The 144,179-nt window shown below is 37.5% G+C and overlaps 2 protein-coding genes across 6 annotated transcripts; both read right to left on the minus strand.

The window, feature by feature from the left end:
- Positions 1-11,482: 11,482 nt before the first annotated feature.
- DSC2 (desmocollin 2) lies at positions 11,483-43,546 on the minus strand. 4 transcript variants are annotated; one of them, XM_060173653.1, is made up of 17 exons: positions 43,093-43,546; positions 34,404-34,488; positions 32,264-32,463; positions 30,937-31,047; positions 29,137-29,292; positions 27,580-27,724; positions 25,999-26,165; positions 23,930-24,064; positions 23,508-23,693; positions 22,124-22,380; positions 21,857-21,999; positions 20,326-20,553; positions 17,907-18,143; positions 16,502-16,626; positions 14,311-14,607; positions 13,712-13,757; positions 13,489-13,625 (listed from the first exon to the last, which is right to left on the minus strand). In XM_060173653.1, exons 1-16 carry the CDS (start codon positions 43,159-43,161, stop codon positions 13,722-13,724), a joined length of 2,577 nt encoding a protein of 858 aa, XP_060029636.1. In that variant the 5' UTR covers positions 43,162-43,546; the 3' UTR covers positions 13,489-13,625; positions 13,712-13,721. The 4 variants fall into 4 exon arrangements, with proteins under 4 accessions (XP_060029634.1, XP_060029633.1, XP_060029636.1 ...); XM_060173652.1 differs by having other exon boundaries at positions 30,937-31,056; positions 43,093-43,545; XM_060173651.1 differs by lacking the exon at positions 13,712-13,757 and having other exon boundaries at positions 11,483-13,625; positions 43,093-43,545.
- An 18,478-nt stretch (positions 43,547-62,024) lies between these two features.
- Positions 62,025-95,954, minus strand: DSC1 (desmocollin 1). Of its 2 annotated transcripts, XM_060173657.1 has the most exons (17): positions 95,544-95,952; positions 92,142-92,226; positions 90,811-91,013; positions 89,628-89,753; positions 88,278-88,433; positions 82,034-82,178; positions 79,875-80,041; positions 79,284-79,418; positions 76,611-76,796; positions 74,756-75,015; positions 74,462-74,604; positions 69,312-69,527; positions 67,899-68,141; positions 66,022-66,143; positions 64,945-65,199; positions 64,348-64,393; positions 64,036-64,264 (listed from the first exon to the last, which is right to left on the minus strand). In XM_060173657.1, exons 1-16 carry the CDS (start codon positions 95,604-95,606, stop codon positions 64,358-64,360), a joined length of 2,541 nt encoding a protein of 846 aa, XP_060029640.1. In that variant the 5' UTR covers positions 95,607-95,952; the 3' UTR covers positions 64,036-64,264; positions 64,348-64,357. The 2 variants fall into 2 exon arrangements, with proteins under 2 accessions (XP_060029639.1, XP_060029640.1); XM_060173656.1 differs by lacking the exon at positions 64,348-64,393 and having other exon boundaries at positions 62,025-64,264; positions 95,544-95,954.
- Between the last annotated feature and the right edge of the window lie 48,225 nt (positions 95,955-144,179).

Below are 144,179 nucleotides of genomic sequence, written 5' to 3' on the forward strand. Positions count from 1 at the left end.
CTCACCTTAGAAGGCTCCTGTTTTGCTTTGCCCTGCAAGAAAACCAAATTTAACCTCACATTATCCAAGACACTAGACAAAGCTTCTATGCTGTGGTAACTCTCTCTTTCTCTCTCTCTCTTTCTGTCAGAAATAAAAGTAGTCCCAGAGTGGTGAAACTTCCAATAACAACAATAAAGACAATAATAAAATGAAAAAAAAAGAAAGATAAATTTATCCAAACCTTCTTTATTTTAATGTCCTATCATTCAATCTGCAAATTTGGTTGGAAGTCACTACCAAAAGAAAAAGAATGAAAGCGAATAATATAGTGTATTATATTATATAATATATGGAAAATATTCTTTTGTCTTGGATTTTTTTTTAATATTGTTAAGGTAGAATCAGCAACAGTAAAATGTGAGACTTGAAGGGGTGCTTTTGAATTGAAGTACAAAAACTTAAGAACGTAGGTGAATTTTCCGATTTTTCAATAGACAATGAACACAAAGATCACTGAGTTCTCTGTAGGCGGAAGACATCTTTGGCCACAGAATGAATAGAGCTTGGAGGTGGGAGATGACCCCTGGCACACTCAGAGGGCTGTGCTGCATGACTCAGGACCAACAGCTGCAGGTGTGACACACCTACTCACCTCAGCGTCTTACACTGGACTGTGGGTTCCCTCAGATGTGCCATAACATACAACCAAAACAGCTGTATAGTGGTTGTACCAAACTTGTTAGTAAGAAAGTAGAGACTTATTAAAGAAGCTTAACTGAAAACAGAGTAGAAGATTGGTTTTGACAAATAACTGTGACAAAAAAAAAAAAATGTCCCCTGGCAAGAGATTAATTCTGGAGCAATCTGAGTATAGCAGAATCAGTGGTCATGATTATAGAGGGAAGTAGGGCAAATTACTTGTTGGGTCAACTGTGAGGACTACTGTAAAATATGTACTCAAATTGCAGAAATCCTCAGATTTTAGTTCTAGACATTAGGTATCCTTAATTTATCCAGTTTCTGCTTTAATTTTAATTTAGCTTTATTTATTTAATTTTTGTGATTGCAGGTGCTTCACAGACCTGAGCTACACATTTCTCTCTCTCTCTCTCTCTCTCTCTCTCTCTCTCTCTCTCTCTCTCTTTTGCTATGTCTTTTTCAAACATAAAAACGCAGACAGAGAGATGAGCTAGGGAGAAGAGATACCACAGCACTGAAGGTTTCACGAGTGCAGTAAGGGCCATTCAGGAATCTGGGTCATGCACATTACTAGTGGGTTACCTTAAGGACTCTATTTGCTCCATTAGAGAAGGCTTTGCTCTCATTGTTGAGACCTGATGGCCAGAGTCTTTCCTCCCACTTGCCATTTTCTTCCATAGGCAATAACCTCTACAACCGCCTTCCCTCCTACAGGAGAGGACACTGCTCCCATCTCTGAAACACCCTACCTAAGGTGTCATTAGGAATCCTTCACTAACTTCCCAAAGAAGCCCTGAGAACAGTTTTGTATTTTTATTTTTTGGTCAGATGAAAACATCACTAGAGGAATTAGAGTGACAGCTGACAGAATAGGGCATCTGGGTTGCTATACACACAGCCCAGATTTTAACCCCAGCACCACATAAAAGTGCTGTGGCAGTGGGTGTGGGGTGTGTGTGTGTGTGTGTGTGTGTGTGTGTGTGTGTGTGTGTGTGTGTATGTGCATGCATGCGTGTGTCCTTCTCTGTTTCCGTATCTGAATAAAGAAAGAACAGAAGTGACGTTGAATAGTGAAACAGTACATAGAAAAGGCACAGGTACCGCAGAAAACAAGGAATGAATGAATGAATACAATTCCTGGAGACTTGGAGAAAACAGGCAGCTGAAATCAGTGGTGATCTACAGTATTGGACTGCTGCCAGGGCAAGGGTTATTTCAGAATCACTTCCATCCTTGCCTGTCTTCCACAGTAAATACTTCTCCTGGAGCTACTTCTTTTTCCTTTAAAATATTTTTTAAAAATTATTTTTATTATCTTTATTTATTGAATAGAGACTGTCAGAAATCGAGAGGGAAGGGGGAGATAGAGAGGGAGAGAGACAGAGAGACACCCGCAGCCCTACTTCACCACTCATGAAGCTTGCCGCCTGCAGGTGGAGACCAGGGACTTGAACCTGGGTCCTTGTGCACTGTAGTATGTAAGCTTAACCAGGTGTGCCACCGCTGCCCCCTCCTGGCTCTACTTCTAACCCTGCAGACATGCTTTAGACAATAAAAAGAAAAACTCCTACCCCATCCAGATAACCCCTGCCCACATAGAGAACAGAGACTTATTTATTTACTTATTTTATTGGATATAAACAGAGAGAAATTGAGAAGGACTGGAAAGAGAGACACCTGCAGCACTGTCTCACCATTTGTGAACTTCCCTCCCCTCCTCCACCCCCTTCCCCCTCCCCCTTATAGGGACCGGTGGCCTGAACCTAGGTCCTTGTGCATTGTTAATATGTGCTCTCCACTGAATGCACCACTACCAGGCCCCCAGGGAAGAAACTTTATCTCCTCCTTTTTCTGTTCTGCCCCTTTCAGGTCCTCTGTCCTCACTCCAGGATTAATTTCTACCCAGGAATGATTGATGGTAATACTATTCATTAAACTCATCCCCAACCACTAACGTGAATTTCCCTAGAACCGTGGCAGTAGTCAAAAAAATTCCACATGTACTTTTCTCAAATTTAAAACAATTCCACTCAAGTGATTCCATGACATCAGACCATTCCCGGTAGGGTGTGCTGTTCAGAGTCAGTACTTTCTATCTTACCTTCCTAGAGAATGGTCTTACTTTCCTCCACTGACTTATTCAAGGGCCTTACAAATATCCTTTGTTCTTTACACAGGACTTTTAAGGAGGGAGGTGTGGTGTTATAGTTGCTTCTCACTGTGTTGGGTGGAACAATAATTTCCACAGAAGAACAACAACAAAAAAACCCCAAAAAACAAAGCCCCATTGTCTCAAGAATAACTTTTTACAGTTAACCAACAAAAGTAATGTGACAAAGCCTTGATACAGGCTGAACTTTTTATCCCTCTCATCATAGAATCATCCCATAATTCCTCATGTAAGGTTCCTTCAGCATGAAAATGTCCACCCACTGGGCGAGGCTGAAGTTTCTCTTGGATGTTCTCATGTCCCCAAAAACTTGCTGTGTGCATCTGTCTGTTCAAGAAGCATTGCTCAAGCATGAAAGTCACAGGGGTGAGTGGGCTGACTCCTAAGTTCCATGTGTCATTCATCCCGTCATTCTGTGATTCACTGCCCCATCAGCCTTCTTTTTTTCCCAGAAGTTGTAAGGGATCACCCTCTACATCAGTTTAGGGAAGTGGCATTGACTCCACTTCAAATGCCTAGCAGCTAATTTGTGAGTAAAGAAACTGATTTCCCATCAGTTCTATATAATTCAATTAAATGTCCATTATATTATTATTATTATCAATCTTTTATGTTGTTTGCTAATAATCATCTATCCCATAGTGTTATTTATTCAAGATGTATTGAGATTGATTAGTCTTTTTTTTTCAGCCCCCCAGTTTCCCAGATCATTTTGTCAATAAGTGAAAAATAACTTTCTACCAATAAGCTATCATTGCGTTCATTAAGCCAGTCAGTGACACAATTGGTTCTTGTCTTGCATTGTTTTCAGACATCATATTCACATCTACTTTTCAGTGTAATGAGTTACAAACTCTCTTAGCCCCTAAGTTCTAATTTTTAATTTTCATGCTTTTATAAAAAGTTATGCCAGATCCCTATTCCTCAGATTGCTCTTCATTCATACGGTTTTGTTAATGTCTCCTTTTTAAAAAATAAATTTTAAAAAAAGAAGGAAAAAGGAAAAAAAAAGTATATTGGCAAGTTGTAAAAAAAAAAAAAAGTTTGAGGGTAGGGAGTTGGGCGGTAGCGCAATAGGTTAAGCGCATGTGGCGCAAAACACAAGGACCAGAGTAAGGATCCTGGTTGGAGCCCCCAGCTCCCCACCTGCACCGGAGTCACTTCACAGGCAGGTCTCCAAGTATCTATCTTTCTCTCCCCCTCTCTGTCTTCCCCTCCTCTCTCCATTTCTCTCAGTCCTATCCAACAACAACATCAATAACAATAACAATAAAACAAGTACAACAAAAGGAATAAAAAAAAGTTTGAGGGTGTGTGCTCTAGTAGGATCTAACTCAGGCCGCTTCTGGTATTCACATCCCATACAGCTTTTGGTGTTCACATCCCATGCAGATGCTCTCTCTGGCCCTTCTTCAAGTTACCACAGAAAGTCTGAGCTGTGGGAGGAGCCATGGAGGGATCTGTATCTGGTTGGAGTTCAGTGATCTTCTCATACACTGCTACTCTACATACTAGCAATCAGAATATTGGCTTATTTTACTTAAAATATGAAATTTCACAGCTACATGTTACAGTTTTAATTTTCTTTGTCTTGGTTGATGTTAACAAAAAAGGGGACGTATGAACATTTGTCTCTTTAATTGTTTTGTGCATTAAATTGATGTTCATGTGCTACCTACTTAATTTCCTAGATGTGCAAATAAAATAACATGTTTTTTTCAATCAATTTTTCCCCTCTCATATTACTTAAATAGTGATTTATATGACTACAAATTGATTGGAGTGTACATAAACACCATTCCCACCACCAAAAGACTGTGTCCCCTCCCCTCCCCCCATGAAGCTGAACAGCTTTAGAATTATATAATTATATAAATCTCATTGTGCAATAAAAGAAAATATGAATAATCAAATACAACGTTACACTTTTGTCTTCACATTATATTGGCCTGTTGAGAAATGATCATTACACATAACAGTTAAACTAGTTTTCAAATATGCTTCTTCCCTTTTTGATTTTTTTTTAAACCAAGCAACTTTATTGCATCTTTTCTCAATTTATTGAAACATCACACATATATGTATCTGCTTTAAAAATTAAACTCTTGGAATATGATGTTTCCATACTGAACGGTATTAATACAGTACAGTTGAACATCTTCAACTGTATTAATAGTAATTTCTGTGCTGTTTCAAGGAGAATTTCTGTGAGATGTAGATCATCCTTCCCTACAATTCCTTCTATTAGCACAGGAAGCTGTAGGTTACAACTGGGGTGAGCTTGGGAAGCCGGTTATGCTCTCCTTTCTGAGCAATAGCTTTCTAAGTTTTGACAGAAGTTAGTGTCTCTTGGTCTCTTTAGGGGAAAGATAATAAAATGGCGAACATGTGTTAGAATGTTGCCATTTTAAATTTTTAATGAAAATGCTGAATTAAAAAAACAAATGACTGTTTAAAACTACAAGACTAGAAATTACTAATAGGATTATTCACAGCTTTCCTAAACATACTCAGGCTGAAAAAGAAAAAGGAAACTTCATAAACAATTGAATTTTCTCTTTATATATGGGAAAATGTGGCAAACAAATTGCATCAAAAGTATCCTGAGTTTGAGACAGAGACCTGTGAGTTAGTCAGTTAGGTCATTTGTCCATTAATACATGTTATCAAAACCATTTACAAGCTTCATATAGGGGTGATACTAGCACCAAATTAATTTGGATGCCAGTGTCCTCTTTGTGGCATACAACATCACACCTCACAGATGTGAAATAAAATGTCTAACTTGAAGAAAGTTCAGAAATCAAAGTTTCACCAATAGTGAATTATCCTTTAACGTATATTTAATTAATGTAGACTCACTGGATGTTGTGACTGAAGTGCAATGTGTTCAATCTGGTGTAACTCCTCATTTTATTGATAAAAATATATTCCAAGAAGGAGAAATTTACGTAAACATCCAGACCTGAGTTCAAGAAAGAGGAGATAAGATCCTAGAAATGAATCCATTTGTCTCAGAAAATCTCTATGGAGATAAGTTAATCTGTTGATCAAAATAAAAATGATTGAAACCTACAGGTATTTTTTTTATGTCCTGCATAAACATAAATGTGTTGGCAGGGTTCAAATGTTTCATTATTAATTTTGAAAGAAGTAATACGATTATAATAATCAAAATAAGACTATCTGCAATTTAAATCCTGTGTTGGTATCTAGGAAACTGTTCTAATTAATTTATTGTCATATCCAAAATCTTTTGTTGTGAACAATCAGTAAAGCATAGAAGTTTTAAATGACTTTAAGTAGAAAATTCTTTTCAACATTTATTCTCATAAGATTTCTATATATATTAAAAATGAAAATTTATTGATGACGAACTCATGTGCACTAAAAATCTATCACTAAAAGCATGTATCCAATTATAATAATATGATAATTTTTTTCCTTTTAATTCGATAGGAAAGAGAGAAATTGAGAGGGGAGGGGGATATAGAGAAAGATATACACCTGCATACCTGCTTCACTACTCATGAAGTGTCCTCTTGCTTGTGGGGAGCAGGGGCTCGAACCCAGGCCCTTGAATGTATCCTTGAGCTTCATACTATGTGCACTTAACCGGATGTGACACTGCCTGGCCCCTGATAAGTTTTTTTTTTTTTTTACTTCAGTCATTTACTGTGCATAACCAGTCGTTATTGTCCACTGAAGTCTAAATACCAGAAGATTAAGATTTAAAGCTTTTGGGAGTTGGGCAGTAGCGCAGAGGGTTAAGCGCACGCACGTAGCGCAAAGCACAAGGACCAGCTCCCACCTGCAGGGGAGTTGCTTCACAAGTGAAGAAGCAGGTCTGCAGGTGTCTCTTTTTCTCTCCCCCTCTCTGTCTTACCCTCTCTATTTCTCTCTCTCTTATCCAACAACAATGACATTAATAACAACAACAACTATAGCAATAAAACAAGAGCATCAAAAGGGAGTAAATATTTTTTTAAAAATGATTTAAATCTTTTTTCTTCACAGACTTGTCAATCTCTACCTAAGCCTAAAGTTTATGAACATGTTCTTGTTCTTTACTTCCTTTTATTAATTTCCTCCTGATTTTATAAATAAAATTTGTTTTAAGATAGAAACATTTAACAAATAATTTCATCTGTCAGTACCACTAAATGTATTTGTATGTTGCATATGATTTTCATTTATATAAATAGGAGATTGTAATGATCTGACATTTTTTCCTACTTCTCATTAATATATATTTATACCTCTTCCTATTTTCAATTAACTAATATTTAATATAAAATGGTATATGATATTTGATTATCATCATTATCACAAAAACAGCAGAACTATTCATTGGTGTATTTGAGTTAAACATTAAGTAAAGATTTTTATATGCACTATTTCTATTTTTAACAGTTTGCTTTCTATTTTGTTTTTTATTTTAATAAAAGGGGGGAGAGAGAGAGAAGAAAGAGAATAAAAGAGAGAGAAGTGTGTACAGAAAGAAAGACACAAAGACCAGACCACTTCTCAGCTCTGACTTATGGTAGTGCTGGGGATTGAAGGAACCTAGGACCTCAGAGTCTCAGGCATAACCAACATACTGTGTCCCCAGCCCTTCTTTATACCTATTTTTATACAAGAAAGCTAAGACTCCTAAGGTTTCTCAAGGTTATTCTATTAGTGATAACAAAACTGTACTTCAGATTCTGTCTTTCAAACTAGAAAGTCATGTGTCCATCATCAGTTTGCCTCAATTATGATACATAGTATCACAATAATACATTTTAATTTAATTGTTTTTTTGTACTGGAACATTTTTAAATAATTTTAATCATCTTTATTTATTAAATAAAGACAACCAGAAATTGAGAGCGAAGGGGGAGAGAGAGAGAGAGAGACAGAGAGACACTAACAGCACTAGCAAAGCTTTCCCCCTGTAGGTGGAGACTGGGGGCTTTGTGCATTGTAACATGCACACTCAACCAGGTGTGCAACCACCTGTTCCCTGTCTTGGGACATTTAATGAATTTCCTTTCTTCACATATTTAAGGCCTCTGAGGTAAACATACTAATATGTGAGAAATCATTACACCACTGTATTCCTTCCCTAAAACAAATTTATTTTAGATGATTTGACTGACCATTTTACACCAAAGGTCTCTGTATGTTGAGTCTTTCCCAACGACCAAACCCTTCTATGTATTCTGGCTTTCTGAAATTTTTGTTTGTGGGCCTATCCCCCCTACCCTTCTGGAAGCTCCCTACCGCCACCACCACCACCTCATCCTATGTTCTCAGTTTGTTTGTTTTTTTTTCAAACTTTCCAGTTGGTTTCCTTCTCATGGGAACTTCTTGAGCTGCAAATCTTGATACTTCTGCCATCTCCCTTGCATGTTTCACAGGCCCCTCTGAAGGTCCTAGCCTCCATAATCGTGCAGTGAGCATCACATATGGCCCTACTCCATGTAGCCTCCGCCTGCCAGTGCAGTCTGCAAACTAGCCATTGTCTCATGAACAAAGCCACTTGCTACACCTAGTATTGGCCTTCCTAATTCTCTCTGGAGATTTGACAGTCCCAATTTGTTTCTAGAATAAATGCAACATAAATTGAATGCATCTTATTAGCTGTGCATGCATCTTATTGTGTGACAAAATTGATTAATTTTTATTGAGTATCTTACTAAGGATGATGGTGAATGGGACCTGTGTGAATCTCATAATCCTACTTTGAGATCATGCCTCCCAGTTCACTTCCTTGTGAGGAGTATGAACCATGGGATACAGTCGACATTGTGTAATGGTTCACTTACTGAGATGGCAGAATCTTACTACTCACTGTATTTTGGTTCTTTGGGGAACCACACATACAGTACTTATATGTTAAAACTTTCATCAAGGGAGTCGGGTGGTAGTGCAGCAGGTTAAGCGCACGTAGTGTAAAGCACAAGGACTGGCTTGGGGATCCTGGTTCGAGTCCCTGGCTCCCCACATGCAATGAGGTCTCTTCATAGGTAGTGAAGCAGGTCTGCAGGTGTCTGTCTTTCTCTCCCCCTCTTGTCTTCCCCTCCTTTCTCCATTTCTCTCTGTCCTATCCAACAATGACATCAGTAACAACAATAAAGAAAAAAACAAGAGCAACAAAAGGGAGAATAAATAAAATAAAGTAAATAAAACTTGCATCAGAGCAAAAGACTCCGGGAAGGAGGAGGAAGGGAGAGGAAAAGAGAACTTGTTACATGATGACGGGCAAGAACCTAACGGGATGAGAGTGTCGTGCAGAGAATTTTCACGGGGAGATGAGAAACCATAGGCATGGGGTAACAACTATAGTATAGACCATTAACTCTCCAATAAATTGATTTTTAAAAAATGATGTGATTTCTTTTGCTTTATCTTGGATGGATCTTGGAGAAATCATGTAAGGTGTGCAAAGTTCTACCTATAAAGGTTGAACTTTAAAGCAAAGAAAATAAAGGGAAAACACAAAGTGATATCTGGACTAGATGCTGTGTATTGCAACAAAGCAAAATATGGGGGGGAGGGGAGGGCTGGGGGGTAGAGAAGGCATTGGTGTTCTTGTATGTGATCATAGAGAAGGAACAATGAGTTGGAGTTTAGTGTGTTTTGCAAACACCTGCCATGGGGAGATGAGAAGTTGTATCCATGTGCCAACAACTGTACTGTAAAACATTATCCTCCTGATAAAAAATTTTTGAAAAAGAAAGTAAATGGCTCAAAGTACAAAACGGTGAAAAAGCAACTTATTCATATGATCTCAGTGCTAAAGGGGTTAAACCAAAGTAAAATGTGGTATCAAGACTTTAATCTGGAGCCTCAGCAGGGGCTGGAGATAGAAAATAAAAGGGAGGAGTGCAATTTTACAGTTCAAGTTAGAGTTCACACAAAGTAATGAGAAACCAAGATAATAAAAACATCTTTAAGATAGTGGATTAACAAAACACACACACACACACACACACACACACACACACACACACACACACACACACCATAGAAATCTGTAATACAGACTGTACCAATCTGATGGCAGCCTCCTGTTCGCTTTTTCGAGTTGAGGAAACAGTCATTTTCTTAGGGGAAATCCCTGAAGTCACAACTGAATATAAATCTTTGCCTGTTTTTCATATAATATCAAAGTTTATTACACTGATTTTGGGGTTTAAACAAAATATAGCTTCCTGAACACCTAAAGTGTTCATAATAGCCATTCTCAAAGGTTATCACAGGTGAAATTTTGGCCAGACTTCTGGGAAAGAGATGGCAAAATGTCAACTAAATCAGAATAAATAATGAAGCATTGACTATTCAAGATGTTCTCATCCTGTTTGATAATAGTAGAAGCTAATGTACATATAATGACACCTCTTATTAGTCAACTCTTCTAATACCAACAAAATTGTGAAGGAGGCACCTCCAATCCCTTCATTACAGGTCATAAAAGTAAGGACAGTTGATTCAAGGCTTACAGGAGCTCTCAATCCCCACAGCTATTAGAGGTGAAGCTTTTGGGGGTTTTCTTTTAATATTTATTTATTCCCTTTTGTTGCCCTTGCTGTTTTATTGTAGTTAATATTATTGTTGTTATTGATGTCACCAGTGTTGGATAGGACAGAGAGAAATGAAGAGAGTAGGGGAAGACAGAGAGGGGGAGAGAAAGATTGACACCTGCAGACCTGCTTCACTGCTTGTGAAGTGACTCCCCTGCAGGTGGGGAGCTGGGGGCTCGAACCGGGATCCTCACTCTGGTCCTTGTTCTTTAAGTCACCTGTGCTTAACTTGCTGCGCCTACCACCCAAGCTGGGATTTTCTATCAAGACACTCTTTCTGGAGTCTGCATTTAGGGTTACCATAACAGCTGCCAAAGAGTCATAAATTCACAGGCAAAATACAGTTTGCTTCTGAGGCAAGGAAGTCATCCAGCAGAAGAGTTAGGAGAGAAGCCAAGGGAGGACTGGGTAGGAGAAATCATAAACATGTATCATTTTGATGTAATTTAGGGATTAAGGATTACTTTAATGGTGGATGTTCCCCCATTTCAAACTACTTTAATCCAGAGTTTCACAGTATTTCTTTTTAAAAAAAAATATTTATTTTATTTATTTATTCCCTTTTGTTGCCCTTGTTGTTCTATTGTTGTAGTTATTAGTGTTGTTGTCGTTGTTGGATAGGACAGAGAGAAATGGAGAGAGGAGGGGAAGACAGAGAGGAGGAGAGAAAGACACCTGCAGACCTGCTTCACCGCTTGTGAAGCGACTCCCCTGCAGGTGGGGAGCCGGGGTTCGAACCGGGCTCCTTATGCTGGTCCTTGTGCTTTGCGCCACCTGTGCTTAACCCGCTGCGCTACAGCCCGACTCCCGTTTCACAGTATTTCTAACCATGTGACATATGTAGGTGCTTTAGTAATCTTTGTGATATAAATTCTAAATCACTGGATATATAAGACATATACTCCATTCACAGATGATCTAAACTCAGATAGCAACTTTGCATTTTCCATTATGTCCTTAATTGATTTTTGTTCATATGAAGTGGAGATTGTAGACGTGAATCATTTGAACTTATTTATTATTATTAATAGTGATGCCTTTTAAGAGAACCACTTGTATGACCTTCAGGCTTAAAAACCCATTTTTTATTCAAATGTTTTACAACACTAGGAAATGAGTTCTATTATCCCCATTTTATGATGAGAAAACCACACAGAGAAATTAGCCTACTCAGCCAGTATAGCATGGCATCTGTCTTTACACTAGTACAATTATGTAAATATGGTGACAGCATGGATTAAGTCACTCCAAGTCAAACCCTAAAAGTCTAAAAACTGTAGCAGATTCTAGAAAAAAAATTACTTCTCTAAGGATGACAAATACAACCCCTTTAAATCATGACAGGTACATACATTAAAAAAAACACAACAACACTAGTTTTTAAAAGTGTTTGATTTACTTTATCGTAAGTAATAATAAACAAGAATTATGTACATAGTTTATTAAAATTAACTTTAAGAAATACCAGTTTTCATTAAATAGTAATGAAACAGTTGAAAATGTGAACTGCTTATTAAGTACTTAGCACTAATCTGTAAAGCCAATTGTTGAAAGTCACTTTGTGAATTCAAGATAGGTATATTATTAACAATCATAATACTAGACATATTTAAAATATCTATATGGCTGTTATTCACACAGGAAACTCATTGACTGAATTTAACTGTGGAGCCTGACTAGGAGCTTAGTTAGCTATACATGCAGTTTTATCTTATTTCAAAATTAAAAGATTTTTAGCCCATTCTTATATTTTCTAAAACATTTATCCTAAAAAATAATTAGCTATTAAACATAACTTTACAAATGCACAGATAAAACTAGCCTTTTCATCTAAAAATTTCTTAACTAGTTATTCCTGGATATTTTCCACAAGACCTCTATCAAAAAAAATCATGTTTTATTTTTACTTTTGAATTTTATCGCTGTATTAAAGCTATTACCTGTAAATATGCTATTATTATCCACTGAATTTGCAGTTCCCAATTTTAATTTCATTATTTCTTCTGTTAGTACAAAAGGCTGCAGTTAACAAAATGTAACATATTTCCACAGTTTCAGGGACAAAATTAAGAGTTTTTGTTGAGGACAAAGTAGAATAATTCCTAAGATATCTGAAACAATGAGGTGAACATTACATTGATTTTAATAAAACCCCAAAATGCTCATGCTTACTTAAAACAGAGACAGAATAATTATGGTAGAAGAGATTTTTTTTTTATTATTAAGTTCTCAAACCTAAATAGGAATGTTAAAAATGAGAGGATAGAAGGGAGAAGACTGAAGAAGGGAAGGGGAGACACTGAAAAATAAAGCCTTGACTAAGTAAAAATACATTCTCAAAGCATATTTCAAACTTGGATTTCACCAACAAGTTAGTTAGCAGAGGAAATGTACATACAGTACAGTATCTCATATAGACTATAACCTAGAAGCTAAAAAATGGAATAAAAATTCCACTATAAAAATGGAATTGAAATGACAATCATTGCCTGCTTGGAAATCTCCTTTATCATGAAGATAAGTTATAAAGAATAAAAGACATATATATTAGAATGTTCAGTAGAACAACAGTTTTCAAGTACCACATAAAAATTCAATTAGTTGGGGATTTTCTATTAGTTGTAATAGAAATTGACAACAACAAACAATAATTTTTCTATTACTTATCCATGATAGTGATTTGAATTGATCATACTTTATCACACAATAAATTGGCTATTATTATAATTATACTCATATGTAAATAACAATGACTGTTTTTTCAATTTTAGTTACTCCTGGGTGAGAGATAAATAACTAAAACCTATGCCAACACTGGGAAATTTGCTTATTTTAGAGAATCTCTCTAAATATGCACTTGATTGAAGCCGGCTCATCAAAATAAAGGGGGAGAGAATTCTAGACAGAACCTTTTTTATATATAGATTTTTTTTTCAATTTCCTAGATTGTCATTTTAAAAAAAAAAGGTGAAAAGGCCATTGTTTTTTTATTGGCCACTAGAGTACACTCATCTCCTTACGCATGCTTCTGCTAGTGACCTAAACTTGGGTTCCAAATGGTCTAAAAAGTCAAGTTCATCTTCTTCTTGTCGTTCACTGCAACAACCTACAGAACCAGCCACCGAGCCTCTTCCTTCATAGTTATACTTCAGAACATAGTCTTGAGCATGCTGGTGATTGTCATCCTGGTTACACAGCTGTACCTTCTGCCAAGGAGAAAACACAACACATTTTATTTTTATTATTTTAAGAACCAAAACTTACTAACATAAAAATGATAGCTTTGATTTACCTTTCATTGTTTAATTTTTACTCAGAGTGTGTCCTCTAATGGATTCCTACATATAAAAAATGCACATGATTGGTCTGCATCCAAAAAATCACACTATAAATTCACTATATAACATGTTTATAACAGTCACACATGTGGTAGCAAGTATAAAAGTGTTGGTTTTAAGTAGTTATTATGCCGCCTTTCAAAATCACTACAAAAGTGAAATACATACATTAAATAGAAACAAACTGACAGGGACACATTTATTGCCACATGGACACAGTGACTGTGCAAGATGGAGTTCCCTGGTTCCACACTTTAGAGTTTTCTGTGACTAACTTGTCAACCGGGAATGATTAACATCAAATCAAGTGAAAAATAACTTCAGTTTCATCACATTATTTTCTAAGTATTTAAAACCAAATAGACATATGAAGAAAAGCCAATATCCACTGAACATTTCTAGAGAAGCAAATGGAAACTAAGGCGAAGCAAGCTTCCAATTAAGAGATTATCCTTTGATTGAAAACAAAGGGGACAGGACTACATTGTAATCACTTTGTAATTAAATTGGAGTGAAATCAAAATTAATGGGTAGGTCACTTAGGGAAACTCACTTCACCAAGACGGGGTTGGGTGAAACTTTGCCACTCGGAGTAAGTCAGTCTACAGTCCTCCACCTCCACATGCCTTCCCTTGCAGGAATCCAGGGTGTGCTGTCCACCGACCATGCAGGAGTCCAGAGTGTGATTATGTCCACCCGCTTGGAAGGTTTCCAGGGTCTGCTGTCCTCCTTTCATCATTTTGATAGTCTCCTGCCCACCGTTTCTTGCTCCTGCTCCCACGGGGCCACAAACTCCATGAGCCACGCTGCCCACCGTATGGGTTGCACAAGTGAAGCCATTTGTGGGATACTGAAATGAAAGTTTGCATTAGCAAATACAAAGGGGGAGCAAGTTAATAAATACAAAGAACTAGACCTGAATTTTCATGCCATAAATTGCTTGTGCTAGAAAATAAGATCACGTTGAGAGGAGAAACCAGATCTGTTTTGGCAAACCCTAGCACCTAAACTCTGTAACCTCAGTACTTCATGTAGTATCCGCTGCAAGAAGCAAATTGCAGGAGTCGAGTGACATGTATGTTGAGACAAACTGGAAAGCTTAATTATGTTCCTTTTCTAAGGAACCAGATGGGAGTTAGTCAGCAGTCCAGCACAGCCTTGCATTGTGAGACCCTGGGTTAGATCTCTAATTCCTAGCACCACCATACAAATGAACAGTACTTTGGTATCTCTCTCTCTCTGTCTCTCTCTCTTCCCCTTCCTCCCTCACTCCCTCCCTTTTTCTCCCTTCTACACATAAACAAATAATCTTCTGAGAATACTGTACAATTTCATTTATTAATCCTTCCAGTATCACATACCTAAAAGTCAGAAATCTAATACTGTCATCCAAATTATACTTGCTCTGTATACATTAAATTCATGTTTATTCAGAGATAGTTTCCCTTCAACTAACCAAAAAGTAATAGAAATAATGTTGTTGTGAAACTTTTAGATGCAATAATAGATACTTTCAATCTAAATAAATAAACCAGGCAAGGAAAATAAACACAAAGCTTTGACTATTAATATTCTATATTCTATTTTTATATTTACATGGTGAAACTTAGGCTGGGTGTAATGTGTTACACTAAAGTAAAGAACTAGGAGTCGGGCGGTATCACAGTGGGTTAAGTGCACATGGTACAAAGCGCAAGGGCGATCCCAGTTAGAGTCCCTGGCTCCCCAACTTCAGGAGATTGCTTCCCAAGCACTGAAGCAGGTCTGCAGGTGCTATCTTTCTCTCCTCCTCTCTGTCTTCCCCTCCTCTCTCCATTTCACTCTGTCCTACCCAACAACAACAACAGCTATGACAACAAGCACAACAAGGGCAACAAAATGGGAAAAATACCTCCAGGAGCAGTGGATTTGTAGTGCAGGCACCAAGTCCCAACAATAACCCTGGAGGAGGAAAAAAAAAAAAAAAAGCAAAGAACTCTGGGGAAGGATGGGATGGAGGGGCATTAGGGGCCTGCAGGACTAAGTGTCTTGCAGATTGCTAGACACCATTGTTGGCAGATATGAGGTTGTACTATGTCAACTACTGCCATGAACCTCTCCCCCACAAAGTAAAAAAAAAAAAAAAGAGAGAGAGAGATGAAAAGGAACTTTTTGATTTCTAATTTTCTAATACCTTCCTAGATGCTGCATCACTTTTCTATATATTCCTGCCCTCATGATTGATTGTGATTTTTACAGGGAATTAACTGGGTCCTCATTTAACACACTTGACTGAAAATCAAAGTCGGAATAATATAGTCATTCCTGAGCATTGCTGTTTCATACGTTTGACCTTAGGCATCCTTTTAACCCATTTAAGAGTCAGGAAGACTCCATTAAAGTTCTTCCCATGCTGATCAAAAGCTTGCAGTCATTTTATTGCTGTGACTAGAAAGAAACTTAAAATAACCATGCTGATGATCTGTGAATAATTAAATGAAACATTTTCACAACACATACAGCACTTTCAATATATAAGAAGGTGAGATGTAAAGTTGAAGAACAAAACAATAGTGTCATACTATTGACACTGCATCACCAAACTGTACATCAAACTGTATACAGCAACAAGGAAAAAAGTGACACTATATGAGACCAGTCACATTTCACATATTGTAGGCTACCTGCTCAGAACTGTCAGAAATGGTAACTGTAGCTAAGCCAACTTGTCCTTTTCATTGGTTTCAAAACAACAAACTACTTGCCATTTTGTCATCACCAGGAGCTTCAGTGTTTGACACAATGAGGTTCTGTTGAGCTAAATCATCAGGAATTACTTTTGTTTCTTTAGGACTCCTAACAGTGCCACAGATTAAGGTGAATAGGATACCTGGAAGATGGAAGAAGTTACTCTCTTTGCTATGCATCAATCTGAAGTTATGGATTTAAGACAATTAATAAAATGACAACTTTCCAGAACACAGAAAGGATAGCTTGTGCCAATGAAATATACAATAGAAAAATTTGTCCTATAATTATAAAAATCTACCCTTTAATATAGCTGTATTTATATGTTTCATGTTAGTGCTGAGACAACAGTGTAGTAATAAATCCATATAATTTTAAATGCTAAATTAAACATGTCTTGAAAAAGTTTAGAATAAAGGTAAACATTCTGTCCTTTTTGCAACTGTTTTTTGATTGCATGTGCTTTTATCATCATTTTGTTTAATAAGAGATAATGTGTCCCACACAATCATAATACAAAGATAGAAATACTGTTGCTATAAAGCACAGAACTGGAATTATAATACAAACTGTTATATTCATCTAGAAGAAAAAAAAATCAGTATTATTCTTCATGGAAGTGTTCTTAGGATGACAATTTGTCTCATCTGTAACATGTACCTGCTTGGTAATGAGCTTGACCCAGATTCTAGCCTGGCCCCTACCACATTTGAGAAAACTTCTGAGCAGTGATATCTTTCCTTCTCTATGTCTGTCTCTCTGCCTCTCCCTATGTGGAAAAATCAGTGTAGAGTGGTGAAGTCATTGGCATGGAGAGAAAAAAAAAACAGAAATATTCTCAAATATAAGAACTCTATGTAAGAAAATGAAACCAAACTGGCTAGGCAAGTGTCTACCTACAGAACTTTTTGAAGAATGTTTCCAAGTTGATTTTAAAGTAACTTCAGATCTAAAAAAAAAAATTGTCCTAGATGTATAGATGCTAAGATATGTAGAGAAACTGATCTAAAACTAGGACTTACTATGTTCTAAGTTTATTTATTAAATACTAGATGTCACTGAAACTTGCCAGTATTTTTAGATTTCTTCCTATCCTTGTATGTATGTATCATTTGTTGAATTTAGTTCAAGTTGACCTATTTTAGTCAAACTTGTTTTTCCCCTTTCTTTCTCCTATTTACATGAAACATAAAAAAATATATTAGAAGAGAGAGATTCCATACAATGCCCAAAATTTGAATGCCCTCATGAATGATATCTCTGGATAACTGAGAAGTAGATATTTGGAATGTCAAAAAAAAATATATATATATATATATAAGTTTAAACAAATGAATAGCTGTAGATAATAATATTGACTCTATGGATATTATCTTGGAGGTTATTTTAAAAGCTATTAATTTAATTTGTGAAAGAACTTACAAAACAGTAATGCTATGCCCAGCAATATTGCAAGAATAGCCCACTTTCCAAGCTTTATTTCTCCACTGCCGGTTCTTGGATCTGCGCGAAGTGTGCAGTCATTTTCAGTAATGCAATCACATATCCGAACGTTTACTGGTGTGATAGCTGATAGGCCATGTCTATCTGTAACTTTGATAAGTACTGTGTATGCTCCAAATGGAAGGTCACTCAGATAGGAAAGACGTGCTGCTGTATCTGAAAGAAAATAGAATTAAGCAGTACAGACTATCACCTGTTTTTCTTGAGTGTATATGATTAATGATGAAGTTAATATAGTTCTCTAAAAATGGATGTTTCTCATGGGAATTCGTAACTGCTACACTTTCATAAATGTGAATCACCTTTGCAAAAGGAGTTATTGATTGTCTTAATATTAATTTTGCTTAGTTTAATTTAGTTTTGGACAGAGACAAAAAGATGATGAGGGGAAGAAGGGAGACAAGGAAAGAGAGAGAGAGAGAGAAAGAGAGAGAGAAATCTACAACACTGCTTCAACATTTGTGAAGTTTTCCCCCCTGAGGGCTGGACACTTGAACCCAAGTCTTGGGCACTGTAACGTATGCTCTATTGGGTGCACCACTGCCCAGCCCCCACCCCAATTTTTAGCTTTTATAATAATAAATTTTATTTTCTATAAGCAGTCTCCCCATTGCAACAGACTTACTAAGAGGTTTGTTTTTATCATACCTCTAGAAATTTTTATAAAGCCATGCAGTGTATATTTTGTTTTTATACACAATTAATCATATATAATATAGCAAGTAGTAATCTGAAATTCTGGAAGCTTCTCCTAAATATTTTGATTTTATATATTGTGGTAAATACTTGTAACCGGTTGTCAGAGACTGCTTCTCACAACTTAGAACACAACTTGATGTGTTAGAACACAGCTTGATGTATCAGTAGGCCTGTATCCTGATACTGAATCTTCATTTCATGATCCTACAGGACACTGAGGGAAACTATATACTTTTCAGTTGTGACATATAATTTAAAGACAACCTGCTCAGGACTGGGCAGTAATGTACCTGGTTGAGCACACATAACCCAGGTTCAAATCGTCAGTCCCCACCTGCAGGGGGGAAGCTTCCCAAGTGGTGAAGCAGTGCTGCAGGTGTCTATCTTTCCCTTCCCTCTCAATTTCTCTGCCTTTATTCTATTAATTTTGTAAAAAGAAAAGGAGGAGGAGGAGGAGGAGGAGGAGGAGGAGAAGGAGGAGAAGAAGAAGAAGAAAGAAAGAAAGAAAAATACATTTAAGGCAAAAAAGAAACTGTCCAGGCCAGAATTCAATACAGTCTTGGAAGCAGAGCCTAAAATACTACTTTGAATATAAGAACCATGTGCTCATACTTGAGATAATTTATCCATCAATTCTGACAAGCTCATTAATATTTACGGTATTTGAAACTCTAAACTTGCAGTTTAAAGTGAGGTAGGGAAGAGAAATCAATCCTAAAGGAAAGCATAGTAAACCCCTTGAGTCTACAGCATAAGAAATATTAAACTAGCAAAACAAAAAGTGATGATTTATAATGTGCCAGGGTCTTTTATATGCTTATGTTTTATACTGCATTCATATAGTGTTTATATTATCTTTACTCTCCCAAATAATCTCATTTCAAATATAAGCAGGAGAGTATATACCATGGTCAATTTATCTGAATTATGAACAGTGGGACCAGCATTTAACACTGCATCTAGCTGATTTCAAAGACTGTTTACAATAGGTTCTTAATGTCATGTTTCCTAAAATGCTGAGCTGCTTCACAAACTAATACAGATTTCAAAATGACAACGTTTAAACCAACATAATCCTGTCATCTTTTGTTAAAGATGAAGACTGACATAACTTCTGCCTTTTTCAACACTGAAAAAACAAACAGTACCAAAAAAAAAAAAAAGCACAGAATTTAAAAATAATGTTAGCTCTTCCCAAGAAAGAAGAGTTGCTAAACTCTCCCATAATCATCAATCTTCTCACAACTACAGATGCCAAGTAAATATAATCAATATTATGCCTTTCCCACTTTGGGAGGCAAAGAAGGAGACCTGTGAAAGGTAGGGTTTCCTTTGTGACTTAGACATCATTAGCATTTAGGCGAGAAGAATCTTGGTAGGTAAGAGCTACCCAAGTCAGGAAATAATTGCACTGGACTTAAGCTAAGCAGTTTAAGGGCTGGGAGAGAAAATGAAAAAATAAATAAATAAATAACTCAAATAAATCTGTACACAAAAGCCCACTTCCTACACCCAGACTGAGAAATTCTTCATTCATTGGTGGTTTCAGACAGTGAATCATTCTTCTATTTCCTCAGGAGAAAAGATATTTTAGACATCCTAATACTGAAAGAGCAAAGCAATGCCTAGTAGTGCATACCATTAATTCTTGTCAGTCTCCACTTTCTTGATTCATCTAAGTTAGAGGGACTCTCCAAACTGAAGCTAAAGGGTGGACCATTCACCGGATGATCGGGATCAATAGCAACAATCTCCGCAAATGACATGACAGGCTTGCAGATTGTCACAGTCTGTTTAGGGATGATGGGGCCATTATCATTCACGTCTTCAAGTATAATTCCCAATGTCCCAGTACATGATCTTCCATCTAGAAAAACAGATACAAGAACACATTTTCAAAAAATGTTTTGAGTTTTCACAAAGAAGTTACACACTGAAGATAGAAATACCGATTTGGGAACTATATTACAAATGACAGTGTGACATTAGTCATGCATGGGCTGTATCTTTAAGGAATGTTAAGAGAAAAAACAAACAAAAAAATAAAACAAAAAACAACCCAGTATTACTTTCAAATGGGCTGTAATGATTCATCATTTATTACTAAATAGTTCCAATGGACATAGAAACTTTTATGAAAGTGAGTTTTGATGCTAAAAGACAGCAGCCCAAACAAGGGCATTTCTAGTGTCAATGTCCTTACTTAAAAAATAAAAGTAGAAACCTATTCAGGAAGATGTGAAAGCAAAGAGCACATCCCTACAGTCTGGTCATAGTGAAGATGAAGGCAGATTGGTGAGAACTGACACTAAAGTGCTTATAGTATTTCCAAGGTTATCATGTGTCAGGACCATAGACTACCCAGTTGAGAACTGGGTCCGAAAAGTGGCCCAGAGAAAAGGATGAGGTGGGGACAACAACAGATCTCTAGTTACGTTGGGGGTAATCAGGAGAGAATAAGTCAAAAGTAGAAAGTAAACTAAACACCCCTCATTGAACATAATAATGTTAAGAGGGGAAAGTCCTTCACCAAAAACTCCATCAGAAGATTAATTCCCTCCTTGTAAGATGTCTTTGAAATATGTGCATTTGGCGTCTTCAAAAATATGAGGAATAAGGGCAGGGGTAAATAACATAATGGTAAATAACAAAGAGGCTCTCATGCCTGATGCTCTAAAGTTCCCCTCAACCCTCCCAGTACCTCCATAAACCAGAGCTGAGCACTGCTCTGGGAAAAAAACAAAACAAAACAAAACAAGGATGAAAGTCTTTTGCATAACTTTATGCTATCTCTTTAGCCCCAAAGACAAAACATTCACATTGGGATGCAGCAAGGTAGCCCAAATAAAGTTAACCAGTATATATAGATCTTAAGAAAGATGAAAAGCAAAAATAGAAGTGATTTTTTGTTTAGTGATTTTTGATAAATCATAATTTCAAGCATCCTAACAAATTATTTCACAATTATATCTACAGCTGAAGATGACAGCAGCAAAGCAGACATGCATCCATTCATTACTATAAGCCTCTCACTTTCTCCTCATGTTATAGAGGGGGGAATGTAAACTGAGAACATGGGTAGCAGACATAAAAAATATGTTCTTGATTTTTAAACTAAGGTCATAAGCAATTGAGGGTGTATGCAACTATTTTAAAAATGAAGTTCTTACCGTGGTCAGATGCTATAACTGTAATATTATATATACCATTTCTGATGGTCTCTGACTCTCTGTCCAGACTTCTGAAAACTCTGATTGCTCCCGAGTTTTCATCAACACTGACCCAACCTTTTGGATCAGTTAATTTCTTGTATCTGTCAATAATGATGAATAAAAATAACAAGATGTATCATAAACAACAATGCCATTATCAAAGTAAGTTACAAATTTAAGAACAATGTTACATTTCTGAACTAATTCAGCTAATTAAAATAATACCTTATGCCACTGCTACTTTTTGTTTCTGGGTCATAAGCTTTATAGCCATTGTTTTCAAATCCCACTGGTGAATCTTCTTTAATTTGAACAGTTTGCACCCTGGGGCTACACTCAGGCCCTTCGTCCAGGTTTTTCACGTTAACAGTAACTGTTGTTGTGCTTAAGGCTGATCTTATAGTAGGATCTTTAGAATACGGGGCTTCATTAAGGACGCCGATTTGCAGGATCACCTGTTGTAACTCTTCAAAATTCAGTGGCTACAAAAGAAAGTTTTTTAGAAATTAGATCAAGGAGGGGCACATGGTGGCACAATCAGTAAAGCGAACATAATATTATGTGTGAGAACAGAATATGAACCCTCTGCTCGGGAGAAGTTTCATGAGCAGTGGAGTCAGCTATTGATGTCTCTCTTTCTCTCTCCCTATTTTTCCCTCTCTTCCCTGTTTCTCTCTGCCTCTATCATACTAGAATTTTAAAAAAGATGACATTTAATATTTGTCAATGTTGATATACATATATAATTAGTTAAATTTTAAATTAAATAAATGCAACATTGGGGGATAGTTACAAGGAAAACTACAGCCAATTTCCATCACTGTAGTAATAAAGATACATCATTTTGATACCTTTTCTTTGTGACTATGCACAAAAGTGAAACATTATGAATTCAGCACAGACTGGCATTTTCAGTGAAGACACATCAGAACTAAGATGAGGGCTTTCCAAAGTCAAAGTTTCTCAGGTTAGTTTTTTTATTCTAAATTTTTATGTTTTTTTATTATCTTTATTGGATAGAGACAGAAACCTAGAGGCAAGGGGGAGATACAGTGGAAGAGAGACAGAGAGACCTACAGCACTGCTTCACCACTTGTGAAGTTTCCCCTGCAGGTGGAGACCGAGGACTTGAACCTGGGTCCTTGTGCATTATAATGTGTGCACTTAACCAGGTGTGCCACTTCCCAGCCCCCTCTCAGGTTACTTTTAAAACTAATTTTGGATTCTGAATTAGCAGATACTGCGATGCAATGACACAGAGGTTTTGAAATATTTACATCTTTGAATGTTTGAAGATTTCTATTTGAAACCAGGATGTGAAAGATGTATATAATAAATAAAAATATTTAAAAAGAAAATAGTCACATAAAAGAGTTGCTTAAAAAGTGAATATTCTATCATAATAATTGAATATATATTTTAAGTCATGCCTTTATGAAAGATTCCCAAAATAGGCATATTCATCCCATTATATAGACAAATAAAAGACTCACATCTTAGATATACATGTATTTATTTCCTACATTTTCCAAAATTCATTTTATCATTAAATTCTAGTATGAAAATATATTGTACGCTACAAGTAAAAAATTTATTAGTTGTTTCTTACCTTAATCACACATAGAATTCCTTCATTGGTTTTAGGGTCTGTTACAATTTTAAAATTTCCATTTTCATTGCCCTTTAAAATGGTATAATTAGCTCTCCAGTTAGGAGTATTAATTAAATCCTTATCCTCAACAGAAACACGTAAGATTTCCACATCAATTCTATTTTCTTCCACTGATGTTACATACTAAAAGAAAAAAAAAGTCTCATTAATAACTTTCACAAAAATAGAGAACCTTAAGAAATTAATTTTCTTCTTCTAATTCTCAAAGTACTAAGTTTACCAGATTATAAACCCTAAGTGAAAACTTCTGTCATATGATTACGGCTACTTCATCTGATATCATGGGGCATGGAGAGAGAATATATCTAATAACTAGCATTGAGATGCACATTTTTCTTCAATCAATATTATGTACTTACAGAATTACGAGTGAACGTTGGCAAGTTGTCATTGACATCTCCAATATTAATGACGCAGATTGAAGTGGTCTGCAAGCCAAAATACTGGCCACCCATGTCTTGTACTTTTAGTTTTAGCTGGTACTTATCAAGTAACTGAAAAGAAAAGAATTTATTGAGTAAAAGCAACACAATAAATTAAGCTTGCACTTACATTCTATCATTTTCCTCGCATTAAAAAATTTTAATGACAGAGGACCTCATGGGTATTGTATTATTATTATTTGGAAAACTGAGAAATGTTATGCATGTACAAACTATTGTATTTACTGTTGAATGTAAACGACGGGGGATAAAATATTTAAAGGCACACTAAAATGAAAACGTCACAAAAATGGTTGTCAAACATAGTTGGATAAAAGCATTCTTAGACCTCTTTATGAGCCAAGTGTTTTCAACTGATTCTACCGGAAAGGTCTAAGAGTTAATGATTAAGAAATAATATCAGTAAAATAAAATAAAAATTAAAAAAATCTGAGGACTGGGGAGATAACATGCAAAAAGACTTTTATGCCTGAAGCCCCAAAGGTCCCAGGTTTAATCCCCAGCACCACCATAAGTCAGAGCTGAGCAGTGCTCTGTGAAGGGGAAAAAAAAAAAGAATTTGCGTTATTATCTGCTTTTCCAGAGCCTGTAGATTCTATAAAGATTCTGTGCACATTAGTATGTGGAACCATAACTGTGATCTATTAATTTATCAGTATATGATACTGCATTCTTCATTTTACTCACACTAAAAGTACTTACAAATAATAAATAATAGTTTTGGGGGCAGGAATGTGGGACATCTAGTAAGACACATGCCTTTCTTTTTTTTTTTTTTGGTATTTTTTATTTTTCCTTTCTTTTTTTTTTTTTTAAATTAGTGATTTAATAATGATTGACAAGACTGTAGGATAAGAAAGGTACAATTCCATATAATTCCCATCACCAGAGTTCCATATCCCATCCCCTCGATTGGAAGCTTCCTTATTCTTAATCCCTGTGGGAGTATGGACCAAAGATCTTTATGGAGTGTAGAAGGTGGTAGGTCTGGCTTCTGCAATTGTTTTTCCACTAGACATGGGTGTTGACAGATCCATACCCCAGCCTGTTCTTATCTTTCCCTAGTGAGACAGGGCTCTGGAGAGGTGGAGTTCAGTGTATTTTTAATGATAAGCATAGAGAGAAAAAGAAACGCCTGCAGCCTGGCTCATCACTCATGAAGACTTCTCCTTCAGGCAAGGGCCAGGGGCTTGAACATGGGTCCTTGTGCATGGTGATGTGTCCACTTTAACAAGTCCACCACCATCTGGTCCCTAAATATGTGCCTTTTAATTAGCCCAACACATGGAAGGACTGAGGATAGCACCAGTGGGGGAAGCTTCGTGAATGATAGAGCAGTGCTCAGGTGTCACTTTCTGTCTATATCTCTATCTTCCTCAAGTAAAAACTAAACTAAAGTACACAATAAAATTAAGTCCAGATGGTTTCTCAGTAGTATCATATGCACAGGGCCTTTAGATGTATTATACCATATGACCTATGTAGATGCAAAAAAAAAAATTGTGACAGTCAAGTGAAAATGATAAAATGGAAATTAGCAAATACAAAAGCCTTTCTTTTAGTCTATGTAAGTAGAAGACTGTATGTGAGATGGCTGAGGAAGATATGATACAAACTGAAAAAAAAATGCACTGTTATCTGTAGATGAGAATTTTCCACACATTTCTAAAAGTTTCACACCTTATACTTAGTAGTTCTTATTTTGAATATGAAAATTTATTTATACTGCTTGTATTTTGTGAAATGTTACTCGAATGACTACAAAACAGTGTTTCAAAATCAGCACACTACAGCATTCACAACCTCCATTAACATACTTAAAATAACACTTTTCCATTAACATATTTCAAATAACACTTTTCCCAAACGAAGAGTCACAAAATTCCTTTTTAACAACACAGCTAAAATAATACATACAGAGCTACAGGTACTACAAAATAGTCAGGTCATACATAATCGGTGATATAAGTTAACGTTTATGTTACCTCTCTGTCTAGCTGAGATGAAGTAGTGGTGATCACACCTGTATCTGGATGCACAGAAAACATCGTGGGTGACGCTGGGATCTGCTCAATGATGGAGTACTTGAGGCGTGTGTGCATTGTGTCAGGTTCATCTTTGTCTGTAGCACATACCTGCCCCACAGTAGTACCTGTGTGGTGAACATCTTCTTTAGTTTCCAGTATTTATACATTTTTAATTTTTGCTTTATTCCACAGCTCTTGTTATACTACAGGAATATTTTTGATGACTGTACATCAGCATAATAACTTTTGTAAGCTTCTGACTTCCATAAAAAGCCTCATTTCCTTTTAACTATCTCAGTGTTATAACATCTGGATATACCGGTAAATACATACATATTTACTGTATTTACTGTACACATGCTGATAATATTCATCTCCCCACTAATCTCTGCATTTTTGCAATAGAATATTCTAATTATTCTTCAACCTTTTTTTCCCCATTTGTAGACCTATATTCAAACTGGTCAACATGGAGCTGTTTTCTCTGAAAATATTTAGCTTTGTTGACCTTTTCCTGAGTAGACTAAAAAACCTAGATTTGACTTCCAGTTAAAATGGTTCACTTTCATACTAGCGAAAACAGTTTAATTATCCTTCATGACCTTTATGACCATGCCTAGAACACTGTCAATCATTTAAAGAGTGGATATCTGCAAGACTATAACTTCTGCTGTAACAGATTTATTATTTTAAACATGTTCTCTAAACATGTCTACCATACCCAAAATAAGGAAGGCAAGTAACATTTATTGAGTAACTCATACTTTTCAGGTACTCAGGCATTCCAAGTATATTATGTTTGATTTAATGTTTTAAAAAAATTTAATATTTATTTATTTTCCCTTTTGTTGCCCTTATTTTTTTTAATTGTTCTTGTTATTGATGTTGTTGTTGTTGGATAGGACAGAGAGAAATGAAGAGAGGAGGGGAAGACAGAGAAGAGGAGAAAAAGATAGACACCTGCAGACCTGCTTCACCACTTGTGAAGTGACCCCCTTGCAGGTGGGTAGCCAGGGGATTGAACCAGAATCCTTACACCGGTTTTGATTTAATCTTTATAATAATCTAGCATATAGATATCCCATTTTATGGATATGGAAACTAAGGTTCGTTGAGATTAAGGAACTTTCCCAGGGTCCTAACATACAGTTTATGAAAGGCAGGATAAAACTTTTTCCAGAGGGGTCCAATTGACAGATTTTTTTCCTTGCTCTTGACAGGGAGATATGCTGCCTCCAAATGCCTACAGTGAAACTCAACTTATGAAGTGAAACTTGGGGGCTGGATGGTGGCACACTTGGCTGAGAGCACATGTTACAATGCTCAAGGACACAGGTTTGAGCCCCCAGTCCCCACCTGCAGGGGGGAAGTTTTGCAAATGGTGAAGCAGTGCTGCAGGTATCTCTCTGTCTCTTTCCTTCTCTGTCTGTCTCTCCCTTCTTCTCGACTTCTGGCTATCTTTATCCAATAAATAAAGAAAAGAAAAATAATTTGAAATGAAACTTGAAGAGTCTATGCATTATTAAAGTAGCAACTCACCAATCCTGCAGTTTTCAAGAACTGAAAAAGTATAAACTTTTTCTGTAAATACTGGGTAGTTGTCATTCTCATCCTCAATTCTGATCAGGAGAGGCAGTGGAAGCTCTGGAGTATATCCATCTGGAGTTGTTGCAAAAGCAGTGATCTGTAAAGACAACAAAATGAGGAATAAATAAAAGATTATCCTTTAAGATATGATTCGGGCTTGTTTTGGCTTTAATCTGGAGACTGTTTAGCATTTCTATGGGTAGGGATACAATCTCAGTGCCAAAAAGGTAGCTTATTCAAGATGTAATATAGCGTCTTATGTTTAAATGTATCTAAAATGACAGAAGATTCTTTTTGTTGTTGATTAATGTGATGTTTTTATTATTACTTTCCCAAAACAATCATGAGAATTATTTTATTTTTAAATAAAAATTTCTTTTTAAAATTTTTATATTATCTTTATTTATTTATTAGATAGAGACAGCCATAAATGGGGAGAGAAGAGGGTGATAGAGAGGGAGAGAGACACCTACAGCTCTACTTCACCACTCATGAAACCTTCTCCCCTCAAGTGGGGACCAGGGACTTGAACCCTGTTCCTTGAGCACTGTAACATGTGCACTAAACCAGGTGAACCACCGCCCAGCCCCTGAATAAAAATGTCTATCTTTTAAGTTTAACTAAACTTTCCCCCCCTAATACTTAGAATTCCAAGTTCCCAGGTGCAGTCAACTAGGATATTAATTCATTTCAGATTAGAATTTGAAGTATATTGGACATTTATTCATAGAATTCTCATCATTAAAATGTTTAATCTTAAAGTGGGAATCAAAACTAGAATAACTGACCACAAATTACATATGCAGTATAGTTTACACCTTTAGATTTTACAATATGAAGTTCAAATCCTTCTCATAACAATGACCATAACAAAGTGAAACATCACAAGTACTTAGAAGGCATGTAAGTCTAATCTTAACTATTTAACTCAAAAGTTAGCATGCCCACTCAGTTAATTTTATTTACTGATATATAATTAATTGAGTCCAAGAAGATGCAAAATTAACAAAAACTGAGTTAAGTAAAATGGCCAGTTTCTACTGGAAATAGCACTAGGTTAAGTACCTATATATCAATTCTTACTCTTCCCTAAAAAGTTAGACAGATAATTAGAAGGCTGCATACACAGTCTACATCCTATATGTGCTTACCATAAATTAATAGTTTCCCAGGAAAGTCATTGAGATTTTTATTTTGAACTTGACTTACCACTTATATCTGTTTCTACATCTGTAAGATGTTCACTAATCTACTCTGTCAACTAAATAGTCCTCAAAATGGCACTCTATTCTCATTTGAAAAATAAAAAGCAGAATTATATTACCAAGACTGATCTAATAGAATCTGATATTCTTAGCTTAAAAATGTATTTGAAGTCAAGTCTGTATATCAAAAAAAGAGTACAGAATACGATTTTAGAAAAGACAAAACATTCAATGACCTGATAGTAAGAGACAAAATATCCAAGTTTAATCATCACTAATTCAATATGTAAACTTAAAGCTTTACCTCAAAAGATTCATACTGCTCACGATCTATAGGACCAGTACAAAACAGGTTTCCAGTATCTCTTTCTATATAAAATAAATTTTTAGGTTCTCTGTCGACTCCAGACCCTCTGATGGAATAGTATATAGTGTAATTTTGTGCTGTGTCAGATTGAACCTAAAATGCAGATACACATAAGAAACTTACTTATTTCACACAAACTTTTATCCATGTGTTATGCAGTCACATTGCAATTTTTAATGTGATGAGTATTCAATACCTAATATAAATAAAACACAGGGCATATAGTAATAGGTATTCAACACCTTTACTATTATGTATGAATAAAAAGTAGAAATAGAGTTTTAAAAGTCTAATATTTAAAAAATTTAAAAACCAAGCCATGAAGAAAATAATGGAGTGGTGTCTTAGTTTTCCAAAATAATTAAGTGATAATTTAAAAGCAAAACAATACCATCTCTTTGGTGCAGATAGGGTCAAATATTTTATTTTTTTCCCTCATATAAAGAAAAGTATAAATCTGAGCTTGAAATAGTCTCTAATTTTGCTTTACAATATGAACTTTAATTTTCTATAACATATTAAAGATACTAGAAATAAAATATACTTTTTTTTTTTTTTTGCCAAAGCCAAGATTCAAACTTAGGTAGTACACTATCAAAGTGAAATGCTCTGCAGGCCCTAAAATGTACTTTTGTGGCCCAAAACTTAGAAAATATTTTTGTTAGTTAAATTCTGTCTTTGTCAGTAGCTTCTTTATTACAGAAGTTGAAGCATGAAAAAAAAATTAGTAAGAATAGGATTAGGATAATGTCCTTGCAAGTATAATTTTCTGATATTTGGTTCAACAAACAATTTTTTTTCAAAGTCATTTTCATTTTCCTATTAAGATTTTATAGCATAAAAGGACGGCAAATGATTATTCTCTGATAACTTCTTTTTTAATTTTAATAAGTTCTCTTGGCTGCATTAAGTTACTTGGTGGGATACAATGAGGGTTTCTCTCTCATCATTTCAAAATCTAGAAGAAATGATGTCCAAGTAATCAACTAAATGTTACTGATTACCAACAGTGGGAAAAGAAAAGGTTTGCCAAGTTTTCACTAAATGTTAAAAGCAAGAGAACATGGAATCAGTATGCTTCTTGCCATGGATTTAGGCATATAATACGTGTGTCTTTCCTTCATGGCATTTTGCCTATTGTTAACAATTTCATTCTTTATTATAAAAGATGCTTGGATCTAGAGAATGGCAGACTCTGTGAAACATTTTAGTGATATGAAAATTCATTAAGGAGCCCAGTGTTTGCAAGTACAAAATAGATTGTACAGTTTTGTGACTAACCAATTCATGACAAAAACTGTGAAATTGCATATATAGACATAAAATTTTTATTTGTACACATATAGTGAAACATAAAATACGTAGTCACTCATATATTAATATAAAATTTCCAAAAATATCTGCATCATAAGTGTACAGATTTTTTTAAAAAGATGGAAACAGAGAGTTGGGTGGTAGCGCAGCGGGTTAAGCGCAGGTGGCACAAAGCACAAGGACCAGCGTAAGGATCCTGGTCCAAGCCCCCAGCTCCCCACCAACAGGGGAGCTGCTTCACAAGCAGTGAAGCAGCTCTGAGGTGTCTTTCTCTTACCTTCTCTTTCCACCTCTCTCTGTCCTATCAAACAACAATAATAACTACAAGAATGAAAAGAACAAAGGCAACAAAAGGGAATAAATAAATAAATATTTTAAAAAAATGGAAACAGACTTTCACAGTGGCAAGAAAGTAAACTGTACCTGTTGAAGAAAGAGTGGGAAAGGACCCAAGGAATTCTCTAACATTGAACAAGGAATAGGAGCCCATCGTCTCTTGGCACGTCTTAGAACCATTTCTGTAGAATGTCTTTTCTTCAGTACCTCAATTTCAAAGGAAGAAAGAAAAAAAAAAAAGAGCCCATGATTAACTTACTTCCAAAGTAAACCATTCTTCTCTCATGAGGACTAGCTAGGGATCTATAAAATCATGAGCTTGAAAACCAAACTAAATGTCATAGCAAAAAAAGTTAATGAAGATGGAGCTGACATATTATCACTGAAATATTTTTTGAGAAAATAATAAAGGGGGTCAAGAGGACACAGAAAAGAGACAGAGTTGAAAGCTTACAAGAAGAACTGAAAAAAAGTCTACAGCTGCCTGGCCATGCAAAAACATGGGAGAAAAATATGCAAAGAAAATAAGGAAAGTAGGTGTCCTTCTAAAATTGTCATTAGTATCTTCCACTCACCAGCAACCAAGAGGCAGGGAATCAACAAAGAGATCTGTGTCAGAGCAAGGAGAAAAATATGGTGACAGCTTTCAAAGTGCTGAAGTGTGTAATGTCCCATGATACAATAGAGGTAATCTCTACAGGAGTATCACAATATGATAAGCATGCATGAGGTCCAGACCTGCATTTAAAAGAGTCATCTACTTTCTAGACTACAAATTCTGTGGCATATGATCTAAGAAACTTCCAGAGATTCAGGTTTCCTAACTTACACTTAGAAATCTAATCTCTAGTCAGAATGAAGACTGTATTTATACCTACTCTAAAATTCTCATTTTATAGTATATAACATTTTCAACTATACATCCAAAATGAACAGGAGTAGCAGTCTGTAGTAAATAGCTTATGTTGTTTAATATTTTCCATTTGAAGAATGTTTAAGTAGTTTAAAATATGGTTTAAAATATGGTGAGGTTGTGTATGATACAGAAAATCCTAATAAAGGGATTTTTCAAAGTTAACCCAATTGCCAAACAATGCAATTACTGTAATAACTATCGACTGTCTTCTTAAACCCTAAGACAACAGGGATCTCCCGCTTCCTCTATAGAGCCTATGTTTCTCTCAATCTTAGAACCTCTGGGATGGGGCTCACTTCCCTGCATGCTTCTCTCAATAAAATAATAAAAAGAAAAAAAAATGTTTAAGTAGTACCTTGGTTTTCATTGCTCTTTAAGCTAGAATGTCCTAAATGCTTTCTGATTCCATTACCAGTAATCAGAATATCCCTATCTATTATGCCAGTGCTAGTTACATCTGAAGAAAAAGGGGGAAAAAAGCTTTATAATTGACTGTACCTTTGTTTGATGAACTAAAATGACAAGTATTTCCTTATTTTCTTGGTTCTCAGTGTTGGAAAGCAATATTGTAAAATGTCTTTTCTCTGAGGACAAAGTGATAGAATGTCTTGTATAGATGGAGCCATCTTCTAAGACTTTAAAATCAGGATCACTTGAATGAATTAGATTGGCAGATCGAAAGCAGCCCTTCAGGTCAACTATACAAAAATATACATAGCAAGAACGTTTAAGGTAAGACATAGCAAGATATATCTTTAATAGCAATCTAACTTAAAATTAGTTATAGTGATATGATGACATTTAAAATTTTGGAATTCTGAAATGGCATATGAAACTTAATTAAGCTTCATTAAACATGTGCATCATTTTGTTTCTTTTCCTTTTTTGTCTCCAGGGTTATTATTGGGGTTCAGTGCCTGCACCATGAATCCACTTCTCCTGGAGGCTATTTTCCCCCTTTTGTTGCCCTTTTTTATTGTTGTTGTGGTTATTAATATTATTGTCATTGATGTCATTGTTGTTGGATAGGACAGAGAGAAATGGAGAGAGTAGGGGAAGACAGAGAGGGGGAGAGAAAAACACCTGCAGACCTGCTTCACCGCCTGTGAAGTGAACCCCCTGCAGGTGGGGAGCCCAGGGCTCGAACTGGGATCCTTAGGACAGTCCTTGAGCTTCTTGCCATTTGCGTTTAACCATCTGTGCAACTGCCCGAGCCTCTGCATCACTTCTTATAATTACATTCTTTCAAAAAAAATTTTTTTTATTTATTTTGATAGAGACAGATAAATTGAGAGGAAAGGGGGTGATAGAGAGAGACATACAGAAACCTGAAACACTGCTTCACCACTTTCCCCCTGCAAGTGAGAACCTGGGGGTTTGAATCTGGGTCTTTGCACACTGTAGCATGTCCACTCTAAATAGGCACCACTACTTAGTCCCTAGTAATTACATCCTTTCAAGAAGAGATACTTGACCTTAAATAAAAATATGAGAACTCTGGTGAATGAATACTTAAATTTACACTATTTTTTGAAATTGGAAATAAGCTATATGTTACTTGAAATTAAGTAATTGGAAAGATTTACATTAGAAGTTATTAAAGTATTACCAAATTCTTCATTAAAAATTTTGTTAGTCACCATAACTGAGTTCTGAATGGTTTAATTTTTTTAATGTGACAATGTTATATAGAAAAAGTAATAAACAATACAGAAGAACTGTAAAGGGAATGAATCTGATAAAAGAAATAGCAAAGGGACGTTGCTGCTGAGTATAGCTAGGCTTATACATTTACAGGGTGTGAGAGTACACTCCTGACATTTTATAGTATCATAAACCTATGGCAAATTAGTTGCATTTGTTTAAAATATGTGAAAGAAAATATAAATGAAATATTAAGTGTTTTTTATAGTTTTTTTAAAGATCACTGGGAACAGTGAAGCCATTTTCTTTTTTGTTTATTTATTTTTCTTTTCATTGCCACCAGGGTTATCAATGGGATTTGTGCCAATACTATGAATCCATGGCCCCTGGTGGCCATTTTTTCCTTGTATAACTTTTTCTTTCTGCTTTCTTTTTATTTGATAGGACAAAGAGAAATTGAGAGAGAAGGGGAGGTAAAGAGTGAGAGAGAAAGATAGACAGCTGCCATCTTGTTTCACTGTTTGTGAAGCTTCCCCCCAGGGTTCTAGAAGAGACTAGAACCCAGATCTTTGAGCATGGTGATATGTGAGCTTTAAAGCAGTGCATCACCACCTGGCCCCCAAGTCAATATATATCTGAGACTGGGAGATTCAGAGAGAAAGACCAGAACACTGCTCAGCTCTGGCTTCTGGTGATACTGGGGATTGAATCTGGGACCTCAGAGCCTCAGGCATGAACGTCTTTTGCCATAACCATTATGCTGACTCCTCAGCAAGAGAAAAAATTTTAAAGCAATACCTTAAAATTTAGGTTCAATTTCTTCTCTTGATTTCACAGAAGTGAACCAAATGTCGACATTAGTCATTATTTTACCACTTAAATTCCTTACCTACTGGATATGTTTTTTAAAGGACAACATTCAAAGCAACTATGTAATTTTAACCAAAAGACTACACCAACTTTGGATTTGGTTTATCTCTTGGCATTTTCTTACCTCTGCCTACAAATTTGTCAGCTTCTAGTTCAGAGGGCACATGAAGTACTGCTTCTTCACATGCATCACAAGCAAGTGTTAAGATCTAAAAATAAATCAAATAACTATCATGAGTAAAAATGATTTTAATGCAAACATAGTTTATAAAATGTATAAAATGATATAGCTATGAGTTGCTTTCCATAATTGCAAAAATTAATTAAAGCATGCCTAGAGTAAGAACTGAGAAAGTCTCTACGGAGGGGAAGACTGATAAGCTCAAATTCATGTCTCCACTCTTCACAAAGCATGAAAGCTCAGAGGGGTTCTTACCATCTTGTCCTTTATGTCCTGTTCTGCAAAACTGAGTTGATGGTGACTTCCCTAACTTAGTGGGAATATTGGTGAATCTGCATGAGTACAAGTATGCAAGCAAAAGAGGGAAGACAATAAATGTAATGAATCAACAGTGACTTTAGCTAACTATGAGCTATGGCACCAAGTGAATAATATACTAAGGAACAACAACAGGAAAAAAAAAAACCTTAGTGTTTTTTCTTTTATTGTTTTATTGGGAGTGGGGGTGGAGTTAATGGTTTATAGACCAACTGTTCCCATATGGGTACAACTTCTCACCTCTCTATGACAGGTGTCTGCAAAACACTCTCACCCCCAATTAAAGTGCATTTCTACCATCATGCACTAGAACCCCTAACCCCTTCCCCATCTCTCTCCCCACCCTCTTTACCCTGAGTCCTTTGCCTTGGTCCAAGTCATCAAACCCAGTCCAAGTTTTATTAGTGTTTTCCTTTTCCTGGTGCTTTTAAAGAGAAATTACCAACTGTCGTGAAATGATTTGGAAAGTATATATGATCCTATACAAACAAGCATATCATTCTGAAATATGAACTTACTCTGAAGGTCCAACTTCTCACAAATGTGTATTAAGGTCCTCTTAGAAAATATTTTATGGGGGCCCACCAGTGGCATACTGGGTTACGCACACATAGTACAAAGCACAACGATCCTGGTTTGAGCCCAGTCTGATCACTTCATAAGTATTGAAGCAGGTCTGCAGGTGTATATGTTTCTCTCTCCCTCACCTCAATCTCAGTTTCTCTCTGACCTGTCCAATAAAATGGGGTGGTGGTGGTGGTGGTGAATGGCCTCCGGGAGCAGTGGATTCATAGTGCCTGCCCCGAGCCCCAGCAATAACCCTGAATGTAAAAAAGTCTTTTATGTAAGACAGGAGGAGGATAAATGGTAAGTGATCAGACTTATAGGTGGGGATTAAGAAATAAAGCAAGGAAAAATGTGAGGAGAAAGGGCAATAAACAGTGGTCTCTTTACCAACTTCAAGGACTCAAAGGGGACGTACGGATGGTCTTGAAAGGCAGTTGTGGGCCCAGTACCCTATAGTGGAGAGAAATGACAATTTGCTTGTGGGTGAGGTGTGTTGACACCCATCTTAAAGAGCTGTGAAACAGTACCTCTGTGAGAACAGTAGTCTTATGAATCAGCACCTCCTCAATAAGGTGAAAAAAAAAAGAAAACATTTTAATGTTTTATTTATTTTTTCTAAAAGGCTATGATTTAATCTTAACCAATTCTAGTACAATATAATTTGAACATAGCAAGATTTAATTTAGTTATTTCTGAAAATTTACAATGGATCTTCTAAAACTTTCACAACATCTTCCCTAGGGCTTCACCAAAAGCAAAGAGAATATACATTTGTACTATTATTTATAGATCTACAAACATACATTCAACTAATAAAAGTTGGAATAAAATTTTTATTTTTAATATATGGTAAAGTAATTCTATTTACCTATCTAATTTAAATTTTATATGAAGGTTCTGGAAAAGTAAAGCTCATGTTTCATCCATAAATTAGTAGTGGAGACAATTTCACCATATGAATAATAATACCCAAGCAAAGAAAGAAAAAAAGAAAGAAAGAGAGAAAGAAAGAAAGACAGACAGACAGACAGACAGACAGAAAGAAAGAAAGAAAGAAAGAAAGAAAGAAAGAAAGAAAACTTAAAGATTCAAGAGTAGAAGCCAGGAGATCAACTGTGAGAATTAGATGACTGAGTATTACAGCTCAAGATGGATAAAACCAAACACCATTTATTTATCAAAAAAAGACCTATTGGTTGCTTATTAAGGGCTACGTAGTATAGAAAGGCATAGTGGTGAATGAAGTTAAATCTTTGTCACCTCACAGAGATTATATTATAATGAGAGACAAAAAAAAATAGCTACACAAAATCACAAAGGTCACGCAGTGCCAAGGCAGAAAGAGATACCTAGTATAAAAATAATAATAATAATAAAGCAGGAATTGAGGGCCACAGAGGAGGGACCTGAAGCCTGAATGAAATGAGAAAGCTCACAGTTCACTGCTTTGAAAGTGTCTTTCATATGAAGCAAACAAGCAGAACAAATGACCTACAAGTAACTTCACTGGTGTGTCGGATGAAGTAAAATGTTTTCCTAAGAGTAGACCATGGAGAAGGGTGTGTAATAGTAGTGCTACCAAAAGGGCAATCAGGAACATATCACAAAAAATCAAAAAGGCCTTACGAAAGGGTGCAATTTGTTTTGGTGCCTTTGAACCTAGGGACTCATACATGTATAAAGCATGCACTCTACTGCTGAGTTATATTCCCAGCCCCAGTAATGCATATTTTATTCTTAGTGCGAAGAGCAACACCAGTAGATCTAGGGTGGGAGTGTCATGCGTAGCTAACTCTTACAAACCCCAGTGAAACTACACTATCCCAGACCAAGAGTCAGGGGCGACATGGAGAAATAGCTCTCAGGATTGGGATGTCTTGCTATAAGTGCCACGCGGACATGCCAGTGCACCAGGGAATGATGTCTTATGGTGTCTTTCCCTCTCTCTCTGTCTCTCTCTGCCTCTCAGAGAAAAAGCAGCCCAGAAGCATGTTCACTACCCTGACTACACACACATACACACACAAACACACACACACACACAATGAAAATTTAAAGATATAAGAGTGGAAGCCTGGAGGTGAACTGTGAGGTTATAAAAAGTGATATAAGGGAGAGATCTGGATTTGGTAATAAAGATTAGCTGGATTAACACACAGGCCAAGAGGTAACACATGGATAAAGTATTGGACTCACAGGCATGAGATCTTGAGTTCCATCTCAGACATTGAATGTGCCAGAGTAATGTTCTGGTTCTCATGACAATACTATGGATAAATAGCAAATGGTTGTTGAATCTCTGCCACATGCGGCCATCATAATCCCCCTCAACAATGCCACTTGGAGGTAAGACATATTTTGCAACTGTGATAAAGTAGGATACACTTCATGACAGTAATCTAGGATGCTATGGATGAAAACTGGGAACTAGGCTTTTGTCAGGTAAGGTCACCTGAAAAGCATTACAAATCACCACGTCAAGAAAGACAGAGCTTTCAAATGCAGAAAGTCTATACAAAGGTTCAGAGGTAATAGAGCCCTGTAAATAAAACCTGGAATGGCTGATAAATACAGCACAAAAGTGACCAAATTGTACATTTTATTCTAATTTTTATTAAATAGGACAAAAAAGAAATTGAGAGGATGGGGAACTAGAAAGAGGGAGAGAAAGAAAGACACCTGTAAACCTCCTTCACAGTTTATGAAGTGGACCCCCTGCAGGTAGAGAGCAGCGGGCAGGGCATTCAAACTCTGTTCCTTGCACTTAAAAGATCACACTACCAATTGGCTCCCAAGGGACTGAATTTTAAAATAATACAGAAAAGTAACAATGAAACATAATCTTAACATCACCAACACAGTATATCAATATTTTTTCTTAAATATATATTTTTTAGTCAGATAAATTACATACTACTTTATATATGACTAAGTTAAGTTTGACCAGTTTGGAGGGGACCAAAGAGAAAGCATTGTTATTTGCAGTAGCAGCAGATAGACTACTCAGACAAAAGCCTGTGCCAAAACTATAAAGATGATGGACACATCTGTTTGTTTCTGTAGAGCCTAGACCACACCCATCTGTAATTTTCACGTTCCTAGGTTGACTTTTCATGCAGCTATAGACAGAGAGAGACAGAGACAGAGAGAGAAGAGACAACTCAGCACCTGAGATCTCTCCATTTCTATGGGAATTCCATGTAGAATAAGAGCTCAGTATGGAAGGTACAAAGTCCTGTGCCCTCTTCAGTGAACAATATTTTTGGTATGTTTTGTTATATATTTATTTGCCATTCTAAAGCATATAACAAGGAATTTATAGGGCAAAAAAAAAAACCCTGAAGATAAACCTAGAACACCAGAGTGAGAAGAGTAATTGAGAAACGACTTCTGAACTGAAAATACTACATACTCTATTTAATTTAATTGATTAATTAATTAATTTATTTTGGCCTGGAAGAACAGTGAAATCAAGTCACAGACCCTCAGATTCAGAGATAACATACCTGCCAGGTCAATATTTACAGTAAACTTGTATAAAAAGCAAAAGGAAAATATTAGATATCAGATGAATTGGAAAGGGAGAGATATGAATTGGGAAACCAAAAACAAAACCTTGGGCCAAAGAGATAATTCAACAGTTAGGGCACATAAATTGTACACTTTAGGTCCCATAGATGACAAGTTGAATCCTCAGTATCCCACTTTATGCCAGAGCTGAGCAGGTCTCTGATCTCTCTCACTCATGTGAAATAGATATTAAAAGTCTATTATATTTGATATGATCATTTCAAATGGAAATGATGGAAAAACTAAGCAAATCATCAGGTCAGCAACACAGCAGTATGAGAAATTTCAGAAATTAAGAAAATACCCATTAAATATCAAAAGCCATTAGCCTTCATGCACATGAATAAAACGAGCTAAATAACATAATGTCAGGGGAAAAAATTCATGTTCAGGAGCAATATAAAGTTAAAATCCTACGAAATAACTTTTAACAATTAGCATGTAAGGAAAATCTGATAGTATTTCTGCAGAGCAGAAAATAGTAGTACATAAGAACAAAGATTTGACTTTGGGTGAAAAATATACAGCAGAAACACTCTAATTTTCACTAACAATTTTCATTTACATTAATATTCATAAAGGTTTTAACGTGTGGTTACAATCACCAATGATTTTGGAGAATTTCTACTTCTCTCCTTACTTAGTGTCATGCTGCCAAAATTCTGGATGCTTGTCAAGGGCAAAGTGATCTTTTCATTGTAGTTTCTAATTTATCTTTTCTGATAATGAATGACAGCTGAAAGATTATACTGTCATTTTTATCGTTTTATAAGAAATATTTCATGTTCATACTCATTATACTTCTTTTTGACTTATTAGAACTCTTTATAGTAAGTATGTTAGTATTTTAAAATGTGATCTACAAATAGATTTTCCAGTTCACCAGTTACCTTTTGACTTTGTTTATGATGTTTTTTTCAGTTTGGTTTAGTCTTATACCATGGAGACAAGTGTCTCTTAAAATATTTCTCAATTTTAATAAATACCTTTGGGAGATGAGCTATCAATTAACCTTCCTTACTTCAAATTTAAGTAAGGAATCACTGTTATTTATATGGTACTACAGATTAAATTCAAATCTTTTATCTGGAGTTTTCTGTGACATTTGCATGACATACAGATTCAATTTTATCTTTTGTCAAATGAATACCTAGATAAAGTAGTCTTATGCCAAAGAGCTCATCAATGATGTGTTACAGCATCTATCATAACAGTGCTTTCTGTCTAGACATATTCGATCTTTATGGAGGGGAGAAATGGTAATTAGTATTTGCCAAATACAGAGTCATCGACACTTTTATCTGGTAACCTGCTCTATGGATACATCTGCCCATATGTGAAATGGTGAAATGACAATTTAAAAAGTTTATTCTTTCTGGTATTATTTTTAATAGCAAAATCAACAGCAGAGACAATGAATGGAAGTTTTAAAGACACTTGAGATATTTCTAACTATAGATGTAATGGAACTTGATGGACTAAAGGAAGAAAACAGTAAAGAAGAAAGCATAAACTGGGCTGGGTGGTAGTGCACCTGGTTGAGTGCACATGTTACAATGCACAATGACCCAGGTTCAAACCACGGATCCCTACCTGCAGAGGGAAAGCTATGCAAGTGGTGAAGCAGGGTTGCAGGTTTCTGTCTCTCTCCCTTCTCTATCATCCACTTCCCTCTTGATTTCTGGCTGTCTCTATCCAATAAATAAATAAAGATAAAATTTTTTTTAAAGAAGGAAGCATAAACAACTTCCAGATTTCATACTTGAGGGAGAAGGTGCAGGAAATTGCTTGTTATTGAAATATAGGACACTAAAAGAATTGCAACAGTGTTTTGGGTAAACAATAAACCCTCCATCACTCATTCTAATAGATGTCAGGTCAAAAAGGTCTATTGTTCAATGGAGACATTAAGACTAGCAATATAAACTGAGTAGATGTAGACACTTGTGTGACCTATATGATATTTTAGGAATAGGATCTAGAGCAGGGAGTACAATTCAAAGTGGTCAAGAAGGTCAAAAGAAAAAAAAAAGTGAATTTCAAAAATAAAGGTATATGGTCTATAAGGTATAATCATATAAGTAATGATTTTCATTTAGCAATGGGATCTAAATGATCTTAGAGAAAGTTCCTCAGAAATTTAGGCAGAAGGCAGAGTTCAACTAAGTAAGTCATGCTTCAGGTGAGGCAATCATGGGAAGTGAGGAAAGACTGATTTGTTGGAATACTGCATTCCTTGAAGCTTATAGAGAAGGAAATGCAAATGATGTCTCCCAAAGTCATGCTTCTTTAAAAAAACACATCTTCTACTCAAATGTTTTAAAGATATTTATCCCACTGAAGAATCATAACCATAACATTCATCTGAGGCCGGGAAGGCTTTGTACAGCTATGCACAAGAGCATCAGAACCAAGTGAGGGCACACACCAAGCATCCACCCCAAATACAGAGAAGTGACAAGGGCAAATAAAGCCAGTGTGAGATGTCTCGCCACTCCACTGTAAGTATAAGCAGATAAATACTGCACATTCTTATGGGGGGGTTGCAGAAGAATACAGTTTCCTCTAAATATCTAACTAGACTTTTCTTTCCAATAACAAATGGTTTTTGAAGTGATCATTTTATTAGGAATGTAACAGAAATGGGCTTCTTTGTCATCAGCCATGTATTTTGTGACCAACCATTGTTCATTCCATTCTTGGCTTCCTCAGTTGTAAAATGCTACCTGACCCTTTATGTTATTAATATGTCTTGTAAAATCTGTTAAGTGTTCGAAGTCCATTAAGATCCTTAGAAATACACTGCAATAACAGTAAAACTATTATATGACTTATTTGTCTTTTAAATTTAAGGGGTTCCATGTATAGTAAAACAGTGGAAAAGGAAATGTGAACATTTCAGCCCTCCAATTTCCACCAATTCTGCTGTAGTTTGCTAGAGGACTGTGTCTAGTGTTTTCTGATCTTGTCCTTGAAGCTCTAGTGCCTGCAGTTCAACATAAAAAGGCATTAACAAGTAGTGTGCACATTTGACTTTCTTCTTCCAGGGACCAAAGGAGAATTCCTGCAAAGACTACTCCCCCCTATTAGATTGCTGTCCAGAGGACACTGATAAAATCCTTCAGTAAGTTCCAAGTCCTTCAGGCCAGTGAGGAGCGCTGTCCTGCTCCAAATTAGGTACTTCCTTTCTTTCTAGGTGGCTAGGATAGTCTTACTGTGTTCTTTAAGTGGAAGTGAGGGAGCCAGGGAGTGAGCTGAAGAATTCAGGTTCCTCCAGAGACTTGAAATCCAGGTAATTTTTTCCTCAAAAATTAAGGGAAACTACCTCCCAAGGTGACAAGGGAAGTGCTACTTCATCCAGGGCCATTCAGTCTTACTTATTTTATTTTTATTATCTTTATTTATTGGGTAGAGACAGCCAGAAATTAAGTGGGAGGGATATATATAGAGAGGAAGGGAGAGGGAGAGGGAGACAGGGAGAAAGAGAGAGAGAGAGAGAGAGAGAGAGAGAGAGAGAAAAGACCCGCAGCACTGCTTCACTATTTATGAAGCCCCCCCCCCCCCAGGTGGGGACTGAAGGTTTGAACCCTGGCCTTTGCACATTGTAAAGTGCTCTGTCAACCAGGTGAGCCACCACCAGACCCGGTTTTCACTCTTTAATTCAAGTGACAAGTCAACTAGCACCTCCCCCCCCCCCCCCCCCCACACACACACTTCCACCAACCCCAATCTGGAAGCTCAGCCTGCCTTCACCCAGGGATTATGGTGGTGTCCGCCCAGGGGCACCTCTTTCTGGGATCTGAACCCGACAAGGAAGCAGAAGTGACCTGCAGCCTTTCCCATGAATTCAGAAAAGCACAGAGAAGCACTTCCCACCTCCCTGCTCGTCCCCAGAGGCCATGGTTTTGGATGGGCGTTCTCAGCCAGTGCCTGTCTCCATCTGCCAGAGCTGATTACATCTACCACTTCGCGGAGACACCCTTCTCCCCCAGGGAGCTGGGCGCCCAGGTTGCAAGCCCCTGTGTCTTCCCCCACTCCAGTCAACTTTATTCCCCCCAACTTTTCCGAGGCCCATTCACCCCCGATTTGCCCGCCACCTCCCTGCTCCTAAAGTTTTGCAGTTGGTCAAGATCGTTCCAGCCCCTTCCCAGGAGCGGTGGCCCAGAGAGCCACTCACCGCGAGGGTCAGCAGGAGCTGCGGGCGGAGGACTCCTCCCCGGGAGCTCGCGGGTCGGGCAGCCGCCATGGGCGCAGCGCAACGGGCTCAGGTCGCCGGCGCAGGCGGCGGGGCTCCGGGTGGGAAGGCTCCGGGGGCGCGTGCGGCGGAGGAGCCAAAGGCAGAGAAGGTGGAACACGGGGAGAAGAGCTTTTCTGAAGCCACAGCCTCTCACTCCAGGGGCTTTTCCCTCGGCAGGAGGGTGGGGCTGCCGGCGCGTCCGAAAGGCACAAGGTGGCCCCTCCTTGCTATTTGTCTTTAGTCTTCATTTCTCTAAGAAAGCTCCCGCTGGAAACTCCCTCGCGCCGCCACCCTTTTACCTGTGCTAGATGTTTCTCAGCGGTGGACTCCACCTATAAGGCCCCTCTCCCCCCGCCCCGTGTCAGCCGGGAGGATCAGCAGCTGGCCGGGCCCAGCCCAGCCCAGCCCAGCCCAGCCCAGCCCAGCCCAGCAGAAGCCCTGACTGTACCTAGACTCACTCCCAAGGCAGGGCGCGCTCCTGGGCCTTGGCTCCGCCCTGTGCGCTGACCTCTCCGCCCTCTGCCCCAGGCTCTGCCTGGGGTTCAGTGACATATCCCCGCGGGTCGGCTGGGAGCTGGAAAGGTGGAATGTTTCTGCTACAGTTGCACCCCCACACATGCATACACACTCCCCCTCAGTCAGAGGGCTGACTCCAGAGGGACGAGGAAATTACTCAGGCCTCCCGGTGCTATTGCGGACACTTTGCAAAGGTGGCTCACCTTTCTTCTTGAGTTTTGGTTTTGTTTTACGACATTTCAGATCCTATGTGAGAATCACCAAAAAGGTTATGATGTGTAAAGAAAACAAAAGGATCAAGGTTACAGAAATATAACAAAAGCAAAGGTAACGTACTACGAAAATTGGGTGGCTATGGTTCTAGCCATTGGTTAAATGTGGGCGACTGGTTCCCCCCTCCAGCTCCTCCCTTCCCACTATTAAATACAACCTTTGACATTTTTCTAGCTTATCTCCTAGTTGGTCTCCTAAACAGCCACTGGCATTTCCGCTTTTTCTCTCCTAACACAAAATCCAAGAGGTTTGTGGTGAGAAATGAAAGGACGAAGTCAAAATTGTGTTTTGTTTTGAACTGTTCTTAAGTTGTGTGGCATTGCAGCACTTAGCCTAGGAGATTAAATAGAAAAGCGGTATACTTTCAGCACTTCAGAAAGCAATGACAGAACTCATTCTGACTCATCTGTTCTGTAACCTTTTTTCAATTATTGGCTTAAACCAAGGAAGTGTGACCACAAAGGAGAAACTTGACGGTTCCATTTAATTTGGTTTGTCTCAGAGACATTTGGAGAAACCTGTTTGAAAAACCAACATGACATGAGCATGATTCCAGTTGTTGTAAACGAGTACAGTTCCAACACTAACACACACAGAACCAAAACTATTGTAATACTGAGCATATATTTAAAATAGGTGCAAGCAGCACATGCCTTACATCCTATGGATTAATCCCATGCACTCTTAATGAATGACTACTAGTAGAAAGCAGTCCTGTTGCCTGTCTAGAATGTGTCACTGACCCATTGCTAGTAAAATAAGCCTAGATCATCAACCTGAGAGTAGAACTGATGATTTTGTTTCCAAGCTTTTCTATACTCATGCTTCCCCAGCAATGATTTCAGGAGTACACCTCATCCTTCGAATGATGACATCATGCTCTCTAGCATGAGACTTTCCAGAAGCCAGCAAAACAAAGGACTAGAAATCTACCTCATTCCATCATCATAACCATGAACAACAGACTATTCCCAAACTCTTGCTACACTTCAACTTCTAGTGCCTCAAGGGTGGTTCCTATTATTCCTCATTCCAGAGAAGGGTGGAAAGGCCATTTGAAACAAATCAGTCTTAAATATTTATTTCTATCAACAAGTATTATTTTTATCTTTCACACTTTATGGCTGATTTAAATGATGGGGGTTTTAGCTTTTTTTATTTTTTTTACATTTATTTATTTATTTATTTTCCCTTTGTTTTTGCCCTTGTTTTATTGTTGTAGTCATTATTGTTGTTGCTATTGATGCTTTGTTGTTGGATAGGACAGAGAGAAATGGAGAGAGGGAGGGGAAGACAGAGAGGAGGAGAGAAAGATAGACACCTGCAGACCTGCTTCACCGCCTGTGAAGCGACTCCCCTGCAGGTGGGGAGCCGGGGGCTTGAACCGAGACCCTTATGCCGCTCCTTGTGCTTTGCGACACCTGAGCTTAACCGCTGTGCTACCGCCCAACTCCCTGTTTTTGTTTTTGATTGAGGTTTTAGCTTTTGTATTAGCCTTTGTTCCATTGCGAAAAAAATTTAAACCAAATTTAAGCCTTAAATAAGTGCTTTGTTTTATTTTATTTTATTTTTTGCTTTTACAAGTTTTTCAAATTTAATTTCTGGTGTATTGGGGGATTTCCCAGACAAAACTATCTGTTGAATATCAATTTGTATTGTTGTTGTTATTGTTACTATTACTAATACTTTTCCTAAATGTAACACAGTTTATTTATTGTTTAGCTTGGAAGACATAGTCAGTGCAATGGTTCCTCTATAAAACATCTGGTTAAACACACACATTACAGTACACAAGGACCTGAGTTCGAGCCTCCGGTCCCTACCTGCAGGGGGAAAGCTTTGCAAGTGGTGAAATAGGGCTTCAGATGTCTCTGTCTCTTTTCCTCTCTATCACCTCCTTCCCTCTCAATTTCTGGCTGTCTCTATCCAACAAATAAATAAAGATAACAAAAAAATTAAAATAACAAGTTTAAAACAATAGGTATAAATTTGAAGAGATAATGAAATGTGGAAAGAGGAAAGGAAAGTTGTTTTTATTTGTTTGAATTCTGTGGAACTGGCCCATATTGCACACATGATTTTCCTTCCACCTTCTCATTCAGTTAGACAGAAAGAAAGAGAGAGAGAGAGGGAAAGAGGTGAGATGCCATAGTAACTGTTTAATTTGAGATTGAAAGCATCAGTTCTTTTTTTTTTTTCTTTTTTTTTACCAGAACACTGCTCAGCTCTGACTTTTGGTGGTGTGGGGTATTGAACCTGGGACTTCAAAACCTCAGGTTTGAGAATCTCATGGCATAACTATTACGGTAGCTCATCCACCCAATAATTAGTATTACTTTATTTTATTCAACTAAATGGGAATGCTGAGATCTTAGAGGTTACTTGAGCACTCTAGTACCCTTAACTGTAGTACCAAAAGAAATCAAGTCAAAACAGCAGGATGGTATTTATAATAAAAGATGCTATTTAAAAAGGAAAAAAAAAGAATTTCTTGGATGGGAAAAAGATATCTCACTAGTTAGGGTGCATGCCTTGCCATGTGACCTCAGAGTCCTGATATCACCTAGGAGGTGCTATGATACGCATCCAGAATTTTAGCAACATGACGTTAAGTAAGGAAATAGAAATTCTCAAAAACCATTGGTGAGTGTAACCAGTGGTTAAAACCTTTATGAACAAATGAAAATGGAACTTGTTCTACTTCTTTCCAGGTTCATATGCATTTGCAAATAGATCAACAAACATCGGAAATAAAAAAAGGTGAATAATTACATGGAAAATTATTATCCAGACATCATTTATTCATTCACTTACTCATTCAATGAGTGGCTGTTGTGTGCTGGGAATCATGACAGATAATGTTGGAAATACAGATAATGTTGGAAATGAACACAAAGGAACAGGTTAATACAGTAACAACAAAATGTATCTTTTTTATTTAAAAATTTTGTATTATTTTACTGAGGGGGCCATCACTGACATCTACATACAATTTCACTATATAATAGGCCTCCAGAGTTTTCTTCCTATCAGGTTTAGAAGAAAAGAATGACATGGTCATTTAACTTGGAAGCTTTGATCTGAGCAGAACTAGAAGTCTAAAATAAAAAGTTGTTATTTATAGGTGTGGTTGACAGCAGTCAACCACTGGCAGCCAACCATGCTAGGGCCAGCCAGAAGAAAGTTCCAGGCAGGAAAAAACAATAATATATATGAAAAGTCTATGCTAGAAGGAACCTCCAGAGTGCAAAGGTCTGAATAAACATAGATGTGTTTGCATGCAGCAGTATTTAAAAGTTAGAGCAGAGAGAAACAGCCAATGAAAAGGCACAGATAGCTAGCAAACAAAGATAAAAAAAAAAGTGAGCGCAGCGCGCACACACACACACTCACTCAAAAGGTAGTGTGGCTGTCAAGAACCAAATGCGAATGTCTTCTAATGATTATCTCTCAAAACAGTGAGTTTATTTTCTCTAGATTTATTTCAGAAATGGGTAAAACTTCATCCATGAACATATTTCACAAGTAGTTTTTATGTTGTTAACATATCACCTTTATAGTTAGCTGCTTATATTTCACCTTGAATTACTTCACAGTTAATCTCTTTCACAGAGTTGGGGATCAAAGGTATACATTTCAGATGGAGAATGCTTCTCTTGCTTCCAGACTTACTCTTTTTTTTTTTTTAACTCTTTACGTTTTTTCTAGAAATTGTGCCTCTTCTGAACTTGTACAGAGACCAATGCCTGAGACTTAGTAGGTGCTCATTAAGAGCTGATCCAAAAACTATTTAGTGAAGCAAGCTAAAGTGAGTGGTTAGGCTAGGAAAATGACTCAGACATACCTTCCATGCATAAAGGCCTGTGTTCCATCTCTGGCAGCACATAAAATGACTTAGTGCTGCTCTGTTCTCTCCCCTTTGACATGAAAAATAGTTTTCTTTAGTTTTAGAGATATGAATATCTTTCTTACACAGTCCTTCTTAGAGACATCTACCAGAGACATCTGTTAAAAACAGTGCAAAAATTTTTTTGTTTGTTTCTTTTGGGGGGTATTAATGTATTACAGTCGACAGTAAATGTGGTAGTGTGTACATGCATAACATTTCCCAGTTTTACACATAACAATATAACCCCATTAGGTCCACTGCCATCCTGTTCCAGGAGCTGAACCTAACCCCACCCCCCACCCTTGCCCACATCCCAGATTCTTTTTACTTTGGTGCAATATACCAACTCCAGTCCAGGTTCTGCCTAGTGTTTTCTCACCTGATCTTGCTTTTCAACTTCTGTCTATGAGTGAGGTCATCCCATATTCATCCTTTTGTTTAAAAACAGCGCAAAATTTTTGAGCTTTATCTTGTTTTTGTTAACACAATTTTCTCAGAATTCACTCAGTAGCTTGATTGAGTTTATTGGCTGTCTTTTAAGTGCAAAGTACTATAATGAATATTTACTTATATATTTTTCCACACACTATCTCATCTTTATTTCAAAAACTATACTTTGAAAATGAAAGGGAAATTGACTTTGATTATAGACACTGCATTTTCTTTCTGTCTCTTTCTTCCATTCCCTCTCTCTCTCTCTCTTTCTCTCTCTCCACAATGTCACTGCTCCTAGCAGACAATTTTATTTTTATTTTATTTTTTATATATTTATTTATTTATTTATTTTCCCTTTTGTTGCCCTTGTTGTTTAACATTGTTGTGGTTATTGATGTCGTTGTTGGATAGGACAGAAATGGAGAGAGGAGGGGAAGACAGAGAGGGGGAGAGAAAGACAGATACCTGTAGACCTGCTTCACCACCTGTGAAGTGACTCCCCTGCAGGTGAGGAGCAGGGGGCTTGAACCAGGATCCTTATGTCGGTCTTTGCGCTTTGCGCCACATGTACTTAACCTGCTGCGCCACTGCCCAACTCCCGACTATTTTACTTTTTAAAGAGTAAGAAAGAGAGAGGAGGAGACAGAGAGAAGAATGAATGCAACTCTCCTCCCACTGGTGAAGCTTACTCATTGCATGGTACTCCATCCACATGGTGTCCAGGGGCTCAACCCCAATTCTGGAGCACAGAGAACTATGTACTCTATTAGACAGGCAAGCTATCTTCTGACTCCAGCTTCCTATATTTTATTGTGGCAATTTTTTAAAAGCGACATCAAAGGTATATCAGAAACTTTATAAAAACAAATTTTATTTATTGGATAATGCGATATAATACACTTTTCCTTCCATTATAAAATATTACTTTTAAATTGTGTTCAGTTTTTCAGAAAGAAAACAACAAGCAGAAATTGTGGCATTTTTTTTTATTTGGGTGGTGTATTTATTTGTTTGTTTATTAAATTTTTTTGCCTCCAGGGTTATTGCCGGGGCTCAGTGCCTACACAAAAACCATCACTCCCAGTGGTTTTTTTTTTTTATTATTATTCCTTTTTTTTTTCTTTCTCTCTTTCTCTCATAGAGGAAGAAATAATTTAAGAGTGAAGGGGTGGGGAATAAAGAAGGAATGAGCAAAAGAGACACCTGCACCACTGCTCTGTTGTCCATGATGGCTTCCCTCCTGCAGGTAGGAACCTAGGTCTTAAACTCAGAGCCTTGTACGTGATGATGTGCCTGTTCTACTTAGTGTACCACTGCTTAGCCCTTTGTATAGATTATTTAATCCATTTGTTTGGGGTGATATTGAGAGGGAGAGGTTAGAAGTTTCTGGGAGTGTTGAGTGAATGGACTCTTGAGGAGAGGGACTGGAAGAGCAGGAATGATGGAGCTGTCACAGGGATGAGGTTGGGGGGTTACAGAAGATGGCACAGACTTGGTAGCACAGTATAAGTACTGGGGAAAGTATAAGTATAAGATGAAGTTGGATCCCTGTGCCAACATTTAGGCAGCACTTGGAATATACCAGCTTTAATTCTGACTATCTTTGAGAGATAAATACTAAAATTGTCCTGGTTTTGTTCTGGCTGGCAAATATTCCCCCTTAAACTCCTACCTTTGCAGTAACTAGAAAAATGCCCTTTAAGCTGGGGTTTTTCCCCTAGGCCTATGATTCTGTTAAGTTTGGATTCTACTCTGTATCATACTCGATGCCAAGATAGATTTGCCAAAAAGATCACATATATGCTTGTGGATTCCTCTGCTTCAGATTCCTGCAGTTGGTGGACTGGCTGATTTCCCAAAAGTTTCAGAGGATCTGTCTCCAGGTATTCATAAATGAGCAAGTTGGGGTGGGGGGTGGTTGTTTTTAGTATATTTAGTTTTTAATATATTTAACTTCTGAAAAAAAAAAAACCTGTTGATTCCCAGTGTCCTATGGTGAACATAGCGAATTAGTACTGGGTGTGGTAGGCTGACAACTCACAGGGAGATAAGAAACTGTATACTTGTGAGAACAACATGGCAAAGAAACATGAAAAGTTTCACTAACATGATCAGATATAAAATATTGACTACAAGCAAAAATTAAAATTTATGCTACCGTATCTTCAAGAGAACCGCATATAAAGAAGTTGTTATTCAGCAAGGGTGAATACTCTTAAACATGACTGCTTAGGAAACTGAAGAAATTGAACACAGTGAACTATGTCCGTTGCATGATGAACAAAGGAAATTTCAACCACTAAGGAGATAATTTGGGTGGTAAGATCAGGGATTCATTTTGGGCATGTTAATTTTAATGAAATGATGGGATGAATTAGAAGTTTATGGCTTATTAAAGAAAATCTAAGTCTAAAATGTAAATTTGCGAGTCCTGTTTTCCCGATAATTAAGTTTTGTGAAGATCAATATTTATGTCAAGACTTTGGTTTCCAGAGCTTTTTCAGTTTCATGATTCTGCACTTGGACTAATCTGTTATTTAGGGGAAACAGCTTATTCTTCTAATATATATTTTCCTTTCTAAATGAGAAAACACTTTTCTTTAAATAAAAAAGGACAGTTAAATAGGAGGCTCAAAATGTGACTAAAATTTGGAATAGTTGTGATCAAAATGACAGAAATCACTAAGATTCCATTAACTAAGGAGCGTTGAGGGCAGAGATAGCATTTAGTGACATTTGTTTCAATTTGTAATGATGTTAATATGCATAATGCAAATGAGCATTCCCTGCCTTTATGAAGTGAGTCTCCTCTAGCGCAAAAATGAGCTGACGACGGTTTTCATTCTAATTAAATAGAGTTCTCCATCTTCACTTCTTTAATTTTTTTTTAACTGATAAGTGGGACTTAATAAATAAGAATAGGAAGAGGGAACATAAAGTGAAACTTGGACTGGGCATAGTGACAAAGGACTCTGGGGGTGGTGGGGGAGGGAGGGGCTATTTATTGACAAGCTTGGGGGCCTGGTGCATAATGACGTTATACCCATGTGTCAATGACTGCACTACTACTGCACTTTAAGCCATGAACCCCACCCCCTTCACAGATAAAAATGATTACAATTTTGTTTCTCTTTCTTTTATTTACAGGACAGAGAGAAATTGAGAGGGGTGATGGTGGGTGGGAGGGCAGAGTGACCTGCATCACAACCCCCCCCACTTATGGGGCTTCCCCTTTGTAGATGAGGACTGGGGGCTTAAACCCAAGTCACTGTATATGGTAGCAGGTATGCTCAACTGGGTTTACCAACACAGACATTACACTCATCCTTCTTTCATACTAAATATCACACACTAAAATATATTAGAAGTCACTTATCTCCCTAAACATGTTATTGAAGATAAACACATACAATAAAGTTTAGTGGGGTTATGAATGCATGTACTGCTTTAGAGAGTAATCATAATAGAAATTGGCTTTACACCTCATCATCTGGGGCCCTAGTCAGGGAGTCCTGGGGTTCCCACATAGATCCCTCTCTCCATTGTCACGGGTCATCTCTACCAGGAACAGCATAGTGGACCCTCTTGTGGTCTTCTCTAGGACCTTGCCCTCAATGCGGGTCAACATTGGTGGACACTGCCCATTCACCAAAGGGAGGTTGGGTCAACATACTCTGCCACTCCAGGAAGATGGATCCAGCAATGAGTGCAGCCTAGAATGGCCCTACCTATGACCACAGAATGTGAGCTCAGACCTACAGGGATGCAGAGGTTACACAGGCTCCTGTGCTGACTATGGACCCCAGATCAAATTGATGCTTTACAGTTAAATATATATATATATACATATATATATATATATTACTTTCCCCATATTTGGGAGATGCTCTCTGCCCAGATTCAGTTCTTTCCAACTCTGACACCATCTCCCCAGACAATACCTTTGGCCCACCTGCATGTTAGCTGTTGGGCTCAGGCAAAAATTAGTAAAGTCTTGGGCTCCTTGGAATATAACTAAAATAGACTTCCTAGCTTTTCTGAAATGGCGATTCCAAATCTTACCTGCTATATTCCTACTTTGATGTTTCTTATTATTACACAATTTGTTCTGCTTTATATCTTAGGACTTTTCAACCTCCAGGCTGTAGATGCTACCCTGACAACAACCTGACTTTCCTGGACAGATGACCCCAACAAATGTGTCCTAGAACCCCACCTCTCCAATTCTATGCCCCACTAGGGAAAAATAGAAATAGGCTGAAAGTATGGATAGACCTGCCAATATCCGTGCTCAGTAGAGAAGCAATTACAGATGCTAGACCTCCCACTTTCTATACCCCGTAATGAAGCTGGGTTCATGTTCCCAGAGGGATAAAGAACAGGAAAGCTTCCAATGGAGGGGATGGGATATGGAACTCTAACAGTGGGAATTGTAAGGAATTGTACCCCTCTTATACTGTGGTCTTATTGATCATTATTAAATCAATTTTTAAAAAGAAAGAGAGAAAGAAAGAAAGATGGCTTTACTCATTAGCACCTGCCAGTAGAAGAGATTTGTCACAGGGTTGCCAATGTGTTTACTGACGTATACACAGAACCACTGAGAAATTCCAAACAGTGGAGTCATGAAGGTTAGACACAGAAAACCAAGTTCCCTTCAGCTGGAAAGAGAGTGAAGGAGCAGCAGCAAACCACTGCAGATGTTTAGCTAAGGACCCCAGGACCTAGAGTAAGGTTATGAGTGAATAGATGTGGAGTCTGAGGTAAACAAATTCAAGAGACCCTTAAGACTGATCAAATTCGATCATTTCACTATTTAAGCATAAAGAAAAGGAAATGCTGTCATCTGCAAGAACATAGCTAACATTAGAAAGCATATGTCAGGGAGCCGGGCGGTAGCGCAGTGGGTTAAGCGTACGTGGCGCAAAGCACAAGGACCAACGTAAGGATCCTGGTTCGAGCCCCCAGCCCCCCTCGAGCCCCCAGCTCCCCACCTGCAGGGGAGTCACTTCACAGGCGGTGAAGCAGGTCTGCAGGTGTCTATCTTTCTCTCCCCCTCTCTGTCTTCCCCTCCTCTCTCCATTTCTCTCTGTCCTATCCAACAACAACAACCACAATAATAACTACAACACTAAAACAACAAGGACAACAAAAGGGAATAAATAAATAAATATTAAAAAAAATAAAAATGAATGTCAAGTTAGTGGAACATAATCAAACTTTTCAATTTTTTATTTATTTAAGAACTTCTACGTTCAGAAAGTACATCTAAGTCTATGTTTAGCAAACAAACAGAACAAGTGCCATAATAAATGGCAATAAGAAAAGTTTTTAATTGAAACCGGCATGACAATCTTCAGAGGGCACTAATTCTGACAGAGGGCATCGAGAAAGTCACTTATAATTTCCCACAATGACTGCCTCTGAGAATAGACACTCAATGTTATCATACACACTACTTTTATTTATTTATTTATTTATTTTTCTTTATTGGGGAATTTATGTCTTGCATTCGACAGTAAATATAATAGTTTGTATATGCATAACATTTCTCAGTTTTCCATATAACAATACAACCTCCACTAGGTCCTCTGTCATCCTTTTTGGACCTGTACTCTCCCCCCACCCCCACTCACCCCAGAGTCTTTTACTTTGGTGCAACATTTCAGTTCAGAGCCTACTTGTGTTTTCTCTTCTGATCTTGTTTTTCAACTTCTGCCTGAGAGTGACATGATCCCATATTCATCCTTCTGTGTCTGACTTATTTCACTTAATGTGAATTTTTCAAGGTCCATCCAAGACCAGCTGAAAATGGTGAGGTCACCGTTTTTTAAATTGTTTTTTTCTTTTTTTCAATTATTTATTTTATTTATTTATTCCATTTTGTTGCCCTTGTTTTATTGTTGTAGTTATTATTGTTGTTGTTATTAATGTCACTGTTGTTGGATAGGACAGAGAGAAATGTAGAGAGAAGTGGAAGACAGAGGGGGAGAAAAAGGCAGACACCTGCAGACTTGCTTCACCACTTGTGAAGCAATGCTTCTGCAGGTGGGGAGCCAGGGGCTGGAACCAGGATCCTTATGCCTGTCCTTGCACTTTACTCCACATGCGCTTAACCCGCTGCGCTACCACTCGACTGCCTAAGTCACCATTTTTAATAGCTGAGTAGTATTTCACTGTATATGTACCACAAACTTGCTCAGCCACTCATCTGTTGTTGGACACCTGGGTTGCTTCCAGGTTTTGGCTATTACAAATTATGTTGCTAAGAACATATGTGTACACAAATCTTTTTGGAATGGGTGTGTTGGATTCCTTAGGATATATCCCCAGGAGAGGAACTGCCAGATCATACGGTAGGTCCATTTCTAGCCTTCTCAGAGTTCTCCAGACTGTTCTCCACAGAGGTTGGACCAATTGACATCCCCACCAGCAGTGCAGGAGGGTTCCTTTGACCCCACAACCTCACCAGCATTTGTTGCTGTTACCTTTTCTGATGTATGACATTCTCACAGGAACAGGTATCTCATTGTTGTCTTTATTTGCATTTCTCTGACAATAAAAGACTTGGAGCATTTTTTTCATGTGCTTCTCAGCCTTTTGGATCTCTTCTGTGGTGAATATTCTGTCCAAGTCCTCCCCCCATTTTTGGATGGGGTTATTTGTTTTCTTGTTCTTGAGTTTGGCAAGCTCTTTATATATTTTAGTTATTAGCTTCTTGTCTGCTGTATGAATATTTGGGTAGTGGTTTCTACATGTGCAGAAGCTTTTTAATTTGATGTAGTCCCATAGGTTTATGCTTGCCTTAGTCTTCTTTGTAACTGGATTCATTTCATTGAAAATGTCTTTAAAATTTATATGGAAAAGAGTTCTGCCAATATTTTCCTCTAAGTATCTGATAGTTTCTGGTCTAACATTCAAGTACTTGATCCACTTGGAATTTACTTTTGTATTTGGTGAAATACAGTGGTTCAGTGTAATTCTTCTGCATGTTTCAACCCAGTTTTTCCAACACCATTTGTTGAAGAGACACTGCTTTCCCCACTTAATTAGTCTGGGCTCCTTTGTCAAAGATTAGATGTCCATATGTGTGGGGGCTTACTTCTGAGCTCTCAATTCTATTCCACTGGTCAGTGTGTCTATTCATGTTCCAGTACCAAGCAGTTTTGATTACAATGACCCTATAATACAGTTTTATCTAGGAGTGTGATGCCTCCAATTCTGTTCTTCTCAAGATTGTTTTGGCAATTCTAGGTCTTTTCTGGCTCCAGATAAGCATTTGTACCATTTGTTCTATTCTCCTAAAAAATGTGGTTGGGATTTTGATGAGGATAGTATTAAATTTGTATATGGCTCTAGGTAGTATTTTGATGATGTTAATTCTTCCAACCCATGAACATGGAATATCTATCCACTTCTTTGTGTCTTTTTCAATTTCCTTGAGTAGTGACTCATAATTTTCAGTATACAAGTCTTTCACTTCTTTGGTTAGGTTTATTCCTAGATATTTTATTGTTTTTGTTGCAAAGGAATAGATTTCTGGATTTCATCGTCTTCTAACTCAGTGTTTACATGGAGGAAAGTCACTGACTTTTGAATGTTAATTTTGTAGACTGACACCTTACTGTATTGCCTGATGATTTCCAAAAGCTTCTTCTGGATTGCTTAGGTTTTTCTATGTATGCTATCATGTCATCTGCAAATAGGAAGAGTTTGACTTCTTCTCTTCCAATCTGTATGCCTTTAATTCCTTTTTCTTGCCTTATTGCTATGGCAAGAACTTCCAACACTATGTTGAATAGTAATGGTGATAGTGGGCATCCCTGTCTAGTACCTGATCTAAGGGGAAATACTTCCAGATTTTCACCATTGATTATGATGTTGGCTGCAGGTTTGCTATATATAGACTCCACTATCTTGAGGAATTTTCCATCTATTCCCATTTTTTGTAGTGTTTTGATCATAAAGGGATGTTGTATTTTGTAAATTGCTTTCTCTGCATCTATGGATATGACCATGTAGTTTTGGTCTTGCTTTTATTGATGTGGTGGATCACGTTGATTGATTTACATATATTAAACCAACCTTGCATGCCTGGGATAAACCCCACTTGGTCATGATGAACAACCTTTTGAATATACTGCTGTATTTCGTTGGCTAGAATTTTATTCAATATTCTAGCATCTATGTTCATCAGATATATTGGTCTGTTGTTTTCTTTTTTGGTTGTGTCCCTGTCTGCTTTTGGTATCAGAGTGATGCTGGCTTCATAGAAGCTGGCAGGGAGTATTCCAGCATCTTCCATCTTCTGGAAGACTTTTAAAAAGTAGAGGTATTAGTTCTTCTTTGAAGGTTTTATAGAATTCATTTGTAAAGCCATTTGGTCCAGGACTTTTATTTTTGGGGAGATTTTTGATAACTGTTTCAATTTCATTAGCTGTGATGGGCCTGTTCATATAATCTAGTTCCTCTTTACTTAATTTTGGAAGTTCATCGGTCTCTAGGAAATCATGCATTTCTTCCAGGTTCCCTAGCTTGGTGGCATAGAGTTGTTCATAGAAGCTTAGCATGATATGTTGAATTTCTGTGGTGTTTGTTGTGATATCTCCTCTTTCATTACAATCTGATTTATTTGGGTATTCTCCCTTTTTTGTTTTGTGAGTCTGGCTAAAGGTTTGTCAATTTTGTTCATTCTTTAAAGAACCAACATTTCCTTTTGTTGATCTTTTGTATGTTTTTCTTATTTTCAATGTTATATATTTCTGCCCTAACTTTAGTGATTTCTTTCCTTCAAGTTGCTTTAGGGTTCCTTTGTCCTTCTGGGCTTCTTGAACTTTTATATCTTTTATGTTTTCTAGATTAGAGAACTTCTCTGCTATTGTGTTCTGAAGAATGCTTTCTTCCCTTCCCTCTCTTTCTTCCTCAAGACTAGGAGATAGCTCACCTGGCATGGCATACACATTCCCATGGATGAGAACTTAAGTTCAAATTCTGATACCACATGGGAACTCCATCAATATTACTAGGTGGAGATCTATCAGCTATGGAGTGGTACAGTGACATTTCTCCTATTTCTGTCTCTCCCTCTCTGTCACGCTAAAAATAATAGGAAAGTAAGCCTGAGAGCAGCAGAATCCAGCATGCATGAGATCCTGGTGTTGCAGCAACAATAAAATATTAATACTAAATTTACACTTAATGGCAATGATCAATGTTTAGCATACTTATTCTACTCTATATTATATGCTGTGTATTTAGTAGTACAGCATATCATTCAACTATTAAAATTGATGAATTCACCTTCTTCACTTCATCCTAGATGGAGCTTGAAGGAATCATGTTAACTGAGATAAATCAGAAAGAGAAAGATGAATATGGGATGATGTCACTCATGGACAGAAGTTAAGAAGTAACAGGGTACCCAATCTAAATAAACTGTCGAGTTTATGTGTCATTGCATACCCTCACATACAGGGCATTTGTAGATAGCACATTCATAAGACTATCAACTAACCAGGTCTTTAAGGGCACAGAGAGGGATTCCTGCATGATGACAGAGAAGCTGGTCTTTAATTGTTTCACCAAGACAACAAGGACAAACCTCTCTGCCGTATGGTGGCTAGTGGCCTGCTGCCTGAGACTAAAGGTTTCCTAGTCATAGTAAGCTCATTGAGTAGTGTGCAAAAAAACCAACTAGTTGTTGCAGGTTTCTTCCACTCTTGGTTCATGACTTTCCATGTAATTTAAGTGATGCACAGTCAAAACAAGGAAATCCATTTTAGAATTTACTTTAGAAAAAAAAAAAATCCATGTAAAAATTTCTTCTAAATCTTAGGTAAAATTCCACTTTAACTCAGAGAAAGCCTTCATGTGTCATTTTTAATAGTTATAACCACATATTATATTATTTAACAATCCTAAGCTAGGACAAGTAGAACCCTTCCACAGTTGCAAGTATGAATTATTACACAATGAAGACTAAATTTAAGAAAATTCCCTATATCCTGGATCAGCAAAACAGCTCACTTGGAGTGGGCACCTTCTTCTCATGCATGTGGCCTAGCACAGAGCCTGGTTCACACTGTAACAGAAGCATTGGTGCTGTGATTTTTTTCCCCCTCTGTCTCTTTCTATCTGGAAAAGTTGTCCTGGAACAGTGACAGTGATGACAATGAGATATAACTTCTATTCTGTGGCCAAGCATAGAAAACTATGGCTATTTTAACTTTTTTTTTCTCTCTGAAATTCTAGGGCAAACAACTTTTAACATTTTAGAGTGTTTTTCTTCTTTTTTTTTTTAATCAGAAAGGAAGTTATGCTTGCCAATCAAAAAGCATGCTTTAAAAGCTTAGAAAATTTTATAGAGACAAATTAACCTACACCAAATATATATTGTACATGTACTCCAAACATTTGTTTTTATGATACTACTTAGATTACATTATATAGGTGGGGCCAGGTGGTGGTGTACCTGGTTAAGTGTATACACACTATAGTGCACAAGGATCCAGGTTCAAGCCCCTGGTCCCCACCTGCAGAGGGAAAGTTTCACAAGTGGGGAAGCAGGGCTGTAGGTGTCTCTCTCTCTCTCCCTCCCTCTCTCACACCCCCTTTTTATCTCCTCCTCCCCTCTCAATTTCTCTCTACCTCTATCCAATAATAAATAAATAAATACATTTTTAAAAATGGTGTATTTGACAAAAGTAAAATACTCTGGGGTGTGTGTGTGTGTGGGGGGAGTTTGGGTGCTGGAACAGGATGACAGAGGAACTAGTGGGAGTTGTATATTCTATGGAAAACTGAGAAATGTTATGCATGTGCAAACTATTGTATTTACTGTCGACAGCAAAACATTAATCTCCTAATAAATTAATTAAAAAATAAATAAAATAAAATAAAAACAAAGCCCAAAGCTAACATTGTCCTATGAATGTCTTGATAAAAAAAATACTATATAATTGAGTAGGTGAAAATAGCTAGATAGGGATAGAGAGAGGGAGAGGGAGAGGGAGGGGGAGGGGAGAGGAGAGGGGGAGGGGAGAGGAAGAGGGAGAGAGGGAGGGGAGAGGAAGAGGGGAGGAGGAGGGGGAGGGGAGAAGGGAGGGGAGAGGGGAGGGGGAGGGGAGGGGAGAGGGGAGGGAGAGGGGAGGGGGAGGGGAGGGGAGAGGAAGAGGGGAGGAGGAGGGGGAGGGGAGAGGGGAGGGGGAGGGGAGGGGAGAGGGGAGGGAGAGGGGAGGGGGAGGGGAGGGGAGAGGGGAGGGGGAGGGGAGAGGAAGAGGGAGAGGGGAGGGGGAGGGGAGGGGAGAGGGGAGGGGGAGGGGAGAGGAAGAGGGGAGGAGGAGGGAGAGGGGAGGGGGAGGGGAGGGGAGAGGGGAGGGGGAGGGGAGAGGAAGAGGGGAGGAGGAGGGGGAGGGGAGAGGGGAGGGGAGGGGAGAGGGGAGGGGGAGGGGAGGGGAGAGGGGAGAGGAAGAGGGGAGGAGGAGGGGGAGGGGAGAGGGGAGGGGGAGGGGAGGGGAGAGGGGAAGGGGAGGGGAGGGGAGAGGGGAGGGGGAGGGGAGGGGAGAGGGGAGGGGGAGGGGAGGGGAGAGGGGAGGGGGAGGGGAGGGGAGAGGGGAGGGGAGAGGGGAGGGGGAGGGGAGGGGAGAGGGGAGGGGGAGGGGAGGGGAGAGGGGAGGGGGAGGGGAGGGGGAGGAGGAGGGGAGAGGAAGAGGGAGAGAGGGAGGGGAGAGGGGAGGGGGAGGGGAGGGGAGAGGGGAGGGGAGAGGGGAGGGGGAGGGGAGGGGAGGGGGAGGGGGAGGGGAGGGGAGAGGGGAGGGGGAGGGGAGGGGGAGGAGGAGGGGAGAGGAAGAGGGAGAGAGGGAGGGGAGAGGAAGAGGGAGAGAGGGAGAGAGGGAGAGAGAGAGAGAGGGGGGGAGAAAGGGAGAGAGAGGGAGAGAGAGAGAGGGGGGGGAGAGAGAGGACAGCTCTAAAGCTCCCCTCACCACAATAGTACCTGGGTTTGAACCTGGATCACACATAGCAAAACTGTACACTAGCCAAGTGAACTGTTTTACTGATCAAGTCTATATATTTTTTAATCGGTTCTTAACTTACCTGCTATTAGTAAGAATTTTAGGTCCCAAGTTGGGATGGGAGTGTTCTGCGGACTCGCTTTACAGAGAGATGAGAAATTGTACCCATGTGCTGACATCCATACTGTAAACTGTTATCCCTCCAATAAAATGATAAAAAGAAAAAAATTTGAATTCATTTGTTTGTTTGTTTGTTTTTGCCTCCAAAGTTATTGCTGAGGCTCGGTGTCTACAGTACAAATCCACTGCTCCTGTGGCCTTTTTTTAAGAATTATTATTATTCTTTGGATAGGACAATGGTATATTGAGAGAGGATGGGGGAGACAGAGAGACACCTGCAGACCTGCTTCAGTGCTTGAGAAGTGAGCCCCTCTGTAGGTGGGAAGCCCAGGGCTGGAACCAGGACCCCTGAGCCAGTCCTTGTGCTTGGTACTATGTGCGTTTAACCCCATATGCCACTACCCATTTCTAAAATTTTGCTTGCCTGATCTTATTATAAAGTCTACAATATCTGACTAATGCAAAGTTCCTTCATACTTATTTTAAAAATCCAGATGAAAGGATGGCCTGGTAGGTGGCACAGTGACAGACTGTTAGACTTGGAAGCGTGAAGTCAGTACTCAGTACTGCATAAGCCATGTCACTGCTCTGGTCATATCTCTTTCTCTCTCTCTCTCTCTCTCTCTCTCTCTCTCTCTACCTATCTATCTATCTATCTATCTATCTCTATCTCTGTCTCTCTCAATATAAAGCACAGAGTAAATCTCATTTAAAAAAGAAAAGAAAATGAAAGCAGCTAGAAGAATCCAAATGACTACAGCAATATGCATAGATTTCACTATGATTTCCAAGTAATACAGGACTTTATACAACTGATACACCATAGAAATCACATTAGTTGCTCTATTTATTATAACAAATTTTTTAACTCTAAACTACACCTTTTGAATATTTTCCAAATATCACAAAACATTTCATTTTTGAAAGTAAACAGGGAGTTGGGCGGTAGCACAGCGGGTTAAGCGCAGGTGGCGCTAAGCGCAAGGACCAGCATAAGGATCCAGGTACAAGCCCCAGCTCCACACCTTCAGGGGAGTCACTTCACAAGTGGTGAAGCAGGTCTGCAGGTGTCTGTCTTTCTCTCCCTCTCTCTGTCTTCCCTTCCTTTCTCCATTTCTCTCTGTCCTATCCAACAACAACAATATCAATAATAACTACAACTATAAAACAACAAGGGCAACAAAAGGAAATAAAGAAAAAAGAAAAAAAAATCCAAAAAAAAGAAAGTAAACAAATGCATAGATATCAATTTTTATAAACTATTTTTGATAAACCCAGGAGGAAATAAAGGCTCAGTAAAGTTAAAGAGGGATTGACAAACTCCATCACTATTATATCAATTTCTTTCTATCATAGTGTTCTTGTTCTTATTACATGAAATAGTTTGAGGTCTGAACAAAAACTAAAGAAAATGTAATTGTGTATTTTTCCTAGGTACAGATTCAATTACAGGAAACAATTTATAATAGTGAATTCATTGACAATTAAGTATAATACTTCCAACAAACTAAATTCATAAATAGTTTTGTGGGATTTTTAATAATTTATCAGTAACATAACTGACATTTGAGTTTCAGTGTAAGTCAACAATGACTTTGTTATTTTCTAAATAAATCAAAAGACAAAAGTTCTTCTGTGAGATAAATTTTAATGATATTTTTTAAAAAGTTAAAGAGTCAAAATTGCAAAACTCAAACTATTTTCACGTTTTTTTTTTTTTTGGAAATTTTGGTAAAGCTTTCCAAATGTCTTCTTTTACTAAAAAAATCTGTCTCTGACATTTGTAGTTTATATTAATATATAAATTTGTCTTTAATACATAAGCAAATGTAAGAAATATGAAGCAAACAGGCACAAATAAGTTAATTGGTGGTTAATAATTTTTAGTTGCTCAGAAAATATCATGTACCTACACTCAAAAGATTTAACAATCAAATATTAAAATATCATTAAAAATTTACAATGATGCTCTACTTTTAAATTTTAAAAATGATATCATTGTCAGAAGAATGTGTACAGAAAAAGCATTATCTCCCAAATTATCTTATTCATAATTACCAGATAAGTCATACCTTATAAAATAAATAAAATCTTATTTATCAGAACTCCTTTTTAATATCTCTAAGGTACAGTTTTACACTAATTTTCTTAAGTAGAAACTGCGACTGACATAAGAAAATTAATCACAAAATCTTAAAATCTGAACCACATATTTTTTTAATAGTTGGTTTATTTTTAAAAGATTTTGTCTGGATAGAAAATTTGCATGTGACATGCAGTTGCAATCTGTGAATGCATAGAGCTTGGTTTATTAATTGAACATACAGTTTCCTTGGAAGTCTTAAGGTTTTTTTTTTCATTTTATTTGTTTCATATGAGATATAATGACTCGTATATGAAATAGAGAGAAAGAAAATAAGCCAGAGCACTACTCTGGTACATGTGTGCTACAGATGAAACTGGGAGTCTCAGGCATACAAATTGAGTCACTTCCCCAGTCACTCATGTTAACTTAATAAAAAAAAAAAAGTTTTGTTTCATTATACATCCAAAATAATGATGTGTGGTCATCAATTTATCCATAATTCAACAATATTTTTCTAAATGTCTTTTTAGTAGATTTTATTTTTTAACACATCCATGCCACCTTTACTCACCATTATGTTTTCTTTAACAGTTTAGACTCAATATTAAGCCTCCATGTAAACACATGTTCCATTTTTAACATACTCTAAGAACTAAGTGCTACTGATCCGAGTTCCAAGTCAAATGCTTGTCTGGTTAGTTCCACCAATGCTTACCAATGGTTGGCCCAAATCTAACTAGAGAATGCATATTCTTACTAAGATATCTTTAATTTATAAAAGTTGTAGTACATTATGTTTGGCAACCAGAATATATTTGCAAATTTCAGTTAATTTTTGAGTGTGAAGGTGTAACTCTGTCATGGAAATATTCCTTAGTGATCCTTAGAAATCAAATGACTGTCCAGGCCTTTTGAACTTCCTAGAAACCTCGGGAATTCTATGACACATCCACAAAAGTGGATACCAAGAAGAATCTCTGAGGACTCTTGAAATATATATTTATAACAACAACAACAAAAATCCTTATGGGAACCCCTCTGCAGAGTAAAAAGTATAGTAAGAAGTGAGCTCTTATTTACCAAATGGAAAGCTGAACCAAAGATTATTTTTAAGTCCTCCAATACATAGAGCCATTTTATAAAGGAAGTAGTTCTTGAGCACCAAAAGTATTATTTCTAAAAGCATAATTCTCCTCTGGGTTTTGAAGGAAGTATTTCAGTTTTTATAAAAGATAATTTTTTGGTTCACCTCCACACCCCCCTCCCCCTTCTCCCATATTCTCTTCAGTATCATGCAAAGTAACTAAGTCTTCAAAGAGTGAGCAAGAAAACACACAGTCCTGGAAAGAGCAGTATATACAAGAGCAAAATCAACAAGTGGAAGTTCTATCTAGAGTTCAGGAAAGCTCTGTCAGACAAGGAGAATTGGGGGGAGCTAGCTAGCTACCTGTGTATTGCATCTTGTCCATCAAAGACACAAAGGTTTCCTCTCGAAAACAACACATAAGTAGATGTCACTATCACTTAACTCTTAATAAGCTCCTACATGAGCATTTGTAGGTGTTCCTCTATTAAAGAGCACATTTATTTCTTTATACATGTCTTTGCTAGCGTCCTAAATTTGGGTTCCAGATGGTCTAGAAACTCAAGCCCCTCTTCTTCCTGTCGGTCACTGCAGCAGCCTACCGAGCCAGCCACAGACCCTTTTCCTTCGTAGTTGTACGACCGCACGTAATCATCAGAAAGCTTGTGCTCCTCCTCTTGACCGCAAAGATACACCTTCTGTTTTAAACAAGAACACATTTTATTATTTTTTTTAAAAAACACCTAAGCATATTAGCATAAAAATAATGTCTTTGATTTACCTTTTACTGTTTAATTTTTACTCAGAGTGTGTCCTCTAATGGATTCCTACATATAAAAAATGCACATGATTGGTCTATATTACATTCATTCTTAAAATATAGCAAATATATAAATGCTCCTAGTGAATACATGTACTTAAAGTTAGATATGTACTACATAAGAACTTACACTTTCCCGTTTGAACATGAGACTTGTATTGCTGAAATGCATCTCTGTAGTTTCTTCATGTATTTTTGTTCAGACTACAACTCATGTCTTAATTATTATACAGCTATAGTAATGTAATATATTCATCTAATATTAACCTCAGTTGATTAATATGAAGACAAAACACTGAACTAAAACTCCAGATAAATGTTTAACAAACTGTCTGATTGATGTCAATAATCTGGAATTAATTTCAGAACCACACAGAAAATGTGGTATCTTAATTTTTAAAATTAACTTTAAAAAATCTCTTCTTTTACGGGCTTAAACCAAACACCCAACACTACAGTCATTCAATATTCAAAAGATGACAGGTTAGTGGTATATGAGGAGTTTTAAACAGTGTTAGACTTTTCCTGCAATATAAACTTAAAGACATGGACACTTACTTCGCCAAGCCGAGGTTGGGTAAAGCTGTGCCAGTCGGTGTATGCATATCTGCCGGTATCCATTCCTCCCTGCCCTACTCCCTTGACAGACTCCAAGGTCTGTTGTCCACCTCCTCTGTTGGAATCCAAAGTGTAGCCACCTTTGACCATTTCAAAACTTTGCTGTGTTTTGATCCCCTGGCCACCAAGAGTGCCAACAGATACACTTGTGTCACAAATGTTGGATGTCTGTGTGGGGAGTAGAATATTTGCATCCTATAATGAAAGTCAGAGTTATAATATGAAGGAACCAAAACTAAACAGTTCATTTTCATTCTTTTCCTACTAGGTGTAAACCATAACTTGCTGTACCTCTTAGTCACCTAAGCATAAATCAGGAGAATAAACATAAATCTCCTGGGGGCTCTCGTCGATCAAATACCTGCCTCCCCCTCATATGGTAAATTTTGAACCCTCAGTGAATACTTCAGTAAATATCTCTTTTTATTTGAAGATAGTGTCGGTGAAGATACAACTATATAGTTCAGTTTAAAATACAGTCACACTCGTCTCAGGTGACCAATGTCCAATATGACCAGTGCCTTTGCAATAAGGGTAAATTTGCACAGGCACACACAGGGAGAGCACAATTTGAGGATCTATTGTATCTTTCCATAAATCAAGGAACTACCAGAAGCTAGGAGAGAGGACTGGAGTACATCTTCAGAGGTGGAGCTTGACCTGCCAACTCTGATCATTGCTTTTTAGCCTCTGCAACTGTGAGGCAGTACTTTAAGTCACTGAGTTGGTGGCACTTTGTTATAAAAGCCCGAGAAATGAATGTAGTGGAACTGTGGCATTTAATAAATTAATACATGCAGGACACTTGAAATTCTATTTAGCATACTATGTGCTCAATAAATGTTAGCTGTTGTTTTTATTGTTACTATTATTACGCAATAATGAGCTCTCATTACCCGACCACAATATATTTCAGTTTTGGCCACCTTTGACCATCTCAAAACTTTGCTGTATTTTGATTTCCTGACCAACAAGAGTACCAATAGGTACTTTACCATTGTGTGAAATCTTATTTACCATTACTTCTTCTCCAGGTCCTTCAGTATTTGATACAATTAAATTTTGCTGAGCCACATCTTCTGGAAAGCATTTCTTTACTGTTTTCTTCACAGTAACACAGAAACACGTGAACAGTATACCTAAAAGTAGAAATATGCTAATGAAGTGGTGCTTTCATAAATAAATAAAATAAATGAATAATAAATAAATAAATAAATTTACTAATTGTCACCAGAATTATTGCTAGGCCTCAGTGTCTACATGATGAATACACCATTCCTGGTGGAAGGCTTGCTGGTACTCACTCACACACACACTTTCTCTCTCTCTCTTTTTCTCTCTCTTTTGTAAAATATTTTAAATTTATTTATTTTCCCTTCTGTTGCTCTTGGTTTTTTATTGTTGTTGTAGTTATTATTGTTGCTATTGATGTTGTCATTATTAGATAGGGCAGAGAGAAATGGAGAGAGGAGGGGAAGAAGGGGGGGTGAGGGGGGAGAAAGATATTTGAAGACCTGCTTCACTGCCTGTGAAGCAATTCCCCTGCAGGTGGGGAGCCGGGGGTTCTCTCTCTCTTTTATAAAGACAGAGAGAAATTGAGAAGGCAGTGGAAAAGAAACACTGAGGCAGCATGAAACTCACTCGTGAAGCACCACCCTACGCTGGTAGAGACCAGGGTCTTAAATCCAGGTCTTTGTGATTTTTTTCCCCTTTATTTATTGGATAAAGACCACCAGAAAGTTCGAGGGTAGGGGGAGACAGAGAAAGAGAGACATCTGTAGCACTGCTCCACCACTCTCAAAGCTTTCCCCCAGCAGGTGGGGACCGAGGTTCAAACCCAGGTCCTTGTGCATTGTAACATGTGTGCTCAACCAGATGTGCTACCACCTGGCCCCGTGAATTTGTGAATGCTGATCTGTGGACTTTTCTGAGTGTGCCACTGCCTTGTCCCCGTTTTAGTATATTTAAATCATTTAATGTATCTGACTTTCATAGTTTCTTCAAAGATCTTCTAAAAATTTACCTGTATAATTGAGATAAAAATGTTAAAATATAAGCACATTATATATTTATATTTTGCATAGGATATTCCAGTATTATTATATTTATAATATATTATATTGTAATTGTTATTTATAAAGTAGAAATATTGACAAGACTATAGGATAAGAGGGGTACAACTCCACACAATTCCCACCCACAGAACTCTGTATCCACTCCCCTCCCTTGATAGCTTCCCTATTCATCCTTCTGGGAGTATACCTATGCTTCTGAAGAAGCAAATGAATAAAAAGTAAGAAGTATCAAGAATTGATAGTTTTATAGTGGCTCTCTTCCCAGGTCCAGAATTAATGATTCTTTTATTTTTTTGTCCTGAAATAGTCACTTCACTTGACTGAATTATTTGTTTAAACTATTTCTAAAAAATATTTCATATTATTCATTTATTCGATACAGACAGACAGAAATTGAGAGGGACGGGGAAGAAAGATAAAGAGACACAGGCAGAACTGTTTCACAACTGTGAAGCTTTTCCACCTGCAGGTGGGGACCGGAGGCTTGAACTTAGGTCCCTGCACGTTGTAACGTGTGCTCAACTAAGTGTGTCACCACCCAGCCCCTGGTTGAATTATTTATAGATTTAATTATTATCTGATGAGAGGAAAATAGGACGGGAAGGGAGAAGGGAGGGAAGAAAGGAGGAAGGAAAGAACAGAAGAAGGGGCAAAAGTATGAAGGGAGGAAGGGAGAGAGTGAAGAAAGATAAGAAAGAAGATAGGTAGGAAGGATGGTAGAAAAGTAGAAATATAAAGATATAAAGAACTACCATATTTTTTTAGAATATTAACTAGTTTTTAAACTTCAACTAACGCACTCTGGGTAATCATACTTACATAACAGCAATGCAGAGCCCAACACCATGGCAAGAATAGCCCATCTTCCAAGTATTACATTTGGTGGCTTGATATCTCTGTCACCGCTAAATTTCATTTTACAGTCAGTCGGAGTTGTACAGTCACATACTCTCACTGTTAAGATGTGTCTTGCAGAAAAACCACGTTTATCTTTTATTTGGATAGGCACGCGGTAAAAGTTAAAATCAAGATTTTGCCGTTCACGAAGAATGGCAGTTTTACCTGTGGGAAGGAAGAAGACAGGATAGACATGGATGTGACCTTTCAATGGCAATGTTACTCTGATTTTATATTCTTGGGTAAGATATGCAATTTATTATGGGAGAAAAAAAACTGTTTCATTTTATTGTTTTAAAAGTTCTGGTTTCTTGAAATATCAGGACAATTAAGTGATATTGCTCTATGCATATATTACACTAACCTTTTAAAATATTTTTTGTTATCTTTTATTTATTTAGTGGATAGAGAAAGGCAGAAACTCAGAGGGAAGGGGGAGTTAGGGAGACAGAAGCACTGCTTTACCACTTACAAAGCTTTCTCCCTGCAGGTGGGGACCAGAGGCTTAAACTCAGGTCCTTGCACATTGTAACCAGAAGCACCACCACCCAAGCCCCACTAATCATTCAAATTACATCTTAAATCAAATTTATAATTTCTTTAAAACAATTTGGAATGAGAGTCTAAAATTAATATAAATGTGTTGTTCATTACTTTCAGAAAGCAAAATGGAGAGCCAGGTGGTAGGGCACCCAGTAAAATTCACATGGTACCAGGGAGGAGGACCCAGCTTTAAGCCTCCAGTCTACAACTACAGTGGGTTCCAGAATCTTCACAAGTGGTGGAGCAGGTCAGTGTTCTCTCTTTCTCTTCTCTGTCTCCCTCTCCCTTCCCCTCTACCTCTCTCTCTCTTTCTTCTTACCCTCTCAATTTTTATCTTTATGGTCTGTCAAATAAATAAATACATTTTTAAAAATGGCCACCAAGATTGATAAAGTCATACAGGCACTGAGCCTTAGCAATAACTTTGATGAAAAATAAAAAGCAAAGAAGATAGGACAAACATACTAGCTCATCTGAGAGGGCACCTTTGCCAAGCATAGAAACCAAGCTCGAAGCTGACCCCACAGCAATGAGGGAAATGTAAGTACTATGGATGTCTTTCTATTGAGCTCTCTTTCTATTGAGCTCTAGCCACACCCCCTCCTTCTGAAAAGGTCAGCTTGGAGGGGTAAAAGCCCTAGTGAAGATAAACAAAAATACAATACAAGATATAATTTTTTGGATCAATAGAATATTTTCTTTAAATAAATATTTACTTATTATATCTACTTAGGTCAAAGTGAGAGCCATTAGTTATATCAAATTCCTATTGAAAACAGAAGGCATACACACCACCATCTTTTGGTTCTATAGTCCAAAATTTACTGGCAGAATTATCCAGAAGGAATTCAAATGGTGGACCATTGTCAGGCCCATCTAGGTCTTCAGGTTGAAGAACAGCAAAATCCTTATCATTTTGACAAATCGTGATTTCCTTTTCAATTTGTGGTGAATGATCATTAAAATCTTCCAGGCGAATGACTAATGTCCCAGTACAAGATCTGCCATCTAAGAAGAAACAAGCATTAGGTTATTTCTTCACTAAGAGTTTATTTTCAACAATCTTTATGACATTCAGTTGATCTCAGCTTTCTACTGTCAGCCTTTAAATTAGCATACATACAGTTCCTACATTCCATGCTACTACAATAAGAAGAGTGATATTGGGCAGTAGTGCAGTGGGTTAAGTGCACATGGTGCAAAGTCCAAGGTTCAGTGTAAGGATCCTGGTTCAAGCCCCCTGCTCCCCACCTACATTTGGAGGGGGGTGTCACTTCACAAGCAGTGAAGCAGGTCTGCAGGTGTCCATCCTTCTCTCCTCCTCCTTTCTCAGTTTCTCTCCTATCCAGCAACAGCAATAACAACAATAATAACAATAACAACAACAAGGATGACAACAAGGGCAACAAAATGGGAAAAATGGCCCCCAGGAGTAATGGATTCATAATGCAGCACTGAGCCCCAGCAATAACCCTGGAGACAAAAATAAATAAATAAATACATTAATAAATATAAAAAGAATGCTATTTAGTTCTCTCTTTTTTGTTGTTGGTGTTTCTGAATTTACTTTATTCTTTCTGTGAATTTTACTAGATCAGTTTCTAAGCAAAGCAAAACATACCCTAATTCAGTCTGTTAATTTTGTACATGTTTCATTTTAATGTTAATATTTAAATGTCAGAAAATAAATATGATGAAATACTATATTTAATTTTCTAAGAAAAAATAAGAGGCACTTGTATTTTGTTTGTTTGTTGTTTACATTTTGTTGTATTGCCACCTTAAAACTTATGGAGATTCAGACAATCTGAATAGGCTGGTTATGTCTAAAGATAATGAAAGATAAATTGTACTGATGATACTGATTTTAGAGTTACAACATATTACTTTTGTCAGTTTTTTAAAAATATTTATTTATTAATGAGAGGGATAGGAGGAGAGAAAGAACCAGATTATCACTCGGGTACATGTGCTGCCGGGGATTGAACTCATGCTTGAGAGTCCAACTCCTTATCCACTGTGCCACCTCCCAGACCACTATCAGTTCTTTCTTAAAGATTGATGACAATATCAGATGATGTCATGAGATACTTTTCAAAACTAAAAGATATGAGATTATGGATAATGTTATGACAAAAAGGTCCATTAAAAATGGCTTTCTTTTACCTTTCTTTGTAAAGAGAATTTATTCATCATTAAAACACAACAATCTGACATTTGGTCATAACTCATCTTTACCATCCTCTTTTGATCCATTTACTCATACTTACTTTTCCAAATCTTACGAAATTCTCACCAACACTAGTTTCCTATCTATTGGTGCATGCTAGTGTCACTACAGTGTAAACTTTTCCTTTTTGCACAGAAAAGCCCTATTATCTTTTGAGACTTCACTTAAATATTGTCTACGCATAAAATCTGACATGGCTTCTACAGGCAATCATAGTTAGAGCTTCCATTCATTTCTCAGAACAGTTGGTTCATTATTGGTTAACATAGTGAACCAGAACACATTTGTCCTAATAGCTACCTCATAGTCATTTCAAGTGCCTGTTCACCTATGCAATATCACCAGGCTAGCTAAAAATAAAGTTCTACATAGAAAATATGAATTTAACATTTATGCTGTACAAAATTCAATTGAAAAAATAATGAAAATAAGAAAAAAAAATGCATCCCACCTTAGTAAGTCTAAGAACAAATAGTATTATTGCTACTAACTGAATCACCATTGTTATAGGTCTAATGTGTCAGATAAGTCTCAATAATCTTTTTAAATTAAAGTAGTACTTATTATTTGTGTTTAAGAGACAATTAATTATAGAAAATATGTTCAAATGTTACTGCTTGTGATTAAATAATAAAATGCAGTAGATGGTGCAACTTGCATATTTTTAACAGCTTTATCTTTTTTTATTTCTCAGTATTTTCAAACTTACTAATAGAATATTTTTTCAATAGGTATAGACAGTAGTTACCTTATACTAGCAAATACTTTATCCAGGGATTTTAAGACCCCTTTATGAATTAAAAAGCTTATGCATAGCAAAAGAAACCAATACCCAAAGAGACCCCTCGCAGAATAGGAGAAAATTTTTATATGCCATAGATCAGACAAGAGTTTAATAACCAAACTGTATAAAGAGCTTGCCAAACTCAATAACAAGAAAACAAATAACCCCATCCAAAATGGGGAGAGGACTTGGACAGAATATTCACCACAGAAGAGACCCAAAAGGCTGAGAAACACATGAAAAAATGCCCCAAGTCTTTGATGTCAAAGAAATGCAAATAAAGACAACAATGAGATACCACTTCACTCCTGTGAGAATGTCATACATCAGAAAAGTAACAGCAGCAAATGCTGGAGAGGGTGTGGGGATCAAAGGAACCCTCCTGCACTGCTGGTGGGAATGTAAATTGGTCCAACCCCTGTGGAGAACAGTCTGGAGAACTCTCAGAAGGCCAGAAATGGACCTGCCCTACCTATGACCCTGAAATTCTTCTCCTGGGGATATATCCTAAGTAACCCAACACACCCATCCAAAAAGATTTGTGTATACTTATGTTCATAGCAGCACAATTTGTAATAGCCCAAACCTGGAAGCAACCCAGGTGTACAACAATAGATGAGTGGCTGAGCAAGTTTTGGTATATATATACAATGGAATACTACTCTGCTATTAAAAATGGTGACTTCTCTGTTTTCAGCCCATCTTGGATGGAGCTTTAAGAAATCATGTTAAGTGATATAAGTCAGAAAGAGAAGGATGAATATGGGATGATTTCACTCAGGCAGAAGTTGAAAATCAAGATCACAAGAAAAAACACAAATAGAACCTGAACTGGAGTTGGTGTATTACACCAAAGTTACAAACTCTTGGGTGGGTGGGGGGAGAGTACAGGTCCAAAAAAGGATGACAGGAGGGTTGTATTATTGTATTGAAAACTGAGAAATTTTATGCATGTACAAACTATTGTATTTACTGTCGAATGTAAAACATTAATCCCCCAATAAAGAATTTTTTTTTTTTTTAAAAGAGAGAGCCCTTTCTGAAACAGAGCTCACAATCCACCTAATTAAGGAGCAGAGTGCATGAGGAAAAATGAAATTACCTTTCGTTGCTTTTTAAAAAATATTTATTTATTTATTTTGCCTCCAGGGCTATTACTGGGGTTCTGTGCCTGCACTATGAATTCACTGCTCCTGGAGGCTAATTTTTCCCTTTTGTTGCCCTTGCTGTTTATCGTTATTGTTGTTGGATAGAACAGAGGGAAATGGAGAGAGAAGGGGGAAGACAGAGGGGGAAGAGAAAGATAGACACCTGCAGACCTGCTTCACCTCTTGTGAAGCGACTCCCCTCCCTAGCAGGTGGGTTGCTGGTGGTTTGAACCTGATCCTTATGGATCCCGTCCTTGTGCTTCGCGCCATGTGTACTTAACCCTCTGCGCTACTGCCTGGCCCCATGAAATTACCTTTTTACATAGAAGATACATCACGAAACAGATGTCAGGTCAATAAGATTCTAGATTTTTGAGGCATTACGAAAAGAGAATAAAGATGAGCAGGGGAAAAATGACTGAAGTCATTTCCTTTCATTTGAAACAAAAGTTAGGGAACAGGAATTTCTTCTTTCTTTTTTTTTTTTTTTCCTATTGCTGGGGATCGGTGCCTGCACTATGAATTCACTGCTCCTGGAAGCTATTTTTTTCCTTTTTGTTGTTGTTGTTTATCATTGTTGTTGTTATCATTGTTGTTGTTATTGCTGTTGGATAGGACAGAGAGAAATCAAGAGAGGACTGGAAGACAGAGAGGGGCAGAGAGAGAGATAGACACCTGCAAACCTGCTTCACTGTCTGTGAAGTGACCTCCCTGCAGCTCTGGGGCCTCAAACCGGGATCCTTACTCTGGTCCCTGCGCTTTGCTCCACATGCACTTAGCCCACTTCACTACTGCCAACAAAGTGATTAAAAACCTCACTTCATCTTTATCACTTACAACAATTTGCCCCAAACGGGTATATGGTATGACATAATGACGCAGTATTACTTCTATTTATAAATTATATTCATCTTTCAATACCATTTGTATATTTTATGATGTTTACACAGTCATTTTATTAACACAAACATATTAATGAACATGTTATTAAACATATGGAGATTCACATTAAAAATAGTTTACTAATAGCAATATATGTTTTTAAAGTCATTGCTTCATCATTTCCTTTTTTTTTTTGGATAAGACAGAGAAAGAAATTGACATAGAGAGAAAGATGGACACCTGCAGACCAGCTTCACCACTTGTGAATGGCCCCCCTTCCCAGCAGGTGGGCAGCTGGAGGCTCAAACTAGGATCTGTGCGCTTAACCCGGTGTGCTACCTCTTGGCTGCCTATTTCATTTTTTAAGGAAATAGGTAAATATTTTGTTCCATATTAAAAGATACTAAAAATAAACCTAACTGGAACTGAACTGCTTCATGGAGTTTTGAAGTCTTCCACCAAGGTCAACTTATTATAATAATCAATCCTGCATTCCTTAAAAAAAATGGTCTTTGTTCAAATATAAAGTTATTCCCACATGAGAGATTAACACGGACATTGAACTCTACTCACTCACTACTCCTATTTTGCCTTGAAGATGTATTGTGACTTAAGTTGGGTGGCCTCTACACTACTGCACTGAGCAATAACAAGTCAAAATAACTGGGTTCAAGCTCTTGGTCCCCACCTGCAGGGGGAAAGCTTCACAAGTGGTGAAGCAGGACTGCAGGTGTCTCTCCGTCTCTCTCCCTATCTCCCCCCTCCCTTCACAATTTCTCTCTGTCTCTATCCAATAATAAGTAAAAATAAATTTTAAAAAATTAAAATAGATTTTCCTACAAGATGTATTTAAAATGTATTTTATGCTAGTATTTCCTGTCTAGAAAGTTGCACTTACCTGCATCCGTTGCAACCACAGACACGTTGTACTGGTCATTTTTTACAAATTTTGATTCTCTATCTAGCACTTTTACAGTCCTCAAGTCACCAGTGTCTTCATTAATTTCAAACCAGTTATCTTCATCTTTTATCTTCTTATACCTAATTTTTAGAAATCAAATGTAAATACTCAAGCCAAAGAGTATACGAAATCTTAAGGTATGCCATTTTGAATAATAGATAGACGTTTCCTAAATTTGAAAGAAATTTGCATCACATTTCAAAATAAGGAATTCTGGAAGAAATACATTACTTTAAGCCTTCACTACTGCGCGTTTCTGGGTCTACTGCTTTGTATCCTTGGAGATCTTGTCCAGCTGGGAAACCATCTTTGCTCTGGAAAACTTTTACCGGAGGTTGACACTCTGGGCCCTCATCACTGTCTTTAATTTTGACAGTGACAGTTGTCGTACACATAGCAGGAGTTTGTGAGTTTGGTGCTTTGGCAAATTGTGCTTCATTAAGCACGCCTATTTTCAAAAGAATACTTTGATGGAGTTCATAATTCAGTGGCTGTAACATAAGCATGCTTTCGTAAGTCAACGAACATTCCATAGATAGGTCATACAGCTTTGATTTCAAATTTTAGCATAAAGCAGAATATCATCTTTCTTTATAAAACGTCACCAAAATGTTGGTGTTAATAAAAAGACTAATAATGAATTTCCTGTAACTGCAAACACTATTAAATACAAAACTTTTAGTGTTAAGATTCTACCAATTTTTCCTTCCTCTTTTTGGGGGAAGGTCTTGCCTTCATTTTTTTTTTTTGCTACAATTTCAAAGTATTTATAGAAGTGCAAATAAGTGTCTGAGTAAGTTCAAATAAGCTATTATTTTTCATCACTTAATTTTTTATCAGCTGTGATAACAATAATACTAATTTTTTATTGCCACTTGTCGTATCACTGGTGCGCTGTGGCTATCCAACTAATCTTCCTGCTCTGGGTGACCGTTTTTTCCTTTATTTTCCTCTCCTCTCCTCTCCTCTCCTCTCCTCTCCTCTCCTCTCCTCTCCTCTCCTCTCCTCTCCTCTCCTCTCCTCTCCCGCCTCTCCCCTCCCCTCCCTTTCCTTTCCTTTCCTTTCCTTTCCTTTCCTTTCCTTTCCTTTCCTTTCCTTTCCTTTCCTTTCCTTCCCTTCCCTTCCCTTCCCTTCCCTTCCCTTCCCTTCCCTTCCCTTCCCTTCCCTTCCCTTCCCTTCCCTTCCCTTCCCTTCCCTTCCCCTCCCCTCCCCTCCCCTTCTCCTCCCCTCCCCTCCCTTCCCTTCCCTTCCCTTCCCTTCCCTTCCCTTCCCTTCCCTTCCCTTCCCTTTTCCTTTCCTTTCCTTTCCTTTCCTTTCCTTTCCTTTCCTTTCCTTTCCTTTCCTTTCCTTTCCTTTCCTTTCCTTTCCTTTCCTTTCCTTTCCATTTCTTTCCTTTCCTTCTTTCTTTTCCTTTTCCTCCCCTCCCCCATATTTTATTTGATAGGACAGAGATAAGTTGAGTGTAGAGAAAAGATAACTAGAGAATAAGAAAGAGACACATGAAGCCCTGTTTCACTGCTCATGGAGCTTCCCCAGGTAGGTGACAGCCAGGTATTTGAATGCAAGTTTTTGCACAAGGCAATGGGTGTACTCATCTGAATTCACCACTGACCCAACACCAGCTCCCAACACTAGTACTTCTAAAAGCAGAAGTCTCACCATGGCAATCTTATAAAAGTATTTATTTACTTATTTATTTATCTAATATAGACAGGAAGTGAAAGGTAGAGTGAGAAAGAGACACCTGCAGCACTGCTTCACCTCTCATGAAGCTTTCTCTTGCTGCAAGTGGGGATCAGGGGCTTGAGCACAGTTCCTTACACATGGTAACATGTGAGTTTAACCGGGTGAGCCACCACCTGGTCCTTAAAATTATTTCTCTGCCCTGATATTTTCATGAGCTTTCCACTTAGCATGCCTTTCTTCTATAAAAGAGTTACCTAGGTAAAACAGTAATTTAAAAGATTACATAAATCATTTTAGCATTGAATTACAAAATTCTAATCATATATACACAGGAATCAATATCTGTGCCCAAAAGAAAGCTGGCATTTTTAAAAGTATTGCTTGATTATTATTCATTTACCTTAACAACACACAAAACGGCTTCATTGGTTTTTGGATCTGTGCTAATTTTGAAATTGCCATTTTCATTTCCTTGTAGAATTCTGTATACAGCCTTTGAGTGAGGAGTATTTGGCAAATCCTGATCTTCTACTGTCATTCGTAAAATCTCAACATCAATTCTATTTTCTTCTACTTCTGTAACATACTGAAAATTTGCCTCTTGTTATTAAGAATTTGTAGCTTTAGCAGGGTGATATTTTACTTTAAAGTTTTTAGTTAAAGAGAAATGAAGAAATATAGAAACGTGTAATTGTATACTGGGAAAATTTACAAATTGAATTTATAGCTTTCTTCTTTCCTTGCTAAACTGCTTTTAAAAAATCTTATTTAATCTTTAGAGACCTACTATCTTGATTTCTCAACTACACTGAATAAAATTTCCCAATAAAAACTTTCAGATTTGTCTTTTATGAATCTCTGTATTTACAATCTATCCCCCCTTTCTAAGTATAGAAACAATAATGTTTTCCAGTGAGATATTAAACCCTCAATATGTGTGACTTATACTGATTTTACTACTATTGGTGACACTTCTATGCTAATCTATTTTTATTTACTTTGATTCACTTAAAAAATACTTTTATTTTCCCTCCAGGGTTATCACTGGGTCTCGGCACCTGTACTACAAATCCATTGCTCCTGGAGGCCATCCTTTTTCCATTGTTGCTGAGAAGAGGGGAAGGCAGATAGAGGAAGAGAAAGATACCTGCAGATCTCTCTCACCACTTGTGAAGTGACCCCGTGCAGGTGGGGAGCCAGGGGCCTGAAACAGGATCTTTATTCCAGTCTTTGATCTTAATGCCATATGAGCTTAACCCACTTTGCTACTGCCCAGCCACCCCAAAACACTTTTCAGAAAAAAGTTTTCCTGTTTGTAAGATTTCAATTTCAATTTCTTCTGCTTTCAGAGGACATATTCTGTGGATACTATGATTTTAATGTTTAAAGGTGGTAAGCAGAATCTTCTAGAGATAAAAATTAAATTCATAGAACAATATCCTTAGAGCACTGAACAAATCTACATTCTAATCTCAGTTTTAAATATACATATTCTATGAATATGAAATCATAGGCAACTTATTTAACTGACCTTTCACTTCCCCATATGAAATATGGGATAAAGTATTTTTGGTTAGGTTACAGCGATTAATGTTAAGAAATGTGTGGATAGTCTTATCACTAAATTTGTAACTTTCTTTTCTTTGACTTTTACATTGATATAAATTACTGTAAAACTGTAGGTTATCTACAAAAATAATAATAAAGAAAAAAACAATTTTCTGGAATGATCATAGATTTAGAATTTTGTGTGTGTTGTGTACTTACTTCCTAAGGGAAAAAAAATGCTCTACATTATACTAAGTTAGTCTTTACAACTGACTTCTCAGTAGAGAACTTGAGCAAAGGCTATCAGACCATAAAAGCAGCGTTAATACTCATCTGCCTTTGAGATTCATGCCTTTTTACACTTTGTCACTATAAGCCTTCTACAGAATGTGATTATTTCTTCTTACAAAAAAAAAAAAAAAAAAAGGAGCCCTGGATAAATTTGTATCATACTTTTAACTACCTACCTCTTGAACCAAAAATCTTCACTGCAATTTTCCACCATTTTTCAATGCTAATTATATGAACTAAACATTTGGTTTCTTATTATCTGTACAGTACCCAGGAAAAAGTGAAAGCATTTGTTGTTAAAAACAAATTTTTAACAGGAATATGTACCATAATAACAATTACAGCCAAATAAAAAAATCAACTGAAAAAATTTTAGTCCCTTTTTGTCTTAAGAATTCAAAATGTAAATCCAACACCAATTCATGCTCAAAACACTACAAAAATGGGAATAAATGGGAAAGTCCTCAAGATAGTGGAGTCCATATATAGCAAACCTACGTCCAACATCATATTCCAGGGACAGAAGCTGAAAGCATTCCCCCTTAGATCGGGGACTAGACAGGGATGTCCACTATCACCATAACTCTTCAACATAGTATTGGAAGTTCTTGCTATAGCAATATGGCAAGAGAAAGAAATCAGAGGAATACAGAATGGAAGGGAAGAAGTCAAGCTCTCACTACTTGCAGATGATATGATAGTATACATAGATGATATGATAGTATACATAGTATACATAGATATGATAGTATACATAGATAGTATACATAGTATACATAAATGATACGATAGTATACATAAAAGCCTAAAGAATCCAGCAGAAAACTACTGGAACTTATTAGGCAATATAGCAAGGTGTCAGGCTATAAAATCAATGTACAAAAATCAGAAGAATTCAAAATGTAAATGATACCAAATAGAGGACCTCTTCTTCACCGTATGAAAGGAATTTAGTCCAACCAATTGAGCTGTGAAGCCTGACATGCAAGAAAACACACAAGTGACTTCAAGGGCTAAGCCTTGTAGTCAGGAGAATATTTACAGCCTCAGCATCTAGAAATAACCTATGCTTAAATTATTTATACAAAATTCATTTTTTTCTAAATGTGCCATTTGGAAATGGTATCTACTAAAACCAGACTGTGTAATCTCATGAACTAACCAAATTCTAGGTTTGATTTTTGAGAACTAAGTGAATCTATTGATAGATAATTTAGCATAAAGATTTACTCACAGAAGTTTCTGTAAAAGATGGTGCATTATCATTTACATCCTCAAGTGTAATAGTAATTGTTCCTGTATTAAATAAACCAAAATGTTGGCCCGCCATGTCTCTCACTTCCATTATCAGCTTATAAGTATCACATTTCTGAAAAAAATAAATGATGGTGTATTGATAAATACATCTATTTCTCAGGATTTGTTGCTCCTGTAATCACTGCATAAGTTCTGATCACTTTATAGACATTCAAATACATAAATACACACACAAAAATACATCGCTATAAACACACACAAAACATTATACACTGGCTAGTACAAATGAAAGTTTGATGTGTCTAATACAGAATCTCAAAAATGAGAGTTATTTTTCTACTGGCACACTGAATCAGGTCAATAATCACCAACAAGGTCTCATCTTATGACTCGAACCTTCCCCAAATCTCTATAGCATAAGAGGAAGTTTGCAGAGAAGCCCTAACCACAGCCTGTGTATTAGAAAGCAAGCCTAAGAGAGGCGACGGGCTCTACATGCTGTTTCTATAGGAGCTCATTGTCAGCTTAAGTATTAATTTAATGACTGAAAAACTAATCAGATCATTACTTCTCTGTCCAATAAAGTTGTAGTTGTGGTGATGACACCTGTATCTGGGTGGATGGAGAAATGCTTGGGATGGTCTGGGATTTGCTGTAGGATTTTATATTTCAGACGAGTATGCAGTGTGTCAGGCTCATCGAGATCTATGGCGGTTACTTTTCCCACTGAAGTTCCTGTTAAGATAGGTTCAGAGGTGTCAACAATGCAGAGTACTAACATAACAGAATCACATACAAAAGTAAAATCAAAGAATTGCTGTAGCTCACTCTCCCCTACCATCAGTTTGTCTGATTTTCATATAAAATATTCTTAGAAAAAAAGAAGTGTCAAAATGGTCTCGAAACCTCTAAGTTCTATTTACTTGGGAACTAGAATTAGGTGGCTACTATGAATGACATGATTTGTGTTATTGGCATAGAAATTGTCCATCTTACCTCAGTAGCAGCGGGTTTCAGATTCTTCCCCTTAACTCAGTGCCCTGAAATTCTATTTACTTTTGTTTATTTATTTTTATTGTCATCATGATTATTGCTGAGTCTTGGTGCCTGAATAATGAATCTACCATTCCCATTGGTCATTTCCCTCCCTTCCTTTCTTTCTTTCTTTCTTTCTTTCTTTCTTTCTTCTATAAAAAAAGAGAGAAATTGAGAAGGAAAGTAAAGATGGAGACAGAGAGAGAAAAGTACAACTGCAATACTGCTTCACTTCTCATGAAATTTCTTCCTTGTAGGTGTGGTCCAGGGTTTTGAACCCTGGTTCCCACATGCAGGACAATCTGTGAATATTACCTGGTACACCACTGTCCATCCCCTAATTTTTCTGTTAATAGCCCAACTTCATACTGTTAAGTAGAGAAATCATGCAGCTGTATATATGAAAGCAAAATCTTTATGAATTTTATTTGAATAAGTGAACTGAAGTGCTAATATGTGAACGTACTATTACCAGATTTAAGACATGAATATGGCGGTCCAGTCTATTGTTGACAAGCTAAATTTAAAAGTGTTTATTTAAGCAAACCACCTATCATGGGAACACATTATTAAGCATACATCCATAAAGGCAAGAAAGGAAAAATTGTAAGAACAGGTATTTCCTAAAGAAAAGATAAGTGATAAACTCAACAGTCTTTTTTTTAATTTTTATTTATTTTATTTATTTATTCCCTTTTGTTGCCCTTGTTGTTTTTTTATTGTTGTAGTTATTATTGTTGTTGTCGTTATTGGATAGGACAGAGAGAAATGGAGAGAGGAGGGGAAGACAGAGAGGAGGAGAGAAAGATAGACACCTGCAGACCTGCTTCACCGCCTGTGAAGTGACTCCTCTGCAGGTGGGGAGCCGGGGTTCGAACCGGGATCCTTATGCCGGTCCTTGTGCTTTGCGCCACCTGCGCTTAACCCGCTGCGCTACAGCCCGACTCCCCTCAACAGTCTTTTTATGCCCTGTTGGTACATCTAGGTCTAATTCCTTAGCACCATTAGCATCAAATTCATTCCAATGTTGTTAAATTTTGAAAATATACCAACTAAAGATATATATATGCATACATATATATTATAATTAATATCAACATTTCTATTACATAATACATTTCTTGGTCTTTGATCATATATCAGAAGTTTTTAAAGAATCAAATTATTTGTTGCTTTAAGCTCATAACTTTAAATTTATAAATGGATCTGTGACACAGGGACATGGTCAAGATAAGAAATATAAATAGCATTCACCTCTCACACATTCATTGTGGACTACTATAACCAAGTCAGTACATTTGACTATCAGGTGCCTTCTCCATAGACATGGAAAAAGAAAGACAAAACACTTAACTTTTAAAGGCTTATCAAGTTGATATTCTTATAGCGTTAAAAATTTTATGAAGAATGCATTTGGAGGTCAAGTGTTTTGAAATGTTTTTGCATAACTGTTGAAAACATAAAAGATGGGCGAGGGAAACAGCATAATGGTTAAGCAAACAGACTCTCATGCCTGAAGCTCCTAAATCCCAGGTTCAATCCCCCTCACCACCATAAGCCTGAGCTGAGCAGTGCTCTGGTGTTTCTCTCTCTCTCTCTGCATCTCTCTCAAAAATAAAAAATTAATAAAAAAAACACATAAAAGACGAACGCAAAGCAAAAACCTAGTATTTTCTTCAAGTGTGAACTTACCAGATCTGCAATTTTCATCCACAGTAAATGTAGTTAATTTGGTTTCAAAATATGGGGCGTTATCATTATCATCCTCAACCTTGAATAATAAGGGGAGAGGGTACTCGGGGGCATAACCATCTGCAGTTGTTGCATAAGCATATAGCTGGAAGGTAGACAAAGACTATCAGTTTTTTTCTCAAGTGATATACACATAATTAAAACCTGCAGTTTGGGAGAGATACAATATTTAACAAACCATCCACAAAACAACACGTATCCAAGAGCTTGCACAATGGAGAGACACTAGCACAGCCTTTGCCTACCGTATACCTTCAGTCTTCCAGTTCTCATTACCTGTTACCCTATAAAATGTCTTCCAGCAAAGTGGGACCAGTTCACCCCCAGCTTAACTGACTGTGGCACTGCTTAGTGGAATGCACTTAGACTTCTAGTTACGGTATTTTTAAGTTTAGAAAGTGTGCATCTTTATTAACGGATTTGTATATGCAAATATGCCATTTGTCTTCTGGTTACTCAACAATGAGTTCTTTTTCTGACTTTTATCCTTCTATCACAAAGATAATTCTTGTGTGTGAGAAAAATGCTAGTAAACTAGGAAACATATTCCAAACTACATCTTTAAATGGTATATCTATTCCCATATAGCAGAATTGAATGTCTTTCCTCTAAACACCATCAAATTGTTTCTTCACAATTTCTGAATTTTTCTCTCAAAATGAACTTGGGAAAAATGCCATGTAACTACCTTCACTCTTTCAGAAATTTTATTAGCCAGTTGCCAAGTACTAGGGGTTATGTCATCTCTATTCTTCTACCAAACATCTGGTGTTTTCCAATATATCTATATCATTCTTTCATGACTTTGGATCTTAAACGTTGACCTATATTACTGTCTTTTTCTTTCCTTTCTTCTTCTTCTTCCTCTTCTTCTTCTTCTTCTTCTTCTTCTCCTTCTTCTTCTTCTTCTTCTTCTTCTTCTTCTTCTTCTTCTTCTTCTTCTTCTTCTTCTTCTTTTTCTGCCTGCAGGGTTACCTCTGGGTGCTAGAATCCACTGTTCCTGGCAGCCTTTTGTTTTTTTCCCATTTTATAGGATAGGACAGAGAGAAATTGAGAGAGATGGGGAAGATAGAGAGGAAGAAAGATAGACACCTGGAGACCTGTTCACTGCTTGTGAAGTGACCCCCTCCTGCAGGTGGGGAACTGGGACTTGAACCGGGATTCTTTGGCGGGTCCTTGAGCTTAGTACTATGTGTGCTTAACCTGGTGTGCTACCTCCCAGCCCCTTTATTGTCTAACTAAAAGTGTACACTATTTTTTCCTAGATTTTATCTTCAGTGGAGATGAAAAGAATCTGTTTCCAGCCATATGATCACTTGTACAAATACATTTCCCTCATATTTAGCTACAAATCAGTATTATGACTCAGGTGTGGTGATTTTTTTTTTGTCTCAGGTGCTATTTCAAGGCACTGATACCATTTCCTGAAAAGAATGAGCCAAGTAATTCTAAAATAAATAAAATTGAGATGATTTAGTCACTAAGCTAGTAACTACCCTTTAAATTTAAATTAACTCTCAAGGAGAATCCACTTAATGAGAAACTATAATAAATGTAAGTGATAAACTAATTCTAAAAATTTAGTTGTTAGGCAACAGCTTTGTAACATTCATTAAAACACAGTTTCAGTGTAGTTCTCATTAACTATATTAAAAGTAATAATATACTTAAAGATTGTTATAATAAATATAATACAGATACTCTAGCATTCATCACATTTTAACTGAGTTAGAATATCATTAAATTCAAGTGGTGTTACTGTGATATCATTCCCCCTCAGAATCAAATTATTTAAAATTATAATAATTGATTAATATTTAGCTTTTACATAGTTGAAATGAAAACAAAATACCCAGTTCTGAAGGTAAAATTCTATAGCTTGTGCCTTGTCTGACTCTCTATTAGGATACTTTCATACTACGGTTTTTGTCAGCATTTCCTTTTTATAAATTAAAAACTTAAAAAATTATATAAAAAAGAATACTTTAAAATATTTTTACAGGCCTAACTTATAAATAGAACTTCAAAAACAAGGAAAGAAAAGTTAAACACAAAGTGAAGCCTGGATTGGGGATGGTGGTGTATTGCAACAAAGTAAAAGAATTGGGGAAGTGGGGGTGAGGGTCAAGGAGATGTTGGTTGAGAAGGCACCGAGGCCACTGTATAACACAGAGGGTTAGGTAGGACATTCGTTGATGGTGAGAGTTTTGCAGATAACCTACCACAGAGATAGAAATAGTACTTATGTGTCAATGATTCTACTGTAAACAATTCACTCTCAACAACAACTACAACAACAAAAACTGTTATAAAATAAAATAAAGTTTTTAAAGAGCAGAATAGTTGCAATAGTGAGTTTATCGACCCTATGACATTTCATGAACAGCTTTAAAAAGCATGACAACTATTAGCAGTCCACAAAACAGAAGAAAACAGATTCACAACCTAAGACTAAATGAGTAAATGGCAGTTCTTAAATATCTACTAATTTTACCAGAAAAAATAAGCTGCCCAGAATGAATAAAAAGTGGGAATGATTTCCTAGGACAGTAAAAGAATATTTTATTTTATTACTTATTTAACCAGAGCACTGCTTAGCTCTGGTTTATGGTGGTGTGGGAGACTGAAGTAGAGACTCTGGAGCCTCAGGCATGAGAGTCTCTTTGCATAACCATTAAGCTGTCTACCCCCTGCCCAATCTGTTTTGGTTTTAACCTCTTCATTGACAGAGAAGTCGTCTAGTCCACATTGACTCAAATGATTTTAAAACTGAATGTTTACATCTGGCTGCTATGTTTGCTTCATAAAATTTAGCAATTCAAAAATATAGCTCCTTTTTAAAATTTTTTATTTATTCCCTTTTGTTGCCTTTGTTATTTTTTCTTGTAGTAGTTATTATTGCTGTTGTTGATGTCATCATTGTTGGATAGAACAGAAAGAAATGGAAAGAGGAGGGGAAGAAAGGGGGGGGGGAGAAAGACAGACACCTGCAGACCTGCTTCACCACGTGTCAAGCAACCCCCCCTGCAGGTGGGAAGAGGGGGGCTCCAACCAGGATCCTTACTCTGGTTCTTGGGCTTCGCACACCTCCGCCTAACCTGCTGCGCTACCGCCCAACTCCTTTTTTTTTTTTTTTAACTATCTTTATTTATTTATTTGGTTAGAGACAGCCAGAAATCGAGAGGGAAGGGGGTGATAGAGAGGGAGACACCTGAAGCCCTGCTTCCCCACTTGTGAAGTTTCCCCTACAGGTGGGGCCGGGTGCTCGAACCCAGGTCCTTGTGCACTGTAAGGGCACTCAACCAGATGTGCCACCACCTGGCCCCAAAATATAGCTTCTTGATGCCAATATAATCTTATAGCCATGCTAAGGAGAACTAAAAAAATATGGCTGATTATAAAAGGAAAATTATTCACAGGTCCAACTTGAACATAAATTATTTATCATTTCAAAAATATCAAGAGCATACTAGTTTATTTTGTAAGATCATCTTCCCCTACCATGGGTAATGGTCTCAGTAAGAAATCAAGACAGATAGATAACTTAACTGACAAGAAATTGTCAAAGATCTCAAAGATAACAATCAATAGTAAAAAAAAAAATGAAATATACTTCTTGTGAAATAGTAATATACCTGATAAAGGAATTTTACATATATTTACCCACGTGTATTTATGTAAATATATGCATGTCTATATTACAGAGATAAATTTATAGTTATAAGAAAATACTTAATTTATCAATTAATCAATTCTTTACCTGCTTTCTTGATATCATTATCAAAAATGACTTAAATAATGTTTAGCATACTTCTAGAATAGCCTATGGAAGCTATTTTTAAAGTAAATTTCACATTATGAATACAGTATATATTTCTAAAACATTTGAGAGGGAGCAGAAAATCACTAATAAACTATGTCATGCTAACCCAACCATTGTACTGAATTATGAAAACCCTGAGTGTGTATTTTGTTCCAGAAACTTTGCTAACAGTCATAAGCTTTGAAATCCTTAGGACAGGATCCTTACATGATTAATGTTTTTCACACTTTGTCCTTTGGATACCATTATTGCCTCATATTTCATATTCTTCCTTCACTTCAAACAACATTCTAACCAGAGTCCATAGAGTCCATTGTTATTGCTGAATTCTTTGTAAAGGAAGATTTTTTTTAATGACCTATTTCTCTGCAATGGCTGTTTAGATTACCCCTCCCCTCTTTTCCTCAAGTATTAACTTCTTTCATAGCTGCTTCTTTGTAGGCAAAAATTCCTATTCATCTTTTGGATATCTGCTAAAGCATTATTTTCTCTATTGCCCAAGACTGGGCTATTTCCTTTTTTAATTTTATTTAATTTAGTTTTTTAATTTTTTTTTTTGCCTCCAGGGTTATTGCTGGGGCTCAGTGCCTGCACCATGAATCCACTGCTCCTGGAGGCCATTTTCCCCCCTTTGTTGCCCTTGTTGTAGCTTTGTTGTGGTATTATTGTTATTTGTTTATGTCGTTCACTGTTGGATAGGACAGAGAGAAATCGAGAGAGGAGGGGAAAAATAGAGAGGGGGAGAGAAAGACAAACACCTGCAGACCTGCTTCACCTTCTGTAAAGTGATTCCCCTGCAGGTGGGGAGCCGGGGGCTCAAACTGGGATCCTTACGCCAGTCCTTGCTCTTTGCACCATGTGAGCTTAACCCTCTGCGCTACCACCTGACACCCTTAAAATATTTTTATGTATTTATTATTCGGTAGAGAAAGCCAGAAATTGAGAGGGGAAGGGGATATATAGAGGGAGTGAGACAGAAAAACACCTGCAGCCTTCTTTCACCACTCTTGAATATTTCACCCCGCAGGTAGGGACCAGGGGCTTGAACCTGCATCCTTACACACTGTAGTACGTGCAATTAACAAGGTGTGCCACCACCTGCCCCCAATATTCCTCCTTTTTAATGCACTCCCTTAGCAAATAATTTTACTAAACTCACTTATAATTCGACATAAGTAGTATTTAGGGGCTAGGTGGTAGCACACCTGGTTGAATGCATGTGTTAGAAATTTGCAAGGACCTGGTTCCAGCCCCTAGTCCCCACCTGTAGAGGGAAAGCTTTGTTGGTGGTGAAGCAGTGCTGCAGGTGTCTTTCTGTCTCTCTCCCTCTCTATTACCCTCTTCTCTCTCAATTTCTGTCTGTCTCTATCCAATAAATAAAGATAATACAACAAATTTTAATAAAAGAATTGTTTAAGCATTTTCATTTACAATCCCCACAAAGCTAATATGATTTTCTCTTTTCTGTCAGATTATTCATATGAATATTAATGAGACATGTCAAGTTTGAAATAGGAAATAAAGGATCTTATTTTCAGATGTTAATGTTTTTCTATGAGTATTAGTAATATTACACACAATAAGATGAATTGGTAAAGACTCTGGATTACTTTGGAAGCCAAATGATGTTGAAGATTCTTGTGTCTGAAAGAAAGTCAGGGGAGAAAAGAAAAGAAGCAAAATACCAAGCAGGACACTAAATCAGTGGATCTCAAACCTAGGATATTTTTAGAATCACCATGAATAAATTTTCAGTTGTCTGCTTTCCACTCCAGAAGAATTAAGTCAATGTTTCTGGTAATGAGCCTAAACTTTAGTATTAAGAAAAATTCTCATGTGACTTGTAATATAAATTTGTAGTTTATAATAAATAAAGGGTTGGGGAAATAGCCTAATAGTTGGGGAAATAGCCTAAAGGTTGTGCAAAAGACTTTCACGTCTCAAGATCTGGGGTCTTGGGTGTCTCTCTCTGAGTCCTTCTCTTTGTATCTCTCTTCCATTAAAAGTAAATAAATAAACATTTTAAGAATAGTGAGAGATTAAATGAGTTATCTTGATACAAGAAATGAGTTATCTTGATACAAGGAGCATTGTCGCCCCTGTGTTCTACTTCTCAAAAGCCTGTCCTTCTATAACTATACTTTCTACTCTTGTGATATTCACTGTCTCTCGTCACTGACACCAAATTGAAGCTTATTGTCAACATTAATGGTACTGGAAATTGAAGCTTATTGTCAACATTAATGGTATTTGAAATTTAAGTTAAATCACAAATTCTTCAAAAATATCAACAGGAAACATTGATAATATTAAGCCAATAATAAGAAACATTAGTCTCAAGCAATAACCCAACAATCTTACTGGAAACTGGTCATGTTTCTCTCGGTCTATGCTCCGTGTACAAAATATGTCTCCAGTGTCTTTATCTATGAAGAAAAGATTGAAGGGTTCTTTGTCCACTCCTGGTCCACTTATAGAGTAAAAGATGGTGTAGTTCTGTGCAGCATCAGACTGGACCTATAATAGCAAGCAACACTTTAGGATAATAAATATTTTCAACTCTCTTGAGGTTTTATATTTCAGCAATTCTTTCCTTCCTAATCCCCTATTCTCTCTCCTCTTTATGTACCCATCATCTCCCATATTTCTCTAATTCTTATTTGTAGTCTATGACATGCAAATCCCTAAGCTCTGTCACATATTTTATCCAAAAATTATTTTTAATTAATTAATTTAATTTCACAAGTAAATAAAAGGACAAAAGAGAGAGAGAGAGTGACAGACAGGCAGACAGACAGAGATGCCAGAGTATCAAGCTAACATTTTAGATACCAGGCCACTTACATGGCTTTGAGCTAGCTGAATCACTATAGAAATAATTTTTTTGTAGCTGAATGTATTTTTACAATTCCAATTTACTTACTTTTATTACAATATAAAGTATAGCGATAGTTATAGTGATTTTGAATGATAAGAATAAGACATAGAATATTTTGTAATGAATAAAAGTAGAAATAATGCACTATTTTTCTCACAATTGATTCTTCAATAGTTGCATAGTTTCAAAATGAGCCTATGACTACATTCCCAGTATGTGGAGTGATATCTCCCTTTTGCAAATGGAAATACCAATGTTGTGAGAGAGAGAAAGAAAGTGTGTGTGTGTGTGTGTGTGTGTGTGTGTGTAGATAATTGTTAATTAGAAGAGTTGAATTATGCAAAACCTATAGGCATGTTCTCTGAATGTGAATGCTAAAGTTTGGTAACGTATTCAAGCAAATTTGTAGGTAGACTTAGGACTGCCAGAACTCAAAATATGAATGAACTTCTTTATAAGGCTTAATATAATTTCTGAAAGAGGAATAACACACATTGATTCACACATACATAACATTAGTTTTGGTGAACAGACGATCCTTCCTAGTACCAACAGGTTATTCTACTGGTTCAGGATACTGTGAAACTCAAAGGTTTTAGGAGCTAGAAAGGTGAGACAATGGTAAAGTGCATGTCTTGCATGTGTGAGGCCCTGGGTTCAGTCCCTGGCACCACATACAAACAAGAAAGGCAGAAACAAATAAGAATACCATAAAGGTTAGATTGATGCTCTCATCTGTCTCCCTTCCCACTACCACACATACCCACACACTCTTGTGTTTTTTAAGGAAATCTTTCAGTTTCAACATATAAAATCAAACAAACAAAATGTACCTGCTGCACATGTTGTGGAAATGGACCTAAGGAGTTCTCCATCAGTGAGCATGGAATAGGAGCCCATCGTCTCTTGCTGCGTTTGAGGACTGGGTCTTTCTTCTGTCTCTCTTGCCTCTCAAAAAGCTAAATTTGATGATCAAGGGTTAAGAAATAGAGCATTACTTCTGGTCTAGTAATCATTACTTTAACATACCCCTGAACACAAAGAGAATAAATAAGGATTGTATATAAGACCATAGGTAACCTCAACTAATTTGTGCCTCTTTTTCAGATGGGTACAACACAGAAACACACATATAAGCATCAGTTTCACTCATTTCCTGATTTAATCAGTTAGTTAACCAGAACGGTACATAGCACTGGTGAAAGGTGTCATGGGGAGAACCCCTTAAAATAGATAACACATGAACAAATATTTAGCAACTGATTTTATTCTACTAGGAGTGATGCAATCAAAAGTTGTTAAAGTAGAGCAACTAACTGCAGTAGAAAATCTTGTATATCTAGATAAAAACATAGTCAGCATTTGTTTAATTGCTTAATTTTGATACATAAAATCCATATGATTTAAATATAAAATAGAATTCTATAAGCCCTATGCATATTCTAAATTCAGTGATGAGAAGTGCTTGCAAGCAAAAGGAATCTAGCCAGGAAAGTCACTTATAAATGTTGAGTTATTAATTTTCAGAGTCTGCAAAATGAAAATAAATAATCTTCTCTCTTCCCAGTTTGTGAACATCATCATTCATTCCAAGAATTCTCCATTCTCTAAATAGAGGGACACCAAAGACCTTTTCAATAAGAACCATAACTTGTCTTTAAAGAGAGATTCAAGCTCATAGTTGTTTGGAGAGATCCATTCAGGGTGGTGTGCCAGTCTGAATCAATTTTCAGTGAGTTTTAACCCCACCCTTACCTTGTTCTTCTGGTTGGTTTATTCATATTGCCACACCTCAAAACACTATCTGAAACCTTTGCTATTCTGACTTTGCTCCCTAACAACGGTTATTCATTTTATACTGTTTTGTAAGCTCCACCACTCCTTAAAAGAGTCCAGTCTTTACATGTCAGTGACATAAACAGACAAGTGAGTATTCAAGGACCATTATTTGAATAGTTGTGAAATGAAGGGCCCTTAAAATTAAGATGAATATATTTAAGCTTTTGTTTTATGTACCTTTTTCCCTCTTGGTGCCAGTACAACTTCTATCACTTTGTGTTCCTGTGTCTGACTGCCTGTAACTGAAATGGAGAAACTCTTCCTTTCAGTGGACAAAATGAGGTCATGTGTTGTATAAATTGAACCATCTTCTAGAACTCTGAAGTCAGGATCATTTGATTGGATTCGGCTGGCAGACTGAAGACACTCCTTCAGATTCACTGCAGGGAGAAATTTCACAGTCATTTGTAAGATGAAACAGGAATGGAACAAGTTTTACAAGATTTAGGACTGCAAGCTAGTGCATAAAAAGCAGAAAAGGAAGGTTACATTTGAAATTCGTTGAGTACCAGCTATTCCACAATTCAGGGACCATAAAAGTTAGATAATTAAATTAATGGAGTCATAGTTTCCATTACTTGACTTATAAATGGATGTATAAATAAATGCAAAGCATTTTTTTAGTGGTACTGGACCTATTCTGTTTCACCTTTACTCTTTTTGATGAGTTTGTACATATACACACAAGCATACCATTTCATATATGATATATAAATCATATGACCGGTAGACTTTGAACATTTTAAAATAACCATTGATAGTTAAAATCATTGCAAAAAATAAGAAAGCTGATTTATACTTATTATTTCTCAATAATATGGCAAATGATCATCTAGTTACTTTTGAATTCAAAATAATCTATATTTTAGGGATGGATGTGGTTGAAAGACAGAAATTATTGGCTGTCACAAGCTAGTTTGTGAACTAGGTCATGTAGTTTCTGGTAGATAATAATCTACCTGAAGTACAAATTTTGCTATGAAACATGTAAATATTGACCTTTTTAATTTTAATCAGTTAGTGAATCTTAGCTTTGTAATTACAGCTTCACATTACATGTTAAAATATGCTCCTAGTTTTTTTTGTTTGCTTTGTTTAAATTAAATTAAAATATTTTAGTTCTTTGCTCACTTTTCTTATAAGAAAAGTAAACAGGACTAGGGAGAGAGTATAATGGTTCTACAAAAGACTTTCATGCCTGAGGTTCTGAGGTCTCAGGTTCAACCCCCAGTACTATCATAAGCCAGAACTGAGCAGTGGCTTGGTCTTTCTGTCTCATTAAAATAAATAAAACATTAAAACAATAAATAAAAAAATAAATAAAACTAAAGTAAACAACTAACTCTGTTCTTTGTTTCTAAATGCTGTAAAAAAACAAGTACTCCATCTTTTCTTTTGGATAGATTTTACTTTACTGCCAATTGCTCATTTATATCCCAAATTATACAAAAGCAGCCTGAAGCCAAATGTGACAGTTAAAACAATAAAATTCTTAACATTTTTCTCACCTGTGCCTACAAGTGCATCAACTGGAAGATGGGAAGGAACCTGAAGGGAAATTTTCTTGCAGGCATCACAAAAAAGTATCAAAGCCTCAAAAGAAAGAAAAAAAAATCAGGAATTATATGTGATTACATTAACATTACATTTTATCTTATTGATAAAAATATTGACCATTTCATAAAAGAAAAAAACAGTATTCTAATTCCATATACTTTTATTCTTCTTAACAGGAAGCAACAATAAATGTGGCTTTTCCAGGAGTCAGGCGGTAGTGCAGAGGGTTAAGCGCAGGTGGCTCAAAGCTCAAGGACCTGCTCAAGAATCCTGGTTGGAGGCCCTGGCTCCCCACCTTCAGGGGAGTCACTTCACAGGCAGTGAAGCAGGTCTACAGGTCTCTCCCCCTCTCTGTCTCCTCCTCCTCTCTCCATTTCTCTCTGACTTATCCAACAAGGATGATAACAATAATAACTACAACAACAACAACAAAAAAGGGCAATAAAAGGGAACAAATAAATCAATAAATATTTTATTAAAAAAATAAATAAATGTGGCTTTTGCAAAAAAACACAGTCATTCAGTATCAGTGAAAAAGGTAAAGTGAACAGTGACTCTTATTGCATCACTTCAACAAAACATCATGTTTAGAACTCAAATAGTGCCTAAAAATCTAACCACTGATTTTAGGTAGGGGTTATCACCTCTGTTAATATTCATATATCCCATTGTAATCGTTTGTGTGAAGAAGTTCTTCAATATATTATGTATAACATGTGTGAAAAATAATCTACTGAGACACACATTCTGAGGACGTATTTTTAGAGAACATATCTGTTAGAGATTATCAGTTGTACTGTAGTAACTTGTCTATTGAACATATTTCATCAGTCTAAGGAAATAATTTGTAATTTACCAAAATCTCTGCTGGTGGGCAGGCAATCCAGGTTTGCCTGGATTCTATGCCTGTTTTGACATGGTCTAGACCCAGGTCACAACATGGGCATCACCACACTGGAGCAAAGTTGAGTGCTGTGATGTGTGATGTCTCTCTCTCTCTCTCTCTCAAAAAAAAAAAAAATCATTCTGGAGTAGTAAAGTCCCAGTGACAAAAACAACACAAGAGAACCTCTGCTAAGCAGATAATATCAAAAGCTAAAATGTCACAATGTATTCAATCCTAATTCAGATACCCACTTTTTTTAAAGCATAAAACAAGAATGTCTTATCAATGGGTTTTTTTTAGTTAACCATATTTATACACTTTTCCCATATTTGAGAGTCACTCTCTTTCCTGATCCAGCTTTCTAGTCTTATTTCTAACTCTGTCACCATCTCCCTAGACAATACCTTTTGCCTATCTGCATGTTAGCTGTCAGACTCTGGCAAAAATTAGTAAAGTCATGGATTCCTGGAATATACCTAAAATAGACCTACTAGTTTTTTCCAGAATGGAGACCCCAAATCTCAACTGCTATACTTCTGCCTTTAGGTTCCTGATTATTTAACAATTTGTTCTGCTTTATATCTTCGTGTTTTTTCAGCCACCAAGTTGTAGATGCTACCATGACACCAACCTGACTACCCTGGGTGGATGATCTCACCAATATACCCTGGAACCCCACATCTCCAGACCTCTGCCCCACTATGGAAAGATAGAAACAGGCTGGGGGTATGAATCATCCTGCCAATGCTCATATCTAGCGGAGAAGCAATTACAGAAGCCAGACCTTCCACCTTCCACACCCCACAATGGTTCTGGGTCCACACTCCCAGAAGTATAAAGAAAGCTTTCAAGGGAGGGGATGAGATATGGAACTCTGGTGGTGGAAACTGTGTGGAATTGTACCCCTCTTATCCTGTGGTCTTGTTGATATTTTTAATTTTATGAATAAATAAAAATAAGACATTCTTGTTTATTTGACTATTTAATGTTTATTTTTATATTTTATTATATATCTATTTATTGCCTAGAAACAGAAAGGAATCACGAAGAAAGGGGAAGATAGAGAGCAAGAAAGAGAAACACCTGCAGCACTGCTTTACTGCTTGCAAAGCTTACACACCCTGCACATTGGGACCAGGGGCTTGAATCTGGGTCCTTACATATTGTAATATGTGCACTCAACTAGGGGAACCACCCACCCGCCCTTGCATATAATGTTTAATGCCAAAAAGTAAACTAAATCATATCTAAGAGAACCTGCTGAGCATAAAAATTGTTAGTAAAGATTTAAATAGATAATGTAGAAAAGCATTTTGAATTACAAATATATATATATGCACATACAAATATGCACACCTGTGCAAATATATACATAAACACATATTATTATCATAAGGTATATTCAGCTTCCCACTGCTACCTCTATCTTTCATTCCTGTCTCAGGACTTGGCACTCCAGGAGTACTATTCTAGTTCACTTGGGGGTTAAATTATGACCTCAGTGATTTGGAGGGAACTGGGGCTAAGTCCTTTTTCAGTCAATATGGAGTCAAGGATAGATGGGCAAGGGATGAAACAAAGAATATTGGACAAAAGCAAAAGAAATCTGGGTGAATTCCTTGCAAAGTGTTCATCACAATTTGCCTACTGTTATCTCAAAGTGGCCTGTGATTTCCACCCCCACCTCCACCCTCACCCTCATTCTTCAAGTGATTACCAGATGAAGACAAGATCATCAACCTTGCATTGTATATTCCTTGCATGGAAAATGTAAATGACAAAATTCTGAGAATATAATATGAAGTGAAAGTATTTTGCCAAAAATGGGAAACAAAGAAAATCCTCCACTCAGAAATATTAGATGGAGATGCAGAGTAAGTCCTCTCCCTCCCTCATGGCAGCTGAGATGTTAGCACCTGAGTACACATTACAAACAAGGAAGTCAGGTCATTGGGCATTTTTCAATGACAGTTACATTTTCCTTTATCATTCTTTTCAGCCTAAACCCCACATCTGAGTCAAGAGCTCTAATGCTCTAACTTTCTCTTGCCCCTTATTCACATCTTCCTCTAAAATTCTTGACGTTCTTTGTGCAGTTCAGCTCAGTGAACTCAGCATGTCAAAATGAACACAATTCATTTCACACAACTATTCGTAAACCTCAAAATCCTGAGTCAAATGCCTGACCCCACCGCTCTGTAGACAAACACTGCAGAAAAATGAAACCAGTGATTCCCTTAAGAAACTTGCACAGCCTGGCAGTGGGAACTTTAAGAGTAAGCAAACCACCTGCCATCCTAAGTCACAGATCTCTCACCTCTGACTTTTGCTCACAATCTGTCTTTGCTTTTCCCAGTGTATCTTGTCTGCTTTCCATTCCCTCCCCAACTCTGTTTCAAGCTCAAATTGGAAGGCGGAAGCACGTTGTAACATGCTTGAATTCCCTAATCCTTTGGCTGTTACTCACCAGGAGAAAGAAAAGGAGCTGCTTAGAGAAGTTGCTCCCTGGGGCAGCAGAGGCTACAGCCATCAGAAGCGGTCCCAATGGTCAGGGAGCGTAGCTGGATGATAGCGCCGCTTAGGATGTACAATGTGGCTGAGCAGAGTTGTCTCTGTGGGCTATTCTGCTGCCACCTTGGCAGTGATGAGTGTGGTTGGGAGTAGAATCAGGAAGCAAGTGATAAAGGACAGAATGATGAGCAGCAGAATTGTTTCCCTTCTTTTCCTGGGTCTGTCCTCTTCTTTCCAGTTTAATTACCTCTGGCTGGAAAGAGGCTTTCCTACAAGTGGGGTGGGTGGGGTACAATACACCCCAAAGCCCCGTCTCTAGCTCCTCCTCATAGCAGCTTTCAAAATTTCTACTGTCACTTGGCACATAGGGAGAAGCAAGAGGGAACACCCTCCATCCCTGGTCCTCCTCCCTTTCCCCCCAGGTTGATGCTCAGAGGCCTTCCCAGTTATTACCCACTCCCACGCCCTCCCCTCCTTCTTAACCTTATTAATGTGTTTTGCCCCTGGGTATAAACACAGGTTGTGCACAAACTCCATGCAAGGAAGTGATGTCTCCTCAGCTGCCATTGGCAAATCAGGGGACAGGTGCATATGTAATCATAGCCATCTAAGCTATCTCCCCATCTAAGCGTTTAGGTGTAGTCTGTCTTGTAGAGCACCCCAGTCCTGCCAGAGACCCAACACTCCAGTTACTTAGGTAGCTTCATAGATGCATCATGTCTACCACCTACTTTTGTCTGTTCTCTGTGGTGTGGTGTCTAAGGAAATCGCCAGAATGTCTCTTTCTCTCCCAGAAAAGCCAGAGAATAAATAGCTAGTATAGAATATTCTAATTGTGGGAGTTGGGCGGCAGCACAGCAGGTTAAGTGCATGTAGCTCAAAGAGCAAAGACCAGAGTAAGGATCCTGGTTCCAGTCCGCAGCTCCCCACCTGCAGGGGAGTAGTTTCACAGGCGGTGAAGGTGAAGCAAGTCTGCAGGTGTCTATCTTTCTCTCCCCGTGTCTGTCTTCCCCTCCTCTCTCCATTTCTCTCTGTCCTATTTAACAATGACGACAACAACGATAAAAACAACAAGGGCAACAAAAGGGAAAATAAATATTTTTTTTTAAAAAAAGAATATTCTAATTGCATCATTTTTGCTCCTAATGAGAATTTATTTCTTCTTTTGGGTAACTTCATTCAGGAACAACTACATATCAGGAGACTCTAAAATCACCATTTGTATCCTATTAATGTGTACTAGGATAACCTAGTCTATATATATATATATATATATATATATATATATATATATATGCTACATAAACTTTTAAGTATTTAAACACTACCAACCCTTGGAATGTGGATCTTAACATCATTTCTCCTGTCACATCACAGTGAGTTCTGTAACACCAGTTTCTAACAACAAATGTAAAGGAAGCTAGGATTGGAGGGCAAATATTTTCAAATGGTAGTTGTCTTATTGGGGTATAATGAGAGAACTAAATCCATATCTACCGAGCCACAGACAGGACTTAGATATCATGGCAGACATTTCACTAAATTTTCCCAATTACCCAATGGTTGGTTCCTTTTAGTTGATAAAACCATGAAAAAGTAAGTAATCATTGGTCACTTGTCTCTTTTATGAGTCTATCTGTTGTCAATTAAACCAGTTGTTAAACCATTTACCTTAAATATTTTTTCTTTGTAAAAGTCAGTCTTCCTTGTCTTACTGCTCACATTGATATCTGATTAATCAGAGGTGTAAACAAATTTTCACGATGCTGCAAAAGGAAAGATCAGAAAATCCTCTTTTGTTTATTTGATATTGGGAGAAATTCTTCATTGTATGTAGAGTAGAAAATTATCAATATAATTGCTTCATGGACAAATGTCAGGAATATTTGTGAAACAAAATATGTCAGAAAAGGATCTAGAAGATTTTTTGTAGTATCTACTGTCTAAGGCATGCATAGTCACTATTAAGCGTATTTTGTACCTGCTTTGCCCTGCAGAAGACCCAGGTTCCATCCCAGCCCTCACTCCCCTAGAGGAAGCTTCTGTGCTGTGATATTTTTTTCTCTCCATTTATCTGTCTGTCTTTGTCATTTCCTATTTGAAAAAGAGATGAAAAATGAACCCCTGGTAACAAACAACAATAACGACCACAAAAAAGTTCTCCGAGTTCAGTGAAATTAAAGGGCTATTCACTACAATACGTTGGATTTCTGTAAGCCAGTATATCTGCTTTTGCTATTTTTTTATTTTGTTCGTGCAACGCTCTCCTGAATTCAGATAATATAGCCTGTTTTTATGTCCCTGTAGCCACTAATATTTGTAGATATGCATATTTAACATGAAGTGCCTTATTATGGCTTCTTTGATGTGTGAAAATTTTCTACCAATACCGAGTCTTTTAGAGTAAGTTGGGTCACCTTCCAGAGATAACAATTTGATCAGTAAGTGGTTGCTTTGAGGTCTTGAATTTACTCACAACCACACATTTTGTAAGTTGACTTTGGGGAAATAAGTCTCATTAAATTTGTCACTGTATTTCCACGAACACATTCTTTGGAATTCATAGCAAGGCACATTCATTTGATGCAATTTAAAATGTCAACAAAATATCCCAAAAGGCAAGAGGGCCTTTAGCTTTAACTCTTTTCTTTGTGTGACATAAAGTTGTTGTGTAAAACACATTCTGCAATATTTGCATGTCACAAATAAATTATTCTCTTCTGCAAGAATCTGCACTAAACTTCATATTATCTATTCTTAATTTCTTTCCAAAATGCTGATATTCAATACTTGCTACCATGCCTTCATTGATTTCATTATTATTATTACTATTATTATTACTATTACTATTACTATTATTATTATTATTATTTGCCTCCAGGCTTATCGCTGGGACTTGGTGCCTGCACTAGAATCCACTGCTCCTGAGGCTATTTTTTTCCTTTTGCTGCCCTTCTCTTCTTGTTTATCGTTGTTGCTATTTCTGTCATTGTTGTTGCATAGGAGAGAGAGAAATCAAGAGAGGAGGGGAAGACAGAGAGGGGACAAGAAAGATTAACACCTGCAGACCTGCTTCACAGACTGTGAAGCAAAATACCACCACCACCCCACCACTACCCCCACTCCCCCCATCCCCTCAACCCCGCAGGTGGGGAGCCAGGGGCTCAAACCGGGATCAGTCCTTGTGCTTCATGCCATGTGCACTTAATCCCCGTGCGCTACTGCCCGGCCCCCTTTTTATTTTATATTTGAACTAGCAAAACTATGTGTTCTCCACAGTGTATTTTGTTTTTTGTTGTTGTCAGGTAATCAAATATTTATGTCCCTTTTATTCTCTATATAGGTGCTTATTTATTGGGGCTCAGAGTCTATTATTGTGCTCTTAACTGTTTGTTAAATAGTAAATATATTTGTATGTCTTAGGGCAGCTTCTATATAGACCTTGGGTTTGCAATAGTTTTCTGTTTAATTTATTTGAAGTTCAAAAAAAAAATTGTTAGTGTTTTATTGCACATGCCTGCAATACCTGCTATATAACACTAGTGTTTTCAGTGAGCCAGATATTATTCAAGGTGTTTTCTCTGGCATATCCCATTTATCCATGTAACAACCTATAAACTAGCAGCTGTCATTATGCCCATTTTATAGATAAAGAAGCTGAGGCATCGAAGGGTTAAGTAACTTGCCTCAAGTTTTATTGCTAATAATTAGTTAAGAAATTACTTAAACCCGACCTATTTAAAAGTCTAAGTACTTAACCACTATGCTAAAGTATCGACTATTCAGTTATTCTATAGACATGCATAGAAAGAAACCCACCAGACACATAAAACAAGTAGAGTCAAACAAGTGAATTTCCAATTACAAAGGGGAGTATTCTGGATTCAACTGCCTGAAAGGCTTGAGACTCTGGGTTTTGCTCCCATTACCACAGGAGAGCAACAAAGCAACTCCATGAATGGAAGAATGAAGCTTTATTCTTTGCTTCTCATTTTCTTTTCTTAAGCTAAAAACAAAACAAAACAAAACAAACAAACAAAAGGCTACTCTACTCAATGTTAAAGCACCTATGAATGCAGGAGAGCCTGGACTCCATCTCTGCAGAGATGCATACAAATTAGATATAGGGCCCGAAAAGACAGTATAATGGTTATGCAAAAGAATTTCATGCCTGAGGCTCTGATGTCCCAGGATCAATCCTCAGCACTACTAAAAGTGAGAGCAGTGAGTGCTCTGGTCTTTCTGTGTTCTCTCTGTTCTCTCTCTCTCTCTCTCTCTCCTTCCTTCCCTCCCTCGTTCCCTCCCTCCTGGTAAATAAAAAAAAAAATAGATATAACTCATAGGTACTGATAATAACTTGTGATGATTTCTCAAGGCAGTTTGCATATAATGCTGATTCATTCTATATAAGATGTCCACTTATACTTATCATCAAAACCAAAAGTGCTGGAAAATCTATGAAAAGAAATGTTAGCGTTTATCACTGAATGGTTTATAACTATGTCTATTCAGCATAAGAACCTAACTCACACTGACTTAAGAAAAATAATCTTGGCAGGGATAAATAGCATAATGGTTATGCAAACAGACTGTTATGCCTGAGGCTTTGAAGTCCCAGGTTCAATCCCTTGTACCACCATAAACCTGAGCTGATCAGTGCTCTGGTTAATAATAATAATAATAATAGTAATAATAATCTTGTTTACTATCAAGAGATCTGTTAGATTATGTAATTGGAAAGTCCAGGGATATACTAGATTCTGATAAGCACAGACCAGTGCTCAAATAATATTACTGAGATTGACTGTTCCTCTTCTAGCTATGTTTATTGTTCATTTTTCTTATTATGGACACAAAGATGCCTAGCAAACACTCAAAGATCACATTAAACTGGATTAGTAACCAACACTTGAAGAAGTCTCTTCTTTTTTCCCCACAGTTTGTATGTGCTAGATGCCTAGATTACACTTACAAAAAGCCAGCTGTCATACCTTTTTAGCTCTCTCTAACCATCTCTTCTTTTATTTCTTTCACTTTCTTCTTTTTTTCCTTCTTTTGCTGGGATTTGGGAGTCATGTTTATGTCTTAAATTGTTTTAACTTTTCCTGATGTTACTGTATACATGTATGTGTACACATATTTATATATTTTGTGCATTTATGTACTAATTTCAATATATGTATTATATGTCGTAAATTACATATGGAGAAAGCTAGAGAACTCAAATTTATGAAGAAAAGTATAAAAAGGACCAAGTCACAAAGTAGAAGCAAGCAGGAACTTACTTTGACTTGTGAGTAAACTGAAACAGTCTTTTTTTCTCTCATCTGCTAGCAAATAAATACACTTTGAGAGAATAGTAGACCTGTGCTATTTTTCAGAATGGAATAGACATTCTATAATTACAGACTTTTTAAATAAAGTGATTGCATATACTAAGTGTGTCAAAACAAAACCAAGGCATTTAGAATTTTAAACTGGTGACATGAAATCAGACATAATAGTAAAACATTTACAAACAATACCACATTCATAATTTTTCAAGCCATATACTTGATTAAAATAATAAAAATGAATAAAATAGAAGATGAGGGGGGCGGGAAGTAGCGCAGCAGGTTAAGCGCACATGGCACTAAGTGCAAGGACTGGCTCAAGGATCCCGGTTCAAGCCCCCGGCTCTCCACCTGCAGGGAAGGAGGGGGGAGTGTTTCACTTCACAGTCTGTGAAGCAGGTCTGCACTTGTCTATCTTTCTCTCTCCTTCTCTGTCCTCTCCTTTCTCAATTTCTCTCTGTCCTATCCAACAACAATTACAGCAGTAACAACAATAATAATAACAACAACAATAAGCAAGGGCAACAAAAGGGGGAGAATGGCCTCCAGGAGCAGTTGATTTGTAGTATAGGCTGAGTCCCAGTGATAACCCTGGAGGCAAAAAGAAAAATAAATAAATAAATAAAATAAAAGATGAAACTAAGCAAATAAAAAGAGGAGAGATGAGAAAAGAGAGACAGTAGAAAAAGAGTGGATCCAATTCATTTTATTGAACTCTTACATGCAATGTCCATTAAATTAGAGTTTGCTGGGATGAAAGAGAAAAGTGAAGCGACTACAATAAGCTTTTTCTGATGGGGACACAGAGGAGTGACAATTAACCAACTCAGATAATAATGGGAAGGAAGATATGCTTTTAAAAAATTTTTGTTAAAATATATTTATTTATTTTCCCTTTTGTTGCCCTTGTTTTTCATGCCCTTGTAGTTATTATTGTTGTTGTTATTGATGTCGTTGTTGTACAGGACAGAGAGAAATGGAGAGAGGATGGGGAAGACAGAAACGGGGAATGAAAGATAGACAGACACCTGCAGAGCTGCTTCACCGCCTGTGAAGCGACTACCTTACAGGTGGGGATCCGGGGTCTCAAACCTGTATCCTCAGGCTGGTCCTTGCGCTTTGCGCCACTTGAGCTTAACCTGCTGAGCTACCGGAAGAAGATATTAATACAAACATAACATTCTTCCATATGTTACTTTCCAAATAATTATTGAAGGACATGTGGGAATTTGTTAGGTAAGAAAGGTATCCCATGGTGACATAGCAACATACAACAGTATAAGGGACAAAGAACAAGTATTAACAAAGTAGCTCAGAGAAGCATAATAAAGAGACGCTTGTTTTAGAACTAAATAAGAAAAAAGTCACAAATCATCTTGGGGTAATCACTTTGAGTGCTGTATCTAACGTGTGTCTTCAAATAGCTGGGAAAGGCTGAATGAATATGAAATCACTTTCATCTCAAAGGGCTGGGATCTTCATTAAGTTGATTTTCTAGATCCATGATGCTAAAGACACTAAATGATGTAGGTCCTAGTGCTTTCATTCAGGTTTTATTTATTTTCTGCCCAATTAATTTTAGTCAATTCCTATTATATATTCTTCTGCTGCTCTCCATCCTTCTCCTGGCTACCTATTCCCATCTACTCCAGTCTCCACTTATAGTACACAGTGATTTTTTTTTTCTGAAGTTAAATACAATCTAAGGTTAGAAAAGCGTCATTAATTTGTTTTGCCTTTTTTTTCAACATTCTTTTTTTTTTTTTTTGCCTCCAGGGTTATTGCTGGGGTTTGGTGCCTGCACTAAGAATCCACTGCTCCTAGAGACCTTTTTTCCCCCCATTTTGTTGCCCTTGTTATGCTTCTTTGGTGTTGTTATTGTTGCCGTTGCTGTTGAGTAAGACAGAGAGAATTCGAGATAGGAGGGGATGACAGAGATGGAGAAAGATAGACACCTGCAGATCAGCTTCACAGCTTGTGAAGTGACTCCCCTGCAGGTGGGGAGCCGGAAGGAACTAGGATCCCTGCGCCTGATCTTACACTTTACACCTTAAACCTCTGTGCTATGGCCTGGCCCCCTACGTTTATTAACTTTAAACAACACTATAGTGTTCATTGTTTACAAAATGTCAAAAGTAGAATGGAAACATGTATTCATTTTCTCACCACATAAAAACAGTAACTGTGAACATTTCTTTTTTTCATCTAGCTTTTTATGAAAATCCTTCAAAAGTTCAACCACAGCTGCTGAATACTACAAAAATGAAATAAATCAAGGCTAGTGTCCATCCAGCTGGAGATTAATGGTCAAATAAATGTTATTGCTATAATACAAGGACATTCAAATAAAAAATAATAGAAAACAGTCATAAAAATACAATTACAAGTCTGATTCCTAGAGATGTCAAATATTTTAGATTTAAGAACAAGAGACTCCTTTACACTGAGAGCATTTCTTTCTTTTCTTTTCTTTTCTTTCTTTCTTTCTTCTTCTTCTTCTTCTTCTTCTTCTTCTTCTCCATCTTCTTCTCCTCCTCCTCCTTCTTCTTCTTCTTCATCTTCTTTTTGAGTTACTCATTAAGTGGCTTTATTCTGAATTGTAAGTTATCACATACTTTTTTTATAATTGATTTAATAATTATTGTCAAGACCATAGAATAAGAGGGGTTTAATTCCACATAATTCCTATCACCAGAGTTCCATATCCCATCCCCTCCATTGTAACCTTTCCTCCTATTCTTTATCTCTCTGGGAGCATGAACCCAGGATCTTTATGGGGTACAGAAGTTGGAAGGTCTGGCTTCTGTAATTGCTTCTCCACTAGACATGGACATTGGCAGGTCCATCCATACTCCTAGCCTGTCCCTATCTTTCCCTACTTGGCAGGGGACTGGAGAGGAGGCTTCATTCCAGGGTACAATGGCGAGGTCCTCTGTCCAATGAAGTCAGGTTGGTGTCATGGTAGCATCTGCAATTTGGTGACTGAAAAAAAAAAAGATATAAAGAAGAACAAATTGGTAAATAATCAGGAAATTCAAGGTCAGACTATAGCATCTGAGATTTGTGGTCTCCATTTTGGAAAAGGCTAGTAGAGCTATTTTAGTCCTATTGTTGTAGTGTACTTTTAGTTTGCTAAATTTAAGTCCATTATCTTACACTCTGCTTGGTTGGTTTTTTTTCTAGGTTACCTAATACATATTTGATTATTTGATTTGTTAACATATGACAATGATTTCTTTTATTATTCTTTCTTATAGTAACTTCTCTAGATTGAATATGCAATCTAGAGAAGTTACTATTACCATTACTATTTTTGCAACTTAAGGTCCTTGCACATACATGATTTTACTACAAAATGTTTTTTTATTGTGGGTGAGGGAGAAAGATAGACAAAATTCCTGGGGTTTCTCCCATGCCATGGCACTGCCATGTGGTTTCGGGGCTCGGATGCTGGCTACACACATATCAAAGCATATGTTTTGCCAGGTGAACTGTTTTCTTGCCCTGTATTAATATTCAGAATGTTATTATTTGATTCTTGATGAGTTCTCTGATATATATTTATATATGCACATTTTTGTTATGTAATTTTTTCCTTTAAAATATTAATTTAATTTTATTGAGAAATTATTGTTTCACAGATTATCGCAGGGTCTGAGTTCACTCAAATCTTCTAAAAAAGATGTGGCAGCTGATCTTACCCACTATGGAAGTGCTTCAATCGTCTTTAGTGTGAAACAGAGAGAAGTAGAGAGAAAGAGAGAGGGGTACCCGCAGCACTGCTCCACCACTTGTCAACCTTCCTCCCTGCAGTGGGGGTCAGGGGCTTGTAAATGGGTTCTTGTGCATGGAGACATATGAGCTTCCCAGATGCTCCACCATCCAGTTCCTATATAAGCACCTTGAGTCTGCTGACCAGCATGCAAGCATTTTTAAGATACTAAATTTCATTTCAGTTTCCTTACATTCTCCAACAGTGTGCAAGATGCATAAAAGACACTTATTAGTAAGTTGAGAATTTATTCTAGACTCATGCTATTTGAAGAGCTGGCAAAATATTGGACTCAGTTCATCCTAAGTCCAGATCCTGGGAATGGAATCTTGGAGTTCCTAAAGTCAGCATTTTCTAAACTCATTTTCTCAGAATTATCCCACTGCAGAGGAACTGGTTGCAGAAGCACCTAGAATGCAGTGATAATTTGAGCCTAGTGACTAATTGAGGTTAATTCATAGAGGGAGTATGCTTTAAAGGGTGTAGTTCTTATATTTAATGTTAATCACACTTAATCCATGTACCTAAAGGGAGCCACAGTTAACGTATGTAAAGTATATACAGTGTAGTTTATTCTAAGCATATTCATGAATTGCTGTCTTCCCTCTCTTCACTTAATTATTTTATGTATTATATGCTGTATTGGCAACTTTGAAATCACTAATAAATATATATAATGACATAAGAGCTCTCATATATACATTATTAATAAAAAATATAAATATAGATGTCTACAAAAGATTTCTTTCTAGTTTATGCTTTGTGTATTTCTTATGTGACACAACTGTTAGTAATAATGATTTTTTTCTAATATTTGGCATTTTTTAACTAAGGTTTACTAAAAGGCATGAAAATTTTCAAAATATGAACTATATGATGAGATCATGCCACATCTAACATCCAATTATGCAAAGGACAGCTTGGAAAAAGCTATTCCATGGCTTATCCTTATTCCATGGCTCAGATTTTTGTCACTGATTTTTTTTTCATTTATCTTCTCATCATTAAACCAGATGCATGAGTTTAGAAGACCTAAGTCTAGCTTTAGCTAAGATTAACAGTGTTAATATTGGACAAATTCTTTTTCTCTCAGAGTTTTCTCATTTAACATGGAGTATTAAATGAGACAATGTATAAGAAAGTGTCTCATCAATTCTAATGTGGAATTGTAATACTTTTAAGGAGATGTTGATAAAATATTGCCATCTGATATTCAGTGTGTACATGGTGTTTTGTAGGCTTCAGAATATATGCATGTCCTTTACTCACCCTGTGATAAAAAAACAGATGAAAATGTGAACACACAGTATGATGAAATGACAAGTACATATAAAAGCCGTGAAAGTACAAAGAAGAGAAAGTTATTCTGTATAATGGATTCCTTGGTACTGTATACAGAAGCAAGGATAATGGGTTTGATTTGTCACTTAGTGGCAAGGTGATATCTTACTGGTTTTTGAAAAATGAGTAATAGCTCATTAGTCTAAAATGGGGAATATCTTGTGAGAAATACATAGTCAGTTACTTCTCCCCCTTCTCTACCTCCACACCTCCAAGGAAAGAGCAAAGCTTAGTCAGGAAGTGAGCAGAAACTCCCTGGCCATAGGCAGAACCTGTAACTATATCCTGTAAAGAATGGTTCAAGAAACTGAGGGTTTTCACCCTACAGAAGGAGAAACTGCTCATGTGCTTTTCTGGTGTATGTCTTTTAATTTTCCTAGTTAACAGTTTAAAATATCGGAAAATTTTTTTTTTCAATATAACCTTAATAGGAATATTTTGATAGAGTAATATGAGACAAACGCCTTTAAGAATGGAATAAAAATCACTCATTTGAGTCTTATAAATAATAAAAAAGGAGAAGGAAAAGAATAGTAGTGGTAGTTATGGGACAAATACTTAATGGAATACTACTCAGCAATTTAAAAAGACTATATTGTGTCCCTTGGGACAAAATGGATGGAATTAGAGGTGATTGTGTTTAGTTAAGTAAGTCAGGAAGTGAAAGACAATTGCCAGTAGATTTCACGCATATGTGGAACATAAAGAATAGGAGCAGGGGCACCTGGCTAAGTGCATACACTACAGTGTGCAATGACACAAGTTCAAGCCCCTGGTCCCCACCTGCAGGGGGAAAACTTCATGAGTAGAAGCAGGGTGGCAAGGTGTTTCTCTCCCTCTCTATCACCTCCTCCCTTCTCAGTTTCTCTCTGTCTGTATCCAATAATACATAAATAAAAATTTTAAAAAGAGAGAGAATTGAAGCACATTAACTTAAAGGAAAAAATTCAACCTATATCTAAGACCTTGGGAGAACTATGCTGGTTGTCCTTGAGGGGGTGGGGGCAGAACTTTGGGCATAGGAGTGGTGCAGAATTATATCTTATAATCTTAAAATCATGATTAAAAAATCATATATCCACACAGAAAAGAGTGAGTTTAAATACATTTTTTAGAACTCCAGATTAATGAAGTTATTTGTTTGAGTTCACATATCTGGTAAGAATCTATATGAACACTCAAACTCAAGTGTTCTATCCCTCAGGAGATTATAATGGATACTAAATGGACATGTACCCATACCTGTTCTTCTGCCTATCACCTTAATAGTTACTTTCATTTTTAAATTTTTAGTAATCATTTAATAATTATTAACAAGATTGTAAGATAATAGGGATATAATTCCACACAGTTCCCACAACTGGGGATTTGTATCACATCTCCTCCTTCAGAAGTTTCCTTGTTATTTATCACTCTGGGAGTATGAACTACAATTCTTTATGGGATGCAGAAGGTGGAAGGTCTGACTTCTATAACTGCTTCTCCACTGGACATGGACATTGGCAGGTCAATCCATACTCACAGCCTATTTCTATTTTTTCCTAGTGGGGTAGGGCTTTGGAGAGGTACAAAAAAATCACAACATAAAGTCAAATTAAAATAAAGAGACTACAAGACAGGACTATCAAAAACACAAGTGTCAAAAGGAAAGAAAATAAATGAACCGATGAATAAGCTGAACAAATACTACCATCATTATTCTAATCACAACTATAGTCATAGTGATTATCATTTATTGACTGGTTTCTATGTCTCAACAGTGTTAACTGTTTTGCATGCATTTTCCAAATCATGCTTATAATAACTCCATAAATTTACACTGCTATTACCGCATTTTATAGACATTAAAACTAGGCCCACGAGACTTCTAAATAACAAGGTCAGAGGACTTTAACGTAGTGGAGACAGGATTTGAATATACTTGACTTAGCGCACTGTGAATGGAACAACATGTAAGCATCAATTCTTCTAGCATTTGCCCTTCTTCCGTAGCCAGTCAACAGCGTCAGGTTGAGCCTGATGTCAAGTTTCGAGACCTCCTTTGAATCTGGACAGGTGGCAGTCGTTGACTATGTGGGTCATAGTCTGTCTGTAGCCGCAGGGACAGTTCGGGTCATCTCTGGCTCCCCAGCGATGGAACATAGCGGCGCACCGGCCATGGCCTGTTCGATAGCGATTGAGGAGGGCCCAATCATAACGTGCTAGGTCAAAGCTGGGTTGACGCTTGCAGGGGTCTGTGATGAGGTGTTTGTTCTTTACCTCAGCTGACTGCCAACTCTGTTTCCAAGAGTCTGGAACAGAGAAGTTCAGTGTAGGCGTAGGGGACCAGATTGGGTGACGAGACGTCAAGCGTTGGACAGGGTGGGCAAAGATATCCGCGTATATTGGCAGGTACGGTTGAGCGTAGACATGGGAAATGAACTTAGATGATGCCGCATCCCGACGAATATCTGGCGGGGTGATGTTGCTAAGAACTGGCAGCCATGGAACCGGGGTGGAACGGATGGTTCCAGAAATTATCCTCATGGAGGAATATAATTTGGAATCGACCAAGTGGACATGGGGGCTACGGAACCATACTGGGGCACAGTATTCTGCAGTGGAATAAGCATCAATGATTAGGAGTACAAAAGTAGGGAAAATAAAAGTAAGGGAATGAGGGGACTGAATTAAGAGATTGGTGGCTACAGAATAGAATGTTGGAGTTCAGCATTTTTTCTTTCAAGTAGTTTGGGTGGCAAGGTTTCTTTGTACAAGTAGTAAGTCTACATGGTGCCTATGTTGGCAAATACTGAGCATGATCTTGAACAATGGAAGGTCCAAACTGATGGATGAATGACTCTCTCTTTCTCTGATGAAAGAATTATGGACTACATTACATGAGGGTTCTTGGGTTCTGGCATGGAACTGAGCCTTTGGTACCCATGTTCCCTGACTAAATATAATTTCTTATCTAAGCTTTGCCTTCTCTCAAGTTCTCTCCCTTAATCTTCATTCATAGTGAATGAGACTGTTTCCCAAATAAACAGCCTACACTGAGGATTCCATCCAGCCCAAGTCTCTACTTCGGATTGAATCCTAACTAAAACTATAAGAAGTAGTTCTACAAGGTAGAGGGTAGAATATAAAACTAGAGGAGTTATTTTTTTTAATGAAAGCATTCTTTGTGACTCTTAATATCTGTAAAAACACTTGAAATCACTTCTCATATGCTGCTTAACATGTTTTCTTTGAAATTTGCTGATGGAAGTGGTCTATATTTAGTGGAAATTGAAAGTTGTGGCTCAGAAGGTTTGGAATCTGGGAGTATTTAAATGAATGTATTATATGAAATGGTAGAACCTATCACCCAATGATGTTCCCTGAGAGCATATAGAACAAGTATGTAAATAAGGAGTGAAGCATGCACTGTTCTAGGATGCTGGAGTCACTGAGAAGAGTGAGAATTATTGTTTTCTATAGGGTGGAATTTACCATAAAAATGCTGTCATAACTGTTTACTAGCAATGGGGAAAATGAGGCTCCAGAATGGAAGCTTTATAATGTAAATGTAACCTAATTAATGTAATGAACTGGAAAGCTGGAGTGACTGCATATGTGCTCCGACCCACTGGCATCTTTAGTGATAGAAAATAGGTTTCAGTACTTTAAGGATCGAGATAGATGATCAGTCATCATAGATGTGTTGTATTAAGAAAGTGACAGCAAAAATTCTGATAGTCGCCATAATACAAAGTGCTTAGTCCCTTGTACAGTTTTTAGATGCATGTAGCTTTCATGCTAAGTACAGTGATGATACAGTAAATTGAGTCTCATCCAGCAAAGAGTCTGCAGTGCAGTTGAGTCTTTTCATCAAGATCGAGGTAGTGTAAAATCCTCCAATATGCCAAACTTTCTTCTAACTTGTAAGAACATGAACATTTCATTAAATGTTGAGTTTATACATTTTTGGATTGAATATAGAAAGGTTCAAAAAACATCAGCAAATTATATAACAAGTGAGCCAGATCCCTTTAGCATCGAATCTATTTATTTGGCTTCTTTTTCTTCTCTTCTCCAGTTGACACATATAACATGCTTTAATTATGATCAACTAAGTAAAGGAAAACAAAAAACAGAAAACAAAACCTGCCCCTGACTAATAAATGAGCCAGCAGAATGTATTGAGGGACATGGCACAGAGCCTGCTGACACACTGCAGTCCCCCTCAGGTGGCCCCTCCAATTATCCCCTTCATAAGGGATAATCTCTTGAGAGGTCAAGTCAAGAACAGCATATTTGATTATTCACACTGTGTGGAGATATTGGCCTGAATTGTGGATAGTCATAAATGGAATATTGATGTGCAAATTTCTCAAAAATACAAAAATTTGGAAATCTGGGCTAAAGACTGGTGATAGTAGTGGTGATAGCAGATAGTAACCTTTCTGCTGACAATGGTTGTATCATCATCTGAATATTATTTTCTTTTGCTAGCAAATGTTCTACTTTGCAACTTCTTCCTTCTATATATATATATAGCCCATGAGGTTTCTCCATTTAAGATGATTTTCTATGTATACAAACTTGCAAAGTTGGAAAAGATATATATTTCTGTGGAGCTGCATTGCAGTCAATAAAATGCAAATAAATGAATTGCTTTTTTAAATATTTATTTCCTTTTTGTTGCCCTTGTTTTTATTGTTGTTGTAGTTATTGTTGTTGTTATTATTGTTGTTGTTGATGTCATCGTTGATGTATAGGACAGAGAGAAATGGAGAGAGGAGGGGAACACAGAGAGGGGGAGAGAAAGATAGACACCTGCAGACCTGCTTCACCGCCTGCCACGCCCCTGCATGTGGAGACCCGGGGGCTCGAACCGGCTTCCTTGGGCCGGTCCTTGCGCTTTGCGCCACATGCGATTAACCCGCTGTGCTACCGGCAGACTCCCATGAATTGCTTTTTCTTAGACACACCCTTTAGGTCCCCTGTGGCCTCTGCTGTAAAACAATGTTTTAATTACAGTCTACAAAGCCCATAAATGTTTTCATGAATAGTTTCTGTCTTGAAAATAATTGATTGTAGGCATGGGGAGACAGCATAATGATTATGCAAAAAACTTTCATAATCAAGACACTGAGGCCCCAGGTCCAATCCTCAGCACTACCTCAAGTTGATCAGTGCTCTAGGCTCTTTCTGAATCTTTTGCTCTGTATCTCTCTTTCATTAAATGGAAGGAGGGAAAGAAGAAAGAAAGGAAAAAAGGAAGGAAAAATGGATGGGAGGGAGGGAAGGAAAGAGAGAAAGAAAAAAAATTAACTGTATAATTCAGACACCAGTTATTACTCTCGTTTATTACTTTATATTTGTATATTTGTCTCAATTGTTTTCACATAGTTTATTCATATGCCCTTTCTGGATAATGCTTAACTATTATGTTGTTTTTTTCTTGCTAATAAAATCTTCTTCCACAAATGTACAGCAAAGGTTTATTTGGGTTATGACCTGAGTAAATATGCCTGGGGAGGGTGAATGGGAGATAAATTTAGTCACAATTCTCTTGTACCAGCTGTGTAGTCTGGCATGTGACTCCCAGAAAGAATTTCATGTTTCATGTTCTTTTCCACACAGAGGGAAGTCCCGGACGTGTGTGTGTGTGTGTGTGTGTGTGTGTGTGTGTGTGTATAAGAGACAGACTTTGATCTGCTAATATTTACATTGATTTTGTATCTATTTCATTTCCTTTTTAACAAATGATATTTTTAATAATTCTTTTTCCACTAGAATATAACTTAAAACTATGTCCACTGGCACAGAAATTCTAGTTGACATCATTTAGTTCTTGGACATCAATTCTAACTTAACTTTGCATTTACAATTGATATCTTCAGGATGGACCAAAAATAAACAGAAAGAAGGCAAGTAATTTATAAGAATGGCTAAAATGTTGTACTATGATCAATACTATAGTTTACTCTAAATGGTTTAATTTCTCACTCTGAAAAAGAAAGAAAAGGAAAAAATGATGACCATCAGACACAGTGGTATTTTGCAGGCACAAAGCCCGAATGGTTTTCACTAATAACACTGCTAATAATTATTTCTAAATAAACAATAAAAGTAAAGAATTAAGTCTATATTTTTCCCTTAAACTTTAATATTTTATTGAAAAAACCATACACACACACACACACACACACACACACACACACACACACACACACACACACATTTACCAGCTCTTAGCATATGGTGGTTCAGGGATTGAACCTGGGACTTGAGAGCCTCAAGGATGAAAGTCTTTCTGCATAACCATTAAGCTATCATTTTCTTCCCAGATTGAACATGTTTAAACTGTGTTTTCTACTTTATATCCACATGCTTTAAATGGAGATAGTCCTAAAACAAACACATGCTGCAGTGAGCCCCAGAATCCTGGCTATAAGCACAATCTCACTCCCTAGCACTTCGGTTATTGCCTTGGCTCTTTGCTATGTCACTAACTTTAAGCACCTGACTCAGACTTTCTTCCCATATCTATTATTTAAGTCTCCACTCTCGGGTCAACTCATTGAACTTTTGACTTTGCTGCTCTCATACATAACCAAGTTATCATTCTTCTATCTGCAAAGTCAAACAAGGCATCATGATGTCCATATCAGAGTGAACAGAGTAGCATTGTGCATAACATGTAGTGCTCCTTTTTCATGCCCTGTTCCTGCCAGCTATTAGCAGTATGATCTTAGGCAATTGAATTAACCTGCCTATGCTTCAGTTTTCTTGTCTACATGAAGAGCACGGAGACAGAGTCTACCCTATGGGCTTTTGAGAAGCTTAATACATGATATGTGTGAAGTAACTGCTGGGCAACGTGTAGCATTTGCTGTCTATACACATTTATAGTGAGGATAGTGTATATGTGTGATGTGGGGAAGGGGTAGATAGTGTAATGATTATACAGAGAGACTCTCAGGCCTGTTCAATCCCCAGAAACACCATAAACCAGGGTAAGCTGTACTCTACCAAAAAAAAAAAAAAAGGTGTGCATGATGTGTACATATACATAATATATATATATATTTGTGTTTGAAGTGTGGAATGTGGTTCTTCCCACTCTTAGTCCAGAACAACCTGGCAGCTGCATTTCCTGTTTGGCAAAACTCTGCCGTTCACTTTGCCATTCACTGCCGTTCAATTCTCCAAACAGGCTTCACTGATGACTCTCTCTGTCTCATTACCTAGTCAGCTATGTTTTCCTTTGCCTCCTTTACTGTTCCAAACCTTGGCTGACCATAGTAGCACTCCATGGGATTATATAGGCATGCCACTCTTCAGGAGACATTTAGATATGTTTGAGTAGGTGGTAATAACTAGGAAGCCAAAATAACAAACCAAGGCAATGTTCTACCATTAGGAAAATGCTCCACAGTTTATCCAGCTACACTGAACAAATTCCTTACTACAAACTATTGTTCTCAGGTTCTAACCCATGTGATCCAACTTGGGTTCTCACTCTTTTTTTTTTCTCTCCTGTATTTTTTTTTTACTGTCTTCTCTATTCCCTCTAAATTTGTTGTTTGCTTTAAATTTCAAAAAAAATATTTATTTTGGATAAAAACAGAAGTTGAGAGAGAAGGGGAAGATAGAGAATGAGAGAAAAAGAGAGACACCTACAGTACTGTTTCACCACTTGTGAAGTTTTGCCCCTGCAAATGGGGACCAGAGGTACATGGGTATTGTCCACTGCCCAGTTCCTCATTCTTCCTTCAAATGTAGCCTGGTTTGTCTATTTCTTTGTTTGATTATCTCCTTCTCTTTTTTGTTTCAAGACCTCACCTAACACTGACAGCAAGTTCATCAAGATTTTTTCTTTAACCAACAACATTTACCTCCTAAAGGAAAATGCAGGTGCCAATGCTGAAATAACTTCACCACAGCTACCAACCACTTGCCACTTGTAGGGAGCCTTCCAGGTCATGTGACAGGAGCAAACAGAATTTAAATGCTAGGACAATGGAATTCCTTACCTAGATTAATACAATAATGATGACACAATGCAAATAGCTGCTAATTGTGTCAAATTAATATTCTGGGTACCTTCTGAAGTAACTACTATTATTTTGTATATATAATTACATATAATAAGATGTATGTGTTTTATTAATTTATATGTTATATATTAACACATATGCGTTTATACATTAAATAACTTAGCTTCACTTAAAATATCCTTCCTTTTAATGTAACTGTTCTCTCACATCTTTGAATTAGTTACTAACTTTGAATTAATTTATATTTACACTGTGAAACCAATAGTTCCTGGAGATTTGGGGAAAGAACACTTCCCTAAATTCAAGACTCAAAAACATAACTCAAGTTCCACACCAAGTTTCTAGATCCAGAGAATGAGCCCATTTGCTTAAACACAATAAAAACAAAGTAATAACTTCATTATTGTCGTCATTCTGCTTCAGTATTTTATACTTGCTAGTTTATCACTCACATAAAGATCATATATGGGGTGGTCTGGGAGATGGAGCAGTGATAAAGCTTTAGATTCTCAAGCACGAGGTCACAAGTTCGATCCCTGGCAGCACATGTGCCAGAGTGATGTCTGGTTCTTTCTCCTCCTATCTTTCAAATAAATAAATAAATAAAAATCTTTTAAAAAAAAAGATCATATATGGGTGCTGTTGTTATCACCTTTTTAAAATTTATTCATGAGAAAGAAGGACAGAGAGAAAGGATAGTACACGTGCTGCCAGGGGATTGAACTCAGGACTTTGTGCTTGAGAGTCCAATGCTTTATCCACTGTGCCATTTCCTGGACCATACTATTATATCACTATTTTTTTTTTTTTGTCTCCAGAGTTATCGCTGGGACTCATTCCTACACTTCAAATCCACTACTCCTGGTGGCCATTTTTTGTCCCATTGTTGTTGTTGTTGTTAGATAAGACAGAGAGAAATTGAGAGAGGAGATAAACACTTGCTTCACTGATTGGGAAGCGACCCCCCTGCAGGTGGGGAACTGGAGCTGGAACCATGATCCTTGCCAGGCCCTTGAGCTTTGTATTATGTGTGTTTAACTCAGTGCACCACTGTCTGCCACCACCCACCCCCTATTATCGCCTTTTAAGAATAACAGACCTTAAGCATTAAGTCTGAGGGCTCACAACCAATATTATCATACAGGTAGGCTTTAAATCCGAGACATTAGCTTCAACCACAACTTCTCTAATAGAAATACATATATATTCACAAGGATTATTGCTGGGACTCAGTGCCTGCAGCACTGCTTCACTGCTTGTGAAGCATCTCCCCCGTTAAAGCTGACTGGGGACTTGAACCTGGGTTCTTGTGCATATTTATGTGTGCACTCAGCTGGGTGTGTCACAGCCCAGCCTGAGGAATATCTTAAGAGTACGCTATTATAGTAAAAAAGCAAGGTGGTTATTTTAAGTTCATAGTAGTTAACATGCTATAAAGATGAAGAGGTCTAAGGCTGAATCTGAATGATATATGAGGGCAAAGAGTCTGAGAGAGTAACTAACTAGAAAATGAAACCATAGGAAATAAAATTGTAGTTTGATATATACATGCCTTTATACCACCTTGGTCTTGGCTATAAGAAGTATTCCTTTGCCAGTGTTACTACACCTATCTTAAATTCCCGGCTATTTTCTAGTCTCTGATAATGAAGGAGTGTTCTCAGAGTGGAGTCTGGATTACTAGGGTTGGGAAACACCAGGTGCTTGGTAAACCTGAAATTCCTGATTTTATATTCCAGACTAGATGAATATGTCCAGGGATGGGGGCTGGGGAGGGTTCAAGGAATAGGTATGTTAAGTCAGCCACAGGTAGGGTGCTCACGAAAGTCTGCAAACTACTTCTTTATAGTTTCTCTGTACAATGCATTTTTCGGGGGATGAAAACCTACAGTAGTGAGTTAGCTACAAAGGATTCTACAAGAATTCTATCCTAGGAAGCAAAACAATAGTATGAGTGATTGTATTTACTTTAAAGCTCAAACTTTCCTTTTATGTGGAAAACTATAGACTTACAAATGTAATTATTTTTCTTTCCTTCTTAAAAGTAGTAAAAATTATGTATCTAAAAAAGATTGTATAACTGACCAACTCTCACAAATATATAGGCAAGTAACTTTATAAATTCAGAATCTATTCACTTTTTTTTGTGATAACTTTTGTTAGTATTTTGAAGTACTACAAAACATCTTTTTTCTTTTACTGAAAAGAATCTTGTATAAGGATGTCAGCATAGTCTTAAAATAGTTTTCTGTTTGAATTATTTTTGAGACTTAAAATATATTTTAAAAGCCAAGTCATTAAATATTCATAAACATCCTTCCTGTTGCTAAGTTAAATATTTTCATAGTACCACTAATCATAGTACCAGGACATTTCAGATCATACGATATTAATTGAGTCAAAAAATACGTACTTATTCTTTTGGAATAAGTGGACCTAGTGGTGGTTGTATTATTCGTGGAAAATGAGAAATATTATGCATGTACAAACTATTGTATTTGCTGTTGAATGTAAAACATTAATCCCCCAATAAAGAAATTTTTAAAAAGAATAATAAAAAAGAATAAGCACTTAAATCTGCATACTAGTGGGCATGGAAAAAGAAATTAATTGAGTGGCCAGGACACAGCTGACTCAGTAGAGTTCACACTGTCATATGTAAGGAGAAACATCACACCTGTGGATGTGGAGCTGTGCTATGGTGCCTTTCTCTCTCTCTCTCTCTCTCTTTCTCTCTCTTTCTCCCCCCACCCCCATTTCTCATTTTCTATAATTAAAAAGAAGGAAAAAAAGAGATTGCTAGGAATGGTGAAGTTCTGCAGGTGTGAAAGATTCACAGAAAACAAAAGAAAGCCATTAGATAGTCAAATCATTTCTCCTCAATGAAATTTATCATTTAATTGCAGAATAATGAATTAGTAGAATTTACTAAGTCTCAAGTTTGTTTTTCAATATAAATGAAATATAGTTCAATATAAAATGACAAATAGGATTCCATTTAAAATGTACAAGTTTTAGGATAGTAAAGTGTATCTGCGTTCAGAGTCTACTGATTTAGCTTATACACAGCACAAAACTGAACAGGTTTCTACCTGTATTGGTTGTGCTTATACCAAATGAAAATATGATTCAGTCTCTCTGTGCATGTAAAACAAGTTTTGGTTTCTTGTTAAGTAATGATCATACGGAGTGTTTCTCACTATGGATTGACCAAACATTTGCTGATCCGAAATTATGGAAGTCATTAGAGGATATTACCAAATAGATTTTTGCCATATACCTTTTCAAGTGGTGTTCATATGAAGAAAATTGCATTTATTAAGGGTCAAAAATAATTCATCTGGCAGACACTTGTCTTACCATATATGTCATACAGGTTTGAACACTGACACCACATGGGAATAACATAGCACTGAGGGAAACTCTAGTACTGTGTTGTCTCTTCCTTTCTATCTTAATAAAAAAAAAAAAAAACTAACAAAAAAAGGCTTAGAACAAAACCCAGACTTCATAAAAGAGAGAAATAAAATATCATTCATAATGCTAAGGACATGATTCTAGGTTCTGTTTACTGTACTAATTAATACCTTACTATCATATCCTCCTTTTATCAGGGACCTCAAAGGGGTTCCACAAATACTAATTTTGCCTTTTTCCTGAGACATAGCAATTGTCTAGAACTGAACCAAGAGTTGAGAAACAGCTCCAACCTGTTAAACTCTTGAAGAGCAGAGTGGATATTAGGCCCAGAGTGAACTGTCCTGACAGTAGTAGGAGGCACACTACCTGCCAGAGAGAATTCTGCTCCACCAGTGTCTTGGGAGAGTTAGAGACATCCTCTTTGTGCAGAGTTTTGAAAGGAACTCCAGTGAATTTAAGCACAACAGGATGTCTCATGAGAACAAGAAAACGCAGCATCTTCAGTGGATGTTGATATAAGAAGATAACTCTCACACTGTGCATATAGACAGGGGCCAGAGAACTTGAAACGAAATATGAAGCTACTGTGATCAAGTCCCTAAGCTGCAGTGCTGGTGATTTAGAAGTGACCTTAAGTTGTAGTGACCAGAAGTCTTAGTCTACACAGACATCCCCCAGTCTATAATGATTTGGGGGATATAGTTATAGCATTAATCTCTATCAACTTCAAGAGTATTTCATCTCTGAGTAAAAATACGTAATATCACTAAGAATTAGCTTAAGTGCATACTTTATATTGAAAGACTCTAAGAGAAAACAATAAAATAGGAGAGGGCTGATGGGGTAGTGCTCCTAGCTAAGCACACACATTACCATGTGCAAGAACCTGGGTTAGAACCCCCATGCCCACCTTCAGGCTGCAAGCTTTACAAGTGGTAAAGCAAGTACTGCAGGTAACTCTCTGTCTCTCTTCTTCTCTACCTCCCTTCCCTTCTCAATTTCCTTCTGTTCTATCAAATAAAAAATATGTTTAAAAAAGGTGGGGAGGATGGCCGTCAGGAGCAGTGAATTCATAGTGAAGATACCCATCCTAGTGAGAATGGTAGAGGCAAGAAGAAAATAAAAAAAGAAAACAACAAAATAGAAAACCACAGTAAGTGAAGCAACAGAGATTAGATCTGTTTTTCTTCAGTCTTAACTTTGTCATAAGTAATATAGCAAAATATATAAAGTATTCTCCTCTCTAACACATACACACACACACACACACACACACACACACACACACCTTGGAAAGGCTTATATAAAAGTAAGCACTCAACAAACACAAGTTTCAATTCATCTATTTCCTTTTCCATTTATCACAAGAAAAAAAAAATCAAAGGTGGATTCTGTTGTTCCAAAGAGATTAAATCTTCTTCACATTGGAAAGTCCCTAGCAATGCAAGAATATTCAAACAATTTCAGGAAGTCTTTGGGTGCCCAAAACTCCTTTTTTAGAAGAATGTTAGATGAGAAAACAAGAGTTTAGTTCCGATAAGCTGTCAAGTTCTGGAACATGATCTGTCTGAGGACATTTGGAGACCAAGTATTAGAAGAGGCCCAAACTTGGGACATAGTTATAGCATCTATCAACTTCAAGATTATTTCATCTCTGAGTAAAAATACCCAAGATCAATAAGAATTAGCTTAAATGCATACTGAATGACTTTTTTCTAACAGAAAACATTAAAATCTCAGTAAACAATTTAATCTTGGTTAAATGTATGAAAGAAACATCTCATTAAACCAAGATCAGGTTAGTTTTTATTTTCTACAATGTACTGAGTTCCTTGTCACAAATTAGGAAAAATATGGAAAAGTAAATAATTTAACCAATATTATATGGAAGATTTCCATTGTGGAAGTGGCTTGGTCTAATACTAGTTGTATCTTGTTCCACTTTTCTGTCTATACATGCCACTCATTTTGGTATCTATTTTTTTGTTAAAAAAAACACTAGCCTATATTACGATTTTTGGCATTCTAATAAAGTTATAACTGATTCTTCTTGCTCACTTCACAATGTTCTCCACATGAATTCAATGAAACCCTGCCCTTGACACTTTTTGACCCTTTCCCAATTCCTCCCACAGCAGCTGAACTTACAGTGGGTGCTCACCATTGACAAACAATGCAGCCACATTCCCACAAGGACTTAACCATAACCGTCATAACACAAATTGACACCGTATTTAGCATCACTTGTGATCGAACAACATAACTTTTGTGTCTTCACGTGATGCAAGAAGCATGGCGCTCAGCAAAGTTTAAAAATGCATTAACTCTTTTGGGTTATGGCTCCAACTTTGGAGTGTAAAGAGAAACTTCAAAAGGCTATGCCAACGAGACTGATGATGAACACAAACACAAGTGTAGCTTGACCAACTAATACAGACTACAATAAGATAATTGAATTGTTTTTCAGAGCATGGCAGCTTGGGGCAGTTTTTTTTTTTTTGCCTCCAGGGTTATCCCTGGGACTTGGTGCCTGCACTATGAATCCACTGCTCTTGGAGGCCATTTTTCCCATTTTGTTGCCCTTGTTATTGCTGTTGTTAGATGGGACAGAGAGAAATGGAGAGAAGAGGGGAAGACAGAGAGAGGAAGAAAAAGACAGACACCTGCAGACCTGCTTCACCATTTGTGAAGTGATTCCTTCCCATGCAGGTGGGGAGTCAGTGGCTGGAACCAGAATTCTTTTTTTTTTTGGATTTCTCTATTTCTTTTATTTTTTTTTCAGCGGGAAGCAATTACAGAAGCCAGACCTTCTACCTTCTGCAACCCTCAATGACCCTGGGTCCATGCTCCCAGAGGGCTAGAGAATGGGAAAGCTATCATGGGAGGGGGTGGGATATGGAGATTGGGTGGTGGGAATTGTGTGGGAATTGTGTGGAGTTGTACCCCTCCTACCTGAGCTCCAGGACACATTGGTGGGGTCTTCAATCCAGGGAAGCCTAGCCAGCATCCTGGTGGCATCTGGAACCTGGTGATTGAAAAGAGAGTTAACATACGAAGCCAAACAAGTTGTTGAGCAATCATGGATCCCAAGCTTGGAATAGTGGAGAAGAAGTGTTAGGGAGGTACTCACTGCAAACTCTAATGTACTTCTGCTTTCAGGTATATATTTTGCAGTAGTTTATGGATACGTGTGAACATAAGCTCTCTCTCACAGAAACTGGTGTATATCTAGGTTATGGGACTTTGTTAGAAAGTGAACTACCTGAGATGAAATTAGAGTGTACTATAAAAGGAAAGGTCTCACCCGAGTAATGAAGCCGAAGGGTTGTCATTCCACATGTGAAGTCTCTGGACACAGTCTGAGGTGAAGCATGTTGAGGTGGCAATCGTTGCGTTGGTTAGGTTGTGATCGGCGGATGCAATATTATTTGGTTTGGATTGGGAGACGCATACGGGAAAGTGGGCCCTGTCCAATGGGAACCAGAATTCTTAAGCTGGTCCTTGTGTTTTGCATCATATGCACTTGACCCGCTGCACTACCACCTGGCCCCCAACTTGAGACATTTTTAATTTGAAAGTTTAAAACTATTCACTGTGGTGGTCTAGGAGATCATGCAGCACATAAAGCACTAGGTTCTCAAGCATGAAGTATCAAGTTTAATCCCTGGCAGCACATGTACCAGAGTGATGTCTGGTTCTTTCTCTCCTCCTATCTTTCTCATTATAAATAAATAAAATCTTTTTTTAAAAATAAAATATTCACTGTCTTGAATATATGCAGATACAACAATTTTAGATAAAAGGAGATGAAACTGACGAATTCTATCAAGAACAGATTACTTCAAAACACTGAAGTCTGTTACAAAATAATTAATGCAGAAAATTGACTTAAATTGAGGGAATTTTGTATGTTATAAGACTTTTTAATGAAGAATAAATTATTTGAAGGCATTTTTCCAAAATTTGTGACATTTTGAGCATATATATATATATATATATATATAGTGAAAGTATTTGTGCTTATGCAAAATTAACTATAAAATATATTTAACAATACATTTTGAAAATCCGTTCTGTTTATTTATCTTCTTTAGACTTAACTGTATATTTTCTTTTTTTTAATTTTTTATTTTCCCTTTTGTTGCCTTTGTTTTTTATTGTTATAGTTATTATCGTTGTTACTAATGTCGTTGTTGTTGGATAGGACAGAAAGAAATGGAGAGAGGAGGGAAAGACAGTGAGGGGAAAAGAAAGATAGATACCTGCAGACCTGCTTCACCGTCTGTGAAGCAACTCCCAGGCAGGTGGGGAGCCGGGTCTCAAACTGGGATCCTTACGTGGGTCCTTAACCTCCCGGCTCCCTGTTGTATACTTTCTAAGAAGCTTTTGTTGTGGTGGGGTTTTTTCAGCTTCCTATTTTCTGAGGTTATTCAGCAGTAAAGATTTATGTGAAAATATCCAGCAATAAAACTGTCATCCTTTTTTCCAAAGTATGTTATATATGAAAGTCAAATAGTGTGGATTTCCAAAATGTAATATGAAATCTAGAACAATTTTGATTTTTATTGAACAATTTTTTGTTGCCAGTTAGAGAACCCCCATCCAAACTGAGTTTAAAAGAAAAGAAAAGAAAAAAGTAAAAAAAAAAAAAATCTTGGGACCATGGGTTAAGCAGTGGGTTAAGCGCACATGACCCAAAGCTCAAGGACAAGCATAAGGATCCCAGTTCTAGGGCCGGCTCCCCACCTGCAGTGGGGTCACTTCACAGGTAGCAGTGTAGCAGGCCTGCAGGTGTCTGTCTTTCTCTCCCTCTCTCTGTCTTACCCCCTTCTTGATTTCTCTCTGTCCTATCCAACAACAATAACAACAGCAATAACAACAACAACAGGGCAACAAAAATGGGCCTCCAGGAGCAGTGGATTCATAGTGCAGGCATCGAGCCCCAGTCATAATCCTGAAGGAAAAAAAAAAAAAAAGCTTACTGATGTACAAAAATAAAGTAGGCGAATGGGGTAGGGAAAGACACTCAAGGCATGCAAGGGTAGAAATTCAAGCACTGCCAGAACTTCCAAAACAAAACTTGGTTTTGCTCCTTGATCTACCTTCACTCGTGAAAACTGTTTTGTGTCTTCAGCAAAGAAGAGATTTTTTTTTCTCTTTCAAATTTCATTGTAATTATTCTTAAGAAGATCTTTTATACATGTTCTTCAGTCACAGCTCCCCTAGGGTTTCTGATTGGTTGGAGAAGAATATAATGATTAAGATCATCCTCTAAAAAGATGAACTTGAATGTTAAGACTGCATTCTTTAAGTAGCTAGAACTTGGAATACTTTGCTGAAGCATCTTGGAAAGCAAAAATGCACCTCTTCAATGCACTGGTGACTGTTAAATACTGTTTAGTATTTTTCAAACACTGATCCACACAGACTTTAAACATACTTAGAGAAATTCTATTTTTTCAAATTTTATTAGTAACTTAATATTGATCTAAAAATTTCAGGACCAGTATGGTGAAGGCCTTTAATTAAATAGGTTGCTCTAAAATTTCTCCGAAATGTTTCATCCCCAGGGGTATAATACTGCACCAGTCCTACCACTAGAGTTCTGTGTCCCCATTCCCTCCATTGGAAATTGCAATATTTCTCCCAAGGTCACAGATATGGGTTGACTATTATGGGTTGACTAATTATTTCTATAATACACACACACACACACACACACTATATATATATATTTATGGCCCTACCTTATTTTCCTTTCTAAGTCACACCTACACCTATTTCTGCTTCTGAATGTTCTTCCTTTCCTTCTCTCCAAGTCCTGGTAGAATTGGAGTTCATATCCCCCTCCCTGGTCATTTTCCCCTATTGTTTCTCCCTCTTTGAAAATGTGGATCAAAATTCTTTATGGGTGCAAAAGGTGGGCTTTTGTAATTGCTTTTCCACTGGACATAGGCATTGGAAGGTCAATAACATACCCCTGGGGGACAGGGTTCTGGAGAAGTGTGGTTTCAGGATACAACTGGGATGCATTGGATCGACCTTCTCGTGGTGCTTCCCTTGAGTACCCATTTATTGGAGAAACTGAGGATCCTTCCTAGCCGACTGAATCCACATGGATCCCAGTCACTTTCAAATCCAGCAACAAGCAGATATCAGGCTCAACCTGACGCTGTTGACTGGCTACGGAAGAAGGGCAAACGCTAGAAGAAGAAGGATACAACTGTGAATTCATCTCCACAGTGAAGTTAGGATGAAATCATGGTAGCATATGAAAGTTGGTGTCTGAAAAGTGGTAAGATATAAAGCAAGATAAAATGTTTAATGAACTGGAACCAAAAAGTAGGAACAGAGTTGATGAGAATAGGAATCAGGTGGAAAGAAGCTAGGAAGTCTGTTTTAGGTATGTTCCTCGGAGCCAATAACTTTTATAGTTTTGGCTTGATTTTGGTAGCTAATATGCAGGTGGACAAAAATACTGTCTAGGAAGATGGTGTCTAATTAAAGAAAAGGGCTAGGAAGCTGGATTAGGGCTGAGAGTAGCTCCCGATCTTGAAGAAAATTTATAAATACAATTAACTATTTATACCATCAACCTGACCTAGGGACCATATATGTTTATATTTAGCATAGGAGCCTGTATAACCTCTGCATCTCTGTCAGTCTGAGCTCACAGTCCATGGTCACAGCTGGGAGCATTCTAGGCTGCACTCATTTCAGGACCAGTATGGTGAAGGCCTTTAATTAAATAGGTTACTTTAAAATTTCTCTGAAATGTTTTCATCCCCAGGTAAGAATATACTTAAACATACATACATACATGTCTACAGACCCATAGGCACACTAATGTATAGAGATTAATAACATACATTGGCCATCTTAAACACTTTTTTCTCCAGTGTCATCCATTTCAAATATCACCAGAAAAGGTAATTATAAACATTGTGGGGTGTGGCTTGAGTTGCAGGGTAGGATGACCCAGCCTCCCTTTGGAGAGTTGGACAGTCCTTGGAGTGATTCTTACAGATACTAATATGTGATGCAGCCTTAATTATATTTTAGACCCTTTAATCATGTTACTTTTGGGTCTGTTTCTTTCAACTTACAAAGTGATTCAGATCTTAGGAAACCATAAATTTAAGCCCAAATGCCTAATTATTATGCATATTCATTAGCAATCATTTATAAAGCTTATTCACCTCATATAACTCATAAAAAAGCACTGTCCTTAAGAATCAGACAGTAGGAGGACTGACAGTGTCTTAATGGGTAAAACATGCAAGTTACCAGGTGCAAGAACCTAGGACCAAGCTTCTTGTTCCCACCTACAGAGGGAGATTTCATGACTGGTGAAGTAGGCTTCAGGTTTCTCTCATTATCTTTGCCCCTGCCCTATTTCTCTATAGTAATGATAGTAAAAAATAAATAAATAAATAAATAAAAGGATTGAATAGGAGAGAAGAGTAGACTTATATGTCACGGAAAAAAAAAAATCCATTCCTAGGTGATGGTAGGCACCTCTGTTTTTCTTGTCTGTACAATAGTGGGTTCTATAAGACATAAATTTATAAGACCTATGTAGTCCTACAGATATGAATATAGAAATGGGATGCAAGTTTCAATATTCACTATAATTTTCCTCAGAAATACATGGTTTATATAAAATGCTGGGCAAGTTGTAGAGTTAACAAATAGACGTTTGTTAACTAGCGCAGAATAAGCACGGTGACATGTCTAGAACGAAGCTGTCAGTGTGTTGAGTGTGGGCAAAGAATAGTTTCCAGGATATGTGAAGTGAGCCAGTGAGCTTCTTTTTCTTTTCTTCCTTTTTTTTTTTTAAAAAAACAGAGGTGCCACGCCTGTCTGATTAGGACGCTGTGAGTCACCGTGTTTGGCACACACTCAACTGAAACATACCTTTATATTTCTCCCTTTGTTCTCTCCCTCACTTATCATCATGGGATAAGATCAAACTCACAAATGACAGTTTAGGACATTATTTCTCCAAAGGAAGTAGCCCACTTTAGAAGTATGTTTAATTTCCCAGAAATTGGGGCAGGGTGGTGGCGCACCTGGTTGAGACACATGTTACAGTGCATAAGGACCAGGGTTCAAGACTCCAGTCCCCACCTGCAGGGGGAAAGCTTTTCTAGTGGTGAAGCAGTGCTGCAGGTGTCTCTCTGTCTCGCTCCCTCTCTATTTCCCCTCCTCTTCTCAATTTCTGGCTGTCTCTATCCAATAAATAAATAAAGATAATAAAAAATAGAAATGATATAACAGCAAAAAAATCTCCCAGAAATTTATATTACTAGGGTTGCCTTTAACCTAAAGATACATTATCTGTGATAAGAGACACTATCAGTCACATTGTGGTAAAGAAAGAAAAGGATGGGTCATGGGCTTTTTGTAGGGTAAGTAGCTCCCTCTAAGTAAATTCCACAAGATGTTCCTTTCGTACGTACTTTCTATGTATTTTGGGTGAAAGTCAAAATCATTTCCTTTTGAGTCACTCAGTTAAAAATCAAAGTCGTTATTGTAACTTTAGCCTTGGCAATAAAGTGCCTTTTGAGACAATGCATTGAAAGAGTTTGCTTTCTTCCTTAGAGTCTCTTGTGCAGGTCTAAGCTTTCCATTCATAACATCAGACCAGCTCCAGTACTAACACCTCCTTTCCCTTCTATAGTATTTATTTTTCAGATCTTAATATCTGACTGCTCTGAAGAGCTGAGTAATCAGACACCAGTGTTTAGATTTTTGAAAGCAGATAAAACTTGATTTTCTTCCAAGACTGACAGATTTCGGGTGCTTCTTTCATCAGCAATCGACCTTGTTACAAAACTCACAGAGTAATAACAATTCCTGGGGTGCCAGGCCACCTCATCTACCAAAAACTATTCTGCAGTGAAACTCACATATAAAGGTTTAAAGCTGAACTCCAAAATGTATGTACTATTCTAAACCAATAAAACTTTATTTATTATGAAAGAGAGAAAGACCAGAACGCTCGCTGCTCAACTCTGGCATACACTGGAGCCCTGGATTGAATCTGTGCCCCTAGGATGTTACTCAAGCAAATTCTGTAGTCTAATAAACTGAGCTAGTGAGGTTAATATCTATGTTTTGCATTTTTAAATAAACTAATATACCCAGAAGGATTTAACTTTTTTTTTTTTTGGTTTCCTTTCCAATGTGTGTGTGTGTGTGTGTGTGTGTGTGTGTGTGTAAACATTTAAAGCCATACCAAGTTAACATCAATTAACATGTTTAAAAATAAAGTGTACATTTACACTATAAAGTTTAAAAATAAAATTTAAGACTTGGGTGTGTGGTGAAAACTTATGTGGGGAAATAATGCACGTTTATTTCTAGCATGATGCCAATGCCTATTTTCTGAAGAGCAGCAACCAAGGTGTCATAGCAATTTCCATGTTTCTCCTAGGTACCCTTCTAGAGGTGGTTTCCTTGCAACCATCTCTGTAGAATCCTCCATCTTGCAAATAAGTCCATATCTGCACCTTGTTCAGACATGCCCCATTAGTATTCTGAGGTTAAACTAAATCTCGGCGAAAGTCCTGATTGCTGCTGTGATAATCTGGAGTAATCTGAGTACATTTTGCAACTCTTTGACTGGGCGGTGGTGATGGTTTCATTATTATAATTGGTGTATCCCATAATGTCTTCCAAGAGATGGGTATCCATTCAAAAGCCTTCATGCTTACCTTACCAGTGTTGGATTTGTCTTGTAAGTTTAAACTTGGCAAACTTGTGGAAACCTCTTACCCCTTGTGAGTTGGTTAGCTCTGTTTATGCTAGTTTTGGTCCATAGTTTAGCCGAGAAGAGCTTTGGAGTTGGTTTAGTTTTTCTTCCAGGGAAAAAACAAACTGTGTATCACAATGCCTGGTATTACTAAAATTCATTCGAACTACCCAGGGAAAGTACCTGGAATTGAAGTGATCTCTATATGTGAACTGGACACTACTTGAAGTGAGATTTTATGCCTTGAGCACTACTCTGAGATTCTATGCCTTGAGCTCTGTGTATGGTCCTGTTAAAGGAATAAACATAGACATTTTCTTTTAAGTTTAAGGTGAAAAATTAACAAAGAAAATTGGGTGCAGCATCATTTTTTTGCTTTTGCATTCAGTGCTCTAGTTAGGGGAAAAAAAATAAAATAAATGGGAAAAGGCAAAGCTAGACATTTTAAATAACTTATGACTCTTATGTAAAGTAGACTTCTGTTATATTGCTTAATATAGTACTGTTACAAATAAGGTAAGAAAGCTGGGAAATTGTTGTTCATTTGTAAATTAAATTATACCACACATTTCTTAACCTCATTTTTCAATTCTAAAAAAAGATTTTCATCATATACTAGTAACAGAATGAATACTGTCTTCTGAGTCCATCTGCCCTTCTTTCTTTCTTTTTTTTTAAGTATTTTATTTATTTTATTTTTGAGAGAGATGCAGAGAGAGAAAAACACAAAGAGAAACACCAAAGCACTGCTTAGCTCTGGCGTATGGTGGTGTGGGAGACTGAACCTGGGATTTAGGAGGCTCAGGCAGGAGAGTCTCTTTGCATAACCATTATACTATGTACCCTCTCCCCCTTCCGCCCTACTTTCTATTTGGGAAAATCTAACAACTGTTAATACCAACGCTTTTAAGTCTGCAAATCACTGGGAGTCCTAAATCCCAGGTTCAGTCTCCCACACCACCATACGCCAAAAATAAAATAAATAAAATACTTAAAAAAAAAGAAAGAAAGAAGGGCAGATGGACTCAGAAGACAGTATTCATTCTGTTACTAGTATATGATGAAAATCTTTTTTTAGAATTGAAAAATGAGGTTAAGAAATGTGTGGTATAATTTAATTTACAAATGAACAACAATTTCCCAGCTTTCTTACCTTATTTGTAACAGTACTATATTAAGCAATATAACAGAAGTCTACTTTACATAAGAGTCATAAGTTATTTAAAATGTCTAGCTTTGCCTTTTCCCATTTATTTTATTTTTTTTTCCCTAACTAGAGCACTGCCCACCTCTAGTTTACAAGGGATTGAACCTGGGGCCTGGGAGCCTCAGGAAGGAAAGTCAATTTGCATAGCCATTATGCTGTCTCCCCCTGCATTTTCTGAAATACAAGTTTTGCAGCTATCACAGGAAACAGGAAGTATTTGTATCTGTGTACAACAAACTGAAATTATACATTCTATTGTAAATTACTATTTCTTGAGGTGAGGGAGATTGAACAGAGATAACAAGCCCAACTTTTATTCCTGAGAACCCAAAAATTGCAGGCTAATCCATGGCACTTTTATATTTTGTGGTTGTGAAGTGCTCTGACCTCCCTCTCTTTCTCATAAATAAATAAACATGTTTTTCTTAAAATACTTTATTTATTTTTATTTTCCTGAGAGAAATATATAGAGAAAGACACAGAAATAAATAGCAGAGCACTGATCAGCTCTGCTTTATGGTGGTGCTAGGGGTAGAACCTGGGAGCATGGAGCCTCAGGCATGGGAGTCGCTTTGAATAACCTTTGTGCTGTTTCCCCAGCCCAATACAATATTTCTCTTTTTTAAAGCTTTTTCCCCTCACTTTTAATTTATTTTTTCCCTTTTATTGCCCTTGTTTTTTTTATTGTTGTAATTATTATTGTTATTGTTATTGATGTCACCGTTGTTGGATAGGACAGAGAGAAATGGAGAGAGGAGGGGAAGACAGAAAGGGGGAGAGAAAGATAAGACACTTGCAGACCTGCTTCTCTGCTTGTGAAGGGACTCCCTTACAGGTGGGGAGCTGGGGCCTCAAACCAGGATCCTTACGCCATTCCTTGAGCTTAGTGCGAGGTGCGCTTAACCAGCTGCGCTACCGCTCAACTCCCCCAATACAATATTTTTAAAAGAAAGATTTCTTGCAAGCAGTTTGGTCACTTGACAGGTAGTGCACATAGCTTAAATGTATGGAGCTTCAGGTTTGTTTTACCTTACATGATGGAGCCAAGAAATGCTTTGCTCAGACTCTCTCTTTCTTTCTCTCTCTAAATAAATAAATCTTTAAAAAGAGAGAAAGAGTTATCTGGTTAGATTTAATGCATCTGTCCTCAGGTTGTACTGTAATTGAAAATTCGAATTAGTGGTACAGGAGATGGCGCAGTGGACTAAGTATTGGACTCTCAAGCTATGAGGTCCTAAGTTCAATCCCAGGCAGCACGTGTACCACAGTGTTGTCTGGTTCTTTCTTTTTCTCCTCCTATCCTTCTCATTAACAAATAAATAAAATATCATTTAAAAAATAAAATTCAATTTAAAGGAATGAAAATAAAGTTTCTGTCTTCAACTTGTAATTTTTCTGATAGACACACATAACATAGCAAGAGGTTCTTGACAGATATGTAAACTCTGTAAGAAATAGAAGAATTTATAGAAATTGCTATGATCTAGGCTCAACTTAATAGCTATCTGTTTTGGTTCCAATGTTTATATTATCAAAGCATAAATGACTAAAAAAGAAAAAATCCTAAGTCAGGAAAGATAGCACTTTTTGGGGGCTGGGTAGTGGCATGCCTGGTAGAGCAAACATGCTACAGTTTGCAAAGACCCAGGTTCAAGCCCTCAGTTCCCATTTGCAAGGGAGATGTTTCTTTGGTGATGAAGAAGTGCTGCAGATGTCTGTCTTTCTCTCTGCCTCTCTCCCCTTATCCTCCTGATTTCTCTGTCTTTATCCAATAAACAAATGAATAAAGAAAATATTTTAAAGATATCATTTGCTTCTGTTTGAATCTGTTAGAAAATAGAAATGAAAAAAAAGAAAAGAAAAATGAAAGACAAAAGCTACTCAAGAACTGAGCCCAGCAGTAATGCACCTCGAGGAGCACACATATCACCAACTTCCTAGCCCTACCTGCAAAGAAAAAACTTCACAAGTGGCAGAGTAGTGCTGCAGGCGTTTCTCTTTCTTTCTCCTCACATCCTCTCTAATTTTCTCTTTTGCTATGATGAAAAAAAATTATGGCCATTATAGGACTCTGCCTTCAGTGTGGATCAACAACAGTAGAGAATGTTTCATCCTCTGAAGGGAGGCTGAATAACATACTCTATCTACCACCTGAAGTAGATGGGTCCTGAGATTGGAGCAGCTTGGAATGTTCCTACTCATGACCACAGAATGTGACCTCAGATTTTCAGAGATGCAGCGGTCACATAGGCTCCTAAGCTGAATATGGGCCCCAGATCAAATCAATGAGGTTTACAGTCAACAATATCCATACACCTTTCCCATATTTGGGAGCTACTCTCTTCCCTGATCCAGCTTTCTAGCCCTTTTTCCAGCCATGACAACATCTCCTCAGACAATAACTCGGATCCACCAGCATATCAGATGTCAGTCTCAGAAAAAAAAAAAAAAAAACCTAGTATACTTATGGGCCCTTTGGAATATAACTAAAATAGGCCTACTAGCCATCTTCAAAATGGAGACCCCAAAGCTTCATCAGCAATATTCCAACCTTTAAATTCATGATTAGTCAACAATTTGTTTGGCTCTGTATGTTAACTCTTTTTCAGCCACCAGGTTCTAGACGCTACCATGATGCCAACTGGACTTCCCTAGACAGAAAATCCTACCAATGTGTCCTGGACCCCTGCTTCCCCAGAGCTCTGCCCCACTAGGGAAAGAGAGAGACAGGCTGGGAGTATGGATCAACTTGTCAACACTCATGTTCAGCAGGAAAGCAATTACAGAAGCCAGACCTTCTACCTTCTGCACTCCATAGTGACCCTGGGTCCATACTCCCAGAGGGATAAAGAATAGGAAAGCTATCAGGGGAACGGATGGGGTAAGGAGTCCTGGTGGTGGTGACCATATCTCTTGCAATCAGCCTCCTGAAGCCCCTTCCTCTTTCAAGTGAAGCAGAAAATTTTTTCTAGATGATCAAAGTTCTAGATTTGACAGAATCTATTAATAGTTTTTTATTTTTTATTGTTGTAGCTATTATTGTTATTGTCCAAAGCAATTTTATTTTATTTATTTTTTTTTTCACTAGAAGTCCAATGTGCTATCCATTGAACCACAGAGGCTCCTTTTACTTATTTATTTTAATATTTATTCCCTTTTGTTGCCCTTGTTGTTTTATTGTTGTAGTTAATATTGTTGTCATCATTGTTGGATAGGACAGAGAGAAACAGAGAGAGGAAGGGAAGTCAGAGCAGGGGAGAGAAAGATAGACACCTGCAGACCTGCTTCACCACTTGTGAAGTGACTCCCCTGCAGGTGGGGAGCTGGGACTTGAACTGGGATCTTTATACTGGCCCTTGTGCTTCGCGCCACGTGCACTTAACCCAGTGTGCTAACCGCCCCATTCCCTGTTAATAGTTTTTGAAAGTCAAAATGGTCACCCCAAGGTCAGTCTCAACCAGCTTAATTTTATAAACAGAATCGTGTTTTTCATGATGGCTTTGTGAATTCTCAGTGCAGTCTTGATTGAGTCTCAGTGTGGCCATCATGTGCAGAAAGAGCACCAGGCTTGGAAATCCAAAGACTTAAATAACTACCTGTCAGTTCTATGAATCTAGCTGACAACTTAACCACTAAAGCCATGTTATTCTTCTTTGAAACTCCTACTTGAATAGCTTTGAAAGGATATGTGAAAATAGTATTAAGAGAAAGCACCTACCATGAAATACAATATAGTAAGTAATAATAGCTGTCATTGTTAAGTATGCACTATGTCTAGTTATTGCATATTCTCTTTAATCCTTATAACATACCTTTAATAGCTCTTTATATTTACTCTCTATAGTTGAGGAAAATATGTCTAATGAAGTTAAGTAACTTGCCTTAAGCCATATAACTAATGGCAGTGGTGGGGTCTGACTCTAATTCTAATCCAGAACCATTTTCTTCATACCAGTGGTGTTTTTCTTCTTTCCTTTTTGTTATATATCAACCACATAATGCTGTACATTATAATGTCAAATGCTGGATTACAAACATATTTTAATCCCAAAACCCTAAATACATACATATGTACGTATCATGTGCATAATTTCATGAGCCACACATGTCTGCAATATAATTAATTCAAGTAATAACTCTGTCCCTCCCTGATATTATGTTTGTCCCATTCCAGATACCATCGTCCTTGTTCCAGACATATGCAATCCTGATGGTGCTTGCTCAAGTGAAACAGACTCAACTGCTCTGGCTTCTCACTCCCTGAGTGGCATGGAGCCTTCTAGTTGCCTCAGGCAAATAATGGAGTGACTAAAGCCAACATAGAAAGGAAGCAGTGCCCTTTGAATAAAGCTGCAGTATAAAGGAAGACACACCAGCCAGTTCCAGAAACTAAAAATGGTTATGAGAGCCCCACCCCACCAGGTCTAGCAATTCCCCATTTGTCTCTTCACTATCCTGCCCCTCCCATGTCTCCACCTGCTTGCTCTTCCCAGGTACCTCCCTTTTTTTATGGTGATTGCACACCCTCATCTAATAGCAGGTCACCACACCCTAATGACTGTAGTAGCTCAGGCTCCCAGAGATCCTCTCTGCCCCAGCCTTCAATCCACTTAGCTTCTGCCTTAATGCTGTCTCTCATTTCTGTGTCCTACCTGACTCCACCACAGGCAGCTTATACCTGGATTCCACAGACAATATGCCTAAATTCCCCCTTTTCTTTTTGTAGATACTTTCCAGATTGTTTTAAAACACAAGCGAATCAGATTAACCAAACAAATCTCTGGAAATTTCACTCAAAAGACACATCAACATCAGCCCATGAATGTACTGCTAGGTTCTTAGTTACATGTTAATGCCTCATGAAAATGCTGTTGAGTCTCCATTCTAAAGCAAACACTGACCAACTACTAATCATGTTGACATACTTGTTTTCTTAAGTTAATCTGAAAAAGGACTTCTATTTATTAGGCCAGTATGTTCTGTGTGCCAAGGGCCTTTCAGGTAGTGGCTCACTCAATCCTTAGAAGAATCTTAAGCTGAATATGGGCCCCAGATCAAATCGATGGAGTCTACAGTCAACAATATTTATACATGTTTCCCATATTTGGGAGCTGCTTTCTTCCCTGACCCAGCTCTCTAGCCCTTTTTTCCAACCATGACATCATCTCCCCAACAATAACTTGGGTCAACCTGCATATCAGATGTCAGACTCAGGAAAAAACTAGTATAGTCCTGGACCCTTCAAAATATAACTAAAATAGGTCTATATGATTTATCTTCAAAACAGAGACCCCAAAGCTTCATCTGCAATATTCCAGCCTTTAGGTTCATTATTAGTCAGCAATTGGTTTGGCTTTATATATGAACTCTTTTTCAGCCATCAGGTTCCAGATGCTAGCATGATGCCAAATGGACTTCTCTGGGCAAATGACTCCACCAATGTGTCCTGGAGCCCTGCTTCCTCATAGCCCTGCCCCACCAGGATAAGAAAGAGACAGGCTTGGAGTATGGATCAACCTGTCAATACCCATGTTCAGCAGGGGAACAATTACAGAATCCAGACCTTCCACTTTCTGCACCCCATAATGACCTTGGGTCCATACACCCAAAGGGATAAAGAATAGAGAAGCTATCAAGGGAGGGGATAAGATACGGAGTTCTGGTGGTGGGAACTGTGTGGAGTTGTGCCCCTCTTATCTTAGGGTTTTGTCAGTGTTTCATTTTTATAAATAATAAATAAATAAATAAATAAATAAATAAATAAATAAAAGAATCCAACTTTTATTTATTTTATTTTTTATGTAAGAAAAAAAAACCTCTTCTCTCTAAAAGCAAAACCTGTGTCTTTCCAGATGCTAACTTCCGTTTTTTCCATCACCTGTTACCAAGACTTCCACCCTCTTCATTATTTAGGCTAACAACCTCATAGTCATTAGTGGTTTCTCCTTGTTCATTACTCTACTTAGAGCATTCCTTGCTAGAATCTTATAGATGTTATCTACCCAATAATTTCCTCATCCTTTGTTTCTTTGCTTCCCTTTCTACTGCAACTACCCTATCTCAGGACTTTAATGCATTTGTCCTAAAATGGTACAATGTCCTTCTGATTGGTCATTTATTTTCTCTGTCAGTTTCTTTCTAACTCCAAATGCAATTTTCAAACTGCAACATATCCCTTTTATCATTTTACTTCCACTTAGATAAGAAAATATTGAGTAAAAACATCTTTATAAAGTGACATATAACCTATAGTCATATGTCCTTTTTAAAATTTACTGATCGTTTTTTATTTGATAAGGCAGAGAGAAATTGAGAGGGGGAGGTGCGGTAGAGAGGCAGAAAGAGAAACCTGTATCACTGCTTTGCTGCTCTTGAAGCTCCACCTTTCTCCCACAGGTGAAGGCTCAGGTCCTTGTGCATGGTAAGTAACATCTATGCTCAACCAGGTGTGCCATCATGCAGCCCTGTCGTAATTATCTTAACCCATAGATTATGACAGGTGTGGTTGGGGGCATATATACACCATACAGATAGATTTAGGGTCAAGGCTAAATTGTCTAGAACATCAATTTCAGTAGAAATTTTGGGGAGGAAAGTAAAGAAAAGCTCCAGATAGTGAAATAAGAAGTTGGAAATACCACAATGATGGGAAGACCATTCAGAAAGGATGAATGCAAATGCAGATGCTGAAGATAACGAACTGACACAATTTAGTAATAAACAGGGGTGTTGGTGAAAGAAGTAGGGAAAAGGGGAGTCAGGCAGCGCAGCGGGTTAAGTGCACATGGCCTGAAGCGAAAGCAGTAAGGATCTCCATTCCAGCCCCTGGCTCCCCATACTTGCTGGGGAGTCGCTTCACAGGCGGTGAAGCAGGGCTGAGGTGTCTCTTTCTCTCCCTCCCCCTCCTCTCTTCATTTCTTTCTGTCCTAACAAGGACATCAATAACAATAATAATAACTACAACAACTATAAAAACCAAGGGCAAAAAAAGGGAAGATAAATAAAAAGTAAAGAAGTGAGGAGAAGAATGAATTAATATAATGAAATTGTAAATCTAGTGAATTAGAATAGAATTAAAATTAGAATCTGTATCACACAAAAAGGGGAGGAGGGGGACAATAGAGAGAATATATTCTCTACTACAAGCAATTCTGTCTTGGAGGCAGGCAGCAGAGAGCTCACTTGGATAGCGTGCTACTTTGCCCTGTACACAACCCAGATATGAGCCCAGACCCTCCTCCTACTGCACTGGGGGAAGCTTTGGTGTTAAGGCCTCTCTCTCTCTCTCTCTCTCTCTCTCTCTCTCTCCCTCTTTCTCTCTCCCCTTCATTGTCTCTGTCTATTTGAGGGAAAAAAATGCTATGCTTTGGACATTAAAACCTAACCTTCTTTATCCTTAATTTTCAGATGAACTTTTGGTGCTAGTGCTCACCTACCAGGCTTCTTAGCCTATGATGCCATTAGAATTGGCACAAGTCCAGTCAACAATTTCCCTTCATGGCTTTAGTGGGACTGAGTACAGAGAAGCCAGCTCAGACCTCAGGTCCACCTGCTGGCTCTGAGAGGAGCCCACAACATGGTCTTAAGGGGCAGGGGTAAATGGGCAGCGAGTGGCCAGATGGTATCTGCCAGTCAGCATTCAGAGACAAATAGAAAAATAAATCAAATTGAGAGTTCCTGCCAGTATATGTACAGATGACAGATATATGGACAAATGGACTCATCCAGCTAGGGGTGGGTAGTCACACTAAGTTCACAAATCAAAGACACGTCTGTGGGAGTGAGCAGATGGAGTTGTCCACCTGGGACAACTATAGCTGACAGTTCAGAAGTTAAGGATTTGAATATGCCTCCCTTAAAGTGAGTGGTGGGCTTTCATTACTGCCTCCTAATGATGCCTACACACCTATACAAGGTGCCTTTATTATTAGTTTTTAAAGACGGAGAGAAATTGAGAGAGAAGGAGATAAAAAAGAGTGAGAGAGAGAGAGAACTGCAGCTCTGCTTTGTGAGACTTAGCCCCTGCAAAAAAACACTGTAGCTTCCATTTATGATTCCCTTGGGCATCAAACAATAGTGAGAAGCATTTTTTCCTAAAGTTCATTAAAAACATTGAAACCAAATAGTGAGTCTGTTATTGGTTAACAGAAAGCCCAAATATTTGCCATACTAGCTTTTACATGGAGGGGAATCGATTTTATCACGCAATACAAAGATGGGGATTTTAAATGTAGATCTAGACCCCCCCACACACACCTCCAAGAACTACCAGCTTTTTATAAAGGTGAGACAGAGTGAGGAAGCAAGTAGCTGTGCTATCAGGAAAGAAGTAATGATCTCCATATTTATTTTTTATTAGTGATTTAATCTTGATTATGGGATAATAAGGATATAGTTCTACACTTTTCTCACCACTAGAGTTCTGTGTTCCCACTGGAAACTACAGTAGTTCTCCCAATGTCACAGATGTGGGTTACTATAACTACCTGTATATATATTTTAACATTTTTTTCCTATGGTCCTGCTTTCTTTTCCTTTCTAAGTCATACCTACACCTATTACTACTTCCTTTTTAAAAAAATATTTTTTAAATTATTATTGGGTAGAGACAGAACGAAATTGAAAAGGGGTGGGGAGAGGTAGAAGGAGAGAGAGAGAGAGAGAGACACCTGCAGCCCTACTTCACCACTTGTGAAGCTTTCCCCCTGCAGGTGGGGACCAAGGGCTTGAACCCAGGTCCTTGTGCACTGAAATATGTGCAACCAACTAGGTGCACCACTGCCTGGCCCCCTATTACTACTTTTTAATGTCTTTCTTTTCTCCTCTTCTCTATCCACATATTAATGGAATTGGAGTTCAGAGTCCTCTAGTCATCTTCCCCTAACATTTGGGAGCATGGACCAAAATTCTTTATGAGGAGCAGAGGTGGGAGTTCTGGCCTCTGTAATTGCTTCTCCACTGGACATGGGCATTGGCAGGTCGATCCATACTCCCAGCCTGTTTTTATATTTCCCTAGTGGGGTAGAGCTTTGGGGAGGCAGGGCTCCAGAACACATTGGTGAGATTGCTTACTCAGAGAGGTCAGGGGGCAATTACAGTAGCAGCAACTTGATATATGAAAGGCAGTAAGATATAAAGCAGGACAAAGTGTTTCATAAACAGGTAACAAAATAGTAGGAACAGAGCAGATGAGATTAGGTATCTTGGAGTGGAAAGAAGCCAGAGAGTGTAATTTAGATATGTTCCAAGGGCCCCATGACTTTAATAATGTTTGCCTAAGCTTGATAGCTAGCATGCAAGTGGACTAAAAATATTGTCTGGGGAGAGGTTGCCAGAGTTGAGAAGAGAACTAGAAAAATCAGCTGTGTTTCTCTCCTCTCCTCTCCTGGGTCAACTGGGAATACCAAAGGAGATCATATGGGACTGCAATAATACAAGACTAGAATGACTTCAGAAACCCAGCCAATCACAGGTTAGTGCAAATACATGTGGCTCTCAGACAGAAAGGAGCCTAGGGAGAGATTAAGTGTCTGGTAACAGTCTGGCAGTTTACCAGTTGAGACATCACCTCCAGTCTGCTTCACCAACAAAAAGACTGCTGAAAGAAGAAGACTCATCAAATGCAACTATGAATCTCCATTGCTACTGCCATCAAAATCTGGAGCAGCAGGGGGGAGGCCCTGTGCTGACACCAGGGGGCAGAGAACTAACCAGGAAACTCAGGAGAAGATCTATATCTCCATGGCCTAGCCAGTGGGGCTGTGAGAGTCTCTTTACATAACCACTGCATTATCTCTGCCCCACCCTGCTTTATCTCTTGGTCAGGAGTGAGGGATTAAACTAAGAACCTATTTATAGTTTAAAAGCCCTTAGGCTCCCATAGCCTACAGGGAAGGAAAAGAACAAAAAGAGGCTTTTAAAGCCACTGTGCTCCAACTCAGGGATTAAAATAATATTGAAAAAAACTAGTCAATTTCCACAGCTGTGAACCCTTTAATTACCTTACTTAGACACAAGTCAATCCAGGCAAGAGTGATCAGTAATTTGAAAAGTACTGAGAGAGTGACCTCACAACATACTATATAGAATGGTTAAACCAACAAGAGTATTGGAGAAATGAACCAGGACAAGAGTCCAGCTAAAAGCCCCCAAAGGTAGAGGCACAAAATGATGAGATCAACATCCAAACACTAGTTAAGGAAATAATCACAGGAGTGAGTAAAGAGTTTGAAATTGTCATCAGAAATGCAGAAACAACAAATGACACTCTGGAAGAAAACACTAATTATCTCAAGGTTATTAGAGAGTTGAAAGCTGAAATAGCTGAGCTAAGAAAACAACTAGCTGAACAAGCTAAAACAGATCAGAACAGCATAACAAAATAGGTGAACGCCAGAAAACAGTAGAGGGGAGAAAGAATAGAATAAATGAGGCTGAAGACAGAATTAGCAAGATTGAGGACAAATTAGAGACAACTAAAAAAGAAGTAAGAGATCTCATAAAGAGATTAAGAGATACTAAAATCAACAGAGACCTATGGGATGACTTAAAAAGAAATAATATACGCATTATTGGCTTACCAGAGGATGTAAGAGAGGGAGGGGATGAAAGCATTCTTCAGGACACAATAGCAGAGAACTTCTGTAATCTAGATAACATTAAAGGCATAAAGGTTCAAGAAGCCCAGAGGATCCCTAAAAGAATTTACCCAGACTTAAAGACACCAAGACACATAATATTTAGAATGAACAGAAATAAGGATAAAGAAAGGATCTTAAGGCTGCAAGAGAAAAATAAAGAGTCACCTACAGAGAAAAACCCATAAGATTAACAACAGAATTCTCCACACAAACACTACAGGCCAGATGAGAATGACAAGATACCTATCAAGTGCCCAATGAGAGAGGCTTTCAACCAAGACTCCTGTATCCTGTTAGACTGTCATTCAGACTAGAGGGAGGCATAAAAACCTTCTCAGACAAGCAACAGTTGAAAGAATCACTATCACCAAACCTGCCCTGAAAGAAGTTATAAAAGGTCTCCTATAAATAGACAGACCACCATAAACATGCCATATATCAAAACACTCTAAAAATCTACAAGAATGGTGTTAAAATATCTTCAATCTTTGATATCAATAAATGTCAATGGCAACCAATGGCATAGCTACATGCAAATAATGTCAAAGGACATAAAATATGGTGATGGTGTGTATGATACAGCAAATCCTAACAAAGGGAGTTTTCAAAGTTAACCCAAATGCCAAAAAATGTGATTATTGCAATAACTATCTGTTGTCTTCTTAAACCCTAAGACAACAGGAATCTCCCGCTTCCTCTATAGAGTCTATGATTCTCCCAATCCTGGAACCTTTGGGGTGGGGCTCACTTCCCTGCATGCTTCTCTCAAGTCAGGACAAATGATAGTGCATCTGCTGATTCTAACCTAATCAATACAATGAGTACCATCTCAGCATGCTTCACCTCAGACTGTGTACAGAGACGTCAGGCATGGAATGCCAACCCTTCACCCTCATCACTCGGGTGAGACCTTTCCTTTCATGGTATTCTCTAATTCCATCCCAGGAGGTTCACTCCCTAACAAAGTCCCAAAACCTAGATATAGGCCAGGTCCCATAAGATAGAGCATATGTTCACATGTATCCATAAATTAGGGCAAAATATATACCCCAAAGCAAAAATACACAATAGTCTGTAGTGAGTCAGTATCAAGTTCATAATGAAATAGTGTCCACTTAGATACCCTCCTCACCTACTTCCTATTACAGTTCTCTCACTCCAAAGCTAACTTCATCAAAGCAAGGACTACAAAAGCTGAATAAGGGCGAGAGACAGGAATACTTTAATGATGACTCTTTAGTCACTATCAGGCCATTCCACCAGCTGGGCTCCTAATCAGGGATTCCTGAGATTCCCAAACAGACTTGATGGGCCTAGAACTCAAATAAATCCCTCTCTCCATTGTTACCGGTCACTTCTAACAGGAATAACAAAATAGACCCCTTTGTGGGCCCCCATAGGACCTTGCCCTCAACTTGGATCAACAATGATAGAGAATGTTCCATCCTCAGAATGGAGGATGGACAACATACTCTATGCTACACCTGAGAAAGATGTGTCGATACTGGGGCAGCATGGAATGTTCCTACTCATGACCACAGAATGTGAGCTCATCTAGAGGGATTTAGAGGTCACGTAGGCTCCTAAGTTAATTATGGGCCCCAGATCACATCAAATTGATGGGGTTTACAGTAATATTTATACCCCTTTCCCATATTAGGGAGCTGCTCTCTTCCTTGATTCAGCTTTATGGTCCTTTTCCCAGCCATGACATCATCCATCTCCCCAGATAATAATTAGGATTCACCTGAATAACAGATTTCAGGCTCAGGCAAAAAAAAAAAAAAAAAAAAAACTATTGTAACTACAGGCCCTTTGAAATATAACTAAAATATGCCTACTAGCTATTTACAAAATGGAGCACCCCCCCCAACTCTTCATCTGCACTATTCCAGCCTTTAGGTCTATGATTGTTCAACAATTTATTTAGCTTTGTATATTAACTCTCTTATCAGCCACCAGGTTCCAGATGCTAGCAGGATACGACCAAACTTCCGATGTGACAACCCCACTGATGTGACTTGGAACTCCAATTTCCCACAGCCCTTCCCCACTAGGGAAAGAGAGAGACAGGCTGGGAGTATGGATCAACCTGTCAACGCCCATGTTCAGCAGGGAAGCAATTAAAGAAGCCAGACCTTCAACCTTCTGCATCCCACAATGATCTCGGCTCCATACTCTCATAGAGTTAAAGAATAGGAAAAAGCTATCAGTGGAGGGGATGGTATATGGAGGTATGGTGGTGGGAACTGTGGAAAGCTGTACCCCTCTTATCCTATGGTTTTTGTTAATGTTTCTGTTTTATAAATAAAAAATTTAAAAAATGCCAATGGCCTGAATTCACCTATTAAACGGCACAGAGTAGGAAGATGGATGAATAAACACAAGCCACCAATTTGCTGTCTACAGGACACCCACCTAACTCAACAAGACAAACACAGACTCAAAGTGAAAGAATGGAAAACTATGATACAAGCCAATGGACCACAAAAAAGTACAGGAAGAGCTATTCTCATATCTGGCATGATAGACTTTAATATAAATAAAATTTAAAAAGATATGGATAGACACTACTTATTGCTCAGAGGAACAGTCAATCAAGAGGACTTAAAATTATTAACATCTATGCACCCAATGAGAAGCCATCTAAATACATCAAACATTTACTGAAAGAGCTACAGCAATATATTAACAGCAACACAGTTATAGTAGGGGACTTCAATACCCCACTGTCTCAACTTGACAGATAATCCAGGAAGATAATTAATAAAGACATTAGGGAGCTAAATGAGGAGATAGATCAACTATAACTACTGGACATTTTCAGAGTCATTCATCCCAAGAAACTGGAATACACACATTTTATTCAAGAGCACTTGGGTCCTTCTCAAGGATAGACCACATGTTAGGCCACAAAGACAACATCAGCAAATTCAAGAGCATTGAAATCATCCCAAATATCTTCTCAGACCACAGTGGAATTAAACTAACACTTAACAAACAATAAAAGATGAGTAATAGTCCCAAAATGTGGAAGCTCAACAGTACACTACTGAACAACTACTGGGTCAAAGAGGAAATAAAGGAAGAAATCAAAATGTTTTTAGAGTTCAATAAAAATGAAGACACAAGCTATCAAAATATTTGGGAAACAGCTAAGGCAGCACTGAGAGGGAAGTTCATAGACATACATGCACTCATTAGGAAACAAGAAAAAGCACAAAAAACTGCCTGATTGTACAACTTAAAGATGAAGAAGAAGAGGAAAAAGAAGAAGAAGTGGAAGAAGAAGTAGAAGGAGGAGAAGGAGGAGGAGGAGGAGGAGGAGGAGGAGGAGGAGGAGGAGGAGGAGGAGAAGAAGAAGAAGAAGAAGAAGAAGAAGAAGAAGAAGAAGAAGAAGAAGAAGAAGAAGAAGAAGAAGAAGAAGGAGAAGAAGAAGAAGAAAGGAACCCTAAAGCAACCAGAAGGACAGAAATAACTAAGGTTAGGACAGAAGTAAATAACATTGAAAATAAGAAAACCATACAAAAGATCAACGAAAGTAAATGTTGGTTCTTTGAAAGAGTGAACAAAATCAGCAAAACATTAGGCAGACTCACAAAAGAAAAAAGGGAGAAGAACCAAATAAATCGGATTGTAAATTATAGAGGAGATACCACAACAGACACTGCAGAAATTCAACATATCATGTGAGGCTTCTATGAACAACTGTATGCCACCAAGCTAGAGAACCTGGAAGAAATGGACAATTTCCTAGATATCTACGTATGTCCAACATTTAATAAAGAGGAACTGGATAATACGAACAGGCCCATCACAGCTAGTGAAATTGAAACAGTTATCAAAAAACTTCACAAAAATAAAAGTCCTGTAACAGATGGTTTTACAAATGATTTCTATAAAACCTTCAAAGAAGAACTAATACCTCTACTTTTAAAAGTCTTCCAGAAGACTGAGGACACTGGAATACTCCCTTCCAGCTTCTATGAAGCCAACATCACTCTGATACCAAAAGCAGACACGGACACAACCAAAAAAGAAAACTACAGACCAGTATCTCTGATGAATATAGATGCTTGAATATTGAACAAAATTCTATCCAACCAGATATAGCAGTATATTCAAAAGACTGTTCATCATGACCGAGTGGGGTTTATCCCAGGCATGCAAGTTTGGTTTAATATATGTAAATCCATCAACATGATCCACCACATCAATAAAAGCAAGACCAAAACCACATGGTCATATCAATAGATACAGAGAAAGTCTTCGACAAAATCCAACATCCTTTTATGATCAAAACACTACAAAAAAATGTGAATAGATGGAAAAGTCCTGAAGATAGTGGAGTCTATATATAGCATATCTACAGCTAACGTCATACTCAATGGTGAAAAACTGGAAGCATTTCCCCTCAGATCAGGTACTAGACAGGGCTTCCCACTATCACCATTACTGTTTAAAATAGTGTTGGATGTTCTTGCCATAGCAATCAGGCAGGAGCAAGGAATTAAAGTCATACAGATTGGAAAAGAAGAAGTCAAACTCTTCCTATTTGCAGATGACACGATAGTATACACAGAAAAATCTAAGGAATCCAGCAAGAAACTTTTGGAAATAATCAGGCAATACAGTAAGTTGTCAGGCTACAAAATTAACATTCAAAAGTCAGTGGCATTCCTCTATGCAAACACTAAGTTAGAAGAAATTGAAATCCATAAATCAATTCCTTTTACTATAGCAGCAAAAACAATGGAATATCTAGGAATAAACCTAACCAAAAAAGTGAAAGACTTGTATACTGAAAATTATGAGTCACTACTCAAAGAAATTGAAAAAGACACAAAGAAGTGGAAAGATATTCCATGTTCATGGGTTGGAAGAATTAACATCATTAAAATGAATATACTACCCAGAACCATCTACAAATTTAATGCTATCCCCATCAAGATCCCAACCACATTTTTTAGGAGAATAGAACAAATGCTACAATGCTTTACTGGAACCAGAAAAGACCTAAAATTGCTAAAACAATCTTGAGAAGAGAGAACAGAACTGGAGACATCATACTCTTAGATCAAACTGTATTATA

The sequence above is a fragment of the Erinaceus europaeus genome, chromosome 15, assembly GCF_950295315.1.
Source record: "Erinaceus europaeus chromosome 15, mEriEur2.1, whole genome shotgun sequence".
Lineage (NCBI taxonomy): Eukaryota > Metazoa > Chordata > Mammalia > Eulipotyphla > Erinaceidae > Erinaceus > Erinaceus europaeus.

Coding starts and splice junctions, on each gene's coding strand:
- DSC2 (XM_060173650.1), bottom strand. CDS start 43,161: ATGGCGGCTGCCCGACCCGCGAGCTCCCGGGGAGGAGTCCTCCGCCCG. Junction 23,694..23,929: donor CAACGTTCACTCGTAATTCT/GTAAGTACATAA, acceptor TTTTTCTTTTAG/TATGTAACATCAGTGGAAGA. Junction 20,554..21,856: donor AGTTATAGCATCTGACCACG/GTAAGAACTTCA, acceptor CTGTTTTTCTAG/ATGGAAGATCATGTACTGGG.
- DSC1 (XM_060173656.1), bottom strand. CDS start 95,606: ATGGCTGTAGCCTCTGCTGCCCCAGGGAGCAACTTCTCTAAGCAGCTC. Junction 88,434..89,627: donor TTCCACAACATGTGCAGCAG/GTACATTTTGTT, acceptor TTGCTATTATAG/GTCCAGTCTGATGCTGCACA. Junction 69,528..74,461: donor TGTGGTTGCAACGGATGCAG/GTAAGTGCAACT, acceptor GTTTCTTCTTAG/ATGGCAGATCTTGTACTGGG.